Below are 107614 nucleotides of genomic sequence, written 5' to 3' on the forward strand. Positions count from 1 at the left end.
ACGTGCCCCCCTTCTGCATCACCGCGGGGCCCGGGGATCCAGGGATGGGCTTCCGGGCCCTGCGACGAGCTCAGGATCCGGAAGTCTGTGCGGATGGAATTGACACGTGCCGGTCTGCACCTGCTCTCCCCCGCGCGGCGTAATTACGTGGAGACTTAGCCACGGTACCGCCTGCACCAGGGTGTGCGCTTGCCGTGGCTGCCGTGACAAGGCTGCTGCGCACTTAGCGGCTTAAGACAAGCACGTTTTACAGTTCTGGGAGTCACAACCGTGCCCCCCCAGGGGCTCCAAGGGAAAACCCGGACCCACACTCCCTGCTGCCCGAGCCCCCCGCAACCCCATTCCTTGGCTTAGGGCCTGTTTCCACCATCAAAGCAGCAACGGCGGTCAGTCTGTCTGACCCTGACCTTCACGGGCAGTCACACGCCCCTCTGACTCTCCGCTTCAGCCCCCCTCCCACTTTTAAACACCCTCGTGATTCCTTTGCCCCCCCGGGTAATCCAGATAATCCCCCACTTTGAGGTCAGTTGCCTGGCAACTCTAATCCCCCATTTGCCGGGAAACTGGGCGTAGTCACAGAGCCTAGGACGTAAGACGTGGACGTCTTTGGGGAGGCTTGTCCTGCCCCCCAATCAACCTTGTTAGTTTTTATTGCCGTGCACCATCCCATAATACGCGTGCCACGGTCGTCTCTCCATCTAAGTGCTGGTGGACACTGGGGTGGGCTCCTGTTCGGGGCTCTTCCGCGGAAAGCGGCTCGAACCCCCACGCAGCAGCCCCAGGGCGGGTGCGTGTCTTGGGCTCTCCCGCGCAGACGCCTCGCTGGGCTGCCTGGTGCAGGTGTGGTCACTCTCAGACGCAGCCCGCCGGCGCTTGTGCCGCGTCGCGCTCCCGCTGGCTGCGCAGGGGCGCCGGCTGGCCCACGCCCTCACCAGCGCTCCCGCGGGCAGCAGTCTTCATTTCAGCCACGTGGAAGGTGTTCTGTGGAGTCTCCCTGCGGTTTTCATTTGCGTTTCCCTAATGACTGTGAGCTTGGGCACCTCTTCACGTGCTCACTGGCCATTTGTGCGTCTTCTTTGTGAAGTATTCACTCCAGTCTGTTCCTCGTTGCTTTACTGGGCTGTCTTGTTACTGAAGGGAAGAGTGACCGGGAGAAGAAGTGTGACTCCACGTTGGATCTGTTTCTTTGTCTTTACCCTTTGTGTGCTATTACTTTTGCTACAAGTTAGTCACTAAAGGAATGTTGCCTGTAAGCATAAAGTATACATCACGATGCACCTCCGGGAACCCCGCCTCCCAGGCAACTAGCGTTAAGCTAAAATACCTTTGTTTAGCTCCCAGGAAGCACCCTGCCCAAGCCCCCCCATGAGTGAGGGTGGGGGAAGAAATTAGCACCTCCCCTCTGGAGGCTGAGCAGGACGTGTTTGACGCTACTGCCTCCTCTTTCAGTGTCAAAGAAGTGAGAATTCTAACTCAGGCAAGACCGTGTCTTTGGGACACTAGTCCACCATCTTCTCCATCTGCTGGCTTTCCAAATAAAGCCATCATTCCTGCCCCTACAACGTATCCTCAATTAATTGGTCTGCCCTGCGGCGAGCAGTTCCAGCTTGGACTTGATAACGGAAAAACTGCTTTGTATCTTTTGGATGCAAGTGGTTTGTTTTCTGCAAAAAACAATACGTTTGGCAAATATTTCCTCCTCGTCTGTGGCTTGTCTTTTCATTCTTTTGACCATGTCTTTCAAAGAACAGTTTAAAAAAATCAAGCAAATCAAATTTATTGATTTTTTTTCTTTTACACTGGCTTTTAAACATTGTATTTAATAAATCGTTGCTGAACTCAAGCTGGGTAAGATTTCCACCTGTGCTTTTTTTTCTAGAAGTTTTACAGTTTTGTCTCTTACGTTAGGTCTATGATCCATTTGGAATTAATTTTTGTTTATGATATGAGGTAAGGGTGAGTGTTGATCATTGTTTCAACACCTTTTGTTTAAAAGATAATCCTTTCCCCATTGAGTTGCCTTGGCAACCTGGTGAAAGTCAGTTGGCCACGCGGACGGTCTGCTCTGCTCTGTCTCTCCGCGTCCACTTTCACACCAACACCGCACAAACCTGGCTTTCACTGCAGCTTTGTAACAGTTCTTGAGGTCGAGTCAGGGAAGCTGCTCATTGTTACTCTTCTTTTTCAAAGTTACTTTAGTTATCTTAGGTCCTACGCATTTTTATATGAAATTTGGAATCAGCTTGTCAATTTCCTTTTTTTTTTTACCTCAACTAAAAAATACTTCACTGTTAAAAATGCTAACCATCATCTGAGCCTTCAGTGAGTCACAGTAGTTACATCCGAGATTGCCGATCACAGAGCACCTTCACAAGTGTAACACCAACGAAAAAATTGGAAACGTTGCAAGAATTACCAAACGTGACCCAGAGGCAGGGAGTCAGCAAGTGCTGCTGGAAAAATGGTGCAGGCAGAATCGCTGGACACAGGGTTGCCACAAACCGTCCATTTGTGAGATGTGCAGTGTCTGCAAAGCGCAGTTAAGCGAGGTAGACCTGCAGAGACGAGGTCAGGGGCACAGAACTGGGATTCAGAGCGGTAATTCCAGTTAGAAAGGGAGAGAGAGAAATGTTGAAAAGGAGCAGCTCAGAAACAGCTTGTCAATTTCTTAAAAAAATTTTTTTCCTCCTGGGGTTTTGACTCACATCGGTTTGAATCTGCAGGCCATTTGGGGAACAGCATTGATTTTTCCTTCCTGTCTGTGAACACTGTGTATCTCTCCATTTGCTCATTCTGCACCTGCTGTTAGTAATTTTTTATAGTTTCAGAGTTCAAGTCTTGGGCAACTTTTGTCGATTTCCTATTTTGGTTCTCTTGTGAACGGTGTTTTAAAACTGCAGTTTCCAAGCGTTCATCACCAGTGTATGACAGTACAACTGACCCTCGCCTGCTGACCTTCTGGTATATGACCCTGCTTGGGCATCGTGTGAGTTCCAGGAACTCCTTGGTGGCTTTGCAGGATTATGGCAAAGACGACCGTGTCTTCCCCAGGCAAAGCCAGCGTCCTGTCCTTTCCGGTCTGTATGCGCTGTTCCCTCCCTCCTAATGCACTAGCTGGAGCCTCCGGCGCCACTGAACACAGTGAGGGGAGCAGCCTCGTTCCCCCCGACCTCAGGAGGAGAACATCCAGTCTCACGTACGAAGGCTCTTCAGAGATGCCTTTTGTGGAAATTCCATGATTCTGTGGTGGGAAGTCCCTTTGATTCTGACTTCCCGGAGCTTCCATCGGGACTGGAAGTTAGATGTTGTGAAATGCTTTTTCTGCACCTTTGGAGATGACTGTGAGCTTTTCCTTGTCAGTCTGTTAATACAATGAATTAAATTCATTGATTTTGAAATGTTGAAACAACCTGCCAGTCCCAGGTTGTCCCCCACGTGCTCATAACATTGTGTCCTATCTGTTTATCTTGGGATCTGATTTGCTAACCTTTTGTTGAGAATTTTTGCATTTATGTTCATGGCCTGTAGTGTTTTTCCTTCTAATAGCTTTGCCTGACTATAGTGTCAGGGCGAAGCTGGCCTCCGAGAACGAGCCAGGAGGCGCCCCTCTCTTCAGCTTTCCGGGACAGTTGGTGTAGAACTAAGTATTTTTCTTTGACAGACAGAGGTGTGTCTTCTCCTTCAGTGAGCTCTGGAGGCTGCTTCATTTCATCTTAGTAGTTGAGTGTCTTGGCACAAGTGTCCCCTCTGGAAGCAGACAGGGCAGGGGGTCCCCGGAGGAAAAGAACCGGGTGCAGCTTTTTGACTTAAGAGAAGCCGTGTTTGACCCAAGTCGTTTTGTGGTCTGAGCCTGGCTGCAGTGCTTCCCCTTGAACTGGCCTCAGGAACTAATGATCCTAAGAGAACAGAGAACAAACGTACCAGCCAACAGGAGTGATGACAGCAAAGGTAACAGATCGGCGGAGCAGACTCCCAGGTCTGGCCTGAAGCCTCGACTGCCACATCTCCTGGGCCCTAAGGGACGATGGCGCTGACCTTGTCCGACCCTCCTGACCCCCATCAAATAAGGCTGGGGATCTGTCCCCCGCACCCCAGTTCCATGCAGAAGTCTCCGCTCAAGCCCTCCGGGCACAAGCGCACGCCCTTAGCCTGAAACGTCCCCGAGTTGGCTGCTGGGGAGACCCTGCTTTGGGGGAGACCCCCGAGGCTCTCCTTAACTTGCTGCGCGTGGCAACACCTTCCTTCCCCTGGCCTTTGGCTTGGCTGTGCTTGTGGCTGGACACCCACCAAGAGGAGAACCCAGCTTTCGGGTAACATCCTTAGTCTGCTGCTCGCATTTGGAGGGACCCCCGGGCCCATCGCTGTATCACTTCTCACATTCCCGGTCATCTGGGTTTTCTCTCCTTTTCTGGATCGATCGGACTAGACCGAGCTTTATCAATTTTTTTCGATCTTCTCAAGAAAGAAAAATCAAAACCAAACAGCTTTGGTTTCACTGACTTTCTCTTCCTATTTCATAGATTTCTGCTCTTTTTCCCCTTGCTTCTTTTCTTCTGCCTACTTTATAGTTAATGTTTCTTTTTTTGTTTGTTTTTCTGATTTCTTAAGGAGGTAACTGGCTTGAGAAATTTCTTCTTTCCTCACAGCTTAGCCTAAAGCCAACTCGTGTCTCTATGCTGTATTTTCATCCTCACTCAGTTGCAAATGCTGCCCCATCGCCCTTCTGAGCGCTTCGACGCCTGTGTTATTTAGCGTGCACTCTTCTACACCGCGCTGGTTTTGCACAGCGGCACGATGGCAGGGCTCAGAGCCGCCCTCCTGGACCGTCACGGGGCTCGGCCGGTCGGGGTCCCGCGCCGTCTCACCGGGAGCTGGCGTCCTCGGGGCTCCTTCCTGTCGTTGGCGGAGCTGCGTTCCTTCAGCCGCGCGACCGACGCCCGTGTCTCCCGCGGGCTGCGGGCGCGGGGCCGCTCCCCGCTCGTGCGCAGGGCCTCGCTCCGCGGTTGCTCACGGCGCTCCAGCTTCACGGCCTCCCTGGTTTCTGCTTGCTTACGACAGTTCTCTCAGTTACTGACAGAGACTCGCTGAGCTCTCCTAATATGTTTGTGGCTTTACCTGTGTCTCCTCTCAGTGCTGTTAACTTCTGCTTTATGCATTTTAAAGCACTGTTACTAGGTGTGTTTGCGTTTAAGATGGCTAGGCCCCCTCGACGACTTTACCTCTTTATCATTATGGAACGACCCTTTTACGCCTGGTGATGGCCTTTGCCCAAACTGTGCTTTGTATAAAGCTGATACAAGCAGCTCTGTTTCCTTTCGGTAACTGTTAACATGGTGTATCCTTTCCCACCCATTTACTTCTACCCTATTATTCTCTTTATGTTTTTAAGCAAGTTTCTTTTATACAGTATATAGTTGAGTGTTGCTTTTCCTTGTTAAATCCAAGCTGACAATTTCTCCTTTTAAGAAGTTATAGATTTTAGATTGTTTACATTTAATGGGATTGTTGACGTGGTTGAACATAAGTCTATCATCTTGCTAGCAGTTTTCTGTTTGTCCCCTATGTTCTTTGTTCTTTTTTTCTCTTTTTTTTTTCCAGTTGAGTATTTCAATAATTCCATTTCATTTCCTTTGATGGTTTCTTTATTCTAACTCTTTGCTTCGTTGTTTTGCTGGTCAAGCCAGGACTTAGACCTTTAGCTTTTCCCTGTGTGCCTTCAAATACTGTCACGCTACCTCACGTAGCGCGTGGGAGCTGTACAAGCGAGGCCGCTGCTCGCCCCTCCCGGCTGTACTGTTGTTGTTACACACTTAGACCACATTCTAAACCTTACAGTATACTTTTACAGTTTTTACTGTAAACCACCAGTTCTCTTTTTTTGTGAGTGAAATGAATGACATTTTTATAGAGTAAGGACAATTCCCTTTTAAAAATACTTTAAGTAGAATTTTTTACCTCCATGTTTATTATGTCTACATACTTCATTGCTTTGCACGGGTCCAGATTTCCATCAAGGGTCATGTTCTCCTGCCTGAAGGATTTCCTTTGAGAACTTCCTGTTACGCAGGTTTGCCGGTTAGCAACCTTTTGATGTCTGAAAAAAAAATCCAGTTTTTTCTTTGCCTTTAATTTTAGATGAATTCTTGCTGAACGTAGAAATTCAGGTTTACAGGTCTTTTATTTTCTCTCAGAGCTTAGAGACGTCGCTCTGCTGTTTTCCAAAGTGAATTGTCTGATAGTGTCTCCTGTCCTTCTTATTTTATTCGTCACTTTCCTATAGATGCTTTTAAAATTTGTTTCCTCTGTTCCTGATTGCTGGTTTTAAGCAATTTAAGTATGATGTATCTTGTGTACTTTATTCATGTTCATTGTGCTTGGGGTTCATTAAAATTTTTGAGTCTGTGGATTTCCATACTTTATGAAATTTGGAGACGTTCCAGCTGGTGTTCCTCTGAATAATGTTTTTGTCTCCCCGCCTTTGAGGACTACGATTGTACGCGCCGCCCTGCTCGGAGCTGCTTGACCGCTCAGTGACGCTCTGTTCATCTTTGGGCTTTTTACCCCAGCCTTTGCTTTCTCTCTGACCGTCATCTGGGTATTTAGTTCACTAATTTGCCATTGATGTTATTCAGTGGAATTTTGTCTCTGATGCTGCAGTTTCTTTTTAAGTTTATTTTATTTTTAACATTTGTTTAGAGGAGAGGTAATTAGGTTTATTTGCTCACTTATTTAATGGAGGGAGTGGGGATTGAACCCAGGACCCCGTGCGTGCTGAGCACGTGCCCCACCACTGAGCTGCACGTGGCTCCATCGCTCGACGTTCCTGGCCTTCCTCACGTCTTCTCTGTCTCTGTCGTGCTCGTGTTTCCTTTCACCTCCTTGAACGTCGCGGACGACAGCCGCCATTACCGCGCTAACACCCTCCCCGCGAGCCCTTCCACGTCGGCGTCTGCGGGTCTGCTCCTGTGGACTGACTCTTCCTCCTCATGGTGGGTCATATTTTCATACGCTTACTTGTGTTCTGGTGACTTCTGGTTGGATGCCAGGCAGTGTGCCCTCCACCTCGTCGGCTGGTGGATATGTCTGTGTCCCTGTGAATGTTCTCGAGCTTTCTCCCGGGACGCGGTTGTGGGTGATCCCCTTGGGTCTCGGGGGGAAAGCCTCGGCCCGCAGAGCCAGAGCAGCGTTCAGTCCAGAGCTAGTCTTGCCCTGCTCGTGAGGCAGGACCTCTCGGGTGCCCTGCTCAGTGCCCTGTGAATTGTGAGGTGTTTCCACTCGGGCGAACGCCAGCTCTGCCTGGTGCTGTGTGAGCTCCAAGGAGCGTTCCGTCTCCTTTGAGGTGGTTCTTTCCCCATCTTGGGGTAGTTTCCCCAAATGCATGTGCTGACAGTAGCTGAAAATCTGAAAGGGCTCCTTGCAGGCCTCCGGGGGCCTCCTTGCTCTGCTCTGTCCTCGCTGGTGCTTTGCTGGGTGAACCCCAGCTGCTTTGGCCTCCCTGGACTCCACGACCATCTCCTCCATCCAGCAAGGCTGCCAGACGCCCCCTGGGTCCCAGCACCGCTGGGTCCGCAGACTCTCTCCCGGCGCTTCACTGCTACACCCCAACCTCAAGGACCCCAGCCCCGCCCTGACAGATGTCCAACATCTGAAAACCTTTTGTTTTATTTTTTCTATTTCTATTTGTTTCAAATTGGAGGGTAAATCTGGTCCCTGCTACTTACCGTGGCAGGAAGCAGTAATTCTCCCAGATGGGGAACTGTTCTGTCTCTCTTCCCATTTTTTTTTGTTTCCTTAGAAAGTTTTGAGGTTTTGGTCAGAACTTTTTCAGGAAGAGGGGAGCCAGGTTTTGCTTGGTTCTGCCTTGGGGACTAATTGCAATTTATAGCAGCAGAACACAGAGAGGTGGGTTTTTATAGATTAAATAAGAGGAAAATTGTCCCGACAGACAGACATCATGTTTCCCAGAAACAGGAGTGGAGGGAGGGCAGAGCTCAGTGGTAGAGCGTGAAATGCTTCGTATGCACGAGGCCCTGGGCTCAATCCCCAGAACCTCCATTAACAAACAAACAAACGAACAAACAAACAGGAGGAAGGTTACCCACGGCTTCCCTTTGTATTCAGAGAGGATGCAAGCCCCAGACGCAAGTGTCGCCTTCCCAGGCCGTCCGTTCACCCCGACGTGTCCTGCGCGGGCCACCCCCCCCAACACACACCCTGTGACCCCCTTGAGACTAAGAGAAGATGAGAGTGGGGCGGTCACCCTCCTGCACTTGAGCAGTAGATCCAAGCTCCTTTGAAATCCCCCGAGCAGGATTCCAAGGGCCCTGCTCCCAGCAGCAGCTCGGCTGGGCTGGGGCATCTTCTTGGAGGACAGGTGCCACTGGAGACGCAGGCATCCAACCTGGGTCAAGGAGCCGGCGTCTGCCCGTCGTTCATTATGGACGTGGGCTGGCTGGGAGCAGAGACCCAGGACGTCACACTCACCCGGGCCCGGGATGCTGGTGCCTGGCGTTCCTCCCGGGCCTCACACCACTCCTCTCGTCACCCGAGGAAGTGGTGGGACAAGCAGCCCCTGCCGGAGCGGGCACATGCTGCAAGTTTTGTGTGTTTCGGGTGAGAACTCACAGGACCTGCTGCTGGATTAGATGCGAGTGTGAGGGAGGGGAGGGCCAAGGTGCGTGGCCTGCACACCCCGGAGACTAGAGCTGGGAGACCCGGGGGGAGAGCAGGGCTGGTGGGGGGGCACCGTGGGCTGGGAGGGCGGCATCCGAGGGGCGATGCTGAGTGGAGAGTAACGTTCCTGAGTCGAGTTCAGGGAAGAAGCCCGGGCTGGCCTTAGACTCCGGGAGCCGGGGTACAGGTGGGGTTTGAGTGAGCTCCCCGAGGACGGGTGGGGAGAGCCAGGGAGAAGGCGGAGGCGGAGTTAATGTGGAATTTCAAATCCGGGGAAGACGTGGTGCTGGAAGACACGGCACTGCACCGTTATTTCACAGCCGGGAGGTCATGAGTGTGTCTCACCACCCCCCCCAAAATTAAATTCCAGGATCATCAGCGATTTCACAGTAAACAGCGGGATTGCACAAAGCATCCAGCAGACGAGGGGGACAGTGGAGCAGGTGGACGAAAGGGAGGCTCTGGGGCCAGAAGGTCCAGGTGCCCATCTTGGCTCATGTAGGCGTGACCTCTGTGACCTCGTGAAGGTCACGCCCAGCCTCGGGGCCTCCCGCTCCTCGTCTGGAGGAAGGAATCATGACAGAGCCACCTTGGGGAATGAGCGAGCTGGTCCGCGCTGAGCCCTCACAGAGGCCCGGCGCCTGTGCCGCACTGGGCGGGGGCTGCCTGCTGTTACTGTCACTGTGTTTTTGCTGTTGTTGTTGTTTCAGCATCTCGGAGTAGGGAAGGCCTTTCCAAGCACGCCACTCATCCCAGAAGCCAAAACCCTGAAAGGCTGATGAGTTTGGTTACATGCATTATAACAAAGATGTTTAATTAGTCAAAAAATTTTAGTGTTTAATTGGGTAAGTCTCTAAAAGGCGACGTCAAAGGCCTCTGACGAGCTTTGAATAAACTAAAAATCACGAGAAAGACTCCTTTCCCTGATGCACGAGGAGCTGCTGTGAGTAATAATTTTTTTAAAAAAAGAGCCCAGTAGAATCTTGGCAACTGAGAAAAGCAAGAATGCAGAGGAAAGGAAGCGTGGCTGTGGGGATTGGGGCGCCGAACCCCGTGCAGTCGAAAAGCCACGACGTTTTGACTCCCCCGAACTCATGGCTACTGTGGCCAGCACCCTACTGATAACACAAGCCGTCGGTTAACACGTATTTTCTATGCTACAAGTGTATCTGCACATATTTTGTGCGTTCTTGGCGTGTCTCGTGTGTAACTCTTTGACATCCCTAGGCTATGTGGCTCATCGCTGTAACTGCCACAGAGGTGGACACGCAGCTCACACCCCTGCTGTTCAAGGACCAGCTGCATGACTGGCCTCAACCTATGAAACGTGGTCAGTCACAGAGAGCAGCAGTCACCCGCCACAAGAGCCGAACGCTGAGACAAAGCCTGTGATGCCCGCTCAACGCTGCTGCCCAGGAGGGCGAGGAAGGGGGCGCCGGGGACGCTGCTGGAGCGGGTGCCGGGGGGGGGCACCCTCGGGGGGAGAGTCGGCTGGCACGGCTGAATTCCGGGTGTGCGCAGCTCTGACTCAGCTGCTGTCTTTGGGGTTTGGTCGTGCAGACACACTCACCCACTGCAAGGTGAAGTGTATGACGTGTCACCGACCGCAGCCCGCGTGTGCCAGCGGGGCCGGGAAGAGCAGCCCCAGGAGACTAGTTAAGCACACCGAGCCCACCCAGGCGGCCGGTGCCGGACGGCTGCCGCAGAAATGGGAATAGGAGACGCCCCGTGTGCTCACGGGGAATAACCTCAGACAAACTGCGAAGCGAAACAAACAAACAGAACAACCATGACCCAAAGTAATTGTACACTGTGGTCCAGAAGGTGCAGAAAAGGAGCAGTAACATAATGTATTGTTTCATTCTTTTCTACGTGCAGGATGTCTCAGGGGGACACGAGTGAGCCTGGGGTCACAGCTGTCCCGTGTGGGGAGAGAGGCACTGAAGACAGGGATGCGCAGAGAGTTTTCACTATGTCCCCTTTTAGTTTACACCCACATGAACACAGGACTTATTCAAAAACAATAAATTAAAATTTAAACAAGTTTCAAGAAAATCCATTAACAGCCACTACAGAAAACAGCATGGAGATGCCTCAAAAAATTAAAACCAGAACTCCCATACAATCCAGCAATTCCACTCCTGGGTATTTATCTGAAGAAAATGAAAACATTCATTCAAGAAGATATGTGCACCCGTATATTCACTGCACTATTTACAGTTGCCAAACTATGGAAGCAACCTAAGTGCTCATAGACGGATGAATGGGTAAAGAAGATGTGGTGTACGTACATAAATGGAATATCACTCAGCCATAAGAAATGAAATCTTGTCATTTGTGCCAACATGAGTGGACCACAAGGGCATTATACTCAGCGAAATAAGTCAGACAGAGAAAGACAAATACTGTAAGATTTCACTTATGTGTGGAATCTGAAAAACAAAACAAATGAACAAACGTAAAACAGAAACAGGGTCATAGATACAGAGAACAAACATGTGGTCACAAGAGTGAGTGGGGGTGGGGCAGGAGAAAACCAGGTGAGGGAGACTGAAAGGTACAAACTTTCAGTTACAAAATAAATGAGTCACAGGCCTGAAAGATACAGTGTACAGTGCTAGGGAATATAGTCAATGATTATGTAACACCTTTGTGTGGGGACACATGGTAACTAGACTTACCATGGCGATCATTTTGAAATATATAGAAATATTGGATCATTGTGTTGTGTAACAGGAACTAGCATAGTGTTGTAGGTCAATTATACTTCAAAAAAAAAAAACTTATAGAAAAAGAGATCAGACTTGTGGTTACAGAGGTGGTGGGTGAGGGGAGGGGGAACTGGGTGAAGATGGTCAGTAGGTTCAAACTTCCAGTTGTAAGATAAATAAGAACTAGGGGTGTAATATATGATGTGACAAATATAATGTACTCTGCTGCACATCGTACATGAAAGTTGTTGAGAGAGTAAATCCTAAGAGTTCTTGTCGCAATGGAAACATTTAATCATCGAAAAATGTGTTGAAAGGAGTTAAAAGAGACCTAAATAAATGGCGAGGTGTACCATATTCATGGACATGAAGACACAGCCCCGAGGAGGGGTTAATTCTCTCCAAAATGATCTGTAACTTCAGCCTAATTCTAATCAACATCATGACAGTGTTTTTCATGAAAACAAACAAGCTGATTCCAAAATTTATATAAAAGAGCAGTGTTGTCAAGAACCTCCTTGTGCTTGGTTAATATGTACATTGTGTGTATCCTGGTATAAAGGAAAGAGAGAGACAGAGACAGAGAGAGAGCAGACCCCAGGCTTTGTCCCACCAGAGAGCAAGTGTCACTCTGAAACCGCGGTTATCAAGAACCGCAGAGGGAGACACAACGTAGCAGGGAAGTTGTGCTTTATTTTTATGCAAAGCACAGACTACACGCAACTGACATCTTCATACTGGCTGGTTGGTTGCGTCTCCCCCACTGGGACGGAAGCTCCTGGGTTTGTTCACTGCTGAATCCCGGAGACTCGAAGATGCTAACAAAATACCGCCTCGAACGAGGCATTGCCCTAAATTCCACTTCATACATGACTTTGTCTTTAATACAGTTTCTGATAAGTCACACTTACACTCTTGGTTTAAACCCAAATTGGTCCGGGAGATTTGCTTAGGATGTGATTTGCTTCGTGTTTATTCAGGATGTTTGCATTCCAATGAGATTGTCTTGTAAGTCTTCTTTCTCGACTGTCCTTGTCTGATTTTGGTATTAGAGTCACACCGGCCTCATGAAATGAACCGTGAAACCGACTCACTTCCCGATCCATGTGTGTGCAGGGCTGGAACCGCCGGTCTTCAGTCCCCACCGCCACCTCCTCACGGTTACGTTGTCACCGCTGGTTCACCTGCTCCAGGGCTGCCCACACACTCAGGGTTTCTTTTTCTTTTTGAGTCAGTTTGATGTTATCTTTCTCCATGGATTTGTTCATTTCAAATACAGTTCGAATTTCTCGGCGCACAGCTGATGGGAGCTTTCTATTATTATTATTAATTATTATTATTATTATTACTACTATTATTTATGTTTTGGGTGCATTCGTGTTTGTCTCTGTTTCACTACTGATATCGCACATTTATTCTCTCTCTCTCCCTTGGATCTTGCGAGCACTTCTGATACATCTTTGTTTTTCAGTTCTGTTCGTTTCTACCCTATTTTAAAAAAATCTCTTTCCCGCACCTTTGGCAGAGGGCCATCCTGCTCTTCTTTCCAACCTCGCAGGTTAGGTGGTGACCTTCCTGGTTTCAGCCTCTCTTCGTTTCCAACTTGGAGCCGCTGGCTTTTCTCTAAGCGCTGCTCTCCAGCAACCCTCAAACTCTGGCCGCCAGTGTTTTCTGTTTTCATGACCACTTAGTTTCAAATTCTAACTTCCATTGTGACTCCTTTGTAGGATGTCTTTTTCTTTTTCAGGCTTAAAAATGCACTTTGGGTTATCTTGCCGTTATTTTGGTTTTCTCGCTTACCAGCAATATGATCAGAGAGCGGGGGCAAAATGGCACAACTTCGCTGAAACGTGCAGACTTACTTCATGGACCGAAACGCAGTCAGTGGCCACAGGTGTGAGCCCGAGGAGGATGGTGGTTCTCTGTTACCAGCCTGACTCCAAAACCAAAGTCAGCGCAAATGTCTCCAAACTCCCAAAAGGCTGAAGTCTCACAGAGTCTATTACCTGAACCCAAGGGAAATTAGAAATTGATTTTTAAAAAGGTATCTAGGGAAGCCCCCAAAATATTTGACAAAAACCAAAATCAAACAAACAAACAAACAAACAAACCAAAAAAAAAATCAAGACACCAGAAGGGAGATCTGAACACATTTGACCCAAATAAAAGGTGAAAACTCAGTTGACGCTGTGCTTAGAAGGAACTGTGTAGTTTAAAATGACAGTATCAACTAGGAAGGAACGTTTAAAATTAGGTATTTAAGTCTGCACCTGACACAGTTGGAAAAAAATAAAAGAACCAATTAAACAACCTTTAGCAGAACTAAAACTAAGGGCAGAAACTGATAGAAAATTATTAAGAAATTGGTTGAACTCCTAACCAAGAAAAAAAGAGAGAAAGCACACGTGTTTCTGACGGGTGGAACCTGGGAGGGGTGTGGGGACCCCACCCTGCGTGGGCCCGCCCCTCTCGGCAGCCTTGGTCCTGGTCTGACTTTGTGAGAACGTCTGTGGAGCAGCCTTGGAGGACAGTGCCTCCCTGTGGGGCAGGAGGCAGACTGTCCAGACTCGTACACACAGTGTTTCCCTCTGGGGCCAAAGCTGAGTGGCTTTGCTAGCAGCCCCTTAAGAAATATTGGGGGTTTGCTAGACCTTGGGGGTCTCAGCTGGGATGCAGATCCACTGCATCTGTGGAACTCTGGCAGGAAGCGGGGTAAACTCTGCTAAGGAAAATGAGGAGCAAGTGAGGAGACGACCGCGTTGCCCAGATGCCGTTACTGTCAAATCCGTCCACAGAGGAGACACGTGTCCGGCACAAGTACCAGCAGGACCCACACCTGTGAGGGGAAGAGGAGCTGGCACGGCCAGAACGGTTCTTGAAAAGACCCGACTTGGAGCAGCCTCTGGCACCCAGACTTGTTCTAGAAGCCCGGGGTCCGTGGGCTGGGAGGGCGCGTCCTGACACGGACCCACACGAAGACGCTCCATCGAGTTTTGACAAAGGCGCAAGAACAGATCAGCGGAGAAAGGGCTGGCTGTTCCGCCAGTGGTGCTGGAATAACCAGACATCCCCCTCGATCAAAGCAGATAAACAGCCTTGAGCTCTACTTCTCACGCACACAAAAGTGAGCTCAAAGCGACCGAAGACCTAACTCACCACCATGGCACAGTGCAACTCGTCAAAGAAACCAGAGGCGGGAAAGCTGCCGGAGCCTGACGTAGGCAGAGCTCTTGGACCTGAGGCCAAAAGCATAATCTGCAAATGGAAGAATCCTCGTGGCGGGTTTCAGCACAATTCAAACTTTGCTTTCCATTGCCTTTAATTTCGTTTTTATTGAAGTGTAGTTGATTTTCAGTATTAGTTCCAGGCGTACGGCCAAGCGATCCAGGTATGCAGGTACACGTGTGTGTTTTCAGATTCTTCTCCATTAGAGCTCATTGTAAGCTACTGAAGGTGGTTCGCTCTGCTCACAGCAGGGCCTTGCTGTTTACCTTGCTGTTACAGCAGTGCGTACCTGCCAGTCCCACACGCCTGATCTGCCCCTCCCCTGCCCTTTCCCCTTTGGTAACCATAGTTTGTTTTCTGTGTCCGGGAGTCTGTTAAAACTTTGCTTTTCAAAAGACACCTTTAAAAAGGGGTGACCAGCTATGGACTTGGAGAAACTTTTGCAGATCACATGTCCAACAGTGCATTTGCATCCAGGGGGCACAAAAGTGCTCACGACTTAATAAGAGAATAAAAAGCCCAATGAAACGATGGGCAAGAGACTTAGACCTGCTTCACCCGAGATGCACGCACGGGGGACGCTCAGTGGCGTTCCTGTCCTGAAACTCAAACCAAAGCCCAGTGAGCTGCGCCGCAGACCTGTGAGAGCAGCGCGAGCAGAGCAGCTGGAGGACGGATGGGCCCAGGGCTGTGGGCGGCAGGGCCGCCGGGAACCCCGCGCTGCGCGGCAGCTGGAGGGAGAGGAAAGCTCAGGGTCACACAAAGAGCTGCGCGTCCCAACTCACCTGCCAGAGAGGCCGGCGCGCAGCGTAGTGGACAGCCGTGGTGGCGGGGGCGAGGGGCGGGAAGGGACAAATCTGGGAGTCTGAGATTTGCAAATGTTAGCCGCCGTATATAAAAATATATAAAAAACCAAACTTTCTGTACAACACAGGAAGCTCTGTTCCGTATCCTGCCATAGCCTTTAAACAAGCACGGCCGTGTGACGCACACTGAAGACGCGCCCTCCGGCTCCTGCACCCGGGGTGGGGCTGTGGGCCGGGCACAGGGAGAGCGCGCCTGTGCTTTTCCCGATAACCTTGAACTGGCCTCCCGCTTCGTGCCGGTTTCCAGCACGACAGCGTCGCGGACGGCCCCTGGCCTGTACCTGCGACGAAGCTTGGCTCGGTCGGGCTTTTAAGGTTTGTCCAGCGGGGAGGCTCTGAGGGCAAGTCAGTGTGATGTCTTCCCCACAGCTTTACTGAGATACAATCCGCAAACCATACCACGTGCACTTCAGGGCGTTTAGCGTGCTCGCAGAGTTGTGTGGCCATCGCCACCAGGTACGTCCAGGTGCTGGCATCACCCCTGACCCCTCAGCTGCCACCCGGTCTCCCGTCCCGCAGCCCCGGGAACTAGCACTTTGGGACTGCGCATCGGCACGTCCTGGACACTTCATGCACTACGGATGGAATCACAGGATAGAAGGTCTTTGGTGAGTGGCTTCTGTCGCTTGGCGTGATGTTTCCACGCCCCACCCGTGCTGCTGCGGTCAGCGGCGCTCCACCGTCTCGGCAGGCGCTGCCGGGGCCCGGCACGTCCTGCTCGTCCATCCACTGCCTGGCGGGTGCTCGGGCCGCTTCCAGCCTGCGGCTGCGCTCAGTCTCACCACCAGCAACGCTCGTGCGCGAGTTCTGTGTGGATGCGGGTTTCCCTGTCCCTTGGGCGGACAGCTACCCAGGGGTAGGATCGCCGGGCCCTCCGTTAATTCTACGTTTGCGCTTTTGAGGAGCTTTCTCCACACCCTCGCTGGCACTCGTGATTGTCTGATTTTGATTCTTCCCATCCTGGCAGGTGTGATGGGACGTCTCCTCGTGGGTTTGGTTTGTTTCCCTGACGGCTGACGAGGTTGAGTGGCTTCTCATGGGTTCGGTGGCCACCTGGATGTCTCCTCTGGAGAGCTGTCCGTTCATCAGCGCAGTTTCAATTTGCGTTTCCTGATTCCCTAGTGGTGAAACGGCTGCTTAAACACTTTGCCCGTTTTCTACTGCACCATCGGTTGGCCTGGCGGCGATCTGCCGGAGGGGGTCACTCACATGGTACACTACGCCTGTGTGTGTGATACGTGTTCCAGACGCTCTCTGCCCATTTGTGACTTTTCCTTGCACTCGTTTTGTGGTGTCATTTGATGACCAGAACTTAGAGAGTTAAGTACATTTAAAGATAGTCAAATATGTCGATTTTCTTTTCTGTTCAAATGTGCTGTAAGTGGAGGCGGGTACAGCTCAGTGGTAGAGTGCGTGCCTAGCATGCACAAGGTCCTGGGTTCAATCCCCAGTACCCCCATTAAAAATAAATAAACGTAATGATGGCCCCCCCCAATTTTTTTTTTAAAAGAGGGGGAAGGTATAGCTTAGTGGTAGAGGGCATGCTTAGCATGCATGAGGTCCTGGGTTCAATCCCCAGTACCCCCATTAAAAAATAAAGAAATAAACCTAATTATCTCCGCTCCAAAATTAAATAAATAAAAATATTTAAAAACAACAACAACAAAAGAAAAACCAAATACGGTTTAAGAGATGTTTTCCTGTCTTGAGTCATGAGAACATGCTCGCATCTCTTCCAAATGTCCGAGGACCCCGTCCACATACACAACGCTGTATGTTTCTTTTCATCCACAAGGGCGCCCTGTTGCTCCAGCTCCACATTCGAAGGGACTGCCCCCTGGCAGCAGCCTTGACACCTACCAGTGGCCCAAGCCCATCCGGATTGCTCTGCGGGGTTAGCATTCCATTCTATTCTTATCCGTTATCACGAGGCCCATGTGTAAACACCATACTCTCGGTTGTGACAGCTCCGTGATGCCCTGATGGCTGGATGGGAGGCTCTCGTGACTTGTCTCCCGGACTGTCTCCCTCCTTGTGGCCCTTTGAGTCTTTCTCCTGAACGTTAGACTCAGTTGATCGATTTCTACGAAACACCAGTGGGAGTTTTGATCAGGGCTGTGTTTAACCTGTAGGTCACTTTGGGGACGGTGGACGTATCTAGATTATTAAGGATGTAGAAGCAGCCGCCCCTTCGTTCAATCAGCCATTACTGTTGTGTAACATACAGCAGAAAGCACACCGTGCGTACGTGCAGTTTAATAAATTACCGCAAAGCAAACTCCCACGTAAGCCCCTTGCGGGTCAAGAAACAGAGTATCATTGCCGCTCCAGAAACCCCTTACGTGGCCCACCTCCACCATAATCCCCCCTGCTCAGCTGGTAACCACTCGCCGTTAACCGGTGTTGCTTCTGCTGTCATGCCAACACTGCATTTGCCAAAACCTTGGTAAACATCCGAATAGCCGTCAGTTGCAAAATGGGTAAATAAATGTGGATGTTCACACGGTGAGTGTGACACAGCAGTTGCAGACGCCACTAGGGAGGATGCATGCGGGTTTGCGCACAGGCCGGACGTGCGGCGTGTGTACGTGCGTGTCCGGCGCCCCCGTGTGCGTCTGTGCACACACTTCTGGTACACGGGCAGGCAGACAGCCATCCGTTCTTTGTGCACGTGCACGTAAGGCGTTCGTGTATTCTGCACGTATGTGTGCGTGCGTGCGTGTTCACAGTCACGTAAATGCACATGCACGAAATGCTCGGTACTTGACAAAGGCGGATGAGCACAGGAGGCAGTCTGACAACGCCGCCCTGCCTTCCAGAGCGCTCGCACAAATCAATGCACTCCCAGCCGGGCGTGAGCGTCCCCGAGGCTCCCGACGCGTGGCGTCTGTGGACTCTGAAATGACCGCCAGTCTGACGAGTGGGCAGTCCTTTACTATTACAGTTGATATTTGCGTTTCCCCAAACTGCCAGTGAGCACCTTTTCCTGTGTTTCTTGGGAACTTGGATACGCAATTTGGTAAAGTACCTTTTCAAATTTCTTGCTAATTTCCAGAAGAATTATCTGCTACCTGCTCATTGATCAAAAAAAAATTTTTTTTAATGGAGGTACTGGGGATTGAACCCAGGACCTCATGCATGCTTGGCGCGCGCCCCGCCGCTCAGCTGGGCCTGCCCCCCTCCCCTCTGACTTTCATAAGCCCCTGTTGTACTGAGCACCAGTTCTTCTCAGTTGCGTGTGTGGAAAATATCTCATTCAGCTCCACAAATCCTCTTTGCGCTGTTTGTGGGGATTTATTGCATTTCTTTCTCTCTCTCTCTCTCTCTTTTTTTTTTTTTTTTTTTTTGTGGGGGGAGGAGGCAATTAGGTTCATTTACTTATGTTTTCTGACGGAGGCACTGGGGATTGAACCCAGGACCGCGTGCGCGCCAGGCACGCGCCCCACTGCTGAGCTGTGCCGCCCCTCCTGTGGGGATGTATTACATCGACTTTACTGAGACATAATTAAACACAATAAGATGAATATACTTTAAGCGTGTAGTCCAGTTAGTTGAAAGACCGTACACGCGCATTTAACCGCGGCTGCATTAGGATGGAAAGCACCCCCATTTCTCCATTTAATTCTGTCCATCCATCGGCTGAGGGACACCAGGTTGCCTCCACGTCTCGGCGGTTGTGGATAACGCTGCGGTGCTCACGGGGTGCAGACAGCCCTTCAACACCCTGTTTCCATGTCCTGGGATGTGTGCCCAGGAGCGGAGCGGCCGGGGCGTGTGGCTGCTGCGCTTTTAATTTTTTGATGCCAAGCTGTTTCCCATAGTGGCTGCATCGATTTACATCCCCATCTATCTTGCATATCCCTTTCTGTGTTTTTAAATATTTGATGTTTCTCCCAGGCTACAAACTCTCTTTCAAGTTGTGCCTAATGCCTTTTGTCTCCATCTGGCCACCACTGAGGGTTTTGTGGTTTTTAATTCTAGAATTTTCATTGGATGCTTTTTCATAATTTCTAATTTTCTGCCAAATTCCTTCTAGGTTCTTTGATTTCTTAAACATCGTAGTCAGAGTTATAGTAAAGTGATGCCTGACAAGTCAGTGTCTGAGGCTTTTCTTGGTCTGTTCCTGCTGCTGCTTTTTCTCTCTGCTCTGGTTCGCACATTTCTCTGCGCTTGCTGACTTCTAACTGCTCAGCAGACCTGTGATGGGACAGTCCCCGAGCTGGCGGGAGGCGCTGGATGGTATTAGCGCCCTCCAGAGAGGGTTCCCTTCTGCATCTATGCGGATGTCCACCCACCATGCTCAGAGGATGGTTTTCATTCAGTCGAGGATGAAGTCGATCCAAAATGCATCAGTCTTTTTTTAAAACTTGTATCTGTTTGTTTATTTTTGTAGAAGTACAGTCAGTTACAACGTGTCAGTCTCTGGTGTCCAGCACAATGTCCCAGCCATGCACAGACATACACACGTTAGCTTTCATATTCTTTTTCATTAAAGGTCATCACAAGATACTGAATACAGCTCCCTGTGCAAAGTGGATCAGTCCTGATGGGGACCTCTCCTCCTCGGGTGTGGCGCTCCAGGCCCCCCCAGGATCTCCTGGACATGCTCTGTGCCCCCAGCCACGGGAGACGCCAGCCTCTCCTCGACTCCCCCAACTTTCAGCTGCAGAAGTTGCTTTAGGGCTGTGTCAGCTTCTGAAGGGAAGAGCAGCCCCAGGCCTGACCTCGCCACTCTTATCTGCCGCCTCCTGCTGCTTCTTGGACACATAAATCCTCGCAGCCACGCCGAGCCTCCCATTGTCTCCAGAACGTCGCTTTATTTTTCCTTCCTTGCTGTTTTCTCCGGCCGCTCTCATCGGGGAGGTCGGCCCTCTGACCCCCTCCCGGAAGCCGGGACCCTCCGCCCGCTTTTATTATCTGGGAAGGACTGTTATTTTCTGGAAAGCTCAGCGCACTTGTTTTGAAGGGTCATTGTTCAGCACGCCGGGCCGTTTTTACAGGGGAAGAGCTGAGCGGCTTGCTGTCCGCCTGGCTGTGAGTTATGTCTCTGCTCACGTCCTCAGCTGCGTCCCAGGAGGGCGAGGGCGGGACGCTGGCGCAGCGCCGGGCTCCTGGGAGCAGGGGCGTCGCAGAGCCGTGCGGCCCTGCGGGGAGCGTGTCCCTGCTGGTGGCCGGCAGCGCGCGGGTCGGCTGCCCCGGAGCCGCTGGAAGTAAAATCCCCTTCCCGCCTTGACCGGACTGCGTCTGAGCGCGGCCCTGGCCTCTCCACTGGGCCCTGGGGCACGTGCGTCCCGCTTCTGGGACTCCCGCCTCGCCCGGGGCCCGCGGCACAGCGGAGGCGGCCGGCTCGGGGTGGCCCCGGGAGGCAGGGCCGGGGGCCCAGGTTTCGGAGCAAGCACCCCCGAGGGCCGAGGCGCCCGGTCCTGCACCCCCTGGGGCTGGCGTGTCGCCCGCGGGGAAGCCCGCAGCGCGGAGCACGGGCCGATGCGGCAGGCGGCGGTGCGCGCTCCCGGCTGAGCCCGCGCCCGCCCAGCTCCCGCTCCCGCTGCTGCGCGCGCCCGTGAGCCGCGCTTTGTGGGACCCTGTCGCTGACGGTGGTGCCCGGGAAAGGTGGCTGTGAACCAAGCCCGAGCAGGACCCTCTGGTCCAGGCCCCCGTGTCCCCGGCCCGCACCAAGGCCACAAGCGGCTCCCGTGTGACCAGGTGGAAGGAAAGAGGAGGCCCCGCCTAGTGTCCCTGCTCCGCACGCAGGTGCTAGGCGAGAAGGACAGTGGGCCGCTGCACTCCCGGCCTCGAGTGGCCTTGAGAGATCTTGGAGCAGGAAACCTCGCAGGTGGGGCTGAGAGCAGCCCAGCCGACCGCCCACCTGTGCGGGAGGAGGAGCGGCCCCCGTGGAGAAAACACGGATTCCTGGGCAGGGACCTGCGGCCGCGCGCTCTCCACTCAGGGGCCTGGAAGGAAGGGGATGGAGGACGGGAGATGAGGGTCAGCGGGAGAGGCGTGGGCGGGGCGGGCAGGGGCGGGGCCGCGGGGGAGGTCCTCGCGTCCCAGGTGAGCACCCACTAGAGAGCAGCCCCTGGGGAGCCCTGACCACCCCGTGGACAGGACGCGTGGGGCAGCCTTCCCGTGAGCCGTCCAGGCCAGGCACCGTGCGCGTGGACGGAGTGACCACAGACTGGTGGACGCCTGGGAGGCCTTGACCTGCCAAGGTCAGTCCGGCCTCTGCTGCCTCTGGAGCCCAAATGTCAGCTACAAAGATCAACGCTGGGTCCCCATTCGGTTTCTCTTGGAGGCACGTCAACTACAGGGAGTCTGCCATCCTGGAGGGACAGCAGTTCCCTCTTGTGAAGACACCAAGCTCTCCTAAGCGTGGGTGTCCTTTCCTGCCTGTAGAGCCCACTGGCATGGGGTCCCACGTGACAGAGCGTCCAGCCAGGGAGCCCCAGGGAGGGTGCGGGGAGTGGGCCCACGAACGCCGGACCCGCTGGTGTGCACACACCCCGCCGCGTGGAGGGCGGGCACAGCCTTCTGCAGGCATTGCTGAAGCACCACTTGCAGACAACACCACGCTCAACATTGCTAATTATCAGAGAAATGCAAATCAAAATAACTATGAGGTATCACCTCACACCGCTCAGAATGGCCGTCATCAGAAAGTCTACAAACAACGAATGCTGGAGAGGCTGTGGAGGAAAGGGAGCCCTCCTACACTGCTGGTGGGAATGCAGGCTGGTGCAGCCGTTATGGGAAACAGTATGGAGATTCCTCAAAAACCTAAAAATAGACTCACCATATGATCCAGCAATCCCACTTCTGAGTATGTATCTGGAGGGAACTCTAATTCGAAAAGACCCCTGCACCGCAGTGTTCACAACAGCACCATCACAACAGCCAAGGCATGGAAACAGCCCAAATGTCCATGGACAGATGCCTGGGTAAGGAAGATGTGAATATATTTATATAATGGAATACTACGCATCCATAAAAAAGAATAAAAGAATGCCATTTGCAGCAACATGGATGGACCTGGAGATCGTCATTCTAAGAGAAGTGAGCCAGAAAGAGAAAGAAAAATACCATATGAGATCGCTCACATGTGGAATCTAAAAAAAGACACAAATGAACTTGTTTACAAAACGGAAACAGACTCACAGACACAGACAACAAACTCGTGGTTACTGGGCGGGTGGTTAGGGGTGGGAAGGGATAAACTGGGATAATAAGGGTGGCGAATTGAAACGCGTGGGGGTGGGCACAGCTGGCGCGGCCCCCGCGAGTCAGGCTGGGATGCAACCAGCGCCATCCCCTCCAGCGCGGGTGGGGTCTGCGACTTGCTTCTGACCAACATACAGGAGCCAAGGACTTTCGAGGGTAACCGAGGGCTTTTGAGGTCATCGAGGGCAGCATTTCCTGGTGGGCCTGACCTGATCAGGCAAGCCCTTTCTGAGAGGGTCCGGGCTGTCCCTGGAGCTGAGGCTCAGGGACACAGAGGCTCTCCCTGGGGGCATGCTTTGAGGAAGAGGCCAGCATGGAAACGCACTTTGTCACCAGCTGGGGGTACCTTCTCCAGCCCAGCCTCCAGGCGGCAGCTCCGCCCAGCACACACCTGCACCTCCACTCCGGGAGGCCCGAGCAGAGGGCTGAGTGGAGTCATGAATTACAGATGGACTTCTGACCCACAGGAGGGCAAGGCGACAAAGGTGTGTGATTTTCAAACCCTGAGGCTTGTGGTGACTGCTGCGCAGCAACAAGAATGGCTACGTGAACAAAACGCATTTAAACAATGTGCTCAAATTCGTGAGTCCCTAGTGAGACGTGCACATAAATGGTACCTCTATGTGGGCACATGCGCCGTGGTCGGCGTCTCCGTGCCTCCTCTGCCTTCCCTGTCCCACGTCTGCGACACACGCGTCCTTAGAGAAGAATTCGCACAAGCAAAACGCTGGAGAAATGCCGGCCTTGGAAACCGACTGTGCTGAGCGGGCCTCCTGCCACCCCCCGGGCCCCCTGCCGCCCCCCGGGCCCCAGCCCTCGTGGGAAGGGGCCCGGGCTTGGCACTGGCAGCAGGTGCGGCTAAGGGCTGGCGCGCCACCGCGAGGACGCTGGGGCCTGGGGAGGGCCACCGTGTGCCAACAGCCTGCGGACGGGCTCGTGTGACGGGGACCTGCGGCGCCCCGAGGAGGTGAGGGCCAGCTTCTGAAGCCGGGAGCTGAACTCCACGCACTGGCTCCAGCTCGGAAGTGCCCCCCACAGTCGAAATTCAGACCCAGCGGCCTGGTCGAGCTGAACCACAAAACGGGTGAGAGAGCAGCGGTGGGGGCTGTTCTCGGCACTGCACGTCCACACGCACCACGGGGCGTGTGCCTGCCTGAGTCATCGCCTCTGCCAGTTCCACCCTGCTCTCTGGGCCCTGTCAGTCAGTCAGCACCTACCCTTGTGCATGCGTGTCTTGTCCATCCCTCCTCCATCCTCTGCTGATCCCCCATCCCTCCCTCACCCACCCACCCAGCCACCCACCTCCACAGTCACCCAGCCACGTACCCACCCACCCACCCAGCCACCCACCTACCCAGCCATCCTCCATCTGCCCATTTTGCCATTCTTCTCTCCTTTCCTCCTTCCCTCCCTCCCTCCTTCTCTCTTCCTTCCTCCCTCCCATCTCTGACCTCATGTCGCCCTGACCCAGGGACTTCCCAGGGCCCACTTCCTGCAGCCAGGGAAGCTGTTGGAGACATTAGGCCTGAGGGACGAGCAAGGGTGCACTTCCCTGAGTCCATCCTGGGGGCGGGCACGGATGCTCGCCCACGAGGACCCTGCCAGTCTGGGCGCTCCTTGTGTAGGTGCAGCCGCCGGGCAGCTCTCCAGGAGGCTTGCGCCACTGGGATGCGGTGCCTCAAGCCCCGGGTCCCCCGTAACCTTGCTGGGTAAAGATCCCAGGGCCTCGCCGGCTGAAGGTGCGAGAGCACCTTGCTTGCCTGCTGTGGCTGGGGCCCTGCCGTCACCCCGCACTGCTGGCACAGGGACCGGCAGGGGTGGCCTTGGAGGGCGCTGGCCGGGTCTCCCGGTGGGGAGGGGGCTGACGCCTCTCCCCTCCCCCACTTCTCTGTGTCCTGGGGACACAGCCCCCCTGGAGTTTCACTTCCTGCCTCCTTGGGCCTGCTGGGGGTGTTGGGGGTGGTGGGCACACGCCGTGCTGGCTGGAGGAGAGTGGTGGAGAGCTAGGCTGCTGGCCGGGTGGGGCTGTGCAGCGGGCACCCAGGAGAGGAGCGTGCCACCTCTTCCCCACCTGCTGCACAAGGCTGTTCTGGACCAGGTGCTGGCCACGTTGGACCCCACGCCCCCGCTTGGGGCCCAGTGATTAGGAGCAGGGGTGGAGGCGGCCCGAGCCCTGCAGGGAAGTTCTGGGCAGCCCGGCCAGGGTCCACTCGTGCCCTGCCCGAGGCTGTCTGCTCCCAGGGCAGAGGCAGGGCCCGCAAGGTCTGTGTGACTGTCCAGCGGGGCAGTGAGGGTGTGTGGGAGCCGGTGGCTGTTGTGGGACCAAGACCCCTTTTTCCTCCCACACAGGTGAGGCTGAGACAGTGAGGGGGATGGCGAGGCAGAGGACACGCTGGCCCAGCAGTGTGGCGTCGACCGGGAGAGGAAGCGTGCACGTGTGTGGGTGTGTGCACGGCCCACGCACGCAGATGAGGGGAGTCCCCGCGTGTCCTGGAGGAGCCTGCCGTCCCTGAGGCCCCTCGGCTGGGCGCGCTGCTGCCTCATAACCCAGGAGAGGGGCTGCTCAGCATCCTCTGGCCGGGGTCTGCGGGCAGCCTGAGGCCCGCGCTCCCCTCCCACTCGGCCCTTGAGCTGCCCTGCGCCCACCCCTCTGCCTTCATCCCGCCCATCGCCCGTCCTTACAGCTCCGGCCCAGCTGGTCACTCTCCACCTCACCCCCTTCCCTGCTCCCCCAGGGCTGCCACCTCTCCCTCCGCCTTGGGATGGTGGCCTTTGCATCCCACTGGATGGTGCTGGCCGTCCCCAGGCCCTGGGTGGTGCCCCTGTGCCTCCCTGGTTCCCTTATCCTCTGTGCCAGCAGCGCAGGTGACCCCGTCAGTGGCCTTTGATCCCTTGACGGGGACCCTCTGGGCGGCGACTGGGAAAGGCCGGAGATCAGGAAACAGCAGCCCTTACCCGGAAGGCCCGGCTGTCCTGGGGCCCCGTGCGCCCTGCCCACAGCTTGTTCGTTGGTGGGGGGGGCCAGGGTGCAGAGCTGCACGGAAGGGGCCTGAGTTCTGAGGTTTCTGCACAGACTGGATCCCCGGGGAGGGGGTCTTTTATCCAGGACGAGGGTCCCATCATGGCAGTTCTTTGGGGAGGACACCAGGGTGGAGAGTTCTGGAAAGTCAGGGGTCCCAGGACCCCCCACTGGGAGAAGGCGGGTCAGACCTGTGACCGTGCGGACAGGGACCCAGGGAGAGGCCTGGGTGCGGAAGTGGGTGCCCACACGCCTGCCAGGGCACGGGGCCAGGGCGGGCAGGCAGTGGGCAGAGCCAGGCCGGGCTGGCGGGGAGGCAGCCCGGGGTCAGGCGGGAGCAGGGGGTTGGGCGACTTCCAGGGGCAGACCGCGGACAGCAGGGGAGGTTGGGACCTGACTGATTGTGGCCCTGCCAGGGCCACCCGGCCACCTGGGCCCTGGACCCACTGCCCCGGCCTCCTCGGCAGAGGTGCTGATGGGCCAGTCAGTTCTCCCTGGCCCCCGCTGCCATGGGGGACCACCTGGGTGACTGAGAAAGGTCTCAGAAGGCAGTTGTAGGGACAGATCCCGAGCCGTCCAGAGCTCACCTCAGTCACCTCAGACAGAGCAGGGGGCCCTGTCAGGGCCCAGCAGAGACTGGCTGGCTGTTGGTGGCCGGAACCCACGGTGCCTGCCGAGCTGGGTTTGGCATGGCCCACCCAGCCACCCCCCCAGGCCTGCTTTGAAAGGGCCTCTTGCCAGAAACCCAGGGGCACCCACCACAGACCTGGGGCGCCTGGGGAGGGTCAGGGTCGGAAGAGGGCTGGAGGCCAGGCCCTGAGCCCCGGCTGAGCGGGGAGGGGCAGGGCACCGGCAGCCCCAGGCCCCTAGCCAGCAGGACAGGCAAGGACCACAGTGGGGGAGGGGAGCCGGCCCTCCAACCTGGGGAACACTTGGACCTCCAGGTCCTGAGGGGGGCCCCGCTGGGCAGGCCCACCCGGAGAAGACAAAGCAGCCCCCGCCCTGAGAGCCTGGACCAGAGAACCCGCGGGGCCCCCTCCCACCTTCAAGATGGACCAGGCCCTGCGTGCAGGGGCCCTGGAAGGTGAGATTTCCGGGAAGCTGGGGCAGCTCACCGACACCCAGGACCCTCTGGGCAGGCAGGGGTCGTGTGCACCCCCTTCACACTCCTGACAGGAGTGGGGCGACAGTGGAGCCACCCCCAACCAGAGGCCGATGGGGAAGGGGTCCTGGAGCACCGAGGCAGGGAGGTGGCCAGCCAGCCCTCTGGCCTGGGTCGTGGCAGGGGGCAGGGCTCTGCGGCCACCAGAGGCATTGCTCCCCTCCAGCCACCTCTGCTCCTGACTCTGGCCTGGGACCCTGGAACCCCATCCTGCAGCCCGGGACAACGTGGCCCATCTTGCAGCCAGGTCGCCCCCACCCTCTTGGCCAGGCGGCCCCGGGGGCAAGGGTGGGCTGCGGGGCAGCCTGGGCAGGACACGTCTGTGTGGAGGAGAGGCCTGGAATGCGCAGCTGCCCCCGCTGGCAGGCCGTCCAGGGACTCACCATGTGGGGAAGGCGTTGACCGCATGATCCCAAACCAAGGGTCCCCATTCCCCTCCGTGGTCGTCCCAGCCCTGCTCCCCACTCGCTGCTGGTGCCGGCAACACCGGGGTATGTGCTGGCTTCCAGCCAGACCCCAGAGTGCGCCCGCTGGCTGCCCGGCGGCTGTTCCTGGAACAGGGGCGACAAAGCCCAGACTGCCTTGAAGATGCGGGCGCACGGGGCGACGCCTGCCCAGAGCCACGCATGAATAGGGCACAGAGACACCGGGACCACGATGAATGGGCTCACAGAGGCCCAGACGCCCATGAATGGGCACCGGGTATCCAAACACGCAGCGGAACTTGGAAGCAGCCACCGGGGGCCCGAGACCTGGGATGTGAGCCTACGTGAGAGGCAGGTAGTGAGGCGTTAGGCTGCCCAAGCCCCTGATGAACGGGAGATTCAGGCGACAAATGTGGATGAGGGTACACGTCGCCCAGCACTGCAATGGGTGGGGTGCACCGACGCCCAGATGATGGCGGTGGACCGCCCAGAGGCCCTGGGAACTGGGGGGCAGGGGACCCGTCAGGTTGACGTTTGAAGTCCTTGCCACCGAGATGATCAGAGGAGTGGGGGACAGGCTCAGAAAACCGTGGACCAGAGCCTTGCGACGCGAGCCAGTGGTTTCTGCACCTGGGGCTTCACATGGAGAGGGTGAGGCTGCAGCCAGCCCCGGAGGGTGGGGAACAAGGCGCCTGGGCCTGCAGCAGAGACTCAGGGTGACAGGTGCCTGGCCCCGTCTTTCGAGGGGAACGAGGTTAGGTCCATCAGCCTCAGGCGAGCAGGGAGCAGAGACAGGGAAGGCTCCTCGGGCCGGCTAGGGGTCCAGATACACGTCGCTCAGGACTCCGGTGTGGGCGCCGGCCGCACCTGCCGAGATTCTGAGACTGGGCGCTCAGACCCCCACACGAGTGGCAGGAGGCAGCCAGTCTCACCAGGCTCCCAGACGCTTGGACTGCTGGGTCCGTGTGGCCCTGGCGCCCCACCCCGGAGGCGCCGGCTCCTGGGCCCCTCAGCCTGACCAGTGTACGTCAAGGTGACAGAAAGGCTGAGAGGGATGGCATCGAAGCCACCCTGTTCTCCAGAGAGTGGGGTGCAGGCCCCAGGGCCCCAAGATCAGAGTCTGCGAGGACTCAGTGACCGAGGCGCGTCCAGGCTGTCGATCTTGAGGTGATGTGGGCCGGACAACTCAGCTCTCCCACAGACTGGGGTCCAGGACCCAGACTCTCCACTAATGGGAACAGGACCCAGACATGTCTAGGGTGGGGTCCGCTCTCGGGAAGCCTGGGTGCGCGTCCCGGACACCTGACTGTGGGGAGGGCAGGCAGCCTGGCACACGAGTGAGGCACACAGAGCCCGAGACCAGAACGAGCGGGACACATGCAGGTGGAGAGCACGGACGGGCACAGGGCGCCCGAAGCCCAGGAGCGAGGCCGCTGGCCTGGCCTGGCACTCAGGCTCACGTGAGGTGTGTCGGGGGTGGGGTCCAGGCACCCAGGGGCCCAACCGATGGGCCCAGGCTTTCCAGGAACCAGGCAGCCACAGAGCAGAGAGTCCCCCCAGACTATGGGGAGCTCAGCCCCAGGGCCTCGGGAATGAGGGGAGAAGGCTGCCTGGTGACTCAGATGCACAGGTGTGTCCCTGGGTGTTCGCAGGAGTTGGGGAAAGATGTTCTGACAGCAGGGGTGCCCTGATGAATAGATACCCCAGGAGAAGGTGAGAGGGGCCCCCCAAAGCTGCAGGGGAACCAGGCTCTGGCCAACAGGGTCCCAGAGACCCGTGCGAGATGCGATCAATGGGGAGGGGGCACAGGCGGCCCCAGGAGAGACCCCGATGCCTGGGTCGCAGAGAAGCCGGGCTCTTTGGCCGGGTGCTTGTGAGTGGATACACACTGTACGTGCAGTCAGGTGACGGGGCGTGTGTCCCCTCGGCCTCCAGGCAGACAGGGTGTAACTTGCCCGGATACTCCAAGAGTTGGGGCTCCCATCCCATGGAGACCAGACACATAGCACCACGCACAGGCTCCTAGAAGATGGAGATGTTCAAGGAACCAGCTTCGCTGTGCCGACACTCAGGGAGGGGCACAGCGTGGGGTGCAGGCTCCCAGGTGAAGTGGGCGGGGTCAGCCTGCGGCCCACACAGGCTGGGAGCCAGTGAATGGGCACGGGGCTCCCCAATCCACAAGGACGGGGTGAGCTCGGCGCCCGCTCATCCTTGCCTTGAGCACAGCTGAACAGGGTGCCCAGCCGAGCGGGGTGCCGGCAGCGTGGCAGTGCTGGCAGGGTGCACGTGTGCTGTCCAGGCATGCCTCCCGGTTCCTCGCCAGCAGCGCCCGGCTCCCCGCAGCCGGTGACTGCCGTGAGTTCCGACCTTCCGCATTCCCTAGGGAACCTCAGAGGAAGCGTCTCCATCCAGGAGCCCCGCCAGGGCCTCCATGTGGCCCTTGGCTGCCTAGCCGCCGTCTCGGGAGCTGCGGGGCTGGCCTGGGGCTGCCAGCTCTCTTTGGTTTTCTCCTTCCTGCCCTGAACCTCAGACGCCCGTCTTGCCACGGAGGCGCCCGGACCCTGGGAAAGGCACAAAGGCCTTACACAGTCGGGCTGCAGAAAGTGTTCGCGGGGCAAATGCGATCCGGCTCCGCCGAGTGTGTGCCCACATCCCGTCCACCCACACATCTTGCCCCTGCAGCCCGGGTGCCTCCCCTGCCCCTCTAGGATGCTGCAGTTGCAGCTCCTGGCCCTCACCACTGGGTGGGCCTGGCAGAGGACCCAGGCTTTGGACAGGAGAACGTGGGCCCAAAGGGACATGCACACCCCATGTGCCCCTGGAGCCATGCGTGACCAGCATGGGCACACATCCCATTTGCCGTGTCCCCAGAGCAGCCTCAGGCCCTGGTCCGGTCTCCCGGAAGTCCTGCGGACTGGCTAAGTATTAACCATCTCTACGTCTGGCGCCGGCTGATAGTGGGTTTGGAGAGACACCCTGACCTGGGAGGGTCCCTCAGAGCTGGGCCCAGGGGAGCGGCCGGACCCGGAGTGGCTGGACCAGATGAACTGGCCAGAGCAGAGAGGAACTCAGATTACAGGCCCTGCTGGCCTGGCTAAAGCAAGAGGTGCTGAGGGTAGACCAGAGCAGGACTTCCACCCATTGGCTCCACCAGCTGCGGGGCTGAGGCATGGACAGAATGACCTCCAGAGGCTTGCCTGGGCTCCAGAAGCCGGGCAGCAGCAGGGCCATGCAGGCCGGGTAGTGGCCCAGGGAGAACGCCGTGTGGCCGGCCTGCCCATCCCGCGCATGGCAGCTCACCCTGCTGGGCACAGGCCTCCCTGAGCTCGGTTCTGGCAGCACCGGAAAGCCACCCCCCTGCAAACCCAGACGTCCCTGTGACTCGGGCACCCTCCTTGGTGGGTAGAACGTTTACGAACCAAGTCCGGCCTGGCCTCCCTCCCGCTGCCCCACCCGAAGGTCACCCCAGATGGGCCAGCACCTCCTCTTGCAAAGCCTCTGGGGGCCCTTGCAGGTGGCCCCGGGCTCAGATGTCCAGCCTGTGGGTCTCCGGAGGGACCCTTCTCCCAAGGGAGTTCCCCATCTCCTGAGGCCCAGTAGTTCCGGCCCTGAGGTGGGGCTCCCCGAAGCCCTGCCTCCCACTCCCCTTCCCCCAAAACCAACAAGAATTTCCCAGTCACTAGAGGCCCAGGAAAGACAGGCTCCGGCCGAAGGCTCAGAACACCACCCTCCAGGGCCCAGGGTCGGAGCGGAGGCGGGGCGGGCCCCAGGAAGCGCAGGTATCAGGTGAGAGCGTGCGACACCTAGGGGGGCCGCCACCCCCAACACTGGGGGAGCTTGCTCTTTGGGAGGGGGGCCCACAGAAGCCTGGTCCCATTGAAGCATAAAAAGTTGCAGCTAGACCAAAGGTGGAAGGGGTCAGTTAGCACAGCTTTCCTGGGTGCCTGGCCCCAGGCCGACAGGGAGGGCCCTTTCCCTGGGAGAGCTGGCATTCCCGGCTGGCATTCACAGCTGCAGGCAGTTCTGAGGGCCGGGAACGACCAGGGAGGGCTTCCTGGAGGAGGTGGGGCTCATGCCGCAGGACGGGGATGGGCCTGGGAGGGCCTGGGGCAGCAGGGGCAAACATGGCAGCAGCAGGAATGAACCGGCCTGCGCCCGTGTGGGGAGGCGGTGAGGAGGAGGCTGTCCTGCGGGGCAGCCCCGGAGGGAGCCCTGAGGAGGTGGCTGGGACCCGGACTCCAATCAAGAAGGGTGCCTGCCTGCCTTTCTGGGGAAAAATAGCCTTAGCGTCTAGAGAGGATGTCCCCCAGCTGGGCCACAGGGGAGGGACCCCAGGAGGAACTCCCTGCTTTCTGAGGGAGGCCAAGGAAGGTCCTGCCCAGAGGCAGCCCAGGCAAGGAGGGCTTCCAGAGGCATGACCTGGGGAGAGGGAGAACCAGGCAGCCCCCACAGGGCCGGGAGGGCCACCCCCGGGGCACCTGCCGGTTTGGGGCTCCTGTGAACTTTTCCTAGAAGCCTCCCCCACCCAGCCTGAAGGCAGGTCCATGGCCAAGCTGGGTCCAGTGGAGCAGATGGTGCCACCTGGTGGCCGCGCACCAGCCTGCAGCTTCCCCACCACGGGGACCTGGCTGTCCTGAGGGACCTGGCACCTCCCCAGGCCTAGGGTCCCCCGTTGCTTGTGGCTGGTGTGCCCAGGGACTCTGGGTTCTCTTAGGCTGGCTTCCAGGCCCTGCTGTGGTTCTGAGGCTCAGCCTCTTCCAGGCTGGCCAGGCAATCCTGGCGGATTTGCCAAGAACCAAATGCCTGTGACTCAACGCCCACCCTGCCCCAGGCAAGTTGGAGATAAGGGTGCCAGCCAAGCAGGCATGCAGGGAGAGGCGCGTGCAAGCACGTGTACGCATGCACATACACCTGCACGCACACGATCATACAGGTGTACACACGCATGTAGGCTCTCACACGCACACACAGATGTAAGTTCTGTGCTGGCAGCTGACTCCCCGCTTTCAACCATACGAATCTCAAAGGAAGTTGTTTTAATTCCAGAACACACAAAGGCTCTGACATTCCAACAAGTAAAGGTTGGCTTTAAGTCCCACCCCCGGGGCCAGGACTCTCTGACTCTGCCTGGGGACCCTCAGCTCTCGGGCCAGCCCGTGCCATCAGCCGCCACCAGGGGCACTCTGCCGGGACCTCCGAGTGTCCCGGCAGGACGTGGAGGCGGGAGGGCGGGCAGCTCCGGGAAAGCCCCGCACTCCACCATGGGGGCCCCAGGCAGGACCCGATCCTGAAACTGCAGGGCCTGTGCAGGACATGTGCAGCCTCCTGTTCAAAAATGGCCAGAAACTCAAGTCGGCAGCGGCAGGCATTAAAGCCAGCGCGAGGCCTGGCGCATAGCTGCCTCCACGTTCCCTCCTGGGTTTAATTCCCAGAGACCTCGCAGGGACAGCATGTGCACAGCCCCGGTGGGGGGGCCCGGGCGCCCCCTGTGAGCTGCAGCCCCTCCTGAGGGCCGTGAGGGGGGCTGTGCCGGGAGGGTGCGCGGCTGCCGTGGGCGTCATCTGCGGAATCACAGCGGACTCCCTTCTGCCTCCCCCCACACTCGGCACCGTGGTGGGCAGGGGTGCAGAGGTGAGGGGATACCATCCCGGACGCCCCATTATTCCTGGAGAGGGTGGGCTGGGCTTGGTCCCAGAGGCCAGGGAAGTGGCAGCTCTTGTGGACAAAGATGGGGAGGCCCCAGGTTGGAGAGACAGGGACTCTTGGCTGCCCGTGCTCCCCAGAGGAGGGGGCACCAGGAGGCAGCGTGCCAGGGAGACTCGCCCATGGGCCTGGGGTCACAGTCCTTGCCATGGGTGGGAAGAGACAGCCCACCACTGTGTCCTCCTTGGGCCCCTGCAGATAGGCTGCGCCAGCCCCACCCTCCTTCCCACCCATGAGCCAGCCGCTGAGGGGGGCAGGGCAGGTAGGTGGGCAGGAATGTTCTGGCGGCTCCCAGCTACACCCTGCCTCTGCCTGCCCCCACCGCGCCCTCCTCCCCAGGCACCCAGCCGGCCCTGCTCCAGGAATGCACCTTCAGCCCGGACTCGCCCAGACCAGCTCCCACCGTGACTCCTCCCGCCACCTGCCCGCCCTCATGACCCTAGCAGAACCCCAACCCCTCAGAACCCACATCCCCAAGCTCCCCAGCCACCCCAGGGCCGGTGACCCACATGTGTAAATGTGACCCATACGTACCACTGGCAAACTATAGGGGGCCTGAGTTCAGGGGCAGGGATAGGACCCAAAGCAGCAAACCCCAGGAGTGCCCAGGGTCCAGGGAGAAAGGCCATGAAGGAGGGAGCTTCCTGGAGGAGAAGGCTCTGTGGTGAGGACCAGGGAGGGCAGGACCCCGGCTGCCCAGGCCTAGCCTGCTTGGCTAGGCTGGGGGCTGGGGGAGGTGGCCAGGAGGCCGGGCCTGCGACAGCTAAGCCAGCACTTTGCCCAAGGCCCAGCACCTCCCTCCCCTTGGCTCCACTCAGAACCCTTGCCCCTGGCCACCCCAGGCTGCCTCTTTGCTCACACAGACCCAGAGCTGGCCGCTGCTGGGCAGATGGGATGGTGGGCAGGGGCCCGAGGGGTCTTCCTCTCAAGTGACCTGGCCGCCCTGGCCATCTGCTCCAAGCTGGCAGCGTGTGGAGATGGGGCACCCCCCAGACCCCTACAGTGTCCCGGCCCCAGTGGGCACCTCGGCTGGCCCTGGACTCATTCCAGACCTCATCACCAGGATCCCTTGTGAGTTTCAGGGCCTCTGGGAGGGGCACAGAGATGGCCCAGCTGGGTAGGGGTGCTGCTGCCCACAGGGGCATCTTAGGACCCTCTGCGCCCCCACAGGGTCCCGCTGGGCACTCGTTGCCGCCACCGTCCTGGCTGGCGTCCTTCTGGTTTCTTGCCTCCTCTGTGCCTCCTGCTGCTGCCGCCGCCGCGGCCGCCACAGGAAGAAGCCCAGAGACAAGAAGGCTGTGGGTCTGGGCAGGGCCTGTGGCACCACCACCACCCACCTGGTGAGGAGGGTGCACCCAGCTCCCATCTGGGTCAGTCCCATAGGGCAACTCAAGGTCCAGGCTGGAGGGAGATCTTAGCCCCCAGGATGGTCTGGTCTACCCAGAGCAGAGGCGGGGGGGCCCTCCCGCAGGCAGCTCAGACGATGAACAAAGGGGAGGGAGGCAGGACCACGAGGTCCTGGAGGGCCAGCCGCAGGGCTGGGGCCGCAGGGAGCTGCAGAGGTTCTGAAGGAAGGCGGCGGTGTGCGAGGTGGATCGGGGCAGTTGCAGCCCGTCTCGCAGAGCTGAGCTAAGGCGTGAGCCCTTCTGGTGGCCTGGCCTGGAGGGACGTGGTTTGACCCGTCACAGACCTGCTGCCCGGAGGCCCAGGGGTCTGAGGGGGCCACATTCCCAGCAGCTCATGTCACCAGTCCCTGTGACGTGACTCAGGTTCAGCCAGATGTGGACAACGTGGAGTCCGGCCCTGGAGGACCCCAGCAGTGGGGGTGCCTGCAGCTCTCTCTGGAATACGACTTTGGAAGCCAGGAGGTGAGGGGCCCACTTTGTGGGCCCACGGGATCTGCAGGTTTCGGGAGGGTGAGCTGGGCAGGGTGAGCACTGGGTGCTGGGACGTGCGGGGCTGAAGAGGGAGAGGCCCGTGGATGAAGCACTGCTGGCTCCTAGATCAAGGTGGGCCTCAGGCAAGCGGCTGACCTGAGACCTGGAGGCCCGCGGGCCACGGCGGACCCCTATGCCCGCGTCAGCCTCTCTCCCCTGTCCGGGCGCAGCCATGAGACGAAGGTGCACCGCAGCACACTCTGCCTGGTGTTTGACGAGACCTGCTGCTTCCACGTGAGTCTGGGGTCCGCGGGCTGGGGGCCCGGGCTGGGTGGCGGGGCCGGCTCACACCCCTGCCCGCAGGTCCCGCCGGATGAGCTGCCCCAGACTGCCCTGCGGGTGCAGGTGCTGGACGGCAGGAGCCTCTCCCAGCACCAGCCGCTGGCCGAGCTCAGCCTGCCGCTGGGCGCCGTGGACCTGCAGCACGTCCTGGAGCTCTGGCTCCAGCTGGGCCCGCCCGGCGCTGCTGAGGTGAGGATGCCGAGCCGGGCTTCAGCCCCATCCTGCCCGGGGTGCCGGCGGGGAAACTGAGGCCCCTCCTGCCGCCCGCAGCCTGAGCAGGTGGGGGAGCTGTGCTTCTCGCTCCGGTACGTGCCCGGCTCGGGCCGGCTGACCGTGGTCGTGCTGGAGGCCCGAGGCCTGAGCCCAGGGCTGGCAGGTGAGAGCCAGAGCTGCCCCTCCGCGCTGATGGAGGGAGGAAGCCTGTGCCCAGCCCTCGGACCGGCGACACCCTCTGACCGCTTTCGCTTGCCCAGAGCCCTACGTGAAGGTCCAGCTCCTGCTGAAGCAGAGGAAGTGGAAGAAGAGGAAGACATCAGCCAGGAAGGGCACGGCCGCCCCTTACTTCAATGAAGCCTTCACCTTCCCCGTGCCCTTCAGCCAGATCCAGGTGGGCTGCCTGGAGGAGGGGGCGGGCGGGACCTCACTGAGGGCCAGACTGACTGCTGCCTCTCTTCTCCTCCGTCACACCTCAGCCTGCCTCTCCCCAGAGCGTGGACCTGGTGCTGGCCGTCTGGGCCCGGGGCCCGCAGTTCCGGCCTGAGCCCGTGGGCAAGGTTGTGCTCGGTGCCCGGGCCTCTGGTCAGCCCCTGCAGCACTGGGCGGACATGTTGGCCCACGCCCGGCGGCCCGTTGTGCAGTGGCACCGCCTGCAGCCGGCCAGGGAGGTGGACCGGGCCTTGGCCTTGCAGCCCCGCTGGCGCCTGCCCTTGCCTGGCTCCTGAAAGCAGCCCCGGGCCTCTGTCCCCTGGGATGGGCCTGGGCCTCTGTGCAGGCTGGGCCGGGGTCCCACAGCAATAAACTCCTCCTCCCGCTGCCATCGTGTGTCCTTCCTGAGCCCGCCGGCACGCTAGGGTCAGGGCTCCCCTGCCATCGCCAAGGACAGGGAGAGGGGCTCTCCAGACTCGGCCAGTCCCTGAGGCCCCTGACCATGCCTGAGTCCCGAGTGAAGGTGAAGGGCCCCCCCCCCAGTCCCCACGGGGACGATACCGGGAGAGGGGGAGCTGGAGAGTCAGGGGGCGGCCCCATGCGGACACCGTGGGCAACTGGGACACTTTGGGTGTGGTGATAGTGGAAGGAGGGGACCCCAGCCCCCTACAGGCCCCCCAAACCCTTGGGCTGGTGGCTGTGGGGCCTCCCCCTCGCGAGCAGCAGGGGGCAGTAGACGCCTTCGGAAGCCGCACTGGGCCTTTGGGGGCTCAGCCTGGCCCGGAAAGCGGCTCTAATCCCCGCACATCTGGACGGCTTTAGCGCTCCCTGACCCTCCCCACGGCCCCCGAGAAGCTGGCCGGGCTGGGGCCTTGCACCCCCAGCTTGGAGGACGCCAAGTCATGGTTCTCCGGATGCCTCTGCTGGGCGGGGGCCCTGGGCGGGGGGCGCGGGCCCTGGGCCGGGGTGAGAAGGGCAGTGCCGGGCCTGCCCAGGCAGCCAGGCGGGCCCCAGGCCCCCTCGGGTCAGGGAGAGGTTCCCAGGTGGGTGGCGCTGAAATCCTGGGGTTGAAGGACGTGTTCTGAGCCATGCAGGGAACCGGCCCACGGGCAGGGCGTTCCAGGCAAAACTGCACGTCCGTCCATCCATCTAGGACGCCCCCCATCCTGCTCGGGGCGGGAAGCCGGGATCACACCCGGGGAGGGCAGTCTCCAACACGGAGGCCCCTGGCCACTGCTGTAGGCTCCAGAGGTTGTGTTTGGGGGTCCTGCCTGGTCCCAGGCCAGCTTGGAGAAGAGGGGGAATGTGGCCAGCTGGTGCCTGAGGTGCCCACCGGGCTAAAGGGGACAGTCAGCCCAGTGAGAGGCGCCTGCCGTCCCCAGGGGCCCGGGAGCCTGTGGGGAAACCACAGTGTGGACCCTGACTCAAGACAGGTGGGGCCGACTGGAGTGACCTCACACTGTCCTCAAGCTCCTTGCAAGAACCAGGGCGGCATCTCGAAGTCGTCACTGAGCCCTAAATAGAGCAACGAGCAACCCAACCTCGGCACCACCCGCCCCAAGACTTCTTGGCCTGGACAGCAGCACGAGGCTGGGCCGGCAGGCGGCCTGGGCAGGTGGGGAGGTCCCTGCGCCCCCATTGGTCTGAGGAGGGCTCCATGCCCTTTCTGAGCGGGGGCCCAGCCTGGGGGAGGCCTTTTATACCCTCCCCTGGGCCCACCAGCCCAGCTCGCCGCTGCCGGCCTGACCTCGCTCCCAGCACTGCTGCCCAGACGCAAGGTGAGGCCGGCCCGGCTGGCCGAGGCCGGGGACAGGGCCGCAGGACAGCTTGCAGGAGGACTTCCCAGGGCGGAGCCTGGGGAGGGGGCCGTCGCCTGCAGCCTCTCTGGGGGGTGGCGTCTGCTGAGCAGGGGGCTGGAGGGAGACGCATCCGGAGGCGGGCTGGGGTGGGGCCAGTGTTCCAGGCAGCACCCTGATGGCCAGCTCTCGCTGTGGGACACGTGAAGGGGACTTTATGGGTTGAGGGACCCTGGGCCCGACTTGGGGGCAGGTTCTTGTATGCACTTGGGCTCAAAACTGAAGGAGCAGAGCTAAAAATAACTGGTGGCTCTGGCAGCCACCTGTGCTGGCCAGACCCGCCCTCCCTCAGGGACAGCTGCCGTGGCTCCAGGCCCGCCGGGGACATTTTGGGAACACTTTCTCCTCTTATGTCCCCCCCTCCCTGGGGGAATTCCAAGACATCACCCTCCAAGGAGGTCGGGCTTGGGGGCGGGCGGGGCTGCCTGCCGGAGGGCTGGGCTAGCACGAGGCCCTGCAGCCCCCGACGGCCGGCGTCCAGGGCAGGAGGGCAGCGGCCCTAACAGCCCTCACCTCTCTCTCCCACAGGCTCGAAGCCCAGGACCTCACGATGGGGGAGTAAGTGTAGCCCCAAGCCTGCTGCCCCTGCTGCAGCCCACCACTCCCTGACCCCGCCCCCCCGGGCAAGGGTCACTGCATCTCCCTCCCCTCCCCCCCCCACTCACCTCCGGCCCCTCGCCCGCCTGCCCACCACGTGGCCCCATCGCATGGCCCTAACCTCTCTTCTCTCCCCCGCTCCACCGCCTGCCCTCATGGGACAGTGAGGAGGTGAGTACGTGTGCTGGGGGTGGAGCACTGAGGGAACGGGGCCCCCCACTCAGGATAAGTCAGAGGTCAGAGTTTCGAGGCTGCCCCAGGCCTCCCCTCGCCCCTCGCAGGTGCCCCACCCCGCCCACCGAGACAGTCGACAGAGGAAGTGGCGGCCTGGCGCCTCACGAAGCAGCGGAAGCGAGGCTGCGACCTGGTCCCCGGGGAATGGCTTCTTCTTTCTGAAGACCGCACCCCCCACCTCCTGGGCCCTGCATCCCCCCAGCCCCTCTCTGCCTCTGAAGCACAGCCTCTCCTCCCCACCCGAAGGGCCACCTGCCAAGGGTCAGCACGCAGCACCACAGCCTGGGCCTGGCCTCCTCCTTGGGCAGGACCCCCTCGGCGAGGCAGACGAGCGAGAAAGGATGTGGGTGGCTGGGGAGCCCCAGGCTGGCCCTGACTCTGCCTCTTCTCCTCTGCCCTGCAGAAGCGCCACAGGGCCATCACGGCCCGGAGACAGCACCTGAAGGTAGGTGCGGCGCGGGGAGGGCCGCCTGGGGGTCTGCGGGGCGGGCCTGCCACAATCCCTCACCACCTGTCCCTCCGCCCCCCAGAGTGTCATGCTCCAGATCGCAGCCACGGAGCTGGAGAAGGAGGAGAGCCGCCGGGAGGCGGAGAAGCAGAACTACCTGTCTGAGCACTGCCCTACGCTGAGCATCCCTGGGCCCATGGCCGAGGTGCAGGTACCGGGTGCGCCCCGCCAGCCGCCCTGGTCAAGAGGGCAAGAGGGGGTTCGGGGCGGGTGGAGGCCCCAGTGGGGGGCGGGGGGACAGACGCCCGCCCACCCACCCACCCACGGCCCCCAGGAGCTCTGCAAACAGCTGCACTCCAAGATCGACGCGGCTGAGGAGGAAAAGTATGACATGGAGGTGAAGCTGCAAAAGAGCACCAAGGAGGTGAGGGGGCCGCGGGAGGGCCCAGGTGAGGTGGGGCGGGCCCCCGCTGCCGGGACCGGGGACCCACCAGGGCTGGCCCCTGCCGTCTCCCTCCCGCAGCTGGAGGACATGAACCAGAAGCTGTTCGACCTGAGAGGCAAGTTCAAGAGGCCCCCCCTGAGAAGGGTGCGCATGTCTGCCGACGCCATGCTCAAGGCGCTGCTGGGCTCCAAGCACAAGGTGTGCATGGACCTGCGGGCCAACCTGAAGCAGGTCAAGAAGGAGGACACCGAGAAGGTGGGCGCCCCGCCGCGTCGGTCTGGCTCAGGCTCGGGGGTGGGTCTGCAGGGCGGGCTCTGGGACCCCATTCAGAGGGGAAGCTGAGGCTGGCAGTGGATGGGGCTCTGGCTTCCTGGGGAGGGAGCCGAGCCCTGTCTCCCGGCCCCACTGCAGGAGCGGGACCTGCGCGACGTGGGTGACTGGAGGAAGAACATCGAGGAGAAGTCGGGCATGGAGGGCCGCAAGAAGATGTTTGAGTCGGAGTCCTAGGCCACTCGCCGCCCCCTCGCAGCCCCCACGCCGCCTGCACGCCGCCCAGGGCTCCCAGCTCCCAGGGCCCCGCCTGGACGCCCAGGCCTGTGGGCAATAAAGGATTCCAACCCCCGTGACTGCTCTGGTCTGGTCTGGTCCAGCCCTGCCCCAGCCTCAGGGCCCACAGGCAGCCCTGGGAAGGCCCCTCGAGGCCGTGCGGGGTGGCCGCGGGTAGGGGCTGGGGGGGTCCCCTCCTGGGCTTGTGGGGGTTCCTTCCAGGGCTGCCTGCTGGTGTCGGTGGTCAGACCCTGCAGGCCTGGACATGGGCGGCCCGGCCGCGTCAGATGTTCACCTCGGCCATGTTTGTTGTCACAGTCACCATGAAGGTCCACCCCCAGGCCCAGAGACCCTGTCCTTGGGGCACAGGGTGCCCCCTTTCTCCCAGGCTGCTCCTCCCTGGACCCCAGCCTTCCACAGGCGCATGCGGGGCAGTTCCAGATCAGACGACCCTCCCGGGGTCTTGTGCCAGTGGGACGGGGCACACCGGGCTGGGGTCCAAGGACAGATGGCAGGCCACCCAGGCGGCATGCCGAGCCCAGCAGAGAGGCGGACTTTGCATCTCCTTTCTGCTCCGCCCTTGGCCCTGGCCCCCATCAGACATCAAGGGGCAATGTCCCCGACAGGCCCAGACGGGCTGTCACAGCAAGCCTCTCTTGTGAGGGATGATGCAGGGGCCCGCCAAGGTCCCGCGCTAGATCTTTGCTGGGGACCCCCGGGAGGCCAGGCCTCGGCGTGTGATGGAGTAGCTGTCTGCCCTGCCCTTGCCCTCCGGAGGGCCCAGCGACTGATGTGCCGGGGCCAGAGACAGGAGGGCAGCCGCCTTCAGCCTTGAGCCTCAAGGGACAGACGTCAGCCTGCCCTTCCGGCCTTGGCGAGCGAGTGCCGCTCCCATCCCAGCTCCAGCCCCAGGATCAGGCTCCCCTCAGGCTCCGCACAGGCTCCCGGCCACCCTGCAGCTCCAGAGGGGCCCAGTCTTGTCAACCCTGCAGCCCCAGGCCTGGTGACTTGGCTGTGGGCTCACGCTCCTGTGGGCTGGATGGAGGGGACCGAGGGACGCTCCAGGCTGAGGCTCACCCCGGGCGGAGCCCAGAGCCAGCAGGGAGATGGTGAATTCAGAGAGTGGGATTTGGCGGTCAGGGTGCCCAGTGATAGAGGCGGGACCCTGCCTCGGGCCCAGCAAAGTGAACTGGGCCACCATGCAGGGACTGTGCCCACCAGGAAAGGGAGCGTGAATCCATCCCGAGGGCCGTGGGGAGTCAGGGACGCCGGGGACGCGGCTCCCACAGGCAGGATGCAACTCCACTGGGTGTGGGAAGCCATCTTCTTCCTAAAAAGCAAGGACTATTGCACAGCACAGGGAACTATACTCAGTGTCTTGTAACTGCCTACAATGAGGAAGAGCATGCAGAAGAACATACACATACTTACAGCTGAATCACTGAATCAGCCATGCTTCAAGTTTTGAAAACGGCAAGGAGATGTCAAACACAAAATCCCAGGCAGCGACTCCCCGGGGTGGGGGCCAAGCGGGGAGCGGGTGGGGTGGAAGCGCCTAGGGCGCCGTAGCTGCTGGGGCGCGTTGGCGTTCGTGGGTGGGACAGTGGGTTTACAGGTGCTGGCTACACTTCCCACTGAGTGAAGTAAACCATGCCAACCAAACCCAGCTGGCACTCATCCAGCCAGGGCCGCCCAGCCTGGCTCCACGCCCCTCTGCCACCCCACCACTGCCCCTGCTGGGTGGCCCCGGTGTCCCCACGTCCAGGCGGCTGCGGGGAGTGCTGAACGGTGCAATCCCAGGGAAGCGCGCAGTCCAGCACCTGGCGCTTTTTGAGGAATCTGCATTCTAGAAAGATCTCTGCAGGGTGGAGAAGGGGCAAGGCTGGGGGTGGGAGATGTGGGAGAGGTGAAGCCCCCAGGACTCGGTGGACGAGGGAGACAAGGCACCTGGCCTGGGCTGACGGGGAAGGACGGAGGGCTGTCCTCCGGGGAGGGAGCCGGGAGCGGGGGAGGGGCTGGCTCTGGGCCAAGCTTTGGGGATGGGGGTGTAGTTCCCACCCCAGACAGCTGGGTGTAGGGGCCCAGCTGGAGATGGGGTCTGGGTGCCCTCCCAAGTGCATGCTGGGCGATGGCCCCAAAAATGGGCAGGTAGAAGACAGCACCCTCCGGAGGGCCTGAGCAGGACGCTGCCCAGGAAGGACCCCTGGAGGCAAGAGGAGGTCAGCAAAGGCACCGGGGACGCGGCCCACCTGTGGGTGATACCGGCGCTCAGGGAGCGGGTGCAGCCATAGGAAGCCCCAGGGGGCCTCACTCGGCGGGGCTGTGGGGGTTGAGGCTGGCGCCCCTGCGGGGGGCGCACACATGTGTGGGGCAGGTCCTGTGCGGGTTTGGGCCCACTGCGGTCTCCCCGCGCTGCTCCTGCGAGGTCAGGCAGCAAGGAGCACCTGGGCTTTGGGCCCCGACGCTCCCCAGGGAGGGACCTGGGCTCCGGGAGGGGTGGCTGAGCATGGAGGCAGCAGGTGCACAGGGAGCCTGGGTGGTCTCCGTGAGTCAGAAGGCACACGGGGCAGAGCAGGCAGAAACCGCGTAAAGTCACCGCGGGGAGCCGGTCACAAGCACGCAGACTGGAGGGTGAGGTGGACGTGGGTTTCACACTGAGGAGCTGAGGCTGGCGTCCGCACTGTGGCTGGGGGAGAGGACGCGGTCTCCAGGTTTGGGGAACAGACCCTGAGCAGAGGAGGGAGGGGGAGAGACCGAGGCGAGTGCCCGCGGCAGCAGGTGACGGTGACGGTGTGAAGGAGGCACAGGTGCTCTTTGTATTAAACTTTCCTGTACATTTAAAATCTTTTCCCCCAAATTAGACTTTTCTTTAAATGGTTTCTTTAAGCAACCATAAAATAGAACAAGCAAAATCAACAAAGATGAATCCCCTGAACTTCCAAAGCTGGGGGTGTGGGCAGGAGAGGTCCAGAGAGCTCAGGAGACCGGGTGGGGCCAGGGCTGAGGACCGAGGGAGGGAGCTTGGTGGTGGGAGGGTCGGGGACCCAGGCTGGAGTCTGGGGAAGATTCTGGATGCACAATTCTTCAGCAGGGCTGGGTGAGTGCCACGGGCCAAGGAGACAGGGCAGGGCCGGCAGCACCGCCCTCGGGGACCATGGGGCAGAGGTCAAGGCAGGACCGGGCTAGGGGACAGAGCTGGGGGCCAGCTGGAAGTGGGCGGAGCTGTGAGGACTGGAATGGGGTGCTGTCCCTGGGTTCCCTGCATCCGTGAGACAGGCCTCTTGTCCCCTTCACCTGCACCCCCACGGATTGACCCCGGAGGACACAGGGTTCCACTGTGAGTGTTCTCCTGCTGGCCCACAGTGCCTCACCCTCTCTGAGCCTCACCCGTGACAACCTGTCCACATTCGTCCCTTCTTCGGTCCCCAAGCACTGGCTCCTTCTGGGCCCAGACCTGCCTCCTCCACCCCCCACCCCCGCCTCTGACCGACAAGCCAAGGCCCTCTCCATCACCCTCCTTCCTGACCCCCACTGGCTTCTCCTCACAGCACCCTGACAGGCCTCAGTGTACTCAGCTACAAGATGGGTGTGGAGGTGAGTGCACCTGCTTCTCAGGACGGACAGGTGAGGTGGGCCCTCCGGCACCTCCTAGGAGTTGGCCAGGCCCCACTCAGCCTCTCATGCCCGCCGTGCCCGCCAAGCCCACATCAGCACAGTGTGGAGGGAGGTAGGGCCTCAGGTGGGGCAGGGGTCTGTGAGCCCGCTGTGCAAGCTGCTCCCCTACTCCCATCACCAAAGTCTTCTCTGAACCCGAGACTTCATCCCCCGTCATCTTGCGGAGATGCTCTGGACAGCTTCCTGCTGTGCCCACGGCAGGTGGCCATCACAGACCCCCCCACCTCTGTATCCTTCCAGGCCAGCCCAGGGGGCCTCCCACCCTGCACCTCTCTCCTTGCAGCTTCTCCTGCTTCCCGGGCCAACCCCCAGCTCCATGGGGGAATTTCTGGCAGCTCCAGGCTTGCTCACCACAGCTGTCCCCTTCCAGGGAGACCCCGCTAGGTGCAGACAGGTCCCAGCCGCCCCCTCTGCCTGACCCCCAGCCCCCACCAGGGGACCCAGGTGTGCATGGCCACTCATCCAGACAGCGCCCCCATCACCTGCTTACCTGTCTCTTCTGCCCTCACCTGTTCCCTCAGTGGCTCGAAGAATCCACCTGCCGCCCCTCAGCTCCCACCTCACGCGGCCTCTCAGGGCATCCTCTGCCTGCCTGCCCATCGCCGTCCTCCCTGGCATCCTCTGCCTGCCCGCCCCCAACGCGCTTGCAGACGCCCGTCCCCATTGGTCCCCAGGCTCCTCGGGCCCCCAGGCCAGGACTCCTGGACCCAGATCATCTGATGGGGAGGAGGGACGGAGTCACACAAGCAAACTGTGCATCTCCTCCCCATGGCAAAGCTTCGACGGCCCCGACCCCTGGATCCTCAGTGCAGGAGAGATGGCCAAGCTCCCCGGAGACCTGGTGCACCCCTCCAGCCGTCCCGCCCACCGGGTTCTACCTCCTGGGTCTCCGTGCTCCGCCTGCGTCCCCACCAACACCCCAGTCACCTCTGCTTGGGTTTTCTCTGGCCCAGGGTGTCCACGTCTAGATCCTTGTGCTCCCCGACCTTCTCTTGCTTCCTGCCTGTGCTGGCTGTTGGCACATTTGGACCCCTAGAGCATCCTGGGTGCGTGGCTTCTCGCTCCCTGGTCCCCGCTCCTCATAGGCTGGGGAGGCAGGAACTGGCTGGCCACCTGCCCATGGGAATGCCTAACTCTTCCTCCTGGGCACACACCTGAGGATAGGTGAGGCCAGGGACCACCATGCCCCAGCGTCCTTCATGGTCCCCCGCCCCTCCCCTGCTAGCTGGGATTCTGAGGTCCTCTGAAGGAGAAGCCTGGGGTCTCAGAATGAATGTAGAGCCCCCTCCCCAGCCACATGGCCTGGACTCGCGGGAGAATGGAGCGCCCTCGGTGCTCAGCGCCTGGATCGTGTGTTACAGGAGCACCTTCTTCCCTGACAGCACGACCCCTGCGCCAGCCGGAGAAAAGCCCCGCAGCCCGGGAGGCTCAGGCAGCAGCGGCACCGGCCGGGGCCTCTCCCCTCGGCGTGGAGACAGCCGTCTTCTTCCGTGTCCTTGCGTGGTGTCCCTCTGCGTGTGTCTGTGTCCTGATCTCCTCTTGTGAGGACGCTGGCCCTGTGGGATCGGGACCCACCCAGTGACCTCATCTAACCTGACTGTCTGCAAAGACCTTATTTCTTCATAAGCTCACAGGTGCGGGGGCTTAGGACCAGACGTGTGGGTTTTTAGGGGACACAGTTCAGCCCGCAGCACTCCCAAGCCCACCTGTCTCTCCAGCCCACACTGCTGTCTCCAGTCTCAACTTTTCTCTCCTGGATCCTCCAAACGCCCTCCCTCCTCATCCTCTGTCTGCCTCTCCCCCGACCCGCCCTCCAACCCGCAGAGGCTCCAGCTGCAGCCCAGTGGCTCTGCAGGCAGCCTCGCCGCCCCACCGGCCCGGAAGCCGCATTCCCGCCCCCTCCCGCGGCTGCTGGTCTCAGGCTTCGGCTGGTTGACTCGAGCCCTGGGTGCTCCGGCCAAAGCAGACAAGCAGCATCCTCTTCTGGCTTGACCTGCCCTGCTGCCCACTTCCCCATCCCTGACCCCTCCCCTGAGCTGCTTCCTCCCGCTCTCTCCCAGCCCCTCCTGAGCCTCTAGTCCTCGGTGTCACTTGAGCGTGCGGTCCTGACAGTGCTCTCCCCGGGGACCCACTCCACTTGGGCTCTGCAGGCCACCACATCCATGGACCCAGCTTCCCCTAGATGGTCCGCCTCAACGCCCCACAGGCAACAGGGCATCTGCCCCCGTCTGCCTCGCACAGAGCCCCCCCCCCCAGCGCCCCGGGGACCCGCACCTGTGGCTCAGCGCCTCCGGGCCAGAAGCCCCCCTGGTGCCCAGCTCGCCCGCCCACAGGGCTGGCTCCGTCCTGGCCTCTGGCTAGCTCGTTGCTCCCCTTGGTCACTCACCGTGTCGCTGGGCACTGCAGTGGGTTTGGGAAGGGTGGACAAGCAGTGGTCTCTGCTCTTCCCACGGCCCCTCTAGAGTTTGGGTGACTATGGCCAGGTGGGCAAGTAATGGCGTATCTCCTTGAGGAGACTTGGCTCTTGGGAGGAGGGCCCCGCCCTGTCTCACCGGCCGCCCAGCAGGGCACAGGCCCTGAATGTGTGCTGCCCTTTGCTAGTCGCTGGGCTCCCTAGAGATGTTTCTTGCCTTGTGGGGGTGAGGGATGGAGGCAAAGAGCTGGCTGTGGTGGGGGGTGGGGGTCAGAGAAGGGCCAACAGCCGGGGCTGAGCGGCTCCAGGGTGTTTCCCTTTGTTTTTAAGATGTTTGAACGTCTGCACATAAAAGCAGGGTAGGTGGAGTTGGGGGAGAGGCTGGAGGGATGGGGAGAGGGGCGCCCAGTAGTAAGATGGCCCTGGGATTCGGCAGGAGGAGCTGAGTGCTGGGGAGAGCAGGGTCTCTGAGCAGGAGCGGAGCTTGGAGAGGGAGACGGGGGTCCGGGGGGAGTGAGGACGGTGTGGTCCTCCTGGCTTGTGCTTCCTCTGTGGAGTCGGAGGGTGAGAACGAGAAGGGGAGGCCCTGGGGTGACCCCACGGAGAGCACTGTGTCCGGGCCCCCCCAGCACCCTGTGGGCCCCGGAGCATCCTTGGGTGTGGCTGCCTCGTGCCCCACCTGCTGCTCCCGGAGAACCGGCCCCTCCCACGCTCGGGCCTCAGTGAGCACTGGGACTGTCAGCAGGGCACAAAGAGGGAGGCAGGGATGTCAGTGTCCCGGGGGCGGCTGGAACAAAGTCCCACAGATGGGGTTCCAGGGGTCACGGGGCCGGGCTCTTCCCGAGACTCCTCCGAGCAGGAGTCTGTTTTGGGCCCCTCCCCCAGTTCTGGTGGTTTCCTGGGGATCTTCGGCTCGTAGACGCACCACCCCCATCTCTTCCTTCGCCTTCACACGCCCTTCTCCCTGCATGCAAGTCTGTCTCCAAACTTCCCCTTTTTAGAAGGACACCAGACATACTGTATGAATGACCTCATCTCAGCCAAGTGCATCTGCAGTGGCCCTGCTTTCATACAAGGTCCCGCTCCCAGGCGCGGGGGGTCAGGGCTTCCACGTGAGAGGGGGTCTGGTGAGTGCTCGCAGGGCTCAGAGGAGACTGAAAAGGTGGGCTGGGGCTGGTCAGCGCAGGCCTCCAAGGCCAGTCCAGGGCCTCTGGAGTTTACCTTTCAGGGAAGGCCTGCTTTGTGGGCCTGGAAGGGTCTCCCTACTGAAATTCTTAATAGCTTCTGAAGCAGAGGACCCCAGCTTTCATCTTGCACTGGACCCCACAAATGAGGGCACCGGTGCAGCCCTCAGGCAGTGAATGGCAGGGCGGGAGGCCACTGGGGGCGCCCTCGGCCTCTGCCTGCCCTCCCGCGTCCTGGCAAGGCCTCTAGACATCCCAGCTGTGTTGTTGGAGCCGACCTAACCAAAGGCCAGAGGAAGGACCTGGACAGCAGGTAGACCCCGGGTTGCCCCCGCGGACGAGGTGCCCAGGCATGTGGGGCAGGCGAGCTGAGCGCCCGCTCCTTGGGGATGCAGTCAGCCAGCCAGGGTGCTGAGGCCTGGCCCCCACGCACGTGGGTGTCCAGACAACCCCGCGTCCAAGGTGGGCGGGGAGTGACCCCAGGAATCCATGAGGCAGCAACCCTGACTTCGCAGGGACTGCGCCCCAAGGGCCCGTCTGTGGCGCTGAGCCCCGCTTGGCTCGGGCCCACCCGACATTCTCAAGTGCGGGACCCTTCCCGGAGCCTCCCCTCGCAGGGTGAGCCTTCTTGGTGCCTGTGGGTGGCGAAGGGGCCTTGTTGCCTCCCAGGTTGTCCCTGGGAGGGGCCCGCCCTGGTGGGTGAGCGCCCTGGGCCTCCTGCCTTCCCCAGCCTGGTGCCCTGGGGCCGCTCCAAGCCCCTTCCGTCTGGGTTTCTCGGGCCCACCGCTGGCCAGGGCTTGGCAAGCTGCCAGGGCTCCCTCTTCCCTTCTCCCGTGCCCGGGGGTGACCCGGGTCTGCCCACCTCCGTGGCTGTCCCAGCATGGCTTCATGGTGACGGCTGAGTCCCCAGTTGTGGGGCCTGCCCCCCACCACAGTGGCTCACCGCTCACTGATTTTTGAGCCCCTCGTCTGGCCACTCCCAGTGGCCGAGCACAGTGAGGGTGAAACGGCTCTGATCCATCCGCTCTTCCTGCTGGTCCCTCCTGGGAAGTCCCTGAGCACCCCGCCAGCCCAGTGACACTGACCATCCACCCGGTCAGTTCTGAGCTCCCGAAGCTTGGAGGGTGAGGGGAGGCAGGTCAAAGGGACAGAGGGAGGTGGGGTGGAGAGACCAGGGACCCCGACGGTTCGGGAAAGGAAAGCAAGTGCTGAGAGAATGTGTGGGGCCAGCAGGTGGGACAGCTCAGGCTGGCCCGGAGGTCGCCTGGAGAGCTCAGCCCAGGGCCCCGTGCACCAGGCGACGGCCGGAGCCCCGGGGTACCAGAGCATCTGTGCCGGGAGCACACCCAGATCTCCTCCCTGAGGGTCGCCATGCTGAACATGGAGGCTTAGGCACCAGGACAGCGCCCTGGTGCCTGGGGACCCAGCCGCACACAGGCGGGCTCCAAGGCGGGGCTGCCGGGGGCCCGGGGGAGCGTGGGGGCCCGTGTGCGGGGGTCCCCGCCCCCCACCCCCGCCCTCCAGGCCGCTGCGGCCCGCTTTGCGCTTCCTGATGGCGGTTTTCCCTCTTCTGCTCTTGCCTCTTGCAGCACCCCAGCCCAAGCCCACAGAGGCTCCCCGCCCCGACCTGCTGCCGGAGGGGGAAGTGAGGCCCGGCCGGCGGAGGGGGGCGGGGGGGGGCCCCAGGAGGCACCGAGAGCCGCAGCTCGCACACACAGCCCTCAGCGCGGCCACCCGACGCCAGGCGATGGCCGAGGCGCCCAGCCACCCGGGCTCTGAGGAGCAGCAGGAGCTGCTGGGGGACGAAGACGCAGGGTAAGGCCAGGGGCCAGGCCGTGGTCCGCAGGAGTCTTTGCCTTTACACGGTGGTGGTGGGGGGGGCACCCGGGGATCTGCAGCGCCGCGGGGGCTGGGGGCAGCACGCTGGCTGCAGGGCGCCTTCCTGGGCCCCCTTCTCACCCGTGGTGGGGAGCTGCCTCTTCCCTCTGCCTCTGCCGCTGGGCCTAACTGGGGGAGGCCGGGTTCCCCCACCAGCTGGCGGGGTGCTGACCTAGGACAAGGTGGGCTGAACGCTGGATACAGGAACCAGGACTCAGCCTAGACCGCGGGGCGAGAGACCAGGCCTTGGGCAGGCAGGGCCGAGGCTGTGAGGGCTGGAGGAGGTGGCGCCCGGGGCTTAGCCTCAGGACCTCCAAGCCTGTACCCGAGGCCCGCCCCCGTTCCCCTCCCGGTGGTGATGGAGAAGGGGGTCTTTCTCCAGCAGGTTCTTTCTGAGTGTCAGGCAGGTGCGGCTGGTTGGAAATGGATGTGAGGGGATGCGAGCAGAGGCTGTGTGTGGGTTGCCCAGGAAAAGGACTGCTTGTGTGTCCACAGCCAGAGCTCGGCATTGGAACCGTGCGGCCCAGGCCTCATCCGGGGGCGCCCGGTCTGCGCAGGGGCAGAGGAGGAGGCTTCCCGGCTGGGGCATGGGCTGTGGATGTGCCGGCGAGCAGGCTGAGCCATGCTGTGGGGCTCCATCTGCCCCAGGGTGCAGGTCCCAGAGAGATGGGAGCAGTCAGGTCTTGGGGACAGTCAGGGGATGGGGGTAGTGTGGAGAGAGGGAACACCAGCCCAGGAGGAGGACAGTGGGGGCTGCTGCCCAGGTGAAGGGAAGGCAAGGGGCCTCGGCGAGGGGGTGAGACACCCGGAGCCACAGGGTGGAGACTGAGCCCCCCAGGGCCATCTCCCGTTTGCCCCAGAGCTACTGCTGTGGGGGCAGTTGGGGAGAAGGCAGAGGAGGGGGGCCCACCATGACCCCCCCGAGCAGCCACGGGCAGGGTTCCCCACAGCCTCAGGGTTGACTTGCAAAGTGGGTTCTGCCCCCAGCTCTCATGCAGGAGGCTAGAGGTGGAGGTACCGCGCCTGTGTGATGCTTCACTGATAACCCGGGGAAGGCGGAAGTGTCTGATGGGGAGTTGAAGGGGGTGCGTGTGTGTGCGCATGCGTATCCTTGCTGAATTCCCTGTGGGGTCTCTGGTTCAGGGGCTTGAGGGGGCTGAGTCTCAGGGGAAGGGGAGGCTGAGCAGCAGCTGGGCTGCGGGGTCCAGGTGAGGGTCCTGGTGCCCGTGATGGTGAGGGTCCTGGTGCCCGTGATGGCCCGGGGCTCTGCGGGGAGCTGGAGTGGTGAGGCGGGAGGCAAGGTCCGTGCTGTGTGCCCCAGGAGATGTCCGTGTGCTTCCAGAGAGGCAGGCCGTTCTGCACACGCATGCACAGCAGGTAACTGGGGACAGCTGTGTCCCCGTGCAGATGCAGCTCCCCACGTCAGCGCCGTCTGAGCCCTGGGCTCTGCGTGCTCCTCCAGCCACCACATGTCCATAGAAGGGCACAGTTTGAGCCGCCTGGCTGGGGCCTGCCCCTCCTTGGCCCCATCCTTGACCCCCCCCCCCAGCTGTCATGCATGCGGAGGAGAGGAAGAAGGTAGCAGAGGGCCCGGCCACCAGCCCAGGTCCAGACGGGGGCTGGGGGGACAGGGCCAGCTCACTGGTGCCTGTTCAGGGGCCTGAGGCTCATTTGTGTGGGGTCTGTCAGGAGCTGGGAGGGAGAGCTGGCTGGATGCACCCCCAGCCCCAGAGCCAGGGCGCCCCCACGGACGTCACCCCCACCATGGTGTGCGACCGACACTGACATTTCAGAATGAAACCGAGACCCAGGGCGGGTGGGGCTCTCGTTTCACAAGGTGACTGAGGGAACCGGGGATTTTCCTGTCCAGGATGAGTGAGAAGTCCCCGACGCTCAGGCCAGGGACATGTGGCCTGGGAAGCCCCTCCCGGGAGCCCCCAGGAGGGCGAGGCTGGGCAGGGTCTGCTGGGGCTGGAGCACAGCCGACCAGACCCACCCCCCTACCCCACCCGCACTGCCCATGGAGGGGCTGTCAAGGATTCGGGCCCTCGCCCAGGACAGGCCCTGCCCTTTCGACTGGGCAGATGGACCGTCCCCCGAGACCGCCCCAGGGTGGGGCCTCCCTACTCAGACTGTCCCAGCCCCTCAGAGATCCCGTGTCACCCCGACTCTCCTGGGGGCCAGATGGGCCCACGCTGGGTCCTTCCGGTGCCCACGTCCCCGTGGCAGGATTCCACCTGCAGACAGGCTCGCTGGAGCCCTGGCGTCACCCCTGCTACAGCCCAGCCCGCCCTGGTCCCCAGGCCCCTGCCTTTGCCACGCTTTTTCTCCATGAGGCAGTTGGACCGTGTCCTCCCATGCACAGAACCATCCACCACGGGGCCACAAAGCCCCCCCAGGCAGCCACTCCAGGCCTGCCCTGGCCACGCTGACCACACCTCCCCCCACAGTCTGGCCTTCCCAGTTCTAGAAGATGTCGGAATCACTACGACTTTGCACAGGCCCTTCCTCAACCTACCTGTGCAGGGTTCTGAAGGCTTGCCACGTCCCCTACCGCCTCGGGCTGGCCACTCTCCAAGTCTGCCACTGCCCGCGGTGGGGTTGGCCCCAAAGCCCGGGCCCTGGCCTCCCCCTCAGCTAGGTGGTTGTGGCCCTGGATGACCCTGGCTGGGGCAGGGAGGGCTGAGTGGTGTCTCCCGGCCCCCTAGGCCTCTGGCCCTCACCGCCCGCCCAGCAGGGCGTGACCCCCATTCCCCGGGGATTCATGGATGCTGTGTCCATCTCTTCTCCGTGTGCTGAGCTGAGGGGGGACGGCAGAGCAAGGATCGCCTGCAGGGCCACCCTCGGCAGGGTCCCCTTCTGGGCCATCTGTCCCTCTCGGCCTTGCCCTCTGGGCTGCAGGGTCCCCATGGGGCTGCCGGCAGCTGGCAGCTGGAGGCTTGTGTGCCCTGACAAACTTCATCTTTCCACCCCTGTAAGGGAGCCAAGGGCGGGAAGAGCTTGTGGCACTGGACGGGCAGAACCCCAAGGAAGATTGGCAGCCCCCACACAGCCAGGCACCCATTTGCCTTCCTGGCAGGGCCGGCACCACCTGAGGCAGCCAGGTACGCAGCCCCAGAGCAGCGGGTGGTGCCAAAGGCCACTCAGGAGGTAGGGCGGGACAGGCAGAATCAGGCCCCGGCCCCAGCCCCAGATTGATGGGGTGGAGGGATGGGGGGGCCACACACTGGGGCTCCTTCAGGGTCCAGACTAGGAGGTGGCAGCCAGAGTTGGGTCGGACTCAGGACCCCCAGGTGGGTCTCATCTCCTCCCCACCCAGGGCAGGGGTCTCAGGGAGGAGGGAGGCCGGGCTCAGCCGGGACGATGGACGCCTTCCCCCCGCGCCTCCTCTAGCCTTCTGTCTGGACCCTTCGCACCCCGTCCTCGGGTGGGGGAGAGGGAGAGGACCTCCTCACATGCTTGGGGAAGCCGCTGCAGGGCCCACCCTGCTGACTTGGGAAGTCAGAAACCCTTCCCTGCGTCCCACCCCCGTCCTGGTCTCCATCTGCCTCCTCCTCCAGCAATCCTGGAGCCGTGGGGGCAGAGCCAGGAGGGTCTCGAGGCCGGAACAGGCGGGCCCAGCCAGGGAGGCACCGTGGGTCTGCGCAGTGCTGCCCTCCCCTTCACGACCCCCACTACTGTCTGCCTCTGCCTCATCCCTCAGAGGGTACCAGAGCAGTGGGCCAGCCCTCGGTCGGGAAGATGAGGTTCCTAGGAGCCCTGGGCTGGGGCCGTGAGTGCCGCCTTTGCTCTCCTGGGCTCTGCGCTTCCAGTGCAGGCGGAGGTCGGGGACAGGCACGGACCTCCGGGGTGCGGGGCACTGGCCACTACGTCTGGGCTAGTGCTTCCCGGAGCGAGGCAGCCCTGCCCCTGAGGCCTCGGTTTCTCCATCTGCACGGTTGGGGTCATGGCTACTCAGCACTCACTCGGCTGTGCCAGCCTCACCGAGCTCTTCATGCCGAGGGTCTCACTGCCCAGCCTGTGAGGCAGGTGCCAGGGCCCCTACTTCCACCAGCAGAAACCAAGGCTTAAGGGCTGAACGTCCTCCCCGAGGGCCAGCCGCTGGCCACCGGCGTGTAGCGTGTGCTTCCTAACACTGCTACCCTGGGCGAGCGCAGGCCCCCTGCCACCTGGCAAGGACTCGGGCTGGGGGGGGGGCGGGGGTCCGGGGCTGGGGCGCTGCCCCTCATGGGTTCTGCAGGGTGCCCTGAGGTTCCCATCCGAATGAGGACCGTGCGTCCCAAGGCCCACCCAGAACAGGGCACAGCTCAGGAGACACCACTAGGGACCTCCCCCGAAGCAGAAATGGGACTTGGCATGGCCAGAACGAGACGGTTCTCTCCAGGGGCGTTAGAAAGGAGCCCTCGGCTGCTCTCCCAGGACCCAGCCCCCCACACTTTGCAGCCAGGGATTCCCTACTCCAGGGACTACCAAGGGTCTTTTTGGAGACCGGGGGCTCCAGGCCACCAGCGAGGGGAGCTCCCAGACCTCACCAGCCCCCGAGCGCCCCGAGGCAGACGGAGGCAGACGCTCTGCACCGACTATGAGCTGAGACCCGGAGGGGAAAGCCCGCGCCTGGGGTGCAGGGCCAGGGACTCTCGGCCAGACCGGGGCCCCGCCCCGTCCCTTCCCCAACGCCCAAGAGCCTGAAGCAGGGGCTGGGGCCGTGCGGGTGTGGCGTTCATAGGAAGTAAGAGGACGGAGAAAAGCAGGCCTCCTAGCACCGCCAGCCGGCAGCCCTGCAGTGCGGGGCACAGGACACAGGAGGAGGGCGGGGTGAGCGGGGCCCTGGCCCTTCCTGGGGGCCAGGCCAGTCTGCCCCAACTCCATCCGCGGCCTCCGTGTGGGAAGGGGAGAGCCGTTGGGGTGGCAGGAGGAGCACTGTCTGATCCCACTGGCTGTCAGGAGGGGCTGTCTGGGAACCTAGGATCGGTCTGACCCCCGACTCTGCCCCGAGACACTCACCTTGCCCTGCAGGAATGGGGGGACTTGGGATACTGGCCACGGCGGGACAGCAGAGGTCAGCAGGGACAGCTGGCAGGGGTAGGGGTGACAGTAACAGGGCGCAGTGGTGGTGGGTTCTGGACCCTCAGCTTTCGCAGGTGTCGCACAGGCTGTGGACTGTGGGTGAGGAGCGAGAGGGTCACCGCCGGGCCCTGCGCCTGGCAGGTGGGGTGGCAGACGCTACTCCTTCCCGCCCCCAGGGGAGGACACAGGCCCCTCCCTCCCTCCGAGGGCACCCGTGCCGCCCCCCCCCCAGAAGAGGGCGCCTGTGCCCCACCCCCGAAAACTGCCCTGCTGATGGCTTCCCTTCCAGGTGACCCGAGGCTGCCTACTCCCCCTCCCGCCTTTCCCGGGTACTCTCTTCAGAAGAGAAATGGGACTTGGGACAGGTGGACCTGGCCAGTCGATTCCAGAGGAATCTGGAAAGAAGCTTTCAGCCTTTCTCCTGGTCCCAGCCCCTCCCTAAAGTCCCAGCTTTACCGCTATACCCCACCCCATCGTCCTGGCCTCTCTCCCTGGGCTGGACTGAGGCACGGTTAAAACCGATGAGTAATCAGAGACATTTCTCTATTTGGAGCCACCCAGGAGCCACTGAGGCCACCAGCTCTGACCCCCTCTCCCGCAGCCCGCCCCACGTGGGCTCTCACTGGCTGTGTGCATGTGTGTGTCTGTGTGTGCTGAGAAGGTCTGAATAAAGGACAGCTCCCTATCTCTCAGCCCTTATTTAGGTTCTGTTGTGGCACTTAGTCTCTGGGTCATGAGGGTCTGTTCCTTTATCTTCTTTAACCACAAGCTTATGAACCATGTCTTAGTCACAGAAGAAAGAAAAAAGGAAAATAAAAGATTCAGTGAGAGAGAAAAGTATGAACGAAAGGAAAGGTAGACAAAGAAAGGTAGGAGCTAGGAATAACCGGCTGATGGATGATGAGTGGATGGATGGATGGATGGAGAGGGGGGTGATTGGATGGATAAGTGAATGGATAGAAGAACATATGTATGTCCGTCTGGATGGTTGGATGGATAGATGACAGAGATGGATGATGGGTGGCTCTATGATGGATCAGTGATGAATAGATAAATGATGGATGGAAAAATAATGGATTGATAGTGGGTGGATAGGTGCATGGATGGATGGACTGAAGAACATATGATGTCAATCTGAATGAATGGATAAATGATGGATAGATGGGTGGTGGGTAAATAGATGATGGATTACTGATGAATGGATAGATAAATGATGAGCGGATGGATGGGTGGATGAAAGGATACATGAGTGAGTGAATGGATGGATGATGGGTGGGTGGATTGACGGATGGGTAAATGGATGGATGGATGGATAATAGGTGGATAGATAGGTGGATAAATAGATAAATGTGAGTAGATGGATGGGCGGATGAATGAGTAAAGGGATGGATAGATGGATAATGGGTGGACGGATGGGTGGATTAATAGATGGATAAAGAGACAGAAGGATGGAAGGAGGAGAGAATGGATGGATGAATAATGAGTAAAAGGATGAGTGAATGGGTAGATAAATGGTGGATAGATGGATGGGTGGGTGGATGGATAGGTGGATGAGTAGATGGATAGATGGAAGGACAAGTGATGGGTAAGTGATGGATAGAAGAATGGTGGGTAGATAGATGAGTGAATAGATGGATAATAGGTGGATGAATAGATGGATGGATGATTGGACGGATGATGGGTGGATGGAGGGTGGATGGATGGATGAAAGGAGGGATGTGTGGATGGAAATGATGGGTGGATGAATGAGTGGATAAGTAGATAGAGGATGGATGATGGGTGGATCGATGAGTGGATTAATGGATGGGTAGATGGATGGAGTGGATGGTTGGATAAATGAATAGAGGAATGAGTGGGTGAATGAATGATGGTTGGATGGATGGATAGATAGATGAGTGGATGAATGGATGGATGATGTGTATATGGATGGGGGTTTGGATGGAAGGGTGGATGGGTGGATGGAAGAGTGGATGGATGGATGATGGATGATGGGTGGATGAATAGATGGATGAATGAGTGAGTAGATGGATGGATGGGTGAATGAATGAATGGATGGATGGAAGGATGGATGATGGGTGGATGGGCAAATGGATGGATGGATGGATTGTGGGAGGATGGGCAAGTGGATGGATGGATGGATGATGATGGATAGGTGAATGGAATGATAGGTAGATGGATGGATGTGTGGATGGACTGGTGGATGGACACATGAAATGGAATTATGGATTGGTGGATAGATAAATGGATAAATATGGATAAATAGAATGTAGACAGATAAATGACAGGACAGATAAGCAGAAGGTTTCAGGACAGGTAGGCATAGAAACAGATATAAAGAGTGGATAGAGTTTTAGATTGACAGGTGGGCAATTACAGAAAGAGATGGATGAGTAGAAAGATAGATAATGAGTAAATAGCTATGTGACTTGATGCTGGATGAACTACTGGAAAGGACTGGTGAAGCGACACACCTAAATCAGGAATTTTGCACTCACTCTTCTCTCTTCCTAGAACATTCTCTTCTGCCATTGTATACAGCTATCATACCCAAGTCCCTCTTCAGATAAGGAAAGGCTTATTCTTTCCCATGGGACTTCCTTTTGGCTACCATGCACAGAATACATCAGTCCCCTTCAGAACTCCATGTCCCCTTACCCTGAGTTGCATCACCTGACATCTTACACATGTACTGTTCATTGTTTTGTTCCCACTAAAATGCCATCTTTGTGAGAACAGGGACCTTGTTAACACTGAACTCCGACAGAAGCGAATACAGTAGCATTCAATAAATTTTTTGGAAAATATATGGATAAGTGGGCAATCATATAAAGATAAATGGAGCGGTGGAATAAGTGGGCGGTTGGATGAGATACGGATGTGTGAATAGATGGGTGAAAGTAACAGTAGCTCACATTTATCGACAATTCACTATGCTCCAGTAACTTCTTTAAGTATTAACCCATTTGGATGGCATTATGGGCAAAATGATGGGCAAATATGTTTATTGCAGGACAAACATACATACACACGCACAACTGGATGTGTGACTTGCTAGGTAGGAAGATGGGCAGACATGTGGATGGTTGGAGAGGGAGATATATGAATGGATGGGAGGATAAATATTAAAATATTTCAAGAGATGAGTTGATGTAAGGACAGTAGAATATTTGGAGAGATAGAAGAATGTATTGAAGAATGAATAAATAGTTCACTGGCTGGGTAGCTGGGCAAATAGATACACAAATTGATGGATACGTAGGTAACAGTGAGTAACATATTGAGTAGTTATTCTGTTTATAATGGATGGATGGCTACTGAGGGCTTCTTTTAAGTGTTTTACAGGTTTTACGTGTGTAAGACATTTAGACAAACAGATGGATGAATGGTGGTCGAATGAGTCAACAGATGGAAGGATATATGAGTGGGTAGGTGGGTGGATACCCACTCAATGAAGAAAAGTAAAGAGAAAGGGATGTACATGGTTATACATGTATTGATGGATGCTTGATTGATTGAATAAATTGATGGAAGGCTGTATTGTTTATATGGGTAATTGAATGGGTAGGTATATTGAGAAATTGATGCATTGATAAATGATACATAGAAAGACAGACAGCTATATAAAGGGGATGGATGGAAGGATGAATGGATGGAGGATGGATGGAGGGATGAATGGATGGAGGATGGATAGAGGATGGATGCAGGATGGATGGGTGGGTGCGTGGATAGATGGACAAATAACAGTAGAGCTGACATCAAATACTCTGCCCTACTCTTCCTGTTAGAACACACCCTGGTTATAAAACCACGAATCCTGGCCACTTTATCTAGAGATGTATTCTTGCTGCCTCCCACTCATCAGTTTCTGATAAATAATCCTGCAATTCTAAGTTCTCAGTGACAGGGAACTCCCGCAATCCCAAGACAGCCCTCTCCCCTGTGAAAATATTTTTCCTTCTTTTGAACCAAGATACGCCTTGGCACACTTCACTCCTGGCTGTCTGCGACCAGAATTCCAGAACTAAGAGGCGAGGAGGGGATGGGCAGCTTGAGATGGAAATGAAACACACACGTACTTCCCCCAAGGTGATCTGGTTCAGCCTGAGGCCTGGCCCTGCCACCCTCCCTCCTTCCTCGTCCACCAGAATCCTGAGGTCTCTGTAGCTCTGGCTGGGGGCTGGGGTGGGCAGGGGCCGCAGCTGTCTCAGCAGCAGACCCCACATTCTCTGCCTCCCCCTGGGTTATGGGGGGAAGCGAGAAGCCATTGGCTCCCCTCCAGACGAGCTGTGGGTCACAGCCTGAAGTGGGTGGGGGAGGACTCTGAGTCGGATTTCCTGACCCCCACGCCGTCTCCACCAGCCAGCCGCCACCTAAGTCACCGCAGGCCCATGGGCCATATGGAAATTTTCCGACTGTTGCCGCCACCTCGGACACACACTGCACTCACACAGGATCCACCCGCGCGTCCGCCCGCTCGCTGATCTGACCATTACCTGGCCCTTCGTCTACTCACAAACCCCCAGGTGCTCCCTGGCCCCCCAGCACAGCCAGAGGTCAGACTAGCTGCGGAAGCCAGAGGGCCATTCCTCTGCGGCTGGGGGATGGAGGGTGGCGGGGGTAGGCCGGGCCAGTGCTGGGGTGGCCAGCGGTCGGCAGACCTGGCTGGGTTCTGGCTCTACCAGGCCCCCTCCCAGCTCTCCGACCTCGGGTACCAGTCTGAGCCTTGGTTTCCCCATCCTATCTGGGCCACGGGTACAGTGGCAGCTGCCTCTCCAGGCGGTCGTGAGCGCCGGCGAGCCTGGTGAGCTCCTCGGTGTGAGAGGGCTCAGTGCGGGCTGGCCCTTGGCGACTCCCCGTGAGCCTGAGTGCGGGCCCTCCCTCATCTGGCCACTGGGCCACTCGCCCCAGGGTTGTCAAGTGAGTCACGGTGACTAAGCCCAACCAGAGGAACAGCGGGCTGGGCTGCTCTTCCCGGGCCTTGGCCAGAGCACGGGCACGGGGGCAGCTGGCCGGGGCACCCCTGACCTGGTGCCACCAGCCACTTCTTGGGGGCATGGCTCTCCCCCACCAACAGCGGAGGCTGTGTGCCTCCCTGCCGCTTGGGGCCTTGCTGCTCTGACCCTCCACTGCAGCCTGGCAGGGGGCTGCGGAGGGCGGAAGCCTCCCAGCCTGGGGAGCAGAGAGGATTCCTGGGGTGCCCGGGCCTCCCCCCTGGATGTGACAACAGGAGCAGAGGGCTGGGAAGAAACAAAGGGAAAATGGAGAACAGGGAGGGAGGGGAGAGGAGGGGGAGGGGAGGAGGGAGAGGAGGAAGGGAGGGGAGAGGAAGGGAGGGGGAGGGAAGGAGGGAGACAGAGATAGAGACAGAGAGACACCAGAGGGAAAAGAGAGGAGAGAGGGGCCGAGTGTGGGACCAGGGAGGCCGAGGGGCCACAGGGGAAGGCACAGAGGGCCCTGGACCTGGGGCCAGAGATGAGCTAGGCCAGGACCAGGCGAGGGGAGAGGCAGGCAGGGATGGGGAGGCAGAGGTGGGGGCCCGGGCACCCCGCGAGCGGATGGAAGTGGGATGCAGGAGAAGTGGGGCAGGGCGGGGCCGCCAAGGTGGCCAGGGCAGTTGTGGGGGGGGGGCGGGAGGGGCGGAGGCAGGGAGGGAGGCAGCACACTGCCCATCACAGGCCTCTGAGGTCTTGCTGAGTCCCCAGGCTGCTGGGCTCTGAGGGTTTTCTCTCTGACATTTTTACTAGTCTCCGAAGGAGGGGGAGGGGGAGGTGGAGGAGACCGAGGAGGGCGGAGAAGGGGGCTGGGGGGAACGAAAGGCAGGCAGCTGCTAGGCGTCCTGACGGAGGGCCGAGAGCCCCAGAGGCCGCGAGGCCGCAGAGGCGGGACAGAGGGGCACACGGGCAGCCCGAGCACAGCCAGAGGGGAGCCAGCCCAGGAGACCCCCCGGGAGCCAGAGGGACCCAGACGGACAGACAGAAGGCCCCAGACAAGCAGACAGAGAGAGGAGACAGGGGAGGGGGTATCAGAACCACAGATGAGACGGCCAGACAGAGGGAGAGACGGCTCGGAGGAAATCGAGGGAAGGAACCGAGTGAGGAGGGAAAGGAAGGGGGAAAAGGAGAGAGAGGGGAGGGGGAGAGGGTCCCCGTGGCAGGAGGAGCCGCAGGAGCAGGGCAGCCGCAGAGGGCGGCGGGCAGCAGCCTTTGAAGAAGCAGCCGCAGCGCCCCCAGGGCTGGGGTCAGGCCAGGGCGCCGGCCAGGCGGGCGGCCACCAGCATCATGAGCAGCCCGGAGCGCCCGAGAAGGAATTCTAGCAAACAGGGCCTGGAGGGCCTCCGGAGGTAGGTCCCTCCCGCCCAGGCTGGGGCACGGAGGGCAGAGCAAGGCGCCCGCGCTGGCACTGCCCAGGGAGGCCTGGCACCGCCGAGCCGGGGCCGCCCTGGGCGTGGGGCTCCCCGAGTCCCTGCCAGGAGCCGGTCCCCCTCCCGACGGCTCTGCGGCCCCGCCGTCGCCGCGGGCAGGGCGAGGGGCAGCCAGGCTGGCGGACCGTGTGCACGTGCGCGGGTGTCTGCATGCAGGCCTGTCTCCCCTGGCCCTCGCCCGCCTGCACCGCTGGGCCTCAGGCAGCGGCCACACTCTGCTCGAAGACCCTGTCCCTGGTCCTGGGTGCCTGCCCCGGCTCGTGCTCCTAGGTGAAGAGCATGGCCTCAGCATGGCTTCTGAGGCCTCCTCTGTGGTCCTGCTGGCCCCTGGGGACCACGTAGTCACCCTTCAGCTTACAGACAATGAAACTGGACCTTGTAGCCACACTCACCACTCCGACTCATCGTGCACCTAGCGTGGAAGGCACTGTGGGGCCACCTGAGTGCTCAGGCCTCGGAGTTGGATCTTCCCTGGCTGGAATCCTGGCTCCTGCACCCTAAGGCCTTGGGCCAGTGCCCTATCCTCTCTGGGCCTCAGTTTCCTCCTCTGTAAAGTGGGGGTGTGGTAACACCTGCCTCACAGTGTCATGGAGAGAGAGCAGAGGAAAAGGGTCACAGGTGGGCTCAGAGCCACTACTCTGAGCTATGGGCCTCTCACCACCTTCCTCTGAGCTGCCTGCAGTGCTCTTCCTCTACCTCCACCCTTCCAGGATCTAAGGCCCAGCTGAAGTGCTGCCTCCTCCATGCAGCCTGCCTTGGCTTCTCCTGAGCTGGGATGACTGTCTTCTGCCAGGCTCGCAAGTCTGCCCCTGCCTCCTTCGATGGCATGGCACACGCTGAGCAGATAGCCAGCTTCTGGAGGCGAATGGGCCTCCCTCAGCATCCCCAGGTCCACCTCAGCCTGGACTCTGGGAGGGAGGAGGGACAAGGTATGCAGGTGGGCTCAGCAGCCTCTGAGTGGAGCTGAGAGCAGCCCCAGGCCCAACCAGCTCCAGCTCACAGGGCCCCTGCAGACTTGCAGTGGTGGCCCTCTCCCTGCCCCAGCCTGGCGTGGCTGAGGGCCACAACCCCCAGGCCAGGACCCGCGAGAGGGTTGGAGGGGGCCATGCTGGGCGTGCTACCTGGCAGCCCCACTCTGCCCACTCATAAGGCAGACCCCGTCGTGAGTCATCTCCTGGGCATCACAGCTCTCCTTCCTGAGCTCTGCCCGGCCTCCCGGGTGCTGCTCACCAGGGGGCCCTCGCACAGGGCCACGTGTCTCAGGTGGGGCTTCTCCTCCCTGCCAGCTGGGATGTGTCCTCCCAAGTCACCACTGTCCCCCTCTGGGGAGCCTGTGGCCCAGGAGCCGGGAAGTGCCTGCTAGGTCAGTCCTGGGGCTCACTAGCACCACTTGACAGACGGGGAAACTGAGGCCATGAGGGGAGGTGCCCGGCCCCCTGGGGAGTGGCGGGGAGAGCCCATGTCACATGCGCCATCCAGGCGTGGCTTCGATGCGGCTCCCAAACCCAGTGCCAGGCCGCTGCCCACCCCGGATGAGCAGGGGGCATGCTGCAGGTGCCGCCAGGGCTAGGGGTGCAGCTGGGCTGAGGGCAGGGGAAGGCCCGGTGCAAGCCCGCGAGGACCTGCACAAGGGCAGGCGGGCCTGCAGGGGGCTGGCCAGGGTGGGGACGGGAGGGGGCGCCCCTCTGGGCTCCCCGGGAAGCCCTGCCCTGAGGGGTAGGGCGGGCGGCAGGGCTGGGTCCCTCACAAAGGGCAGCAGACCGTGTCTGGCCCCGCGAACAAGCCTGCCTGTAACCGGCGACCAGAGCTCCCGGATGTGCGCGGACCCGCACACCCTCCGGCTCCCGACCCAGACACGGGAAGCCCTTACACACCCACATGCCACACGCAAACGCCGCACACCACCGGCCTCTCTCCTGCAAATCAATGGCTTTTCTGGCCTGCTGGCCTCTGTCCCCAGCTGGCAATGGAAAACCAGCCTCAGAGAGGCTGTGACTCGCCCATCCCCCAGGGAGTGGGGAGCCCACCTCCCTTGCCAGCCGCTTCACCCCAGTCCCTCCCCTCAGATGCCTGGGCCCTGGGGTGAAGGGGACAGCAGTGGGGGCACAACCCTCCCTGTGCCAAGCGCCGGAGAAGTGCACTGGCACCAGCAGCAGCTGGAGGGTCCACTGAGTCCAGTCTGAGTAGATTAAAAAGATCCTGCAGGTCAGCAGGGAAGCTGTCCCCCACCCCTCGTATTTCTCGTCTCTGTTCGGCTCACCCTGGGGCTATAGCCTCCCAGGTGCTGGTTCTTCCCTGTGTGTCTGTGCCCAGCAGGAGGCTGCAGGCCAGCAGGGCCAGACCCCAGGCTGCCCCCTCCCCTGCATGCCTCCGTGCTGAGCTCTGCCCGTTCCCAGGCGGCTGCGATGACTACCCCGTCCCCTCCTGCCACCGGGGAGAGTCCGTGCTCTCCCTGGGCCTGCCTTGGGCCAGGTCAGTGTTCAGGACAGTCAGGGGCAGCGAGGGGACCCTGGGCCCGCCCACTTTCCGAGGTGCACAGACTCCGGGCCACCTGCCGGGTCATGCAGTCTGAGGGGGCCGGGCTTTGTGAGGTGGGGGCCGAGTTGGCACAGTGTATCCGGGGCCCCCAGGGAAGCTCTGGAGGCCAGAGGAGCCCTCTGCCTGCTGGCCTCAGCACACGTCCACCTTGGACACGTTGGTGAGGTCTGTGCCCAGCTCTCCCACCCTGGGCAGCCTCTCTCAGGAGGCCTCAAGGGACCCTGGTGTGGCCAGCAGGGCAAGGGATGAGGCCGGCTGCCTGTTGGGCTGGCCCAAGGGGGCTGGGGGAAGCCAGGCCCACAAACCACAGTGTCCGAGGGGCGTGGCTGCCTCAGGCCCACCCAAGGCCCTGCATCTGGGGGTGGGGTGGCCCCTGCCCTGGCAGGGCCGGGCGTCTGGTGGGTGGTACTGCCATGGAGAAGGGTGGTCTGCCGTGTGGTGTGGATGCTGCCCTGGGAGCCCGGGTCAGCCGGCTGCAGGGGTACAGGGACCAAGCGGCCCAGCCCCTGGGCAGGGCGTCGGGGCCGGAGCCCAGAGCGCTGAGGTTCAGGCCAGGCTCCAGACCCAGCCCACAAACCCGAGTAGGACAGAGCGGCAAGTGAGCAGCAGCCAGGGCGCACTGGGCACCGCGGGGCTGGTGCCTCCATCCCCGCCGGGGCCTCGACAGGGTGCCGGGGCTCCTGGGCCCCGAGGGATGGCTGGAGGGGCCGTGGCCCCTAGGAACACCTCATCGGGCTCAGAGCGGCTCAACACAGGTTGGGGGCCTGGGGCAGACCCACTGTAGGTGGGGGCTCAGGGATGAGAAGCTGGGCGGCCCCGGGCAGGCACGGGCCCTGGCCCTGGGCCCTGGGTGGGCTCAGGCCTCCGCACCCCAGAAGCTGAGGGTGCTGGGGGCGTAAGGGGCGGCAGCTGCCCGCTGTGGACAGGGAGGTCCTGAGGCTTGTGGGGGTGAGGCTGTGGCCGGGGTGCTGTGTGCTCTCCCCAGAGGTACATCCTACCCGGTAAGGGGAGGAAGGAGAGGGGAAGACTGAGTGGAGAGGACGAGGGGCAGAGGGACCTCCGTGAAGACAGAAAGAGGATGTGTGGGGACAGGACGGGATGGGAGGGGATGGGGATGGAACAGTGGTCAAGACGGGGAGAGGCCAACTGAGGGCAACAAAGGAGAGGGGGATGCCCGAGGGGCAACAGGCGTCTCTGCGGCGGGACCCCTGCGCTGCAGGTGAGGAAGGAGACCCTGCGGGGCCAGGCGGGGTGGGGCTGCACACGGGAGGTGGGGGCGGCGCTGCCTCTGGCTCGTCCAGATTCTCCTGGGAAGGTGGGAGAGGGCAGGCAGGTAAGAGAAGGAAAGGAGGGGAGAAAAGGGAAGGGATGGAGAGGAAAACCCGGGGCAGGTGAGGGGGGAGGGATGCAGGGGCTGGGGGCCGAGGGGGCATCCCTGCACTGATCTGGGCCCACCTGGATGGTCCTCCAGCCCCGCTCTCAGGGGCCAGGGGCTTGGAACCCCAGCTGTGCCTCCTCTGAGCCCTGGTTTCCGCCTTGGCAACGGGGTGAGGGGGGCAGGGGGATGTCAGTGAGGAGCCATGTGCTGGCTGTGGAGGGGTCACTTCACCCCTTTCAATGATGCTGCTCTGGACCTTGGGGGCAGGGGACCAGGGCTGGTCCCACCTGCTGGGGCTCCCCGGAGAGCAGCAAGTCCCACGGGCCCGCTGAGGCTGGCCCCCTGCCCCTGTTTGTGTAGATACGGAAGCTGAGCTCAGGGAGGTTGGGGTCTTGCCCACCGCCCCAGGGGACAGGTGGTGGGGTCCACAGAATGAGAGGACACACAGCCAGGGGTGGCAGAGTGAAGACTGAAAGATGGCTGGTCCAGTGACAAAGCCCCTGTGCCTCCAGGATGATTAGTCCCAAGGGGCTAGGGGCCAGGTGGGGTGTCTGGGGCTCCAGTGACAGAGATGGTGAGGAGGTGTCAGGCAGAGGGTCCCACTGCTCCATGCACCTGGGCCCGGGGTTCTCCCGGAGGGCAGAGCCAGGAGCAGACGGACAGGCGGTCAGATGCCAAGCTGTGCCTCGCGCTCAGGTGGGCGGCCAAGTTTGAAGGATGTGCAGACCCTGGAACCGACTGGGGATGAGACCCCCTTTGGCCCGACTGGGGATGAGACCCCCTTTGACCACGTGCAGAGCTGTGTGCGCGTGGGGCCTTCGGGAGTGGGAGGTGACCTGGGACACTGCCAGGAGGAGGGGGAGGGCGCAGTAGAGGCTCCCGCTGGTGTCAGCCACCAGTCGCGTGTCCTGGAGCGTGCCAAAGCCTGGCCTCGTGAGCGCTCCGAGGACTGTGCCAGGCAGTCCCAGCCGGGCTCGGAGCGACTGGATCTCCTGGAGGGCCGCCCAGAGCCAGGAGGAGACTGGGCCGGACCAGGAGATGAGGCTGGGGCTGCCGCTTGGTGGGGTGCCGTGTGGTCAGCCCCCTTGTCCAGTCCCCCGGGAGGCCGGCCAGGGCGCTGCAGCTCGTAGGCGTAGGGGTAGGCAGGGCGACTCATGGCTGCGAAGGATGGTGCGGGGGCATCCGGGATGTCTCCTGGGCTGCCGTAGATCTTGGCCCAGGCCCCTGCAGCACTGTGGTCAGTGACTCGGAGGAGAAAGGAAAGACCCGTGTGTGTGGTGCACAGGGCAGAGGGAGGAACGGCTAGCACGGGGCCAGCGCCGGCCAGCCACGCCAGGATCCAATAGGCAGGACAAACTCCGAGGCCTTGACCTCTCACCCACCGAGAGCCTGGACGGGCAGGCTGGTCTGAGCAAACGGTGGCAGAGATGTAGAAGAGCTCCGGTGCCGAGGCGAGGCGGCTGACCATGGAGCACATCACGAGAGGTAGGGCGCCCAGCTGGAGGGAGGTGATGGGCTGAGCAGAGGGACAGCAGGCTCGAGGCTGGACCCCACTGTGGGGACCCAGCCTCAAGGACCAAGGGGAAGCCTGAGGTGCTGGGGCTCAGGGGCCCAAGTGCCCACTTTCCAGTCTTGGCAGAGTCTCCAAGGACCAAGTTTCGGGGCTCCGTGGGGCCAAGCTGTAAGGGTGGCAAAGCCCCCACGAGGAAGTTTCAGGGTCACAGACTCCCTTAAGCCAGGGACGTTCACTGGTGCATGGGCACCTGGGCGGCAGGGACAGCCTCCCATCGTGCTGTTTGGGTGGGTGATGGGGGTTCGCCCCACCAGCCTGGATGCCTCTGGGGCCAGCGGTGTGATGGGCAGGCCTGAGCTGCGATCTCCCTGACCAGCACTGGGAGCCTGGTCTCCCCAGGAGCTGCACGGGCGGAAGGCAGCCACCGCGTCAAAGGTCTGGGGTGAAGGGTGCCCCAGGGACCCAGTGCGCAGCGGGCAGCGGCTATCAGGAGAGGGAAAGGGGCTTATCTGGAGTCCAGGGTGTGTTGCTCCTCTGGCATGGGTGGCTTATCCAGGGCGGGGGGTGGGCAGCAGCTCCAGATGAGGGGGCTGGAGCAGGTCTGGGACTGGGTGGGTCTGGAGCAGGATGTGGGAGTCGGAACCCATGGGAACAGAGGCCCCTCCCACACCATTTTCCCCCGAGACTGGGGGGCAAGAGACGAGGGTGTGCCCGTGTGGGATGTGCTGGGACTGCGGGTCCCCCAGGAGGGGCGGGCTTCACACCCGGATGAGAGAGGGATGGAGAGAACGGAGGGGCTGTGGAGGGTGCCAGTTCTGTATGCCGTGCCCCGTCCATCTGCGCCTCCCCTTGGCCACCATCCCCCTGACAGTGTCTCCCAGGCGCCCACCCCCGATCCGAGGACGTCCTCCTTCCACGTCCCCTTGCCCCTCCAGCTGGGTGCAGGCACGAGGGTCCCTCACCCTAGAGGACTTCCTGCCGGCTACTTCCCCCCAAAACAAAGCTTGAAATAAGGTCCTCTATCGCCTGGAAGAGGACCTCGAGCCACACTGCGGGGTCAGCCTCTCAGACCTGAGGGCAGGGAGGAAGTCTCACCCATCTCTGGATCCCTAGCACCCAACAAAATGAAGTGCTGGTGAAGGCAAGGAGAAGAGGCGGGAGGGCACGAGGCGGGGTGAGGAGGCGGGGGGGGCGAGGTGGGGGCTGTAGAGGTGGAGGACTGGGGAGGACGGAGGCCATCCCAGGCAGGCTGAGGGGAGCTGGAACACCACCTGGGCTGCTGGGAGACCAAGGAGCAGGTGGCGGATGCTGGGGTGTCGCCCAGGGGAGCCGGCCTGGGGAGGGAGGCTGGGCAGGGATGGGATGGCTGTCATCGCCCAGGGGGAGACCTCGGGCCGGCAGCACCTCTGCCAGGCCCCTTTACAGCTACAAAGCGGGGTGCCGAGCCGGAGAGCACCTCCAGGTGGGCGGAGGGGCCTTCTGGGGTGAGCGGGCTCTGGTGCTGGCAGGGCCAGCAGCTGGAGCCCAACTGAGGCAGGCGAGGGCGGGGACTCGACCCCGAGGGACGGCTGGTGGCTGGAGGGCTGAGGCAGAGGACGCCCTCCCTTGCCCGCCCCTGGGGCCAGCCAGGAAAGTCGCGCAGAAGGGGGTGCTTGCCTTTGGGGGCTCTGGGTGGGACATCTGGGATCCCCCCAGACAAGATGCCCCCCAATGCTGCTGCACTGTGGGCAGATGGGTGGGGAGGCCCTGCAGGGACCCCACTGGGATGCAGACCCTGCCTGGGCTGTGGTGGGGGTGGGCAGGCGGCAGCACTGGCCGGTGTCACTGTGGATGAAGAGGCCCCGAAACAGGCTGCTCCAGCCTCCTCCCTGAAGCCACCTGCCTAGGTCACAGAGCCCCCTCCCCTCCCTGGGGGCTGGGAGGCAGCTGGAGTCCCGCATTGGGAAGGGCACCTCAGCCCTTCCTTGGGGCCGCCCTAGGGTGCTGTGGCCTTGGAGCCCTGGTCCATGGAGCAGACGGCAGAGCTGGCCTCTCTCATGCCAGCCTTGGGGTCCCAGAGGCTGTGGCTGTGCCCCACTCCCCGAGCTCTGGGCTGGGTGCCCTGGGCCGGCCCCTCAGAGTCCCGTCCCCACACCTCGGAGCGTGCCCGCACCCCCAGCCTGCACCCTCTGGGCTGCCATCCTCTCTGTGGTTGTAGGGGGAGCCAGCTCTGCAGGGGGGCCCCCTCATCCAGGGAGGCCTCCCAGATGTGGCCTGCCCACGGTGCCAAATGGGATGTGGCGTGGGGTTGGGCCAGGCCTGCCCCCGGTGGGACTTCAGCCTCCTTCTTGGGGATGCAGGCCTGCCAGCACCGCCAGCCTGCCTAGGGGGAGTCTCAGTTTTCACTCTGCCAAGTGGGTGAGCACCCCTCTGTACAGCTGGGGAGCTTGAGGCTGGGCCTGGGTCTTAGTCTGGGAAGGAGGGTCAGAGAGATCAGAGCCACAGCCTTGCTGGGTCCTGGCCTCTCCCTTCCCTGGAGGGGCTGGGCTGCTTCCCAGGCCAGGCGTCTGCCCCTCCCCGCAGCTTGGGCCCTCCCTCCTCCCGGGGTGACTGACAGCCAGCAGGACGCGGCTCTGCCCGCTCTCCTGCCCACCCACATTCCTGGCTCTCCAGGGTGACCACAGGCTTCCCACCTCAGGCCCCCCTCCAATCACCCTGCACTCCACCCGCCTCCCTGCTCGGAACCTTCAGTGGCCCCTGTAACCCCCAACTTGGCCTCTGCCCCGAATCTCCCCAGGCCCCTGGGTCCTGCCCCATGTGGTACCCCTTCTGGGAGTGACAGCCACAGGAAGGGTCAGGAGGAACTGGCACCCGCGCGCCCCCCGAGGACCCCAGCGGTGGCTGACGGTGCAGGCCAGACCTCAGCTCTGACCGCAGTCTGCAGGCCCTGGAGGTGCCCTGCGGGAGGGCAGGGCCTCCACTGAGGGGGGCGGATGGGAAGGGGCTTCGGGCCTGGGGCCCCCAGGGACTCACTGCCCCGGGCCTTTCCCTCCCCTGGTCCCCGGGGCTTCCTTAGGGGTTCTCCATGCCCAGGTGGGCCGGGGCCCCCCTCACCTGTAGTCCCTCCCTCCTGATTGTCCCGCTGACATCCCCATGCACCCTACTCTCCGCACGCCCAGGCTCAGTGTACCCCAGGCCTACCCCCTCCCAGGCTCCCACCTCTCCTGTCTCGGGAGTGGGCTGGACACTGGGAGCTCTAGAGGCCTGTCCCTTTGGCCATGGCAGCCTCCCTGGCCTGTCCCTTCTCCCTCCTGACTCCTAGCATTGCCCCCTCCTCCCCGTCCCAGCTAGTCTTCCTTCCCTAATGCTAACGTGGTGGCACCTGCAATGATGTAAGCTCGCCTGGGGCTGCCTGCTACAGGACCCGACTGGGGCACCTCCACACAGCTCCCCTCCCTGGCCACAGCCTCCCTGAGTCTCCCCCACCCACTGACCCTGACTTTTCTCTAGCCCTCAGCCTCTGGGGTCCAATCCATAGACCCTGGCTCATCTTTCAGACCCAAGTTTAAGGTCACCTCGGGACTCCCCTGGGCAGTGGGGGGGTGCTTGCCCAGTGGAGTATCTCCCTGGCCCACTGGGCTGTTTCCCCCGACGCCCAGCAGGGCCCAGACATACCCAGGAAGGTGCGGCTGGAGGGGGTCGGGCCAGGAGAGGGGCGGGCTGAGAGGGGAGCTGGAGCAGCGCCAGGGCAGTCGGGGCGGGGGACCAGGTTCCCAGCAGCTGCCGCTCCTGAGCCCACACCCCCGGCCTGGGGCAGCCGCCTGCCACCCCACCCACCACCCACCTGCTCGCCTGGGGCTATCTTTGTGCTCCTGGCTCACCCCTCACAGCTGCTTTGCCAGCTGCCTCTGAGAGGGTGAGTGACAGCCAACACCCTGCCCCCCTCCACCCTGCAGACCCCTCCCTGGCCTTGCACACCATTGGGGGCCCCCCTGGAGTCATGGGGCGTGGGTGCTGCCCAGCTACTGCTGGCCTCTGCTGAGCTCCCCATGGGGCCGACTGCTGCCCTTGGGGGCCTTGGGGGTGTGTGGGAAGCGGGCTTAGCGGCCTCTCCGGAGCTCAGGTCCCCCACACTCTGTCCCTGCGCTTATGGGCTCTGCGGTCCCTTGAGGTGCCAGAGCCTGGGAAGTGGGGTCCTCGAGGGGACTGGTTTCCTTAGTGGTCATGGGGAGATGGGTGTGCCCTGCTCCTGCTGTGTGCTGTGTGACCAGCCTAGCTCCCCAGGCCTCCTGGCCCGCTCTCACCCGTGATGTCCAGGGCACTGAGGCCTGGCTGTCCTCCCCTGGGCCCGGGACCCGCAGCTCAGCCCCCAGGCTCTTCCCTGGATTCTGAGCCAAGCGTTAGGTACAGAGGCAGGTGGGGCGGCCCAAGAACTGCCTGCAGGGGGCAGAGTCGAGACGGGACCCGGAGCCGGCCACGCGGTGTGGGGCGGAGTGGGGGAGGAGGTTAGGACAGCTGGGAGGCCCGACCAGGCCCAGGACTGGCAGCATCAAGCCTTGGGGGAGACGGGCGCTGCGGACGAAGGAGAGGAGGGGGCCGGCATGTTGAGCTGGGGGCCGGGAGGCAGTGGATGCAGCCCCGGAACCTGGGGATTCCCCCTCAGAACTGAGAGCCATAGGCCGGCCCGTTGGGGTCTGCGTGGTGTGGCGCACCTGGTGGGGCGAGGCCCTGCGGGGGAGCGGGACACTTGGGGGCAGAGCCCCATTCCGCAGCCCCTCGGGCTGAACCCTGGGCGCGCCTGGAGCCAGAGCAGACGCAGGAAAGAGATAATTGCATTTGTGCAGGAACAGCAAATCCCTCGCAGCTGCACGCCGGCTGAGCCAGGGCCACGGGCGGGCCGGCCGACGCCAGCATCCTGACAGCTCCGCCGAGCGTGCCAAGGGGTCTGGGCCGCTGGCCGGGGGCGCCTTTCCCAGGCCAGAGGCCCCCACCCCACCCCAGGAGAGCCACCCCCTCTCAGTTCCCAGAACGAAACCCAGCTGTGGAACAGTGAGGGGGTGAGGTCATGGGAGGGGGCCAGGAGGAGCCGCATTACTCACATCCTGGGGCAGGCGGGAAGGGAGGAGGCCTGGAGGGAAGGGGCCGAGCGGCTCCTTGTCCTTGGGCCACTGGGTCAGGGGCTGGGGGCCAGCCCGGCTCCTCTCTGCATGGGACTTCGGGGAGACCCCTACCCTGCACCCCCCCACCTGCCCCTCAGCCCCCCGCCTGTGAGGTTTCAGACGGCGGGGAGCAGGAGTGACCCTCGAAGGGGCCAGCTCCTCAGGAACAGTGTTCTCAGAAAGCACGCCTTGGCCTGGGGCCAGCGCTGTTGTCTGGACAATGGCAGAGCAGTGAACAGTGTGCAGGGCGCCGCGGACGGAGCCCGGTCCCAGGCCTGCTGCCTTGCCCTCACCCGCTTTCCCTGGTCTGAGTCTGCCAAGCACGCGGACACCCATGTGCACGTATGTGTGCAGCAGTGTGCGTGGCGTGGGGTGTTTGCACCAGGTGTGGAGTATAAGTGCCCGCGTGGGCCTGAGCATGGGGCTCCGGAGGAAGGTGTGTGTTCCTGCCACGTGAGCGTCTGCGTGTGCAGGGGAGGCCGCTGCGGCTTGTGGGCCTGGATCGGGAGTTGAGGTCAGGCTTGCGTGGGGCTTTGGTGGCCAGGACACGTGGCCCTGCAGGCAGGGTGACCAGACACAGTGTGGCCTCTGTGCTCAGCTGTGCCCATGACAGATTCCCAGGAGCCTAGGGAAGGGGTCCTGAGCGGCCCCACGGGGGAGGAGCCCCAGGCCCACGGGCACCCCACCTGGGCCCCTCCACACACACCCAGCACCACACCTTGGCCGAAAAGCCCCAAATGCCCCACACGGACACATCCACGCGTGACCACATCTTGGACATAGGCGTGAGGGGGACATGGTGCTGGTCTCAACCCCCCAGGGAGTCCCCCCCAGGGCTGCCCCAGGAGAGCTCTAGTGGTACCTCCTGTCCACCCCGCAGCCAGGACCCAGCCCAAGCTCCCCCTGCACCCCTGCTCCGCTCCCACCCTCCACTGGAGGGGCTGTTGGTGTTCACGGCGGGAAGAGCCCTAGACCCCAGGTTCCCGGCAGTCCCAAGATCCCCGGGCCCTTCCTCGCCAGACAGGACGTGGCCCCCCGGCCCCCAGCCCCAGGCCCAGAGCAGGAGGCTGGGCCTCACCTGCCACGTGACCTGACGGGCGCCAGGTGTGGGGGATTAAGTGGCTCCCCGGGGCCCAGGGGGCGGGAGTCGAAGGGGCCTGAGCAGGCAGCTTGCTTTGCGTGGCTGGAGTCCCCTGTGGCGGCAGCAGGGGGAGCGGGCCTGGAGCCGGGGCTGTGGAGGGGCCTGGCTTTTGTCTGAGAGGCTCCGAGGAGACCTAGGAGAGGTTAGATCATGTGCTGGCAGGACTGACTGCGAGACCGCAGAGCCGGCCCACCCTGGCCAGGGGACAGAGGCCCTGAAGGAGCGGGCTGCGGGGTCAGGCGGCGGACACTGGCAGGAGGAGGCTGAGACCCCGGCTTGGGGAAGACAGCCCTGTAGAAGCAGAGACCCAGGGCCCCTCTCAGGCTGCAGGGGAGCCGGGGGAGGTAGGCCGTGCTGGCCAGCGAGGCCCTAGGTGCCCACGGGACCCCAGCAGCCTGGTATCTGCTGGGCCAGGGCCGGAGTGGCGAGGCCCTGGACCCCTGATCTTGGACCGACCTGATGTAGCCCTAACCCTAACCCAACCCCGAGAAGCCATGGGGCTCCCCATCCATGGAACAACCCAGAGAGACCTCACAGAGGGTCTGGGGGATGGTGCTGGGTGAACTGTGGGGTGAGGCCAAGGCTGAGGGCAACCCCTCCTTGGGTCCTCTCGTCCGGACACCCTCTCCTGAGGCTCTGTGCTCTTGGGGAGCAGAATGGAGCACCCCGGCCGGGGTGGTTGGAGTAGAGGGGTAGCTGCCCAGCTGGGCCGCCTCTGGCCTGACCCCAGCCCAGGCCCCCAGTGCCCGACTGGCCAAGGCTGCAGCCACTTAACTCACATAGGTCAAGTGACAGCAGCTGTCCTGTCCTCTGCACCCCAAGCCATTGCTCCTGTGCCCTCCGGGGCCCTGCCCAGGGTGACAGCTACACTCAGCAGTTTCTTAGCTCTGGTCAGGCCCAGCGCTGGGCTGCTGGAAGAGGGCGGAGAGTCTGCCCTTCCTTGGGCTTCTCCAGCCCTGTCTGGACCCCGGAGCCCCCATCACCGGGAGGCACACGAGTGTCTAGACACCCACACAGCCCCAGGATCTCCCTACTGGCCCCAGGGAGCCTTCATGACCATCTCACATGGCCTCTCTTTAACGATGGGGAGACTGAGGCCTAGAAAGGGCAGCGGCCCACCTGGATGGCCCACCTGTGAACTCTCTCCGTGTCCCCCACAGGCTCACCACTCAGTGGAGCGTGGAAGATGAGGAGGAGGCCGCCCGGGAGCGGCGCCGCAGGGAGAGGGACAGGCAGCTTCGGGCCCAGGACGAGGACGAAGGGGACCAGTCCCCGGAGCAGCTGGAGCAGGAGAAGCTGTGAGCCGAACCCCCCAGCTTGCCTGTCCTTCACCCCTGGGCAGAGGGGGTCGCTGGGGCTTAGGCCCTGGGCTGGAGACCCCAGAGTAGAGGAGAAGAGGAGGGCGGGGCCCAGCCCCAGAGCAGGGGCAGGGGTGGGGGTGTCCTGAGGATGAGGGTCGTCACAGCCCCGTGGGCCAGTGGGGTCAGCCAGACACCTGGCTGGAGACGCAAGCAGCCGCCCCCTCCCAGCCAGCCTCCCGGGGTCCTGACTCAGGCTTTGGTCACCCTGCATGGTCCCCCTTGCTTGGACCGACTCGGACCACAGCTGCATGGCCCTGGCCCCTGAGCCCCCTGCCCCAGTCCTTGCTGCCAGTGACTCACTGAGGCCACGTCCAACTTGGCGGGCCGAGGGCCGGCGTGTTTCCTCCTGGGGCCCAGGAGGCCGCTGTGTCTGGCTGGGCTGGGCTGTTTTTCCAATAATGCCCCCCTTCCTCCCGGCCCTGTTTTGTTCCATTTTCTCCGAGTCAGCAACTCTGGGTGGAGTGGGGTGCTGTAGAGGTCAAGGCCTCTCGGGCCAGGTCCTCGGCCGCAGGCAGGGACCACTGGGGCCAGGACCACAGCCTGTGGTGTGGGTCAGGGCACAGGGGCTCACCCTGCTGCTCGCGGAGGAAGCCTGGGGCAGCACTCCAGGGCTCCCCTGGGAGAGCAGAGGGAGACTGTCACTCATATGTGGGGACTCTGGGCCGATGGGGGAGGCACAGCCCAGCCTTCAGGGAGCCCTGGGCTGAGGGGAGAGGCACAGCCCAGGCCTCGGGGAGCCCTGTGCTTGGGGGGAAGGCACAGCCCAGGCCTCGGGGAGCCCTGGACTCATGAAGGTGGCAGTCTCGGCCTCAAGTCGCTCCAGGCTGTGCAGAAGACCCTGTTCTGCCCTCAGGGATGCTTTGACAATGGGGAGCCTCAGCCCAGCCATGGGGTGCTGCCTCTGCGGCAGACAGGGCCTTCCACACTTGGAGCCCGGCTCTGAGCAAGCGGGCATGGGTGGGAGTGGGGCCCCAGCCCGGAGCCAGCCAGCCCGAGACCCTGCCTGCTCTTCTGCCCTCAGCCTGAAGCCCTCGGAGGCCCCTGAACTGGATGAAGATGAGGGTTTCGGCGACTGGTCCCAGAAACCAGAGCAGCGGCAGCAGCTCTGGGGGGCCAGGGAGAACCCTGACTGCGGAGAGCCCCCTCGGGGCGAGAGTCCGGAGCGGGGACAGGAGCAGGAGGACAGGCAAGTAGGGGTCAAAGCGGGGAGGCTGGGGGCGCTCTCTCCAGGCCCCCCCCCCGGCAGGCCCCCGGTGTCCCCGTGGCTGTAGGGGGAGAGGGAGGCGGAGAGCAAGGCGGCGGGGCGGGGCGGGGCGGGCTCTCACTCCTGGGCTCCCCAGGGCCTCCGGGCCCCATCCAGACCAGCTGCGGCAGCCAGGGTGTTGCTCCGTCAGCACACATCTGCAGTCCGCTGACGTCAGGGAGGCTGTGCGCCCTGCCGCCCGCCCTTCCTCCCTCGGGGCGGCCGAGCTCCATTCCCACGGAGGGGAGCAGGTACTTCCACATGTGCGGCCTCAGGCCGGCCTGGGGGGACCAGCTTTCCAGATGTGCAGATGCTCCAAAGCAGGACGGGCAGGGAGTGGGGGCCTGGGGGTGGGGGCTGCTCCCGGATCCTCACCCCCACCCCACTTCGAGGGTCCGAGCTGCTCTCAGCACCCTACAGGATGTGCCCCAGGATCCCCACTGTGGTCAGGGTCCCAGCTCCGCTCAGGAGCTCCAGGCTTGGGGCCCCATGGTGGTCTTGAGTGTCGCCAGACCTGGGTCTCTCCCTTCTGGGCCACCTCCCAGCCCTTCCACGTCCCACAAGCAGCCTCGAGCTCTAGCCAAGACCCCTCTCTGCTAGACCACCCCTCCTACCCTGCAGGCAGGCCCCCAAGCCCCAGAGCCAGCTGCCTGGCCAGGGCCCTGGTGCTAGCCTGGCCCTCCGCCCACACGACCCTTCAGGCCTCAGTTTCCCCGTCTGCCTTGGGGAGCCAGTGCACACTCTGCATTACTGAGATGAGGCTGGGGTCAGCAGGGTGGCCCACCTACTGATGTTGGGGTGGCCGCAGCCCTGCGGGCCCTGTTCCTTTGTCCCTAGCTGGCCACTCAACAGCAGGGGGCACTATAGCTCTTCTGTGGACCCTCCCGCTCTCAGCAGCCTTCCTCCCTGCCCCCAGCAGCCCTCCTCCCTGCCCCCAGCACCTGCCTGGCCGAGCGCGAGTACCCTGCTGCAGCTGAATGGGACCTCTGTGTGCCTGCTCCTGGCTCGTACCCCGGCCCACCTTGGGTGGTGGGTCTGGGTCTTGGCTGGCAAGTACACCAAGGGGCCTGAAATCATGGAAAATGCGAGAATTTCCCATCTTCTTCTCCAGGTTCAGTCTCGCTCAAATGCAGAGCCGCGCAGGCTGCCAGCGGCTGGCCTCTCCTCCCCCTGAGCCAGCACGGTCAGCCCCTCTCTTCGGGGCTGCGGTCCCGGCCATAACCCCTGCCCTCATCTTGTCCTCTAGCTGACCAACCCCCAAACCACTCTCAGGCCCCACCTCGCCCCCACTGGACCCTCAGGCCCACCCACCCACGCACAGAGCAGGGAGCAGGTCAGGAAGAGGGGGCCCAGGCGGCCCCAGCGCTGGGGACCAGCCAGCCTAGGCCAGTAGGGTCCACACTGACAAACAAGTCATGGGTGGGGCTTGTCCCGAGAGCCGGGAGGCTTGGGCCGGCCTCGCTGTGTGGGTGGCCCTCAGCTGAGACAGGCCTGCCCGGCAGGGCCGGGGCCGGGGGCCCCAGGTCGGCGCTGAGGCCCTTGGGCTCACTTCCCCAAGGGCGCTGGGGTCTCGGGATTCTCAGTGCTCCACTGGTCTCACTGCCCCATCTTACAGATGGGGAAGCTGAGGCTTGGAAATAGAAAGGGGCTCAAACCAAACAATCAAATGCCCCCTTGGTCAATCGGATTGCCTCCCTCTTCCCCTACAGACCCCACCAGCACGTGCACGGGAGCCAGGGCGAGGATGAGCTGAGCCCAGGCGGGGTCTGTCTGGAGGAGCTGCGTCTGAGCCCCAGCTCAGAGCCCCAGGTGGGGCTGGGACCAGAGGACACAGAGCCCAGAGGCCCTGAGGGGCCCGTCCAGGGCAGCCCGGGGCTGGCGGAGACTGAGGAGGAAGACAAGCAGGTGCTGGTGGCTCCCCGCGGGGCCTGGGCACATCCCGGCTCCCAGGCTGGGTCCGTGTCGGCTGCATGCGTGCTCTGTGGGCCCCGTGGGCCCCGTGGGACTGGCCCAGAGGGAGCCGGCACCCCACTTGGGGGCTCTGTATCTCCTGCATTCTCCGCAGGTGGGGGCGTTGGTGACCCTTTGTGACGGAGCAACACTTCCTGGGACTCTCCAGTCCCTGCTGCAGAGAATCCCAGAGCGTGTCAGGGCTGGATAGGACCTGAGGCCCAGGGAGGGGAGCGTGTTTCCTCCAACAGGCCCCAGGTGGGGCGGGAGGGGCGAGGGGGTGACCGTTCAGCTTTCGTGACCGCAGGTGTTCTATCTTTAGCACCAGAGATGTCAGCAGCCCAGGACACCCAGCCCCTTGGTCTTGGAGGGGACCGAACCGGACTCTCCTCCCCTGAGCCCCAGCACCAAAGTAGGTTAACTGCCAAACTTTGTTCTCTCTCCCAGACTTGAGACCAGTGACGGCCCCAGCCCAGGGCGGGCAGCGTGGCCGGCTCTCAGCAGAGCCTTGTGAAATGCACTCACTGGGCAGTGGGCCTGGCAGGGGTGGGGAGCAGGAGGGGGCGCTGGCCTGGGGGCCTTGCTCTGGCTCCCAAGGCTCAGTCCCTGCCCGCCCTCCACAGCTCATCGACAGAACCGAGTCCCTGAACCGCTCCATTGAGAAGAGGTAAGTCTGTCTGCCTCCCAGGCTAGGGCTTGGGGTTTTCCAAGGGACGGCTGAAGAGGGGACCCACAGGGCGGAGGCACGGGCCGTGACCTTCTCCTGTCCTCCAGTAACAGCATGAAGAAGTCCCAGCCAGCCCTGCCCATCTCCAAGATTGACGAGCGGCTGGAGCAGTACACCCAGGCCGTCGAGGTGTGTACCGGTCCCCTCGCCTTCTGCTGGGCCCCTCCTCCGTTCATGCACCCAGTCCTCCGTCCCACCAGCTCCTGTCCATCCACCTGCTCTTCCCTCCAGCCACACCCATTTATCCAGCCAACACCATCCATCCAACCACCGTCCCTCCATTGATCCTGCATCCTTCTGGCCTCACACCCTTTTATTCAACTAACACTCGTCCATTCAGTCTACACTCTTCCTTCCAATCACTACCCCGACCCAGCCAGTGTCCCTCCACCCAGCCGACGCCCACTCATGCAACCAGTGACTCTCCGTCTAGCCAGTAATCTTCCATCAGAATAGACCCTTCCATTCAACCAATGTTTCTTCATCCAACCAACACCCATTCATTTGAATAATGACCCTCCATCTGACTCACATTCCTCCATCTAACCAATGTCTCTTCATCCAGCCAATACTCCTCCCTCCACCCAGCCCCCGCTCCTCCAGCCCTGCACCGTGAGCGGCACGAGGACAGCGCCACACTTTTCTCACATCCCACCGCGTCACCTGTGCTCTGCAGAGCAAGGGGATGTCTCACAGGTGCACCGCATGGTGGAGGCGCAGGTTCTCAGAGCGCCCTGCTCTAGCCCTACGTCGGAAAAGCCCTCCTGGGGAACTAGAACAATACAGAGGGTTGTCTCTGGGCCAAAGTGTCTCAGCCAGGTCTCTCTGATGTGTTCCACGTGGCTGTCCAGTAAAGCAGTCCTGGGCCCTGTCTCCTCTGCAGACTGCCGGCCGGGTCCCCAAGCTAGCCCGCCAGCCCTCCTTCGAGCTTCCCAGCATGGCCGTGGCAAGCACCAAGAGTCGGTGGGAGACGGGAGAGGTGCAGGCTCAGTCCGCTGCCAAGTCCCCCTCCTGCAAGGTAGGACTCCATCCTGGGGCAAGGCTGGGCTCCCGTGGGAAGGCGAGTGTGAGTGTCCAGGCTGAAGTGTGGGCAGACAGAGCGCTGGGGCAGGTGGGGACGGGGCCGCGGCTGGCCCCGGGGAGGGAGGGCTGTACAGGGAAGGGTGTGAGGCTACGCGAAGGTGGACGGTGCCCCCCTTCCCTCTCCTGCCTCCCCCACGGGGCTCTCCCCCGAGGAGGCAGGTGGTCAGGCCCTGGGCCCTGTGAGGCCAGGCAGGAGAAGGGCCCAAGACCTCAAGCCCCAGCTGGGGCTCTGCCCTGTGACACGCCCTTCCCTCTGCCCCCAGGATATTGTTGCTGGAGACATGAGCAAGAAGAGCCTCTGGGAGCAGAAGGGAAGCTCCAAGTCCTCATCAACAGTTAAGGTAGAGCCCAGCCGGGCGATGCCGGGGAGGGGGAGGGGCGCACCTATCTCCAGGGCCCCGGGAGGGCACCCCTCCTGCTACTCTCACCTCTCCTCTCGGCTTCCTCCCCACACAGAGCACCCCGTCTGGAAAGAGATACAAGTTTGTGGCCACTGGACACGGGAAGTACGAGAAAGTGCTTGTGGACGAAGGCCCGGCGCCCTAGGCCGCCCCGCTGGGTGAGTCCAGGGCAGCGGCCAGAGGGCGCTGCGGGGTGGGGAGGTGCCGTCTGCCGCAGTGGGCGCGCGCGCGGGCGGGGAGGTCGGCTGCAAGGCGGCCTGAGGGGCCTGAACGCCCTGCTTCCGAGCTGGCCAGAGCCCTCCTCCAGGGTCCCCCAACCCTGCCGACTTGCGCTCCTCCTCCCACCCCCACCTCACGCTCCGTCCCCGGTTCTAGCCCCATGTCTGTTCCCCACGGGGAAACTCAGACCTCCCTTTTGGGAGGAGGCCACCGTGTCCCACCTGGACTCCTCAGGCAGGAGAGTTGTCCTGACCCCTGCAGGGTGAGCCTTGGAGGCAGGGGCTGGCGCAAGGACCCAAGAGCTCAGGCCTCTACTCGGCGGTGGGCTGAGGGTCTGACAGGGGTCAGAGCTTCGTTCTCACCCTCCTGTCCCGGCAGGCAGTGGCTCCCCCATTTCTACCGCCCACCCCGTCACCTGGTGAAGAGTCAGCGAGGTGACCCGTTGCCATGGTTACGCACACTTTTATTAGTGGCCTGGCTCCCAGGGCCCTCATACAGCACCCATTGTGTCCTGGGGTGGGGCAGCTGGCCCCCCACCGACTGCTTCCTCCGTTCCCAAGTCCTGCTTCTGGGGACGGGGCCAGAGTTTCCTCTGGTAACTGTCCCCTCTCCCACTGCAGTCTGCCCCATGGTCGGAGCCTCAACCCTTGTCCTGAGGCAGACCCCAGCTGAGCACAGACTGCCTGAGGCTTGGGGCCCCCTTCACCGCCCCCTCTGGGCCCCAGCCCCTCCTCACCCAATGTCGAAGCCTGTTCCTGGCTGAAGCTGAGACCCTGTCTCTCCCTCTCCCAGCAATGAGACCCCCTCAAGCTCGGCCCCCAGGTGGGGGAGCAGAAGTGGGCAGCGAAAGGGGCAGGGTTGTGGGGCCAGCTCCCACCCAGGCCTGGGCCTGGCTCTCCTGTCAAGGCTCTGTCCTCGGGACATACGGCAGTCACACCGCTGACCCAGCTGATGGTGCCCCACTACTGAGTCCCCCCAACCACACCGCTCTGCCCAGCAGCACAGTCATACCCCTAGTCTTTCACGACAGAAGGGAGGGGCTGCAGCGCCGGGCCCCAGCGTCCTCTCCGTACTGTCAAGCATCAAGGCCCCTCACCCAGCGCATCCGGGGCTCAGCCAGCCCTGCTCCCCGTCTGCCACTTCCCTGGCCCCTGGCAGGCCCTCCTGTGCAGTGCACAGGCCAGAGCCGAGTGACCAGGAGACCGCCTCGTGCAACCCCTGCCCCAAGCCCTGTGCAGACTCAGGCTGGCCCTGCCCTGCGAGGGCAGTCACACAGTCCCTCCCTCAGAGCAGACTCATGTACTTTCTGTCCCCCAAAAGTTTCACCCCGTAGGGCCCCACACTCTACCCCGACGCAGACTCCTCTCTGCCCCTCCTCACCCACCACCTACTTAACCTCATCTGCTCCCAGCCATGTCCCACCTCCCACCACAGTCCTTCGTGCTCCCGTCCACCTGACCTGGCCCTCCTGACTGCTCAGCCACCCCCGTGCTCCCCTCAGCACCTGTCTGGCCCTCACGCCCTCTTCAGTGGCCCAGCTGGACCCTCAGTTCCCCTTCTGTCCGCCCCACGGTCCTGGGCTGGGGTCTTCCTGGCCGTTCACTGGAGCCTCCAGCCGGCTGCCGTCCGGTTGAAGTTCCTGGGCTGGGGGCTCAGGTCCAGGATGGGATGGATCACGGGAGGGGGCCGGGCGGCTGCCTCCTGCAGCTTCCGGGCGTTAAAGCGAGGCCGATAAAGGAAGGGCAGGCGGCTGAGGCCAGTCAGGGTGCGTGCCCCAACCCCGGGCCCAGCCTGGCCACCACGGGACTCAGCCACCGACATGCGGTGCAGCACTGCGTCCCACATCCTGGAGGCCCGGGAGGCGGGGGGCCGGGCGGCCGGGCCAGCAGGGGCTGTCACCCCCTGCCCTGTGTGCCCTGGGCGCTGCTCAGGCCCCGGGGAGGGGGGATCCTCCTCCTCTTCCAGCAGCTGCTTCTTGAGGCGGGTCCAGCCGCTGAGCTGGGGTTTGGGCGCGACTTTGGGGAGAGGGCATAGGTGGGGGCCTGATGGTGGGGCAGTGGGCGAGGCCCCACGGGGGCTGGAGACCTGCTGGGCTTCAGCGGCAGGGCCAGCAGTGGGGGCCTCCTCCAGGCGCAGGGCCTCGGGGGCCACAGAGGTGGGCCTGTAAGGTGAGGGTCCCGGCGAGTGGTAGGTGGGGGCAATAGGGACCACCGCCCGGAGGCTGGACTCTCTGGGCAGCAAGGCCTGGAAGCCAGGGGGTGGCCTGGTCACAGGGGACACCTCAGGCCGGGGACTGGCAGCCTGGGCCCCGGTGGGCAGCGGGCGGATGTGGGCCACTGGGATCAAGGGCTGAGACCCCGGAGGGCATGGGGCTGGGTGTCGGTCCTGGACACCCGGCCCCCCATCCAGGGCTGTCCGGGGGGGTTCCGGGGTCCCGGCCTGCGGGGACGGAGATAGCCGGATGTGCACCTGGCTGATATGCGTGCCCCTCGCTGTGGGGGCCGAGACCTGGGCGTAGCCGCTGGGGGACCCGGCAGGCTCTGGGACTGGGGCAGCGAGCTGGGGCCCCGTGGCCTTGAAGTGAGAAGCCAGGCTCCTGCGCTGGGTGAGGCTGAAGGAGAACGTGGACCTCTGTGGGGGCGACGCCACGTGGTGGATGACAGGGGTGTGGGGCGAGCGGGGCAGGGGGGCCATCGCTCGCGGGACCTCGGCGGGGCGGGGGCCTGGGGCCTCCTGGTCGTGGCTGGCCTCGCTGACGGGAGACAGGGAGGTGCGGAAAGCCCCAGGTTGGGGAGGGGGCCTGTCCCCGCCCATCTTCTTCCTGGCTGCCTTCCTCAGGAGCTTCTGCAGCCGCAGGTTGTCCTTCCCTGGCTTGGGCAGCAGGGGTGGCGGGGGTCCTGGGGGCCCCTGGGGGCATGGCCCAGCCGTCTCAGGGGCCATGGAGGCGGCCGAGATGAGCATCCTGGCGGGGGGGGCGGCCGTGAGCACAGACCTCCTCACCCAGCTCCTGTCCCCACCGAGGGCACGCAGCCCCCTGGTTGTGCGGGAGGACCGAGGCTTGCAGGGGCCACAGTCTGACCCCCGGAAGCTCTGTTCCCTGAGCATCTGGCCCCTGCCCGACATGCTCCAGGTACAAACCCTCGCCTTGGCAACTCTCTGAGGCAGCTCTGCCATCACTCCGCTTTAGGATAGAGCCCACAGGGGCCCGAGGTGCCCTCTGGGTGCCAAATGAGGGCTGGTACCCGGTTCCAGGTGCCATGGCCCGTGTGCACAGCCTGGGCCGGAGACCCACGGGCGAGCTCCAAGTGGGAGGCACGTGCTGGGCCGGCCGCCCGCGAGGGCAGGAAGGGTGCCTGCCCGCAAACGTGAGGGCCGCCTTGCCGTCGCCGGCCTGACCACAGGCGCGTCCGCTGCAAGCCAGCGGCGAGGTGGCGGCCAGAGGCTCCGGAAAGCAGAGGCTGCGTCACCGGAGGTAGACTGGCCGGGAGGTGGGAGCGGTCTCTGCTGAGCTGCGCTAAACGGGATGTTCCCACAGACATCCTGGCTGGGGTGGTCCTGGCCAAGCCACCCGCCCTGGCTTCTGGGCTCCACGTGCTTGCAAGGACGTTGACAAATGGCGGCTGGGCCAAGCCAGGGCCGCCAGGCCGAGAGAGGAGGGAGGCCAGGGGGCTGCTGCCGAGGGGCCGGCTCTGCCAGCCGGAGCAGATCTGCCTGGGGAGGGCCCAGGGGCCTGCTCGGGCTCACTCTCCGCTGCAGCCCACTGCTTGGGGGGCTGGGGCCCCAGGAACGGCGGGAAGCCCAGGTCTAGTCTCAGGGAGGGGCCAGGCCAGCAGGCAAACAGGCGGGGGGCTGCGTCCCTCCTCCCCAAGTCCTGAGCAGGGCCCAGGGCACCGGAGCACGGCATCGGGAGCAGGTTTCCAGGCTGGAGGTGGGCACGGGGTTTCGGCGGCTGGAGCGGTGGCGTGGGCCGGCCAGGCAGCCACGAGGGAGGGGCTGCAGGGGTGGGCTGCGGGGTTGGATGGCAGGGCTGCGGCCCTCTTCGGACTGGCCTAACGGCCCCCGTGCCTGTGTTTCAGCTTTCCCGAGACTGCGGCATGGGCTGGTGGCACCTCCTGGTTCCCGACCCACGTGCCCTGGAGAGAGGCCGGCCCGACTCGCCACCAGCTCGGCCAAAGAAGCCGCTTCTCACCACCGGCCCCACCCACCCTCGGCCTCCAGCACCCGCTGCCTCTGCAGCCTATTGCTCCTGGACCCTCCAACCTCTCCCTCTGACCCCGGGCTCTGCCCCTCACAGTTGGGTTGTTGGCTCAGGGACCACCCCCCCCAAGAAGCCATGAGCTCCCAAAGCAGGCACAGCTGTCGCAGAGAGAGGCCACGTGCCAGGCCCTCTAGGTCAGGAGCCACCAACACCGGCACAGCCCTGCTCCCACTCCTGCCCCCCGCTTGCTGCCCCTCCACTATGTGCAGTAAACCTCCCCATGTGTCCCCATGCAATGGCTCTCTGGTTCTCACTAATGGGACTGACAGGAAGCAGGGCTGGCTGGTTGGAAAGGCTACCCTCTGGCACAAGGGTGGGACCCAGGCCTCCAGCCTTCAGGTTTGGACACTCTGTCCTGTCCTGCGGCCTTCTGCTGGGTTAGACTCTGGGGTCTGAAGTGTGTGGCGGCCAAAGTCAGGGTGCACAAGGTGCTCAGGGTCCCGTCCTCCTCCTCCAGGACGTCTGTGATACCTGCTTCCTTGACTGGCCCGCTCGAAACTTTCCAGCAGCTGCAACAGTGTGCACTTCTGGACTGTGCCCCTAGACTGTACACCCTCTGAGGATGACACCAACCTTGAGGTCATCCCCCAACCTAGCACCCAGGAAGTGCTCAGTGAAGATTTGGTGGATGGACAGCTGAGCGGATGATGGATGATGGATGATGGAAGAATGGAGGGAGGGCAGGACCAGTAGGTGGATGGACTGGTGTGTAAATAGGAAGACAGGTGATGAATCATTGGGTGATGGATGGTTGATAAAGAATAGGTGGGTGGGTGGATGGGTGGATCTACAGAAGATTTGGGAGGCAGATGGGTGGAAAAAACAGTTGTGTAGAAAGCAGATGGGAGAAGAGATGGAGAGGCAGTCAGGTAAGTGCACGCTGTGCAGGACAGTGGGTGGACGGCTGATGTGTGCGTGGATCTGTGAGTGGATGGATGGATGATGGATGGATGGACGGATGATGGATGACGGATGGGTGGATGATGGATGGGTGGATGGTGGATGGGTGTATGGATGATGGATGGACAGACGGATGGATGGATGGGCACGTAGATGGATGGATGGTGGATGGATGAGTGGAGGGGAGGAGGGAGGGAAACAGTGAATGTGAGGATGTAGGTATGAAAATGAATGCGTGGGTGAGTGAATGAACAACTGTGTGAAGTGGGAGACAGGGTGTGGCCATCCACCCGAGCCCAGCCCCCTTCTTCTGGGTTCTAACTCGGGGCCCTGCTGCCCTTGGTGTCAGGGAGGCCCCTTGAAAACCACGCCCTCAGACCTCGGACTTTCCAGGCCTGGCTCTGTTCAGAACCTGTTTTCTAGCGTCTTCATGGTCAAACTCAGCCTGCCTCCCGACAGGGGGGCAGATGTGGGCAGCTCGAAAGCACTAAAACTCAGCCGAGTCACAGCCACCTTCTCTCACCGGAGGCCCACCTCTGAGGCCGCGTCCAGGGCCGTGCTCCGCCAGCTGGGGAGCGTCTCCCAGGGGACAGGGCACTGTCCCCCTCCCACCCAGCTGGCTGGGACATTAGCCAAGGGCAGCCGGCAGAGGCAGCTACGTAGGACTGGGTGGCAGGCCGGGGCCAGCGCAGGCAGCACTGAGGGCGGGAGGGAGTGCTGGGAAAGCAGGCGGTCACACAGCTCCGACCTGCCCCAGCCCCTCCTGGGGTCCTTGGCACCCAGCCCGGCCTTGGGGACAAGGACCCAGGGTCTGTCTCCTCTGCTGCGGGGACATTCAGCCCCTGGGCCTCGAAGAACCTGAGGGGTCAGGCTGTGCCCACCGCAGATGTCCAGAGGCTGAGGGACCACTGCCTGGGCCCCAGTCCTCTGCTATCTGTCCTGCCTGCCTGAGGGCCCCGCAGACATTCTGTTGCTCCCCTGCTCTGGACGCTGCATGCCAGCCCCGCACAGAGCAAACCGGGGACCCACAGACCCCGCAGAGGCTCACAGGGCGTGCGGGGCGGCAGCCTGCAGGGCTGGAAGGGCTCATCCCCCAGGTGCTGTGTCAGCAGCTCCTATCTGGGGCTTGGCGGGGCCCGAGCCCGAGGGCTGGGCCGACCCGCAGCTCAGGTTGGCACCGGCGTGGGTGCCCAGGTCAGCTCAGGGCGACTAGGCTCCAGTCAAGGTCCCTCAGGCCCCACCACCCCCAACCGTGCACCCTCAGGGCCAGGACCCAGACTGAGGGCTTCTGCCCTCCTCCACCACCCTGGGGGTCGCCCTTGCAGAGACCTGGAGCCAGGGCTCCGGGAGGGCTGTCCCCCCACGGCCTCCTCCCCGCTCCCCGGCAGCAGCCCACCTCCCAGCCCCAGTGCCGCTGGGTGGAGGCCCCGAGCCGTCAGTCCTCAGACTCTTCCTGGGGCTGAGGTCAGTCCCCCACCCCAGCCCGGGCTGGGTCACCCAGTCCTGTACCTCCACGCCCAGCGTCCAGTCCCCCTCCAACCCTTCAGGGAGGCCCCCGCCCTGCCACCCTCTCCTCCCGCCCCAGCCCAGCCAGGCCAGGGGGACCGGGTGTGGATTACCTGCCGCAGGCCCTCGGCAGCCGGTGGCCCGTCCAGCAGTGCCCGCTCAGTGCTGTCCTGCTGCACCGCGGGCCGGGCGACCTGAGGAAGAGGTCGCTGATACCCAAAATAAAACCTGCCCTGTCCCGCCGACCTCAGCGCCCGCTCTCTGGCTCAGCCCGCTCACGGGAGAGCACCCGCCAGAGGCCAAGGCCACTGAGTGGGCCGCCACCCTCCTCTGCTGGCTAAGCAGGGCCACTGCAGGGCCGCGGCGGGCCCACCTGTGGGTGCAGCCTCCAAGAACACCCCTGGCCCGGACAAAGTGCTCCCAGCAGCTCCCAGGAACAGAGCATCCAGTCCGGGCGGGGCTGGACGCGCACGGGGCTTCCCAGGACATGCTCCAACCCGGCCTCAGAAGAGGCCAAGTGTCCCTCCAGTGTTTCCTCCACATGCAAACCTGCATCTCTGTGTTTTCCGGGGGGTCTGTCAGCTGAGGGGGGACATCAGCGGCCACTGCAGGGAGGAGACAGAAGGGTGGCCCCCGGGCTACTCGGGCCTTTTCTGGACGTGGCTCTACAGGTGACCCTCGTGGACGGAAAGTTGGTCAGAGTTGGCCAAGGGTCAGGTCTGAGTGTGGCCCACCAAACCCTCACCCGCGGAAGACCGGACAGGAGGAGGGGTCAGCGTTCTGAGCAGGGAGGCAGGAACGACCCCAGCAGCTCTGGCCTTGGGGAGCTTCCCACCCCCAGGAGCCCTTGGGGGGCGGGCAGGAGAGGGGCTCCGTCCTGCCAGCCGGCGGCCCTGGGCTCTGCCTCCTCTTGCTATGGGAATGCGGACGCGCCTTGCTGATCTTGGGTCCCTGTGGCCTTATCTTCAACTTACAGAAATTGGCTGAGATGCCAGTGGAGGTCTTCCAGAAGCCTCTGAGGGCCCAGAGCAGGGCACCAAGCCAGAGGGCGCTGGGCTGGGGTGTGTGAGCCCACCATCCTGACATCCCTGGCTTAGGCCTCCCGAGGGCTGGGGGCTCGTCTGAGTCTCCACAGGTTCACCTCTGTCCTGGGTCCCGGCCATCAGCCATTGGTCTGGACCAGGCCGTTCCATGGACCCACTGTCCGTGCTTGGCCAGCCCCTTGCCTGGAGCCTTCCGGGCCTGGAAGGAGGTGCCAGGCTGCCCTTGCCCCACCCTGTGCCTCGGTTTCCCTAATCCCAGGCCGGGCTGTAGGAGCGCGTGGCCTCACTGGCACGCACGGGGACCATGGAAGGCCCCGGCCGAGACATCTGCTGGTTGGATGGTGCCACCTGGAGTCCTGAGGAAAGAAAGACTGGGCTCACGGGCACACGGCGGAGCCTGGCCGTGGTGGGAGAGAGGTCTGTGGGGTCTGGAGCCCCAGACGGGGAGCTCTCGGGCTGACTGCAGAGGTGTGGCCCTGGCCTTGGGAGGGACCAGCCGCTGCAGGAGATACCAGACCCCCAGCAGTGCCGTTCGCATTATTGTTTTTTGCCCGTTTCTGCTGTACGTCCCGGTGGCCTCACCCAGAGAACCAGATTTGGCCCCTTGGTGGGGCCCAGATGTGGCGGGGTCCTGACTGGGGACCGACAGGGTCCTTCCTTCCACGGGGGTTCTCGGGCCCTCGGGCCTCTCCCTCTGACAGCGGGGTGGGGGCCTGGGGCCCGTGTAATGCAGCCTGGCTGGGCAGACCCCCTTCCTGGGCAGCACTTGGGAAGGAGTGGGCAGCTGAGCGGGGGCGGCTGGGACCCCAGCTCCAGGGACCCCACACCAGCCTGGCCCAAGGAGAGCCCTCGGCAGTGACCCCAGGGCCACCCAACACCTTCCTTCACCCTCCTCAGTCCGTCAAGAGTGTGCCCGCTGTCGAGGGAGTAAAAATAGAAGCTGACACTTCCTGGGGGAGGAGGGTGGACGTCGCCTCCTTCTCCAGACACGTTCCCCCCATCCTTGCCTCCTTGGGTTTCCTCCCCTGCTATTCCTATACTTGGTAAGGGGCCTCACAGCACGGCCCCTTCCCACCTGCCCACCCCACGCGCCCGGCCACCCAGCCCCTGGCCAATGGGCTGCTTGGAAAGATCAAATGTCACTATAACATGAGGGTGTGAGGCCGAGCGGGCAGTGCCTGAGCCGGTCCTGTCCACAGGGAGCTCCTGCCCGTCTCTCTAGACCCAGCCGCAGGTCAGTACAGCTGAGAGCGGCCGCCCAGGGCTGGGAGGGGCCTGCTGGGTGCTGGCTGGCCTCGGCCCCTTCTGGGCCCCAGGGTGCAGCTCTTCCAGGACGCTGTCATTCCCATCCCCTCAGCTCCAACCACTGCTTCTCAGAGAACCCAGGAAGGCCCCACAGGGTGCCGAGGTCTGGGGTGCTGGCGTTGTGGGGCGATGTTCTCTGAATATCGGATGTGGACAAAGCCATTCCAGACCAGAGCACAGGGGCAGGGAGGCCGGAGGGGAGGCAGAACGGGGCTTCTGGGAGGCCCAGGGATGAGGGGGGCGGTCCCCAGGCAGACGGCTGGAGAGAGGTGAGGATGTGAGACAAGGAGCCCTGCTAGTGGCGGGGCCCAGGCTTCAGGGCCTCCTGCGGTGCGGGAGCTGCCGTGCCTGGCCTTCCCGGCCTGTCTGGGCCCTTCCACAGGGCTCTGCTAAGCTGAGGGGCACCTGGCTAGCTCCTCCCAGGAGGCTGGGGCTCTCCATCCAGTGGCCACTGCCTCCAATGCCTCCATCTGTAAAGACAGAACCTAAGATGGGGCTGGTGTGACTCACCCCGTGATTGGCCTGTGGGGAGGGGTGGCTGGGACCCTGCAGCCTGGTGGCAGTGCCTAGGGCTCAAGCACTGGAGTGGGCAGCGCCTGGGCTCGGGGCAGGCCAGAGGGAGGAGCGAGGAGCTGGGCGTCGGTGCTGCCGGCCTGAAAAGACGGGTCCCACCTCCTGAGCCGGAGGAGCACGTGCTCCCAAGAGGCCCTGCCTGAGCTCCTGGCCCCTTGGGATCAGGGCTCCGCTGCCCCTCCTGACGTCACGGGATGGGGCGCCCTCACCGGGTGGCTCCTTTTGAGTGCCCTCGACCATTCTGGGAGGAGATGGCCCAGGAGCCACTGCCAAGTGGTCAGGGGCCCACAGTGGCAGGGCCTTCTGCCTCCCTGCCCCCATCTTGTCACTTGGGAAGGAAGGACGGGGTGTCCTCAAGGAGTGGTGACCTCAGAGGCTGTTTTGACAACGGCCCCTCTGCGGGCAGAATGCTAACTGGACAACTGGTTTCCTTCTCAGCTGTCGAATGCCACCCTGCCCCCAGGCACACCCCACCCTGGGCCTCTCCCTGACAGACAGAGCAGGGTGGGGGTGGGGGCGGGGACACAGAGCAACCCCACCTGGGGCTGCGGGAGCCCACCTGTGTGTCGCCTTCGGGTGCAGAAGACAGGAGGCCGAGATGGGGGGCCAGGGCCTGAGAGACCTGCAGGGTCACCGGAGGGGCTGTCAGGGAGGCCAGGCCAAGACCTGAGCAGGCGGCCGCCTTCCCAGTCCCCCTCCTGCCATCTTGGGTTTCTGGGCAGAGGTGTCTTGGCTATTTTGGGTGCCTATTTCTGGACACCTCAGCTGTCACTAGCTCCTTAAAAATAACCCAGCCCTGGACACAGGCCATGACCGCCCCTCTCAAGGAGGCTGACAGGTGTCGGGCCGCTCCAGCGTGCAAGGTGGGCACAGCACGGGGAGGGCCGGGCTCCTGAGAGAGGAGCCTGGGCAGGGGCAGGGCCACCAGGAGGGTCTGGGCCAAGGAGCAGGGAGACCCCAGCTGTAGACAGGGCCGGAGGCTGTCACCTGAGGGGGCAGCAGAGTCTCAGGAAGAGGCTTTGGGATGGGAAAGGGCTGCCTGGCTTCCTGGAGGGGTTAGCCGAGATCCACTGGCTGATTTTGCATGGAGCTTAAATTGCTCTGGGAAAATCAACATTCTTGCCCGGGGCTCTGGAACGCTGCTCCCGCCTTAGCAACGTGCTGTGGACACGTGTTTAGATGATGAACTTGTGTTTTTCTCGCACGGAGCCCCCAGGGGTGGGGGGCCACAGCTATTGTCTTCAAGTAAGCCATAGCATGCTGTCGTGAACTCTGGTTCTCAAAACCCTGGGCCAACATTCTGCTGCAGCTGCTCGGAGCGCTCCCAGGCCCCGGCCGCCTCAGGAGTGCGCGGTGGCCAGCTCACGGACAGACAGTCCCCAAGCGAGCTGGCCTGGCGCCGGCCGCACCTGGACGTGTGCAGCCAGGCCCGGGCACAGAGCTTCCCTGCAGATGCTGACAAATCCAAGAGCACCCACGTGGCCTGGGAAAGCGGGCTGAGGGAGGGTCAGGGTGCCCACGCAGGCTTGACGGGCACCAGGCTGGGGATGCACGGAGAAGCAGCCCAGACCCCGTCGCCGTGATCTCGGGGGGCCGGGGGTGCGGAACGGCTTGTGCTTCTTGTGACTCAGGGAAGAGGGCTCTGCACAGGGCCCCGAGGGGCCCCAGGGGGTCCCAGGGCCCTCCCGGGAGAGGACACAGGGCCCTTGCAGGAAGCCTTCAGCCAGTCAGGAGGCCGGGAAGGCCAGGGAAGGCCCGGGTGCCCCTCTGGGAGAGTGGGGCTCTGTGATCCAGGGTCTCCCTGGGAGCCCCACACAGAGGCCCAAGGGCAGATACCCCAAGAGGCAGGTTGGAAGGCAACGTGAAGGGGACCTCTCCACGACCCAGAGCAGCCGGCTGGGCCCTCCCCAGCCTGGACGAGGACCGTGCCTTCTGAACGGCCCTTCTCGGGGAATGCTGGGGAGAGGAGGCCTGCCCTGCCACGACCTTTCAGCATCCCGTCCAAGCTCGGGATTCCAAGCTCCAGGCTGGAGCCAGGGCAGGAAGGGGGGCGGAGTGGGATCAGATCTGGGGCGAGGAGGGCTGGGGGGCGGGGGGCCTGGGGCCTTGGAAGAAGCCAGACGGCCTGATGAGGAGGCCCCGGGAGCAGGAGTGGGCCCGCCCGAGGCCGGAGAGCTGGCCCTCGGCCCTTGTCCACGGCAGCCCCTCCCAGCCCAGCGCCAAGAGGCCATTCCCCCCACTGCATTACTTCTAGGCCAAGGCAACTTCTAACTCTTGTCCTGGCCTCCCCTCCCCCTGCAGAAACACCCTCCCACCATGTCGGACGAGGAAGTGTGAGTACCTGCCCGCCTCGGGGCCCCTGGACCTCGGCTGTGCCCGGCGGCCGGAGGCCCCTCTGGTGTTTGTCACACCCCCGCTGAGAGAAGCCCCCTGACCCCTCTCCCTCTCCCCCTCTCTCCCCCACAGTGAGCACGTCGAGGGTAAGTGTGAAAGCTACTTCCCGTCTGTGCGTCAGCCTCTAGGCAGAAAACCCGGTTGGGGACGGGCTCTCCAACTGCTGACGGCGCTTCCTGCACCCCGGCTGGAAGCCCCAGATCTGCCATGTCTAGATCGACTCCTCACTGTAAATGGGGTTCCCGAGCCTTGCGCCTCCCTTCTCTAAAGGCAGGTCCTCAAGTGCAGTCCCACCTGTCCGCACACCGTGCTCCGCACTGCAAAGCTGTCCAGGCGGACCCCAGGCCTGGCCAGTCGCTGCCATGGTCCCCACCGTAGGACCGCAGCACCCGTGGCTCACACCCGTCCCCACGAGCCGCTGGCATGGCCAGAGCCTCCTCCTCCTCCCTGTCCCCTTCTCTAGGGTCCCCATCCCTGAAGGTCGGGGATGGGGCATACCGGCCCCCTCCCTCCTCCCCTTCGAGGCTGGCCCCCGGGTCGCCCTCTAACTGGCTCCTCTCCTTTGTTCTACCCCCTGCAGAAGAGTACGAGGAGGAAGGTAACTCGGGCAGTCCCAGAAGTGCCCCACCCGCCCCAGACCTCCCTGACCCAGCCTCTTCCTGTCCTGTTCTGTATTCCCAGCCTCATCCCCACAGGGCCTCTGGCCTCCCAGCTCACCAATTAACCATCCACCTTCCTCATCCTTAATTCCCATCTGCCATCACCCCTAACTGTCTGCCTCAAGAACACTCATTAATCGTTCATTAATACTTTTTATGTTATTATGTATTCTGTATACATAATAATCTCACGTGTCCCTGGTGCGTGCAGTTAGCTGGGATTTGGTTGTTCAGACTCTCACCTCTTAATACCATGTGTGGGTGTGGAAGTCCTGCCTGCCTCCCAGCATCTCTGTCTCTCTCTCCATCTTTGTCTCTGCCTCTTTGCATCTCTCTTCCTGTCTCTGTCTCCATCTGTCCATCTCTGTCTCTGTCTCTCTCAGCATGCCTCCCCTCCCCTTCCGGAGCAATGACCTCCAGGCCGAGCTGGAGACCCCTCCCTGCGCCCGGTGTCTGCGCCTGGCGTCTGCGGCAGCCTCCCTGTGGTGCCCAGACAGGCGTGGGAGCGAGGGAGCCTCTGCACCTGGGGAGGGTGCACACGGGCAGTTCTCAGGCCGGACGGGAGCCTGAGTGCGGCCCCTGGCACCCACTCAGGTGCAGGAAGGCTCTCACGAACTTCACCAGGCAGGGCTCTCCTGCGGGGTATGCTGGGCACTAGGTTTTGAAAAGATTTGAAAACACTTGGCTGCCCTAACAACGTGAGCAAAACAGTTCTTTTTACGCTGAAAAGGTGGAAAGATGTCTTTGAGAGGGAGCCATGATCCTGGGAGCCGCCCTTCCCTGGGGAAGGTGACGGGGCTGACAGGCAGGGTCCTCCGAGGCCGGCCTTCAGGCCCACGTGGGACGCCCCTGCATCTCCTGGGGGTCTCCCCTAACATGACTTCGTCCCTTCTGCACTTCCGTCCCCTTTGGAGTCAGACTTAGCTAGACCCTTCCATGCACAGACGTCGCAGTCCAGGGCAAGCTCCCCCACGAGGGGTACGGGGCTCAGAGACCCCCAGGGCCAGGGAGGAGGTCACGCTTGGCAGAGACGGGGCCAAGGCCCTGAGGTCTCCGAGGCCCCGCAGGCTTGCCGCCTGGCTGGGGTGCAGGACCCAGCCTTCCCTGGCCCCTGGAGCTCCGGCTGCACCTCCCCCCAGGGCCGCCTCCTTCCCCGCCGCCCGGGTGTGGCCCTCTAACACCTTGTTTCCTCTTTCCCTCCTGTTTCTCCGGCTCCCACCTCAGAAGAGGCCCAGGAGGAAGGTAAGAGGGGTCCAGGACGCCGGCCCCTGCAAGCACATTCCAGCCCTTCTGCCCCACTGGCCCTCGTGGTGACCCCTGCCTGCCCCCCACCCCCTCTGAGGACGTGCCGTGTGCTCCTGGCATAACCTGTCCTCTCTCCTCCTGCCACCTGCACGCCCAGCGCCCCCTCCACCTGCAGAAGTCCATGAAGTCCATGAGGAAGGTATGAGGACCCAGGACTTCTGGTCCCCATGTGGGGCCCGGGGCTGGCTGGGAGCCAGGGTTGGGGAGGGCGAGGACAGCGGGGGGCCAGCCAGCCGAAGGGCCCCCACATGTGGCCTCCACCTAACCCACTAACCAAGGCCAATGCTTGACCAGAGAGGGGGCCCCTCAAGGTCCAGCACCACCAACATGGGCTGGGCTGCAGACAGAGGTCACCCATCCCCGGCACCGGGAGGGTGGGTCCACGGGGGGGGGGACGGCTGGACCAGATGTAGACCTAGCGGTCCCGGGACGTCCCTGAACCCAGCCTCCCGCCCCAGGGAGGGTAACTGAGAGCCCCCTGGCCACCTCTCCAGCCTGCCCCAGTGGGCTCCCTCCTCGGGGTCCGGGTGGACCATGTAAGGTTCAGGAGCCCCGTGCTTGGATCAGTGGACGGAGCAGCCGACGTCTGGGGCCACGCGGACCTTCTCGCAGGCTAGGAGAGAGAAGGGAGTGTGTCCCGCTCTGGGGCTACTAGAAGCAGGGCGTCCTCCAGGCTTCCTGGGCGGCAGGCCCTGCCCTTCTGGGCCCAGGTGCCAACCCACCAGGCTGCAGCCCTGCGTGCGGACCTCCAGGCTTCCGTGTGGAGTCCTTCCTAGGGGCCTGTGGGAGGCGGGAAGGGGGAGGCGGCAGAGGAAGCCACGGAGCTGACGTCCCCAGGACAGCAGTGATGTTCACAGCAGAAACAAGAGCCTCAGTTTCCCCAGCGTGGGGCAGGGACAGGACGGGGGCAGCGGCCCCGGCCAGCACTGACTGTGTCTTGCTCACTCCCCGCATGCTCCCCACCCCTCGGCCTCGGCCGCCGACCCCTCCGGGGTGACCGGCTGTTTCCTTTAACCTCGGATCCTTTCTCCTTTGACCTCTGACCCGCGTGTTGCCTTGCTCCATGGCGCTCCTTAGCCCATGAAGTTCATGAAGTTCATGAAGTTCATGAACCAGGTATGTGCCATGTCTTCCGTCCCGTAAGGGCGCGTGTGCACACGTGGCCGTGTGTGGGTGTGAACTGGCAGCCTGGCCCAGAAGGAAAAAGGGGGCGTGTAACCCACTCACATGTGGTTCTGCTCGCCTGCTGCGCCCCTGCCCCCATCTCTGCCCCGAGGTTCACACTGGTTCTCTCTTCCCCCCTCCCCCTCCATGGCGCGGCTTCTGCAGAGGAAGTCCAAGAAGGTACACTCACTGCCCCCGGCCCCCCGCCAGTTCCTGAGCCCTGACGCCTCTTCCCGCCCTGCATGACTCTCGCCACCATTCCTATGGGGTAGGGACAGGCTGGGGACAGGGTAGGCCTGGGGTGCCGGCTCAGGCAGGACTGGCTGCTGGGGTGCGGGTCTCCTGTCCCCATCATGCAGGTGAGCTTTCAGGGATGAGGGGACAAGGCCCTTCCCGGACCACCAGCAGGAAGGTGGGGGGTGACCAGACTTGAGACCAAGCACGGAGCTGAGTGTAGGGCCTGAGAGGGGTACAGGCCTCTGGAGGATGGTGCTGGGGTCCACTAGGACCCTCTGGATCCACCGGGGTGGGATGGAGAAAAGCCGAGGGGGAGAGGCAAGGCAGGTGGCCCCTGCCCTGCCCCAGACAGCAAGCCAGAGAGAAGGAAGGAGGGGTTGCTGCAGGAAGGGTGGAGAGGTAAGTGGGGTGAAACAGAAGGTCAGGCTGAGGTTGAGGGGGGGACGTGGGGGACCTGGAACAGCAGGGAGCCTTGTGTGCAAACGAGCAGTCAGGCCCCAGCATTCCCCCCATCTCCTGGGCGGGAGCAAGACACACTTGGCGTGAGGAGGCTCCTGGGTGGGCCTGGCTTTCCTGCAGTGGGGCTGGCTGTGCTCTGGGGTGGAGGTCAGGGCTCAAGCCGGGGAGTCACACGATTCCTCAAGGGGCTGCAGGCGGCCTCCCAGCTGGGCCTGAACCCCTAGCACGACCCCAAAGTGTTTTCCCTTCTCTGACCTTAGCAAGGTCCCCTGTGGAACGGGATGTGCCGGGCCCCAGGGCTGGGTGGCGGGTGCGGGGCCTCACAGGAACGAGGAACGAGGGTCCAGGGAGGGATGGTGCCGGCTGCAAAGTTACCAGGACACCCTGGAGCCAGCCCTGAGGCCCACAGACAGACAGACAGACAGACAGATAGACAGAGGGGGTGTGGAGAGGCGAGGCCGCTGTCTGCTTGCCCTCTGCCTAGGGGAGCTTAGCCGTGGGGTCCCATCATCCCACAGCGTTTGGCTCCCCACCACTCCCTCCCCAAGCATCAGTTCCCAGAGTCCCCTGTGTCCCTCAGCCCCCCAGGTGCAGGGGATGTTGGTGGGAGTGGTGTGCAGCTGAGGGGGCGCGAGGGGAGACCCTGCCCAGAGCATGGCTGAGGGCTGGGGATGCCACCCTCCCTGCCCACTTGGGGCAGGCCTGGGGCAAGGCCAGACAGGCTGAGGGTCTTCCATGTGGACTGCCCTGCCATCACCACCGAAGGTCCTGGAGCAGGGGCTGGGGGCGGGGGTTAGGAGGTTAGGCACAGCCAGTCCTGCCGCAGACCCTGAGCCAGCCAGGACTTCCCCAGGGCCCAGGGAAGGCCAGGAGGGTCAAAGGACGTAGCCCCTACGTGAGGGCAGCCAGGTTACCCCAGGCAGGTGGGGTCTCAGGTCTGAAGGCTACAGTCCAGACAGGCCTCTGGTCACAAGGCCAGCCCCATGGGGTGGCGGCGGGAGAGGCAGAGGAGGCCTGTGCAGCCTCCAGGAGAGAAGCCTCTTCAGTGTCAGGGCAGGCTCCCTAGGGCGGCTGGGAGCCGGGCCTCAGGGCTCAGCCTGAGGGCTCCCTGCACCCCCACGGCCTGTGACCGGGACTAACAAGACTTTATGAACCTAACTGTCCCAGACCCGCTGGGTTCCAACTCAGCAAAACCCAGGTGTCAGGTCCCCAGGACTGCGTGCCCCCCGCAGAAAGATTCAAAGAAGCCAGGGGCCAGCGCTCACAGGCCCCTGCGCCCTCCAGCCAGCACCAGGCCTCCTGGGTGGGGCGGGCTCTCCCAGGCCCTCCTGGGCCCACGGCCCCTCCAGACCCTCCCCAGACAGAGATTCTCTGGCTCTCAGCTGGGGCCGCAAACGGGGCCAGGTCAACGTGCACCCAGGCAAGAGGGGGTCTGGGTGTGTCCCCTGGCTGGGCCCCCGCTCACGCCCCTGACGCTCCCTGCGGCCTCGCGCTCTTCTCTTGCATGTGCGCTTACGCCCCGAAGATGCAGAGGAGGAGGAGGAGGAAGGTAAGGGGTCCCTTGGCGGCAGCACTCAGGCTGTGTCCTGACAGGCCCTTAGACGAGAGGACCTGCCTGCCCAGGGCCATCCCGCGGGCTCTCCATCCCTCTCCCTCGCCCGCCTGTCCACCTGTCTGTCCTCCTCGTCTCTGGGCACCGGGGCCCCGAGGGCTGGGCCTTGCTGCTTTGCGCTGCGTCTGCCGTGGGCTTGGCTGCCAGGGCCTCACAGGCACTGCCTGTTTCCAAGCTTCTGCCCGACACCAGGGTGGGATGGTCAGTGGAGACCAGCCAGCAGCCAGGGAGCCTGGGCTGGGGGTGCTCCTCCCTCCCCCCATCTCTACTCCCCCTCCCTCCGCACCTCTGGTCTTCCTCTCTTGCCTTCCTGCCCCCAGGACGCTGCTTGGAGCTTCCATCTCTTCCTCCTTAGAGCCCTCCCTCTTGCTCCAGCGTCCTGGGCCCCTCACCTAGCACTGCTCCGTAGACTCCACCAGGACTTCCATGGGCCCTGGGGCGGGGACAAGACCCACTGGCTCCTGGAGGGTGGGGAGAGGGGTGAGGGGCTCAGCTGGAGAGGCAGATCGCCCTGCTGGCCAAGCCCAGGAAGCCCCCCGCTAGGTGCCCCCAGGGGACTGCAGACAGGAGCTGGCTCCCGTCTCACCTGGTCTCTCTCCCCATCCCGCTCTCCCCGCGCCGGCGCTGTGCTGACCAGAGGAGAAGCCGAGACCCAGGTGAGTGTGGGCTGGATGCCGGGCGGGCCGGGCGGGCCGGGCGGGCTGGGTGGGCCTGGAGCCGGTGCTTGGAGGAGAGGCCAGAGTGAGCAGGCTGGATAGGGCCGAGGTCACTGGGGAGCCAGTACCCCCAAGGCTGGGCCCCCGGCACCTCAAGGAAAGCAGCGTCCTAGGCTCTGGGGACCCAGCCCCTGAGAGACAGAGCTGCTCCTCGGCTCCTTGATGTGGTGGCTGAGGCTCTGGAGTTCTGAGAGGCACACGATGAGAATGTGATTACTGGGGGCAGCTGGTGCCCCCCTACAGGCGGGGATCAGAAGTCACCTGGTACTTCCCCCGGGGACTCTGGAGGTCTCGTCGGGCAAGGCGCTGCCCCAGTTCATCCAGTTCATCCAAGGAAGGCTTCCTGCAGGAGGAGGCTGCGGGCGGAGGAGGGAAGCCGGGGGAGGTGGGGCAGAGAGAGGTAGGCCCACGGAGCTCTCCCCTGCCCTCTCTGGCCCTTGCCGCACCCGGCTGTGCTGTCCCTCCGGACGTGAACCAAGCGTGGAAGCGGGGTGTTGGAGGGCGCGTCCGAACAGAACCTGGGCAGGAGCCACAACACCCTCTGGGGGCACCATCCCTGCTCAGAGGCTCTTTCTTTCCCTCGTTTTTACCCACTCGGGTGTTGTTCGGAGGTTTCTGGTTTTGATCCGACTATCCTGGCTTTTCTGCTTCTGATAAACACTCACAAGCCCACAGCGCGTCGCACACGATCCCCCCTACCCCGTCCCGTGGAGCATCCGGGGCTGTGTTCGCGCCCCACGTGACGGAACATGAGTGCGAGCCCGCCCACGCCCCGGGTCCGCTCCCACCTGGGGGAAGCCCAGCCCTCCCGAGGGGACCGGGGCCATGTGAAGGTGTGGCCAGCACATTTCCAGCCGTTGCCCCTTATTTTTCAGCAATCTTAAAGAAAGCTGCCAGGTCACAAGATATTTTCTAGTTTAAAAAAAAAAACTGTTTGTGTTTTCATTATGAAAATAAAACACCTCATTAAAGAAAATTTGGAAAATACGTGAAAGTCCAATGAAAAAAAAATCATCCATAACTCTCCACCCCGCCAGCCAGACCGCGGAAAGGAGTAGAAAGAAGTAAAAAGACTTATTTCTTCCTACTCTTTTTCCATGCACAGGGCTCGGGGAAAAAAGACTGAAACTCTGAGCTGTTTTTCAAACATGGGACTGTCTATACAGCCTTGAATTCTGCTTTTTTTTTTTTTTTCTAATGCAGCGCTGTTCCTAAGTATTTTTCCATGTTTTTACATAGTCTTCTTAAATATTTTGAATGGCCACATAATATTCCATCAATTGGACAAACCATAATTTTCCTAACCATTCCTCTATTGCAGGATATTAAGGCTTTCCCCCATATTTTACTATCATAAATAACGCTGGATGGAAAGCATTTTCTGTCCTTCGGGTTATTTCCCTAGGCCGCATTCCCAGAACTGGAATTACTGGGTCAAAGAGGAGGAGTGTTCTTAAGGCTTTTGACATCCAAATGGCTTCGGCGAGGGCGGCCAGCGCGGTCTGCGCGCCGCGCTGCCGGCCCGCTCGTGCCTGCACCGCGCGGCCCCTGACGGCTGGATGAGAAACGGCCTCTCCGGCTGTTTTCCTTTGCATTCCTGCGCTGCTGCGCGGGCCTCTCCCGCGCCTGCTGACTGGCACTCTTTCTTCTGGGGGAGCTGCTAGCTTATGCCCTCGGCCCATTTATCTGACAGCGGAGGCGTCTCAGGGTTTTCTTAATCATCGGTTTGCATAAGGATATAAGTCTTCTCTGTGTTTGCTGAAAATATTTTTCTAGTCTGGTTTTTTTTCCCTCTCTCTCTCTCCCCGCTTCAAGTTTTGCCTGTTTCCACATCCATCAGCTTTTCGTTTGCCTGGGGTCACCTGGCCACCTCTCCCTGTGCAGGACGTTCTGGTCCACATTCGGCTCCCCCTTCCCCTACGGCTTGTCTTAAGAAATTGTTATGTCGCTGTTGGAGCTCCTTGCTCATCTGGAATGTTCTGGTGGGAGGGCGCCGGTCGCCGGTCGCCGTGGCTGCAGCAGCTGGACTCGGGGTGCCAGATCTGGGGGTGCGAGTCTTATTTCTTCTCCAAGGTGCTTCCTGCCCAGAGCCCCTTCCTTTGGGTCCCCAGAAAGAAACTTCAGAGAGGAGCCAAATAAATGCACAGGATCACTTGAGACGGCGGCTCCTGACGCAGAGGCCAAAGGCCCTGAGAGGCTGCGGTGCCCACCCTGCCTCCCAGTCAGGCCCTAGCTGCATTTGTTTATTTGTTTGAGAAAGAAACCAAGGCTGCCCTTCCTGGACAGACAGGGGTGACACAGCCCTTGCGAGGTCCAAAAGTTGGCAAAACAGAGGGACGCTAAGAGGTTGAAAACTTCTCTAAGGGTCGAGCCACTCTGGGGACAGTGAGTTACCCCTCTGATAAGAGCAAAGGTCACGCCTAGTGCCAGGGGAGAGCGTAGGGGGTCAGGCCGGTGCAGGCCAGGCCCACTGTCCTGGTGGGGTCCCCTCTTGTCTCCATTCACAAGTCTCTCGCTCTTTTCCAGACTCACTGCTCCTAAGATCCCAGAAGGGGAGAAAGTAGACTTTGATGTAAGTTTATGGAGCCCAGATCAACATGGTGTCCCCTCCAACCAGCCCCCAGCCTTCAGGCTCCAGGCTAATCCTGAGCAGACCATCTCCTCTAGAGCAGGGCTTCCTGGTACTATGCAGTTCTGCTTTAGTTCATCTCTGGACCGGAGGAAACTCCCCCAGTGATAGATGCCACTCTTCCTTCCTCCTCCTTCATCCTTCCATCCATCCTCCATCCACTGATCGGTCCTTTCCTCCACCCACCCAGCCAACCACTCACCCATCCATCCATCATCATCCATCCGTCTGCCCAGTCACCCATCCATTCACCCACTTCTCCATCTGTATATCCCACAGACTGTCTCGCTCCCCAGCTTCCTCTCTGCCTGGTCCATTCAGGGCATCTCTGAGCACAACAGCAAGGCCAAGTCGGAGACCGCCCATCCCAGGGGCTGACAACCGACCTCAGGGCTGTGCAGGGCCCAGAGTCACTCACAGGGAGGGCACCATTCCTACCCTGTGGCTAAGGGATCAGGCAGCCCCTAGCCCCCAGGAGGGAGCTGCAGGGACAAGGCAAGGCCAAAAGGTCCCTTGCCGCTGTCAGCTGTCCTGGCAGCCAGGTGGGTCAGGGCTCCCGGCTGGAGCACAGAAAGGTGCCACCAGGAGGGCCAGGGCCTCCAGAGGAGGCGTGGGGATGACGCGGCTCTCCCGCCACAGGACATCCAGAAGAAGCGTCAGAACAAAGACCTCATGGAGCTGCAGGCGCTTATCGACAGCCACTTCGAGGCTCGGAAGAAGGAGGAGGAGGAGCTGGTCGCACTCAAGGAGAGAATCGTGAGTGGGCAGCTCCGGGCCGAGGCGGGGCAGGCGGACCCCCGATGCGGTGGGCGTCGGCAGGGCTGGCTGACCTGCTCCTCCGGCCGCAGGAGAAGCGCCGTGCGGAGAGAGCAGAGCAGCAGAGGATCCGGGCTGAGAAGGAGCGGGAGCGCCAGAACCGGCTGGCGGTGAGGCTGGGCCCCCCCCCCCAACCGCCCCAGACCCCGAGCCCCAGAAGCACCAGGTGCTCTGTCTGCCCGCCCTTCTCCAAGCTTCCCCTTGAGCTGGGCCAGGGGCCAGAGGCCCCGGCTGAGCCCCTGCAAGAGGGCAGACCCAGGCCAGGACCTGGAGCTTCTGGAAGCTTCCAAGGCCAGGCGGGTCCTCAACACCTGCCCAGTGAGGGCAGCCCTGAGGTCTGGGGCCGGGGTCTCCGCAGGAGGAGAAGGCCCGTCGGGAGGAGGAGGAGGCCAAGAGGAGGGCGGAGGACGACCTGAAGAAGAAGAAGGCTCTGTCCTCCATGGGCGCCAACTACAGCAGCTACCTGGCCAAGGTGCGGCGGCGCGGGACACGGGGCGCGGGGCGCCAGGCTGTGGCCCCGCCCCCGGCTGTCGCATCACACCCTGCGCGGTACCCCTCAGGCCGACCAGAAGAGAGGCAAGAAGCAGACGGCCCGGGAGATGAAGAAGAAGGTCCTGGCGGAGCGGCGGAAGCCCCTCAACATCGATCACCTGGGCGACGACAAGCTGAGGTGAGGCCCCGCCCGAAGGCTCCCTCCCCGCCTCCCCGCCTCCCCGCCTCCCGGCTGAGCAGCAAGCCTGCCCTTTGCCACTCCTGCTCCCCAGGGACAAGGCCAGGGAGCTCTGGGAATCCCTGCACAAGCTGGAGACTGAGAAGTTCGAGTTGGGGGAGAAGCTGAAACGCCAGAAATACGACGTGAGTGCGGCGCCCCAGCCTCACCGCACTGGCGGCCATCCCTGGGCCCCGGACCCCGGCTCAGGCCCCTGTCCTGTGGGGACCGTGGCTGAGCATCCCACAGGCCGCCATCAGCCCCTGCTCCCAGGGCTGGCGGGAGGGGTGGCGGGGCAGAGCATCATCGGGGCTGGCAGGACACCTGCATCCCACGCCCACCCGGGGTGGCACTGAGCATCTCTGGGGTGGGGTGTCCTCCCCTCACAGTCTCCTCTGCAAACCCAAGTCCAGTCCCTAACCGCCCTGGAGGGCCCCGAGCGCGGAGCAGATTGAGGGCACTGTCCGACCCCACTGGCAGCTGCGGGGGTAGGGGTGCAGATTGTGCACCCTGGGGGTGGACGCCAGGAGTCCCTGAGCGGGGCTCACAACTCAGGACAGCAGCCCTGTGCAGACACGGTCCCTCAGCGTCCACATGGGCTTGGGGAGAGGGCACCAGTCCTGGTGACTCCCCTGCCGCTGCGTGAAACACAGGCACCTCCAGCCTGGCCATCAAAGGTGTGGTGCCCACCCCTCACACTCTTCCAGGTGCCCAGGGAGGCCCCTCCACACTGGGCACCTCTCCCAGCTTCCCCTACCAGCCACTGAAGCAGAGGGTGCTGGTGACCAGTACTGACAGCCGAGAGAAACTTTGCCCTTCCCAGGAGCTCTGTGCCCTTGGGCACATTTCCTGGTCCTCTGTGCCTCAATTTCCTCCCCTGAAGGAGGACTATACCCTCCAGGACCACCCACGGGGCATGTGCATCGCTGCAGGCCGCTGGGCCAGGCGTGGGGAACAGCACTGCTCTCCGCGGATGCTGCCCTCAGAAGTGGCCTCCCCTTCACAGAGCCCGGACTGGCCCGGCTCGGGTCCACAGGGCTGAGCCAGGGGCGCGAGGCCTCCCGACACCCCCGTGCGTGGCCCACGGTGGGTCCCCGGGAGCTACAGGAACCACAAGGGCCCTGGCCCAGGCTAGCCCAGTGCCCGGCAGGGCCCCGAAGACTCCACCACCAGCCACCCAGCCCCATAACCATCTTGGTCTTTCTAGATCATGAACGTCCGGGCCAGAGTGGAGATGCTGGCCAAGTTGTAAGTAGCCGGAGTCCACCCTGGACCAGACTCTTGTGTTCATGCACGGGCCGCCTCGCGCATGGTGAAAACCCAGGTCGATGCGAGTGTTGGTGGCAGGGGGCACGGGGACCATGGAGGCCTTCCTCCTGCTCCTCCTGCCCCGCCTCCTCCCCCCTGCCTGCAACCTGGGGGCTTCTGAGGCTGACCTGCTGTCCTCGTTGGTGGCAGGGGAGAGGCCTCGCCTCCCCCAGCCTCCCCCAGCCTCTCCCCGGGTCATCAGCAGGAGGGAGCAGCTGGGCCATGAGGCGCAGGAGGGCCGCAGGGCTCTGAGCTTGGCGGCCACCAGAGGCAGGGGTTCTGTTTGCAAGCCCACCTCGTCCCCTGCCCCCGGCCCCACACTCCGCGCAGGCTGGAAGGTAAGTGGCCAGATCCGGGCTGCTGTGTGTCATAGCCCAGATCTCCAGCTCAGGCCACCAAGAGCAAGTCAGAGGCACAGGTCCTGAGGGCCAAGGGACAGTGTCCTCCAAACAGAGGAGCCAGGACCCAGTAAGAGCACCGAGGCCTGCGAGGGCCAGTGCCCGGCCCGGCCTTGCTCGGACGCGGCAGGTAAGCCATCTGTGTTGTTTGCAGATCATCAACCTCAGGAGCCGCATCGACCAGGCCCAGAAGCAGTGAGTAGCCCCGCCGCCCCGGCTCTGCACAGGGCACACGGCCCCCGGGAAAGCTGCCACCACCCACCAGGGGCCCGGTGGTTTCGGCCTGGGCGACGGCCAGAGCCCTCAGCAGAGCAGTAACAAGACTAACTGGCCGGTGCCCTGAGCCAGCATGTCGGGGCCCCGCACCCCTGGACCGCAGCCTCCTTTCTCCCCTCACCCCACAGAGCCCAGGAGGACCTGAGATTTGGGGGAGGGCCGGCAGAAGGCCCCAATTCGGGGAGGTTCTGGGTGGGCCCAGAGTGGCCCAGCAAAGCCAGACTGGGCTCCTGGACATCCCAGCAACGTGTCACCTCAAAGGTGGCCTGGGACAGGGAAGCTGGAGGCCTGGGCTTTGTCACCAGCTCCTCCGAGAGCGACCTGGGTGAAATCACTTGTTCCTCGAGACAGGGAGCCCTCCGCCATATGATCACCCCTGAGGTGTGGGGGGCCCATCACAGCAGTTGCTGGGAAGGGCTGGGACAGCCTGTGCTCAGGTGGCGCCCACTCTGAGGCTCTGTCTCTGAGCCCAGGGGCTGAGCTGGTGCAGGCACCAAGGAGAGCCGTGGCCCCAGGGCTGCTCGCAGTTGGAAAATTTAATGGGGTTTTTCCCTCTTTTCCGCTGGCCCCTGCCTCCTTGCTACTCCCAGGGATGGGCTCCTCCTGCCTGGGGAGCAGGGAGGGACTGGCAAAAGCAACACGCCCTCCTCCTGGGCCCCGATGGGCGGGGCTGGAGTCTTTGCAGGTTCCTTTGAGAACCTGATATTCGGCAAAGGGTGTGCGTGCATGTGCATGTGTGTGTGTGCATGTGTGTGTGCATGCGTGTTTGGGTTCTCAGGCTGGCTCCTGCTGAAGGAGCCGGGCTGTGGGCACGGCCACCAGCGTCAGGCCTTCTCCTGGAGCCAGTCTTGAGAGCTGCAGGGCCCATTCCAGCCCAAAGTTGTCCCAAAAGAGCTCTGACCCTCCCATCACTCCACCCTAACCCACCACCCAGCTCCCCCTTGGCTCGCTGGTGTGCAGAGAGAATTAGACAGATGGGGCGGGAACCTCCTGACCCCAGGGTCCAATTCTAACTGGTGGCCGAAGGGCCAAGACTCTGAGGCAAGACAGAGGCCTCCCAGGACCCGAGTCCATCGGGCTGAGACTGCTGGCCTGGAGCAAAGGACCACAGCCGCCCGTGGCCTCAGCCCCTCTGCCCCAGGCGGCTGTGACCCACAGGGCACAGGCTCTTTTCAGGCCAGAGTGACTGGGAAGATGGTCACCACCAGCAGGGACAGCTTTCCGGGTGGGCTCAGACCTGCCCAAAGTGGGGCCCCTGCAGTCTCATGGCCACGTGTGCCCCAAGCCCTGCATGTGGGGAAGGGGTGGGGCGGTGGACCAGGCTCGGGCCACCACCCCTTTAACCTCACTAACTGCCTCAGCACAAAGGCGCCCAGGCCCGGCCGGGCAGGCACAGGTGAGTGACGGCGGCTGGGCTGGCGCTCAGCCCCCTGCTCCGGCAGAGCGCCGCGGTCAGGGGCCTGCGGACCGGGGGAGGCTGGGGAAGGGGCTGGCCAGGTCCCAGGCACCACAGTGCTCAATACCCACTTGCTTCCCAATTGCAGCAGCAAGAAGGCCGGGACCACGCCCAAGGGCAAAGTCGGTGGGCGCTGGAAGTAAAGCCGCAGAGACCGCCCCGGGCAGAGACCGTCGGCCCGGGCAGCCCACATGGCGGTGTCCGCCCCCCGCCCCCCAGCACCCGAGTCTCTGTCCTCGCTGCCCTCACCCCCTGGGGTCTGTGAATAAAGCTGGCAGACCCCCCTCCACCAGGTGTGCGCTGGCTCGTGGATGGGGTCACGGGGGGCGGGGGACCGATGGGGGAGGGGCAGGGGCGTCTCTGCAGCGCGGGGCCGAGGGGCACCGGGTGCTCGTCTCAGGGGTCGGCTCGGGAGAACAGCAGGCCACGGGTGCTGGGCCCGGACGCCCGCCGGCTCGGCCAGCCCCTCCACTTCTGCCGATGGGCTTTCACGCCTAGAATCCCCTTCTGTCCTCACCCCACAAGCCCACACAAAACTGGGGTCTCTGCCTCCGCTGGGGTCCAGGCTCCCCTGAGAAGCCCCCAGCCCCCTGAGTCAGCTCTGAAGCGAGGTTGGGGCAGCAGAGCCCGGCCTTTGCAGAGGGTCTGGGAGCAGGGCCTGGGGCTCTGTGGGGCCCTTTCCACATGTCCCCCAGAAACGGGGCAGGAGGCACCCAAGTCCCCAGGAGAGGGGCAGCGCGCACGCTGCAGTCGACGCCGCGGCCAGCACAGCCTTCTTTCTATATTGCACGAGAACACAGTGCTCACTGTGTAAGGAGTCTGAAAGTCCTGACCGGAGAGAATTACGGAAAATATAAATCACAGAAATTGGATCAAGACATAGAGCCTTGCACAGCCAAGTATTCACGGAGGAAGCTGCCAGAGTCCGGAACCGACCCCCCGCCCCCCACCACCCTGGGAAGGCTCTGCAGAACGGCGGGGGGGTGGGAAGTAGGGAGCATCCTGTCCAGTCTGCCGTGGGGTGCTGGGACCCCAGAAGGCATGTGCACACGCTCAGTGCGCACCCCAGCACCCACCTGTCCTCTCAGGGACCCATCCCCCAACATCCATAAACATGTGTGCGTCCCCACCCCCACATGACAGGGCTATTTGCAGTCGGTGGCTCAGCCAACTTGCTTCCCCGCAGTGATTTGAAGATGAGCCCCTTCATGTAATAAACGGGGTGGGGGGGATGTCCACTAGCACCGTCCCTCCACATCGCACAGAAGTGACAGGACAAAGGCTGCCCTGGGGAGGCGCGGTCAGCACACATGGATGGGGACAGAACGCCAGGACTGTGCAGATGCAAGGCGAATGGGCTGAGTCACGGATGGTGGAAGCACTGGCGGGTGAACGACCCAGGGTGCCTGTGGAAGAATCTAAGGCACATGTCACTGTCGCGGGTGGGTCAGGAGGGTAGAAGTCGCCGGGGCGAGATTCAGACAGTTAAGCTTGACTGAGGGACATGGATGGAACGCCATTTCTCCAAACTGGAGCCAGCGTGTGGAACGCTTCAGGAACGGGTGTAGACAAGGATGTAGGCTAATTTCAAGCTCTAACAGGAGGGTCCCCACCAAACGATCACCCCTCCGCAGCCAAGCCAGAAAAGCTCAGGTGGTTCATTGGCCGTATGTTCAGAAATGCAGGGACTCACTTCTGGGCAGTTGTTGGGTCACAGAGGAAACCGGGGTGCAGCGTGGCGGGAGAAGGCAGGGCGGAAGGGGGGCAGCGGCCGCAGGGCCCGCGGTGGGGGGGGGGTGCCTGGGGGCTTCACTATAGGGAAGGGTGTGGAAGACCCAGACTTGTGATAAGCGAAACATCAGATTCAAGAAGTCAGGAAAGGGGCAAAAAAGTAAAACCGAGGCAAAGAGAAGAAGAACATAAAATACGAACGGGGAAGGCCTTGGTTCCTCAAGAGAACTGCGAAGGCAGTCCAGCATCGGGCATGAAAATTGGGTGGGGAGGGGAGGGACACCAGCCACGCCGAAGCGAAGAGAGGGCACGCGAGCAAGATGAACTGGCGGTAAGAGCCCGCCGCGGCGGCCCCACACCTGCGTCTTTGAAAACTGCAGGAAGACGGCCAGTCCCCAGGGGAAATAGACTTACTGTATTAAGTATGCGGCTTGACTATAGAGTGACTTCATTTTGAAGTTGTTGGACCAGCCGTTGAACATCTCCCCACCAAAAAAAAAAAAAAAAAAAAAAAAAAAAAAAAAAAAAAAGCTAAGATTTTGAAAGATACATCATGACCAAGGGGTCCTCTCTACTGCAAAGATAGTTTTATATTAGAAAACTGAGAGATGGGACAATCTATGACACACACACAGTTTAAAGGCCAGGGAAAAAAGGTAGATGACACAGAACACAGCTCATGAAGGCTCTCAGCCAACTAAGAGTGGAAGGCGCTTCCCCAGCCTGAGAGACACTCCCTCCAAAGCCTGGTGGGAGCACGGCCTTCACAGCGACCTGTTACGGTGGAGCGCGGGCAGCAGTGCCAGCTTCCCTGTCTTCTTGTCTGCCAGCCCCTGGCAGG

The 107614-nt window shown here is 62.2% G+C and overlaps 5 protein-coding genes across 60 annotated transcripts; 4 read left to right on the forward strand and 1 right to left on the reverse strand.

The window, feature by feature from the left end:
- Nucleotides 1-27771: 27771 nt before the first annotated feature.
- SYT8 (synaptotagmin 8) lies at nucleotides 27772-36252 on the forward strand. 4 transcript variants are annotated; one of them, XM_074371398.1, is made up of 9 exons: nucleotides 27775-31082; nucleotides 33961-34070; nucleotides 34170-34369; nucleotides 34769-34867; nucleotides 35003-35170; nucleotides 35240-35407; nucleotides 35489-35594; nucleotides 35692-35825; nucleotides 35911-36252. In XM_074371398.1, the coding sequence occupies exons 1-9, from the start codon at nucleotides 30766-30768 to the stop codon at nucleotides 36157-36159; spliced, it is 1551 nt and encodes a 516-aa protein (XP_074227499.1). In that variant the 5' UTR covers nucleotides 27775-30765; the 3' UTR covers nucleotides 36160-36252. The 4 variants fall into 4 exon arrangements, with proteins under 4 accessions (XP_074227497.1, XP_074227499.1, XP_074227498.1 ...); XM_074371399.1 differs by having other exon boundaries at nucleotides 27778-31082; nucleotides 34170-34339; XM_074371396.1 differs by having other exon boundaries at nucleotides 27772-31082; nucleotides 35003-35407.
- A 1357-nt stretch (nucleotides 36253-37609) lies between these two features.
- Nucleotides 37610-40069, forward strand: TNNI2 (troponin I2, fast skeletal type; the record flags this gene model as incomplete). The annotated part of the gene is made up of 8 exons (XM_074372979.1): nucleotides 37610-37641; nucleotides 38248-38277; nucleotides 38481-38487; nucleotides 38954-38995; nucleotides 39081-39209; nucleotides 39333-39422; nucleotides 39522-39698; nucleotides 39855-40069. Coding segments are annotated over 8 exons (603 nt in total), but the record flags the coding sequence as incomplete, so codon positions are not given.
- A 7014-nt stretch (nucleotides 40070-47083) lies between these two features.
- LSP1 (lymphocyte specific protein 1) lies at nucleotides 47084-83808 on the forward strand. Of its 9 annotated transcripts, none has more exons than XM_074371405.1 (13): nucleotides 47084-47204; nucleotides 48851-49076; nucleotides 73496-73633; nucleotides 74718-74882; nucleotides 76051-76122; nucleotides 76649-76844; nucleotides 77212-77301; nucleotides 77513-77556; nucleotides 77664-77745; nucleotides 78500-78634; nucleotides 78963-79040; nucleotides 79156-79258; nucleotides 83396-83808. In XM_074371405.1, exons 1-12 carry the CDS (start codon nucleotides 47099-47101, stop codon nucleotides 79243-79245), a joined length of 1422 nt encoding a protein of 473 aa, XP_074227506.1. In that variant the 5' UTR covers nucleotides 47084-47098; the 3' UTR covers nucleotides 79246-79258; nucleotides 83396-83808. The 9 variants fall into 9 exon arrangements, with proteins under 9 accessions (XP_074227506.1, XP_074227509.1, XP_074227502.1 ...); XM_074371408.1 differs by lacking the exon at nucleotides 47084-47204 and adding an exon at nucleotides 47557-47574; XM_074371401.1 differs by lacking the exon at nucleotides 47084-47204 and adding an exon at nucleotides 47636-47879.
- On the reverse strand, nucleotides 79766-88053 carry PRR33 (proline rich 33). 2 transcript variants are annotated; one of them, XM_010956825.3, is made up of 4 exons: nucleotides 86958-88053; nucleotides 86533-86660; nucleotides 86097-86177; nucleotides 79766-82281 (listed from the first exon to the last, which is right to left on the reverse strand). In XM_010956825.3, exon 4 carries the CDS (start codon nucleotides 82278-82280, stop codon nucleotides 80919-80921), a length of 1362 nt encoding a protein of 453 aa, XP_010955127.3. In that variant the 5' UTR covers nucleotide 82281; nucleotides 86097-86177; nucleotides 86533-86660; nucleotides 86958-88053; the 3' UTR covers nucleotides 79766-80918. The 2 variants fall into 2 exon arrangements, with proteins under 2 accessions (XP_010955127.3, XP_074227501.1); XM_074371400.1 differs by lacking the exons at nucleotides 86097-86177; nucleotides 86533-86660; nucleotides 86958-88053 and having other exon boundaries at nucleotides 79766-83400.
- Nucleotides 88054-88151: 98 nt separating this feature from the next.
- TNNT3 (troponin T3, fast skeletal type) lies at nucleotides 88152-105555 on the forward strand. Of its 44 annotated transcripts, XM_074371419.1 has the most exons (19): nucleotides 88152-88260; nucleotides 91206-91237; nucleotides 91371-91384; nucleotides 91879-91896; nucleotides 93182-93199; nucleotides 93360-93401; nucleotides 94340-94378; nucleotides 94592-94606; nucleotides 96648-96671; nucleotides 97372-97390; nucleotides 99977-100022; nucleotides 100719-100835; nucleotides 100928-101005; nucleotides 101254-101367; nucleotides 101456-101565; nucleotides 101660-101750; nucleotides 102812-102852; nucleotides 103465-103505; nucleotides 105131-105555. In XM_074371419.1, exons 2-19 carry the CDS (start codon nucleotides 91221-91223, stop codon nucleotides 105538-105540), a joined length of 1254 nt encoding a protein of 417 aa, XP_074227520.1. In that variant the 5' UTR covers nucleotides 88152-88260; nucleotides 91206-91220; the 3' UTR covers nucleotides 105541-105555. The 44 variants fall into 44 exon arrangements, with proteins under 44 accessions (XP_074227520.1, XP_074227522.1, XP_074227524.1 ...); XM_074371421.1 differs by lacking the exon at nucleotides 94340-94378; XM_074371423.1 differs by lacking the exon at nucleotides 93360-93401.
- The last annotated feature ends 2059 nt before the right edge of the window (nucleotides 105556-107614 follow it).

The sequence above is a fragment of the Camelus bactrianus genome, chromosome 10, assembly GCF_048773025.1.
Source record: "Camelus bactrianus isolate YW-2024 breed Bactrian camel chromosome 10, ASM4877302v1, whole genome shotgun sequence".
Classification (NCBI taxonomy): domain Eukaryota; kingdom Metazoa; phylum Chordata; class Mammalia; order Artiodactyla; family Camelidae; genus Camelus; species Camelus bactrianus.

Excerpts from the sequence above, each read along its gene's own strand:
- SYT8 (XM_074371396.1), top strand. The coding sequence starts at position 30,766 with ATGGGCCAGCACCTCCTCTTGCAAAGCCTCTGGGGGCCCTTGCAGGTG. Across the intron at positions 34,370-34,768 it reads TGCACCCAGCTCCCATCTGG|GTTCAGCCAGATGTGGACAA; the intron begins GTCAGTCCCATA and ends GACGTGACTCAG. Across the intron at positions 34,868-35,002 it reads ACGACTTTGGAAGCCAGGAG|ATCAAGGTGGGCCTCAGGCA; the intron begins GTGAGGGGCCCA and ends GCTGGCTCCTAG.
- TNNT3 (XM_074371419.1), top strand. Across the intron at positions 101,006-101,253 it reads AGCGCCAGAACCGGCTGGCG|GAGGAGAAGGCCCGTCGGGA; the intron begins GTGAGGCTGGGC and ends GGGTCTCCGCAG. Across the intron at positions 101,566-101,659 it reads CTGGGCGACGACAAGCTGAG|GGACAAGGCCAGGGAGCTCT; the intron begins GTGAGGCCCCGC and ends CCTGCTCCCCAG.
- LSP1 (XM_074371401.1), top strand. The coding sequence starts at position 47,651 with ATGCAGTCAGCCAGCCAGGGTGCTGAGGCCTGGCCCCCACGCACGTGG. Across the intron at positions 77,557-77,663 it reads AACCGCTCCATTGAGAAGAG|TAACAGCATGAAGAAGTCCC; the intron begins GTAAGTCTGTCT and ends CCTGTCCTCCAG. Across the intron at positions 78,635-78,962 it reads CCAAGTCCCCCTCCTGCAAG|GATATTGTTGCTGGAGACAT; the intron begins GTAGGACTCCAT and ends CTCTGCCCCCAG.
- PRR33 (XM_074371400.1), bottom strand. The coding sequence starts at position 82,493 with ATGGCAGAGCTGCCTCAGAGAGTTGCCAAGGCGAGGGTTTGTACCTGG.